The sequence below is a fragment of the Microtus oregoni genome, unplaced genomic scaffold (assembly GCF_018167655.1).
Source record: "Microtus oregoni isolate MIOR12 unplaced genomic scaffold, Mior012 000002F_ref0000024, whole genome shotgun sequence".
Taxonomy (NCBI): domain Eukaryota; kingdom Metazoa; phylum Chordata; class Mammalia; order Rodentia; family Cricetidae; genus Microtus; species Microtus oregoni.
Genome location: NW_024543061.1, coordinates 81,666,788 through 81,792,170, shown reverse-complemented (window position 1 = coordinate 81,792,170; position 125,383 = coordinate 81,666,788). Strand labels below are relative to the sequence as shown.

The 125,383-nt window shown below is 40.0% G+C and overlaps 2 protein-coding genes, 1 long non-coding RNA gene and 1 pseudogene across 5 annotated transcripts; 2 read left to right on the top strand and 2 right to left on the bottom strand.

The window, feature by feature from the left end:
• The first annotated feature begins 16,302 nt into the window (after positions 1–16,302).
• On the top strand, positions 16,303–100,979 carry LOC121440255 (solute carrier organic anion transporter family member 1A5-like). 3 transcript variants are annotated; one of them, XM_041641021.1, is made up of 17 exons: positions 16,435–16,469; positions 17,194–17,281; positions 50,768–50,948; positions 54,025–54,137; positions 57,259–57,400; positions 66,602–66,734; positions 71,993–72,099; positions 75,478–75,624; positions 79,355–79,453; positions 80,530–80,751; positions 88,999–89,163; positions 90,260–90,455; positions 91,773–91,938; positions 93,686–93,858; positions 95,421–95,485; positions 96,093–96,210; positions 99,380–100,979. In XM_041641021.1, exons 4-17 carry the CDS (start codon positions 54,078–54,080, stop codon positions 99,597–99,599), a joined length of 2,013 nt encoding a protein of 670 aa, XP_041496955.1. In that variant the 5' UTR covers positions 16,435–16,469; positions 17,194–17,281; positions 50,768–50,948; positions 54,025–54,077; the 3' UTR covers positions 99,600–100,979. The 3 variants fall into 3 exon arrangements, with proteins under 3 accessions (XP_041496964.1, XP_041496946.1, XP_041496955.1); XM_041641030.1 differs by lacking the exon at positions 17,194–17,281 and having other exon boundaries at positions 16,303–16,469; positions 54,029–54,137; XM_041641012.1 differs by lacking the exon at positions 17,194–17,281 and having other exon boundaries at positions 16,303–16,469.
• On the bottom strand, positions 28,362–35,115 carry LOC121440271 (islet amyloid polypeptide). Its single transcript, XM_041641044.1, has 3 exons — positions 35,053–35,115; positions 34,657–34,751; positions 28,362–30,211 (listed from the first exon to the last, which is right to left on the bottom strand). The coding sequence occupies exons 2-3, from the start codon at positions 34,734–34,736 to the stop codon at positions 30,013–30,015; spliced, it is 279 nt and encodes a 92-aa protein (XP_041496978.1). The 5' UTR covers positions 34,737–34,751; positions 35,053–35,115; the 3' UTR covers positions 28,362–30,012.
• A 2,961-nt stretch (positions 100,980–103,940) lies between the features above and the next one.
• LOC121466024 lies at positions 103,941–107,133 on the bottom strand. The gene is made up of 3 exons (XR_005976709.1): positions 107,118–107,133; positions 104,967–105,080; positions 103,941–104,509 (listed from the first exon to the last, which is right to left on the bottom strand). It is a non-coding gene; the product is annotated as an uncharacterized LOC121466024 (long non-coding RNA).
• Positions 107,134–108,581: 1,448 nt separating this feature from the next.
• On the top strand, positions 108,582–111,309 carry LOC121436896 (annotated as a pseudogene).
• The last annotated feature ends 14,074 nt before the right edge of the window (positions 111,310–125,383 follow it).

Below are 125,383 nucleotides of genomic sequence, written 5' to 3'. Positions count from 1 at the left end.
GTCCCTTTATTTTCATTAAATTCAAGGAAGACTTTAATTTCTTTCTTGATTTCTTCCTTGACCCAGGTGTGGTTCAGTAGTTGACTGTTCAGTTTCCATGAGTTTGTCGGTTTTTGGGGGGCAGCGTGGTTGTTGCCTTCTAACTTTAATCCGTGATGATCTGATAAGACACAGGTGGACACTGATATTTTTTTGTATCTGTGGAGGTTTCCTTTGTTTCCGAGTATGTGGTCAATTTTTGAGAAGGTTCCATGAGCTGCAGAGAAGAAGGTATATTCTTTCCTATTTGGGTGGAATGTTCTATAGATGTCTGTTAAGTCCATTTGCTTCATTACCTCCAATAATTCTCTTAATTCTCTATTAGGTTTCTGTCTGATTGACTTGTCCCTTGGAGAGAGAGGTGTGTTGAAGTCTCCTACTACTAGTGTGTGTGGTTTGATGTCTGCCTTGAGTTCTAGTAATATTTCTTTTACATAAGTAGGTGCTTTTATATTGGGGGCGTATATATTCAGGATTGAGACGTCCTCCTGATGAATTGTTCCTGTTATGAGTATAAAGTGACCGTCTCGGTCTCTTCTGATTGATTTTAGTTTGAAGTCAGTTTTGTTAGAAATTAGTATGGCCACACCTGCTTTTTTCTTAGGACCATTTGCTTGAAACACCTTTTCCCAACCCTTTACTCTGAGTAGGTGCCTGTCTTTGTGGTTGAGATGTGTTTCTTGCAAACAGCAGAATGTTGGATCCTGTTTTCGTATCCAATCTTTTAGCCTGTGCCTTTTTATAGGTGAATTGAGCCCATTAATATTAAGTGATATTAATGACCAGTGGTTGTTTACTTTGGTTATTCTTATTGCTTTTGGTAGTAGAGATTGTGTGTCTCCTTTCTTTGAGATGTGCTCGTGAAGGGTCATTAGATGCCTGGGTTATTGTAGGCAGTGTTGGCAGTGTTGGATTCCTTGGGTTGCGATTTTCCTTCTATTACTTTCTGTAGGGCTGGATTTGTGGCTACGTATTGTTTAAATTTGTTCTTATCCTGGAATGTCTTGTTTTCTCCGTTGATAGTGAACGATAGCTTGGCTGGGTATAGTAGTTTGGGTTTGCATCCATGGTCTCTTAGCTTCTGCAGAACCTCTATCCAGGACCTTCTGGCTTTCATAGTTTCCATCGAGAAGTCAGGTGTAAGTCTGATCGGTTTACCTTTATAAGTTACTTGCCCTTTTTCTTTTGCAGCTCTTAATATTCTTTCTTTAACCTGTATATTTTGTGTTTTGATTATTATATGGCGAGGAGATGTTTTTCTTTGATCCAGTCTGTTTGGTGTTCTGTATGCTTCTTGAATATTTTAATGAATATCTTTCTTTAAGTTGGGAAAGTTTTCTTCCATAATTTTGTTGAAAATATGTTCTGAGCCATTGAGCTGTGACTCTTCTCCTTCTTCTATTCCTATTATTCTTAGGTTTGGTTTTTTTATTGTGTCCCATAGTTCCTGAATGTTTTGTGTTGAGAATTTGTTGGCTTTGCTGTTTTCTTTGATCTGTTCGTTTATTTTCTCTATGGTGTCCTCAGCATCTGAGAGTCTTTCTTCTAGCTCTTGTATTCTATTGATTATGCTTGTTTCTGTAGACTCTGCTCGTTGGCCTAGATTTTCCATATCCAGTTGGTCCTCAGTTTGTATTTTCTTCTTTGCCTTCATTTCAGTTTTCAATTCTTGAACTGTTTCCATTACCTGTTTGATGGTTTTTTCTTGGTTTCCCAGGGTATCATGTACGTATTTACTCATTTCTTCAAACTTTTTGTTATACTTCTCATCCATTTCTATAAGGGCATTTCTTACATGTTGTTTAAGGGACTCTATTATCTTCATAAAGTCGATTTTTTCCACTTCTTCTGTGTTAGGTTGTTCAAATACTTCTGTTGTAAGATCATTGGGTTCTGATGTTTTCATGTTGTTTTTCGGATTATTGGGTGAGTTCTTGCCTTGGCGCCTGCCCATCTCCTCCTATTGATCCTATCCAATGGATCCTTTAGAAACCGGATCAGGTTTCCCTGCTGGCCAAGGGCTCCGCTTACAAAATGCCCTCACTCTCTTTCGTGGTTCCTGCTGCAGGCCAAGAACCCTCTCACCCCTCCGAAGGATCTTCAGGACAGGACCAGGCTCCCCTTGTGCCAGTGACCTGGCCAACCAAAGGCCTACCTTTTTGATTCAATTGTAGTAGGGCGATCTGCTCTCCTTATTGCACGCCTGTCCCAGCTGCTTGGGTCTGGCCGCTGCTCCGCCGCGTCTGGCGCCGCCGCCGCTGCGCCTCTGTGTGTCTGGCGCCGCCGCCGCTGTGCCTCTGTGCCGAGAACAAAAGTTTTGCTAAACATTCTATCTCAAGGAGTATAAATAATGTAGAGAGTAACTACAATTATATAATCTTCAACTCCGTCAAAGATCTGAGAAGGGAATAAATATTACTTAACAAACAAGATATATCCAAAATGTGCAACAATTGACAGAGACAACTGACTACCTGGGCAATCACCCAAAGTCTCGTTTGCAATGTTGAGTCAACCAACTTTGGCTAAGGCCTAACATAACTGACATACCATTATTAAAGGCAAGGAACTTTTCAAAACTATCTTACCCTGTCTTGGCAGGATATGACAGTCCTGTTTTATCCATTGATGCATGCTCTGTATCTCTGTCAGTTGTTGAGGTATGGGCATTTCTTTGCCCAAAGGCCAGTTCTGCCAAAAAGAAAGGCTCCAGGTGGAGTGTCTTTGGTGCTCAACATTCTCTCAGGAATAGAGCGGTGTTGCCAGGAGCAATTGTGTCTCACTATCATGAAACTCTGAGTTGGATTAAAGGCCATTTTCTACAGCTCTTTGAAGAGGCTGAAGATTATCTATCTATACTGAGTATAATCTCTATATATCTAGAGAACCTGATTAGTCTAATTATAAATGACAAACTTAGATGACTATTTATCTATATATAATTCTCAATATCTATCTAACTTAAAGACTAAGACAATAAACAACTGTGTAACAAATGAGGATAATGACCTCCAAATATAAACACTGTACAAATATAAACACTGTACAAATATACATTGCAATATGGTAAACATTATATAAGTATCTTAATCAGAGGTAGAAATGTACACTGCAATATGGTAAATATATACTATATATATATATATATCAATACAATATATGTCAATACATAAAAAGTGTTTTAAACAGAGATAGAAACATGCATACATACAATAGTCAATATAATTTAACTTTGTATCAATATACAAGAATCGATACCAATATATTTGTCTAAAAGCAGTAACTCACAATTATAAATCTATTATCCCATCATTTCCTCTTTTTTTTCTCTCCAAAATGATCCCTGAGCTTATAAAATTCCTCCCCCAACCTCCCAACCCCTAAATGATGTCCCTAAACCCAGGGGCAAACTTTACTGGGAGAGGGGATGTCGTCCTCTAGAATTACTTCCAGCTGTCTTGGGGGGGGGGATGTTCTTTCTGGGGGATCCTGTGAAAGTAAAATGATGGTTAAATTTCAGGATCAATGTCTTTTGAAATTGCAAATAGTCTCTGAGTATTTTGTGGTGGTCTGGCCAGAATGTTGTACAAGATGTGCACCATTTCAGCTAACCAAGTTGGGATCGTCTTTTGCAGCTGGTACCCAAAACAGGTCTTGTAGTAGTGCTATCAGTATCATGACGTCATATCAACCAGGTAGAGTTGTTGTTGTGGGGCCCCATCTTCTTCCTGGAAACTTCAAATGTCACTTCAGGAAAAACTCATTGTTCATTGTGAAAAACTTAAACATTAATCATATAGACATATATAGGCATACATATATATATTCAATGAAAGGCATGATAGATATATTCAATGAAAAGTATGATAGATATGAAGAAAAGCACAGATGTTTTCTAAACTCATATTTCTTTCTGTCCCATATCATGGCTCTTGACATGAGACAGAAATTCCAGAAACTCTGGGTTTTTCTCTTACTAACAGGCTTGAAATTGGAGAGGGACTGAGCCAGAGTCCAACTTCAAAACCAGCTCTACATATTTATAAAGAAATGTTTAATAAGACATATATATATATATAAATTAATACTTACAAAATGTGTCCATCCATCAGTAATTAAATATTCAGGGTCCCTTAATTTCTTTGAAGATGAGTATTTTCCTGTGGAGATAAGAAAAGAACCCTGCCTCCAACCTATCTGTATTTCTTACCATCAGTATGCTCGCCATCCTTGTGAAAGAACTGTTATTTATCTTTTCCAAGTGGCTTCTCTTCTTCAAACCGAACCTTTATTAATTTTGACGATATCCACAATTTTTCCTCACCTGTGAAGATAAGAGCAAAACCCCTTCCCCAACGCAGCACATCTCCTGGCTTCCATTGTGAGGTCAGCACATCCTTGAAATAAACTGATTTAGTTCAGTAGACTTTTCCATTATCCAATGTCTTTCTGCAGCCTTTGTTCCCTTCTCATTAGCGTTGAGAAAATTCAAGGTTAACAAAGCATTATGTAACCTATTTCTGGGGGTGTTTTCCACCCCTTTCTGTTTGTTCAACATATCCTTTATAGTTCGATTTGATCTTTCTATGACTGCTTGACCTGTAGGATTGTATGGTATACCTGTAACATGCTTGATATTGTAATAATCAAAAAACCGTTTCATTTTCCTAGAGACATAAGCAGGATCATTATCCGTCTTTATTTGTGTAGGTATACCCATGATAGCCATGACTTTGAATAAATGAGTGATTACTGAATCAGCTTTTTCTGAATTTAAAGCAGTTGCACACTGAAAGCCTGAATAAGTGTCAATGGTGTGATGAACATATTTTAATTTGCCAAATTCTGCAAAGTGGAACACATCCATCTGCCAGATTTCATTCCTTTGGGTGCCCTTTGGATTAGCCCCTGCAGGCAGTGGCGTTTGGTTATAGAAAGAGCAAGTAGGGCATTTCTTTACAATCTCCTTAGCTTGTTGCCATGTAATAGAAAACTTTTTCTTCAAACCTTTGCTATTAACATGATGTTTTTTATGAAATTCAGAGGCTTGTAGCACACTACCAATCAATAATTGATCAATTTCTGCATTACCTTGTGCTAGAGGACCTGGCAGACCCGTATGTGATCGGATGTGTGTTATGTACGTAGGGCAAAGCCTGTTCCTGATCAAATCTTGAACCTGGAGAAACAATGAGGTTAGTTCTGTATCATCAGGTATAAATTCAGCACTTTCTGTGTGATTTTTTTCAGGTCTGGGCAGCTGAGAAACAAATGAGCAGTCACTGCCTACACCCATGGAAACAAAGAAACAGTGTATCATTGCTGTGTGGCCTGGAAGGTCGGGCTTCTCCTGTGAAAGTAGGTGGGTGACAGGCAAGGCAGTTAATTCTGACTCCTGCTTTTCCTTCTGTGATACCATCACAAGGAGAATTATTTTGGGGGAGGGTTGAGCCTGGGATCTTTACTCCACCTCTGTTGACATCACCCACAGTTCTTTGGTATTTAGCTAGAAAAAAAGAGGCGAATGTCTCCAACTTTCCTGTCTGGCCAGGTTGCCCCTCCCCTGATCCTCCAGCTAAGGAGAACAAAGATGTTTTTGTTATGTTTTTTTTTTTCCTGTGCTTAATCTTATTTTTGGATTCCCGGTTTCTCCAGCAAAACTGGTTATACAAGAGAAAGAAAACAAAACACAACAAAAGAAATTAGGGCGCTTCCAGGACCTGACATGTCCCCATCCACCTATCAATTTATCTTGCAGAGACAAAGCACTGTGCATTTCATGTGATTTTTCTGGACCACAGAGTACTAGTCTTAAGTTTTCAAAGGTCATATAAAGACATAAAAACTGTTCTTGCCTTACAAGTCACAGAAACAGATTATGGGACAAATATGGCCCACAGGCTGGTAGTTTACTTAATACATCATTGTTTCAGTGAGGGTTTCAATTGCTGTGAAGAGACACCATGACCATAGCAACTCTATAAAGAAAACATTTAATTGGAGCTGGCTTACAGTTTCAGAGGTTTAGTCCACTATTGTCATGATAAGAAGCATAGCAGCATGCAGGAAGACATGATGTGGGAGAAGGAACTGAAAGTTCTATGTCTTGATCCATAGACAGCAGAAGGAGACCACACTGGGCATTGCTTCAGCATATGAGACATCAAAGCCCACCCTTACAATGACACACTTCCTCCAACAGGGCCGCACCTATTCCAACAAAGCCACACCTCCTAGTAGTAGCATTCCCTACGTGGTCCTTTTGTTTCAAACCATCATGGCCATCTAGACTAGTACTGCCCTCAGTGGAACTCCTCTCACCCCTTAGGAGGTTTTATGTAAGACTTTTATAGTCTGTGCCTGAGGTCTCTAGAATCTGAAAAAATCTTTGTCTTCTCATGTTGATTATCTCCTCTGATTCCCACTCAAAAGGTTTGCTTTTCCATTGTCTGTCGAGATTGTCACTGGACCACACACTATACGGGTAGAGTTTCCTTCTGTCTCCACTGACAACCAGAACATGGACTTAGAACCTTCCTCTGGAGATTTGGCTCTGTGAAGGAGCCCTTTCATAGCTTTCTTTCAGTCGCTGTTCCTGGGCTAAGGCATTAAATCTAAATGCTTCCTAAAATTGCTCTCATGTTAGAGTAACCAGAGCTGGCCTGTGATGAGGGCAGGGCCTTACCAGCTTGAACCTTTCCTTCCCTCTGTGGAGACCCACAGTGTGCAGAAAAGCACACTTTCTTGGAAGGAGCTGTGTGTCCCATAGTGTGAGATTTCATGGTGCCCTCATTTGATGTGAACTAGAACCAAGGTCAGTATCTTATTTTAACAGGTTTACCCATGACCCGTGCATGGCATTACCCACATCCACAGTAAGGTCTAAACTGTTTCTGCTATTTTTTTAAACATCCTAGTAAACTTGACATTAGTCTTTTAAAAAAGCAATATTTTATTTTTGATTTATGAACATGTTTCTGTTTATGCATGCAGGTGCCTTTGAAGGTCAGAAGAGGGTGTCGGATATCTGGGGAGATGGAGTTACAGACAGCTGGGAGCTGTTGAGTGTGAGTGCTCGTACTGGATTTCCATCCTCTGCAAGAACAGCTAGTGTTCTTACTTGCTGAGCCGTCTTTACAGTTCCAGTGTTAAATCATTCAGATTTAATTTCTTTGTAATGCCACATCCTCTCTTATACTTATTTTGTCATTGTATGTTATTAATGTGATATGGTTTGCATTTATTTTATCTTGTTTTAAATTAACCTTTTACAGATATCGAATAAGTCGAATCATTTTTACAAGACTTAAAACAACATAAAATTCTGCTCCTTAGATGCAACTATTTTCACAGCTTCTTGCATTACTGCTCCCTTTTTTATTGTAAAAGGATAAAAGCTAGAAGGGATTCTGCTCTTTTTTAAAGATGCTCTTGTGCTGGGCGGTGGTGGCGCACACCTTTAATTCCAGTGCTCAGGAGGCAGAGGCAGGCAGATCTCTATGAGTTTGAGCCTAGCCTAGGCTACAGAGGGAGTTCCAGGACAGGTTCTAAAGCCACACAAAGAAACCTTGTCTCGAAAAACCAAAACAAATAACAAAGAAACAAACAAAAGATATTTTGTTAACAATATACAGAAGTCATTTTCCCACATACCAACACATACACAATGCAATATTCCTTTATTTCAGATCTCCATTTGAGACACGACCTTGCTGTATAACCCCTGCTGGCCTGGGAACTTGCTATGTAGCCCTGCCTGGCCTGAGAATTTGTGTAGATCTGCCTGTTTTTTTCCCTCCTGCCTCTACCTTTAGAGTTTTGATATTAATCAAGAGCCCACACTGGATTTTATAAAACTCCTTTTTGACACATTCAATGCAATTATAATTCTAAGATCAGTGTTCAGAGTTTATATGTATCCCTCCTTTTCCCAAGTCTCCAGACAGTCTTTATGTTGGCTTACTCCCTCATTTGTGAGGAGTTTTTCAGTGCCAAATGTATATACAAGACCCTCGTTCAAAGTTCGAAGGGGTACATACATCTGGCTACACTGTTGTATGTAGTAGGGCTAGAAAACCACACAGAATCTCAACGCAGAGCAAGAGGCAACTAGACCATCTTACAATCTACCTTGTTTTATGCCATGGGCAGGATGGTGACCTTTGATACATGTGTATTCAAGGAGGAAGCATTATCTCTGATTCAAAAAAAAAAATGAGGGCAGCTAGCTAGAACAAAGAAACGGGAAGAACAGGTTGCTTGAAATCGAGTGGCATTTATTATCAGAGATAGTTTCCAGATGACAACAACCTTTTGTCATTCGGTCAGTTTGTCATAGGATAATGACTGTATTAAAAAAAAAACCTCTCAGAATAATGACTATTATAACAAATAATCTGGTATCCTAACTACTGAGAGCCCTATCCAAGAAGTTATCACGGAGTTTTCTAGACCTTCCCTATGGAAAGCATTGACGAGTAAGTCCTTGGTGCATCTCCCCAAAGCATTCTGAATGTGCACAGGAAGCATCAGGTAAGATGGGGCAGAAAGAATATAAGCATCAGAGGACAGAGAGGAAAATCATGAACTGCTGTCTTCTGTACATGGCATGGCTGTTGCACATGCAAACTCACAGCAGCTGTGGTCACCTACAGAAGACGTGCACAGAATCAAACCAGGTAAACTTTCGAGCATGGACTCAGGAGAAGCTCCTGGGCTTCCCTTCCTGCATGGAGGATATTGGTAGTTGATGGTTTCTAATGAAGCAAGAGTCACTTTTCTTTAGAAGTGTGGACATTGGTAGGTTCTCCATGCCTCAGAGATGACAGCCCTTACATATGCATATGGGCAGCCTTCAATAAATATGAAAAAGTGATATGAAGTTAGGAGAGAAATGCAATGGAGGTTCCTGGAGGGGCTGGAGGGAGAAATGAAGGATAGATATGATCAAGCTATATTGCGTGTATATATGAAATTTTCAAAGAATAAGTTGTATACTATTTTTATTAATTCTTTGAGAGTTTCATGAGTGTTCTGATCATGTTTACGCCCTCCTCTAATTCTTTCAGGTTCTTCTCCCCTTCTCTACCCACACTGCTTGTCTCTGTTTTGTTTTTCCTCAAGACCAGTTAAAGCTACTTGTTTTTGTAGTTTTAAATCTATAATAGAGTTTTTGAGTTTGTTGGTGGAAAAGTACATAAAATTTGCAAAATTTAATGTGAAGCTTTATAGCTTCTGTTTTGAATGACAATTATAATTTATATAAGTTCATTAAGTTGTGTAGAATTTGGATCTAGTTAATTTTGGTGTGTGATGATTTTATTTATTTGCAAGTTTGTATTTTAAATTAATAAAGTTTATTTTAAGAAAATAGACCAATTCGTGCTACCCAAATACTCTTGGATGTGTGGTCATCCAAAGGAGTGTTGTCAACTTACCAGACATTACACTCTTAGAGAAAAACTGTCTCTTCTCTGAGTAGCTGGCAATTGCCTAATAACTCAGTGGCTAGAGGTGGGACTTCACACCCAACTCTACTTTCCATGTTAAAATTTAATCTGGATTGGACGTGCACAGATTTGTGCATGCTGTTTTAATGACTGTTGAGTTCACATGTGTAGCTGCCCTACTGTAGGTGGAAGATGCTGTTTCCTTGTAGTCAGTCACTGTCGCTGGCTCTTACACTCTTTCCACCTCCTCTTCTGCAATGAGTCTTAGCTTTGGTGTGCGTGTGAGGGGGTGCAGTATATATGTTCCCTTTAGAGCTGAGTATTCTGCCATCTATTTTATTCTCTGTATCTTGGTCAGTTGTGGATCTCTGTGCTAACCACTATCTACTGCAAACAGGAGCTTCTCATATAAAAGATGAAAGATGCTTTTATCTGTAGGTATAATAACTCATTAGGAGTTTGGTGAAGGAGAATTGTCTATATTCTGTTAATTATGTTTTAAATAAATGCTGATTGGCCAGTAGCCAGGCAGGAAGTATAGGCGGGACAACCAGACAGGAAGTAGAGGCAGAGCAATGAGAACAGGAGTATTCTGGGAAGAGGGAAGCTCTCTCCGCAGTCCTGCCCAGACATGGAAGAAGGAAGATGTGACCTACCCCTCTGAAAAAGGTACTGAGTCATGTGGCTAACATATACTAGAATAATGGGCTAATATAACTTATAAGAGTTAATAAGAAGCCTGAGCTAATGGGTCAATCAGTTTATAACTAAAGTAGACTCTCTGTGTGATTTTTGGGGGGCTAAATGGCTGTGGGAACTGGGCAGGACAGAAACCCCAACAAGCAGGCCCTCATGTTACAGGAGTTAGTTTAATACCATGTCTATTTGACAACACAGCAGTAGTAGGTTCTCCCCTAGAGTCTATGGCCTGTCTAGACATAGGTTCTTAGCCCAGTGATGAAACCAGGGATGAGTTTCATCTTGTGGAGAGTACCTCAAATCCAGTCAGAAGGTGGTTGGTTACCCCATGATCTTCATGCCACTATTGCACCAGTGCAGTTACCTTGCCAGGCCAGTCAATATTATAACTCACAGTGTTCCCAGTTAGGTGTGATTGGTGATGATTTGTTTCACCTAGTAGCATGCATAGCACCTTCTAGCACTATGAAAGACAGTTACACATGAAAAAGTGAAAAGTCAATTTATATTTCTTTGTGGATAAGATCCTATATGTGAAAGACCCTAATAACAATGCCACCAGAAAACGCCTACAGCCAATAAAAATAACATTTTTTTTTTAAAAAAAATCCAACTATAGGAAAAATCAAAAGCAAAACCGTAAAAATTGAATCAGGTCATTTCCCTGCTTCGTAGTCTCGGAACTTGATTCAGATGGCGTGGTGCTGAGTGTCACCTGGCCTGTGCTCACTGCTCCCATTTCTTGTCTCTTGGCTCCTCGGTGAGTCTCCTTCACCAACAGTGCCTTTCTTGTCAGACATAGGTGCTTGCTTCCTTCTCCCTCAGCCGTTGCACTCACAATTCCACACAATTGGAAGGCGCTGTCTCTAGATGTCTAAGTGCCCGAATCTCTTTATACTCATTTAGTACAAGCATTGTTTGCTCACAAACCTTCCCAAAACACTGCACAGCATGAACTCCTTGCTACTCAGTCTCATTTCACAGGCCATTTTGTTAAATCTTTTCATCAGATCTTTGGGGAAAATATTGTCAGAAGTTGGCAATGTTTCAGAGGAAGGAACAAGGTAGGAGGAGAGCATCAGGCAGGAGGAAGACCTAATTTTGGAGGCAGAGGTAATCTTTTTAGAGTTTCTTTTGAAGAGAGATGTCATATACAAATTCACATCCTGTCACCACCTTTTCTTTGGCATGGTTCTCCAAGGTTTTGCAGTTCTAAGAAGTGATTTGCCAGAATTAAAACAGAAGAAGGAAAGAGCACATGCAATTCTCTACAAGATTATTTAAAGGCATTCACCACCCATTTTGCTAATTAAATGGCAGCTGTGTTATTCAGTTACCCAGAAGGAGCACAGTGTAAAACCCTGAAGCCAAACTAAACACTTATCAAACGTTTACAAGGTATGTGATCTTGGGACCATCAGGGCCTGTCTATACTCAGTCCTCTGCAAAGGTGGGACCATGACAGTAGCCACTTCCTGACAGTGAGAGGATTGAAAAAAGCAGTTAGCACTCATGGGCTCCTTGTCTGACTGAGCACATAAGCATTCAGAAAATGTTAACTTTCAGACCAGAGAAGAGAAAACCGTCCAGCCCATGGAGAGAGGAGAAAGGTAGAATATCACAAGTCTACTCTGGGTGAGGTGACTGGAGAGATCAGTCAGCTCCCACTCTGGAAGCAGTGCCCAGCTTCACCCATGGAGCCTGATGCTGTGCAGGCATTTGGGGAGTCTGTTCTTCTGGAAACGATGGAAGAAGGGAAACGGCGAGAGATCTTAGAGCAGCAGCTGAGGAATGGGAATGGTGACATCTGAGACCAAAGGAAACTGGAAACAGTTTCCATCGGATTTGCTTACATGTCCTCGTGCAAGAGACTTGCTAAACTATGTTCATAGCAGCTTTATTTGTAAAGACAGAACCTGGAAACCAACCGAGAAATGGATTAAGAAAGTATAGTACATTTACACAACAGAGCGTTATTCAGCTGTTAAAAAAAAAAAAACAGGAAATTTGCAGACAAATGGATGGAACTAGATAAAAATCATCCTGACTGAGGTATCCCGAGAAAGACAGACATGGTATGTACTCACTCAGAAGATGACATTAATTGTAAAATAAGGGATAAATGTGCTAAGGTAACAAGGAGGGTCCATGGTGGGGGGGGGGGGAACTCCCGAATCTCCCTGGGAAGGAGAAATAGAAGAGATTTCATGAGTGAACTGAGGGCTAGTGGGATGGGAACATGACCGATCAGGTTGGGGGGGGGGTGAAGATGAAGAAGAAGGTACTGAAGGAGACTATTGGAAAAGGAGGGCATTTCATGGTCAGGCAAAAATTTGGTGGAAGGGAATATCCAGGGAATCTACAAGGACCCCAGCTAAGACTATTAGCAATAGCAGATACGTAGTCTGAATTGGCCTTCTTCTGTGGCCAGATTGGTGCCTAGCCCAATTGTTATCAGAGAGACTTTATCTAGGAATTGATGGAAACAGATGCAGCCTCTGCCAAACATTAGGCAGAGTTCAATGAATTCTGCAGAAGAGGGCAAGAAAGGATTGTAGAAGCCACAGGAGTCAAGGACATGACAAGAAATCTCTCAGAATCTATCTATCTGGGCTCATAGAGGCCCACAGATATTGAAACAACAACCAGGAAGCCTGCATGACCTAGGCACTCTGCACACATCCATGAGTTGTGTAGCTTGGTCCTCTTGTGAAACTTCTAACAGTGGGAAAAGGAGCTGTCTCCAACGCCTTTACGGACTTTTGGGGCAGTACTCCTCATAATGGGTAGCCCTGCCCAGCCTTAATACCTGGGGAGGTTCTTAGACTTACTGCAATTTGATATGCCAGGTTTTGTTAATACTCAGAGACCTGCCCTTTCCTAAACAGAGACAGAGGAGGAGTAGATTGGGGGATGGGAACAGAGAGGAGTGGTGGGCTGGAAGGAGAGGAGGGAGGGATGTAAATAAAATAAACAAATCTGTCTATCTATCTCTCTATATCTATCTATCTATCTATCTATCTATCTATCATCTATCTATCTATCATCTATCTATCTCCTTGTGCAAACATGTGTGTATATCCACTCCTTGCAGCTTTTAAATATATTTATTAAGAAAGTGTAGCAAAAATCTTCTCCCTTCAGCCAGAACAAACAATGCCCACAGATAGGCTCGTTGATGGTGTTGTTTGTTAATATCTCTAGCACTCAGACAAACATTTGGCATTAGGTAAGTACTCAGGAAATTTGTGTTAAATGTACGATCTCAGCAATCCATGGAGGTGGCTTTAAATTGAAAAACAGAAGCTGGTCAAAACACATCTGTATTCCTAGGACATGGCAGGCAGAGGCAGGGAGATCAGAAATTCCGTGCCAGCCTCAGCTACATCGTGATCTCAGAGCCAGAACTTGTCCCTCAAAATAAAAATAAAAATATGGGCTGGATAAATGGTTCAGTAGTTGAGAATGCTTGCTGCACAGTCTCAAGGATCAAAACTTGGACTGCAGTGCTCACGTAAGAAGCCATTGTCCCCGAGACTTTTGCAGTTCCAGCCTTGATGCAGGCAGAGACAGGTCACCGGGACTTGCAGGCTTCCAACTGAGCCCAGAAATGTAAACTCCAAGTTCAGAGAGAGCTGCTGCTTCCAAGGAATGGGTGGAGAGTGGCAGAGGAGGACACCAGTGATCTCCTCTGCCCATGCACACGCAGAAGTCTGTATTCCTCCTCACCAACATGTACATTCATGCACATGTGTGCGTGCACACACACATACCACAGGCACACACATCACACACACATACATACACACACACCACACCACACCACACAACCACACACATAATACTAACAGACATATACACAGCTCACAAACACTTACTACACAAGCACACACACACACACCATCCAAGTACACAAATCTTTTAAGAAAACTAAAACCACAGGCTAATTAGCTAGCCCCAAATGACAAATAGTCAGTATTAGAGCTGGAATGTCAAGCCTTTAAACAACCTGTAATATGTCACATTTCTCACCTTAAGATAGCAATCTACTGTTATTTCATCCTAAATTTCCCTGGAGTGTGACTATCTCGTGGACTGACCCAGGCTCTAGTCCAACCTAGCTAGAAAGATCGCTGGTTCACTAATCTGTGAGTGCCGATGCTCTCAGGATAACCTGGTGTTCACAAACATCAGCAGCATCCTGAGAAATGAGTGTCTGCCTGCATCCACTCAGTCCTTCCATTCATTCCTAGTAAGCTTGTCTTCCTTAGCCTCTCCAGTTACACTGAAACCAAGCATTTGTTTAATGCACATCCTTTTCACTCGATTATCAATGCTTTCTTTACTCATGTCAAGGTATGCCACCGGCTTTCAAGGAGTCTAGAAGAGGGCATCAGATCCTTGGCAGGCAGAGTCACAGGAGGTTGTGAGCTGCTGGGAACCCAACTTGGATCCTCTGAAAGAGCAACAAGTACACTTAACTACTAAGTGAATGAGGTTGAGGACATGACTGTTCCTAGGTATGGTTGAGAAGAAGGCTTATTGTAGATATGAGGGAGAGAACAGCCAGAGGCATCTGGAAGGGTCAAGACTGAACAGGGCTATGGTGGGGGCAGTGAGAGAGGAAGAAAAGAAAGAGGAGAGACGGGCACTAAAAGAGGAAGGCACTAAAAGAGGAAGAAGAAAGGGGCCGAGTGGACTAAGAGACCAAGAACAAAGAGACCAAGAGGGCACAGAACCAAAACAGCTGAATTATATAGGGATCAGAGAAGCTGGGGGAAGGAAAGTGAAGCTCAGGCCTTTGTTGGAGAGTTAGGGCTGGGATGTGCTGGGGGACCCACAGGTACTGAGTGAGCCTTTGTCTCAGGGTTCTTTGGGGACCTGACACCAAGCATCTCTTCACTATCTTCATTTTTTTTTTCATTTTATGCATTTGTTATACTTGTGTGTGTGTGTGTGTGTCCCTGTTCATGTGAGTGTAGGCATATGTTCTCATGGATTCCAGGGGCTGGTTTTAGGTGCCATTGCTCAGGCACCTTGGTTTTTGAGATGGGTCTTTCATCAAGTAGGTGAGGCTGGTTCTACAGCCCGTACCAGGATCTGCCCGACTCCCTCTCAAGTGTTGAGATTGTGAGTGTGTATGCCCACACATCAGTTTCGGAAAGGTAGGTTTTGGAGATCAAAGCCAGATCTGAGGCTCTGAGGATGGAAGAAAGGGGGCACAACACCACTGAGTTTTTTTTTTTAAATTACTTTGTGCCCCCAGCAATAGGTAGTAAATTTTTCTTTCTCCTTCCTCCCTCCCTCCCTCCCTTCCTTCTTACTTCCCTTCCTTTTATTACCTCCCTTTTCATGTTGGCCCTTGTCTCCAGCAGTAAGTTTCTATTACTCTAAAACACAACCCATTTTCTTCACATGCTGTGGGGTTCTCTGTACTGGCCACATCACGAAGCACAGAGGAGGTCGGATCAACTTTTACCCCAGCTGATCAACAACTCCAGAAGCAGAAACGTTATCTCTGCCAGAGAAGGGGTGAAGAGACATGTTTAGAACAAAGGAAAAGGGGAAGAGGGTGACTTGCCAAGCAGGGTGTCCTAAATGCAAAGAAAATCCCAAATCCATTAAAGCTGATGGTTTGCTGCTTTGGGGGTTCCTCTCCTGTATAAGAAGTCTGCAAGGCTTGCCCAGGAACATGCTGACTAACTTCTCTGTCCTTTAATTCTTTAACTGATGAAGACACAGAAGCCACCTGGCATGTCACACCTATACTTTTCGGTTTGGCTAGCTCTCCATGCCTCTGTGCACGTCTTTATTCATCGAGTGGGCAGTTATCAATGTACAGGAGGCTTATTAAAGGCTTCTTAATCAGAAAAGAAAACAAAGGCAGTCTGAGGGCCAGTAACACTAAGTAACAGCAGGGAGTTTTCAGTAGTCTTTTGACAAGATATTCCAATGGGAGCCAAGGCCACTGAGGAGTTAACTGAAATCACAGCTCAAGAAGGAGGAGTCCCAGGCACCAAGTGGCTAATCTTGGAGTCTGTTTCCAAGATTATAACCTGTTTTATGCAACCCTCAGAACCAAAGAAACTTTAACAAAGGATTAAAAGTTATGTAAACAAAGATCCCTTTATTTACCCCTCTGCTTCTCTAAGGAGCAGGCGGCTCCTGCCTGCTCTCTGCAGGGCTTCTCTCCCATCAGTCACTCAGTAGGTAATTTACGGCAGCATTGATGCATTTACAGACCAGAAGCACTTGTCCATGGAAATGGTGAAGAATGCTCAGGTAAAAGTCGCTCATTTCCTCTGGTTGTTGTGGGTGAAATCCAGCAATGTTTTGCTTGGGAAAGCTCAAGGTATATTTAATCCTAAATTATAAATTTAAGATTCTTTGAGTTTTCTAATATTTGGTCTTTAAATTCCTGACAGAAACAGTAATATATTCAGTATTGGATTTATTCTGTGCAATGCAGCATGATTGTTTGTTTGTTCCCACACAAAGTCTGGTGTACCTGGAGTTTAGTGGTTTAGTGGATTAGGAGAGAGTCTAACTGAATCTCAGCACTGTTGTTTTTCTGTCTGCTTTGTCCTGGAAGGCCTTCCCTCCTTTATCTCGTTCCACTACATCAGTCTTTTGAACTTTTATAAGACTTGCTTTCTTCATACCCTTCAAGTCTAAAACCCGGAGCTATGACCACCCATTCTGTCCACACACACTGGCAACAGTCACACACATAGGCATTTCTGCTGAAAATGAGAAAGCAAGTCAACTACTTTAAAACAAGCAGAAATAAAAGCACAGCCGGTTGCTGATTATCTTCATATTTCTTCTTGTATTCATGAAGAATCTATGAAAGCATATGTCATTACATGTAACTGTAGACATGCTTTCTTTCTTTCATGAGTTTAAGACCATTTGATACGCAGGCTTTGTTGCTATTTTCATTTAATGCTGCACCCTGGAAAGTTTTCTGTGTCAGGACGCATATCTAAATCATCCTTGTCCTTAGGTGACAACAGGTGTGTCCCCCAAAGTGAGATCACAGAAGCCTGGTGTCCTGCAGTTCACAGCCCCGCCACTCCACATGCTGACATTGGGTATTGGCATCTTTTTGTTTCCTTCATTTGCTGTGTAAAACTGGAGCATCTGTTGTTTGGGGGCACATTTCCTCAGCACCTTGTCACCCCTATAAACCCTCACATGGGTCATTCCCCCATGTGTTTCTTTCCTGCTTACAGGGTTTTTTCTCCCACGTGAGAGTCACAAACTTTGCTTTTCATATATGACATTTCCCCATGACATCATTTTTACTCTGTCTATGGTGCTTTTAAGCCTGTGTGGTATTGGATCATTGTGCAGTAGATCCACATTTTTCATTATTTACTTCAATCAACTTCTATTTTTTTTTAAATCTGGAAGTCTCTGAGATGCTTCAACACTGATTGAAAGAAGACAAATTGAAAAGCTTTTGGAGAATTTTGCATCTAGATTGAGACATTTTCTTCATGATTTGATAGTGTTTTAAAAATTAGAGTTTATAGTCCTCTGAGCAGGAGTATCCACTGTAAACAAAGGAAACAGCTTCCTAAGGTTTAGGGTGTTGCCACTTCAATGGCTTTGGAGAACATTTGCTTTCCTTCTGCAAGCACGTAGGTATTATGTTTTTAAGAATGCAATGTAATCCCCTGTAGGAAAATTAAGTACAAAGCAAAGGTATTTGGCTCCCACTACATAGGACACTTACAGGAAGCCTGGCCTCATGGGATGTTCCCTGGGGAAGAAGCAGAGTGAATTCTTTGATAACGGGGAAGGAAAGAATGAACATTGAAGGAGGTGAGAGATAAGCCTTTCATCTGAAATGTGGGAGAAGAAATTACACAAGAGGAGGCTGGAAAGACAGACAAACATGCTGTCTAAACTGTGGCACACTTCAGATTGGTTTTGTCAGAAGGAAATTGGAAAGACTTTCCTTAGACTTAGTAATGTCCGTGTGGGAAATGTTGTGGGTCCTAAATATTCACATATTTTAGTTAGACACAGGTTTTTAGACTATCACTGAGCTTACAAAGTTAATAGACAAAATGGGTTTTCTAGGGCTGGCAAGATGGCTCACTGGAAATGAAATTTTGCTTCCAACTTGAGGATTTGAGTTCAAACCCTGGGACCTACATGGTATAAGGAAAAAACTAATTCCTGTGAGTTGTCTTAGGACCTCTATCGAGCAACATATACCCATGAATGAATGAATGAATGAAACTTGAAAGATCCCTGTGTTCAAAGAGATGGAAATTTTTAATGAGAATTGAACTGTTTTGTGCTCTTTGCTCCATGAGGCAGTGGCAGTATTCCTTCTCCTGAACTCAAGCCCAGTAAGCAGGACTTTATGAAGCTTACTCTAAGTTCTTATCTGTGTCTTCTGCAGTTTGGACGACACTGGTGACTGGTGTCAGACTTGGGTTTAAGGAATCCAGTCCAAAGTTTGGGTCTGGACACTATCTCAGTTGCTAGAGTAATTACCTAACATGCAGGGAGCCCTGAATTTGAACCCCAGAACAGCATAAAATCGGGTGGTGGTGCACACCTGTCCTCTTGGCACTCAAGAGGAGGAGGCAGGAAAATCAGATGGTTAAGGTCAGAGCTAGAGAGATGACTCAGCAGTTAAGAGCACTGACTTTTCCATAGACACTTTTCCAGAAGACAGGGTTTGGTTGCCAGTAGTATATGGTGACTCACAATCATCTCTAACTCCAGTTCAGCGGATCTAATGCTCTCTTCTGGCCTCTAAGAATACTGCATACATATGCTGTTCAGACATGCATGCAGGCAAAACTCACATATGCATAAAACAAAAATAACCAAAAATCTTAATTAAAGAAGTTCAAAGTCATCCTCAGCTAGTGAATTGGAGGCCTTCCAGGGTTACAAAGAATGCCATATTTAAAAATGGGTATAACTGATGCAGCCATCAGGTGAAATGAAGAGGAATATATTTAGTTTTAAGATTTTATTTATTTGTCTTCTTATTTTATGTGAATGGGTATTTTGTCCTCAAGCATGTCTCTGTACCACATGTGTGTACGTAGAGGTCAGAAGAGGATGTTGGATCCTTTACAACTGGAGGTACACATAGTTGTGAGCTGCCATGTGGGTGCAAGTGATCAAACCTGGTTTTCTGTAAGAGCAGCCAGGGCTATTAACTGCTGAGCCATCTGTCCAGCTTCATGAACACAGTCTATATTTTGAAAGGTTCCCTTTTCCAGTTGGGACCAGAGGGATGACTGGTAGGAGTTTGGGGCTATCTTAGACAAGAGATGAATTTTATGGTACAGTGAAGAAACCTCAAGAGCAAACAATCTACAACTGCAGGGGGAGTTGTGTGGAGCTGCTGGAGCCTTGCTCCTAACAGGTCTCATGACCTGGGATAGATGTGTGAAGTCTGCGAAACAAAGAAAACTGACCATGTGTTTCAAATGAGTGGCCCGGATACCCAGAGTCATTTTTATTAACACAGTTTCAACAGTTTGCATGCACGGTTTCCCCGACCATACTTGTTTCCTTACGTTTCTAATAATGGTAACAATAATTGCCAGTTTGTTCCCCTATCTCACTCTCCTTCTGTCCCCCAACTTTCCCACCAGTAACCATTGCCTCCGTGGTTCATAGTTTTAATACTAGAAGCATTAGCAGTACAGCAAGCAACAAAAGATGTTTTCTGACTAGGCACACCTACAGGTAGAACAGTGCGCCTGGCTGGCAGCATTTGCCGTTACAGCAGCGTGTAAAGTAAGAGAGAATTTTGCCTATAAAGGTCAAATCTGAATTCTTATATTCAACTCATCAGCCAAGGCTGAATTAATCCATTCTTCATTCTATTCTACTCTATCTCCTATGATAGATATACCAGGTGTTCTCCTACCATCCTGCAAACTACATAACATAAATGCCTTTTGCTAACAGTTGACATTGCTTATCTCTTGTGCTCATGTCTCCTTCCTTTCTGCAGGAAGAGAAGGAGTGTTGACTCCTACAGCTTTGGCACAAGAATAGAAATGAGGGCATTGTGGGTTTCTAGGATTCTGTTTCATCATTCCCTGTTCCTAGACTGTTCCCACTAACTCTTGATATCATCTATGATTAGCATTTCTCCTAGACTCTTGTGGTTAAAATTGTTCTCTCCAAAACAGTTATACAGACTTGTAATGTCATGAACTACTGTGACTTCTTCCAGGCTTGTCACAGGTGTGTTGGAAAGGCAATGTCCTGTTCTTGAGAATCCTGAATTTATGGTTGCACATCAAACATCAAAGGCTTTGGGAGTTGAATCAGGTTCACTGTGTGTTTTAACAACATCGCCTCTGGCTCACACAGAGGAGAGTCATCATGAGAGTTTCCCTAATGCAATAGCTCTTTCATTTATGGCTCTAAGGAAATGAAACTAGAGGCAGCTAGGAAGATGGTTTGTGTAAGGAAAGCAAGGAGAGCGGGTAGCACACACGCCCCTAGGGTCATGCCCAGAATTATACAGCGAACTATTCATTGGCATCGCCAAAAATGGGTTAAATTCTCCCAGGCCTTGCCAAAAAGAGAACTTGTTACTGCTATTCTCAGGCCTTGTCCCCTGAAGAACTCATGTGGCTCCTGGCCTGTAACAACCAGAGAAGATGCATTCACCCTGCAGGTGAAGAAGGAGGGCTGGGATCTTCACAGCTCCCACTAATGCTACCATAAACAGAAAGAGCCATATTTAAACATTGGCCCCAGCCAGGGAAGGCAGGGAGGATATGTCTGTTTCACCAAACCCTCCCGTGAAAGTTGTAACCATGCGTCGATGCAGTCGTTCTGTTCACAGAAATTAAGATGATTGTAAGCCTCTTTGTGGGTACTGGGAACCGAACCCAGATCCTCTGCAAGAGTAGCCAGTGCTCTTAACCACTGAGCCATCTCTCTCCACTATGTCCTCTTTGTCCTTTGGAAATCAATAGAAAATATCAAGGCTGGTTTGAGAATCAGGAGTAGAAGTGACCCAATACTCACGTTGGAGAGAGAAGGTCAAGGCTATCTTTTGACATTACTACATGAAGCAGCCCAGCTGGCAATGTGCTCACCTTGCAGACAGGAGGACCTGAGTCAGGTCCTCAGAGTCCATGTAGAAAAGAGCCAGGAGTGGTAGCATGGCTTTGTCATGGTGGAGAGGTGCGGCTGTGTGCGTCCTGGGGCTAGCTAGGCAGCCAGTTTCACCTACCTGTGAGTTTGTTTTTAAAGATGGATAGTTCCTGATATGTTTCGAAAAAACATTAGAAAAAAAAATCTTTTTTATGGGTGGTCACAAAAAAGAGAAAAGGCCACAAAGCTTTTCTGACGCTACATCTACAATAAGAAAAGCACAGAATGATCAGAACGATGAGGACAAATTTTGAAATGAGTCAACTTCATATCCTGTTATCTTCAGGTTTCATAGATAGAAAAATGATTTATTTCAGGTTACTGATTACTGTGACCAAGCCCTTTGTGGGAGGTAACACAGTTATTATCCATCTTGGATGATTCAGCCCCTGTAGCTAAAGTACCCAAAGGAGAACCTGAAAGGAAGGTAAGGGCAGTCTCAGATGTTAAGGAAGCTGAACACATTGTGTCTAAAAATAGCCACCCTGTGTAGCCATTGAACTGCAGTGTATGCTTACAGTTGTGAAGTATAGCGAGGTTGCTTCTCATCCAGATATATTCCAGAACTTAGGCCTGCAGCATTTTACCACATGTAACTATGAGAATCTCCCAAACATCTTGACCTATGAGTGTTCTTTATTTCTTACTGTTTTGCTCCAAAGACTTGGAAATAGGCTGGGACCAAGCGTGAAAACTGTTGATTGATTTTTTTCTTTAATATCCCATGATTTGAACAATTCCACAATTTTCCAGAGTGCAAAAATGTGTTGTCATCCTGTCAAGTGTTGTTATTTACTGAAGGTCTCTGCTTTACTGTGTCCTGTCTTCTCATTTCTTTACATGTATGTGTGCATTACTATTTCACTTACAAAGGAAGAAACTGAAGCCAAAGAATGCTAGGAATGTACACAAGGCTTGAAAACATGCCCAGGATGCTGAGAGAGCCTTGCTTTGTTCTCAAAGCCCGCACCTCTCAGCATGCCATTTGCTCAGCATGCCAGTGGCCGGACTATTATTACTTTTAATGCCTTATTGGTATCTGACTTTTGGCTCTTTACCATCTTAATAGAAAACCCGCTGTTTGCTTTAATACTTGGAAAGCTGAATACACTTAGGTAGAAAATTCTGTGTAAATACTAAACTCAATATCAAATAAAGCTCTAGAGCCAGACTTGGGATCTTTTCATACTCCAAGGGCTGGTCCCGTTTCACAGCCACCTCACCCCTCAGTATTTAATTCTCTAAGAACCGTTCTGGAAAGGGGTTAGGGGCTCCTAGGCACAGCCCAAGACTCTGACCTTGTTGAGGGAGCCTCAGAGAAGTGAATTGGCTTCTATTGCCTTTTTTCTGTCTCCTCCTGACAGACCATCTAACCCCAAGGTTAGAATTTCAGGATCTTCAGTTGCAAAGTGGAAGAGAGGCTGTCAGTCTGTGTCCCGCCTGCTTATGTGAAACAAAATGGTTGTGAAGGTGTGCAGAGCCCAGAGCTGCACAGAGACGTTGGGAAGTGGCCAGGACTCCTTGGCGCCTTTTCTAGTACTTTCTTCTTGATCTTTCAGCTCACTTGGAGCCTTCCTTCATCATTTATCCTGTACCTTGTGCCTAACCATCTTTTGATAGTTCTTAGCTACCTGTTAACTAACTTCAGTTACTACTTGGTTAGAATTTCTCCTGCTAGAGGGATGTTTGTTTTAGAGACTCTTGGATTTTAAAGTCCTCCTATGTGTCAGAAATTACTCCTCATCCCTCCACACCACTCCCTTGGTTTTGTTTTGAGGCAGGTCTTTCTGGAAAGCACAAGCAGGCCTGATTAAACAATCCTCCTGCCTCAACCTCCCTAGTGTTGGGGTAGTAGGTGTGAACCATCATATCCAGTAGAGAATGGATTTCAAAAACCTGCCCAGATATAAGAATCAACACATGTTTTCTGCCGTGTGTAGAGCTATGAGGGCTCACAGTTTTGGATCCAATCCATCTTGACAAAAGGTCAGAGAGTTCAGACCTATTCTCGTTTGTCGAGGATGAACAACAGGAAGTTTGACCAAAGGTGCGGCTACTGGATGCTTTGCTCCTCAAAGGCCAGACAACAGGATGCTTGGTTTAGCACGTAGTTACCAGGTGTTTTGAGATGTAAGGAGGTAGTTACACTTGCTTCTTCTTTGTATCATGGGAGTCTTGTGCCCTCCCCTTTTGATTGGGGCATAGAAGGACTGAGAGTAATAAACTCGCGCTTTATGATATCCACTGGAAGCCCTCCCAACCTATCTGTCATTTGTCTGTCTATTTATCATCTATCGACAGACTGAAATACACATGCACAACAATACACACATACATAAAATTAACTTCACATGTTTGATGGACTCAGTTTCCCTTTTTATAGTGCCTGATCATGGAGCTAACTTAAAATAAGCTTAATTTGTTAACAGTTTGTTATGTATGTGGTGTGATCTCAGTTGTCAACTTAATAAGATCTAAGATGACCTAGAAGTTCAGCCTCTGCAGCTTGTGGGTGATTATCTCCACTAGATTAGTTGAAGTGGGAAGACCCACCCAAATTCCTTGGATGGTATACTGGTTAGGTTTTTATATCAACTTGACACAAGCTAGAGTCATCTGCGAGAAGGACAACCTTAATTGAGAAAACAGTTCCATACAATTCAGCTGTAACATTTTCTTAATTAGTGATTAATGTAGGAGGGTCCAGTCAATGGTGGGTGGGCCCACTCCTGGACTGGTGGTCCTAGTTCTATAAGAAAGCAGGCTGAGCAAATCATGAGGAGCAAGCCTGTAAACAACACTCCTCTATGGCCTCTGCATCAGCTCCTGCCTCCAGGTTCCTGCCCAATTTGAGTTCCTCCTGTCCTGACTTCCTTCATGATGGACGGTGATGTGGAAAAGTAATTGAAACAAACCCTTTTCCCCCCAAGTTGCTTTAGGTCATGATTTCGCCACAGCCTTGAAACCCTAACTAAGATGGGGTCCTTGACTATAGAAAAAGCAGGAGAAAAAGAGCTGAACACAAACATCCAGTGCTCCTACTGCCTCCTACAGCCGATGCCATGTGATCAGTCACATGACCAGCGGCTATAAGCTCCTGCTATTTTGACTCCTGCAAACCAAAACAAGCTCGCACTTCTGCAAGTGCCTTATGTCAGGGTATTTTATCACAGCCCGAAGAAGAGTAGTCAAGGCATGTGGTAAAATTTCTGCCGACTTAAATTGCGTCCTCCTGCTCTTCTAATCTGCTTATAACGAGGATTTTCAGGGCTAGGATTGGGGATCCTAGCCTTTGTTCTAGAGAACAGCAGGAATGTTCTCACAGGGAAGCAGGTGGATTTGCGGAGCCTGGATCTTATATGGTTCTGTCAAATTTTTGTAATTCTAGATGTAATTGTACAGCGCAGAGGTCTTTGTGTCACTTGGCTCTTGGGGCAGGAAGCGATCTGGTGGGAGGTGGATTATTGTCATTCTGTTTCTCTCTTTGTTTATCTTTGGGGTTTTCTCCAATATTATTTTATGCCCAGTTAGGCTGCGACCTTGATCAGGTTTCCCTTCTTCAGCCACAAAAGTTCACTTCGCAATGCCAAGCCACCCTACCCTTTCTTTGTTTCGACAGTCATCGTGGCTAAAATAGCCATTGTTGATTAAACACAAAAGACATGCCAGGTACTTTATTTTAGTCCTACTCCTTAATAAAATATGTGAGGAAGGCATTGCTACCTTTGTTTTAGAAAGAGAATGTAAAAAAGTTACACTTTTTAAAACTTCACTGTACTCTACAGCATTATTGTTATATCAAAATGCATTTCTGCATTTATGCACTCATCTGTTACAGATGACAGTAATTCTACCAATATGCACCAAACACATATTTTGTGAAAATAATAAACTTAAATATTGTGAAGACTATAGATAGCTCTCATCTAGCTCTGACCCCAGGAATTTTGCAGGATAGACAGAGCAATGACAACTGAGTGTAATGATCAAAATATACGTTAGAAACTGTGGACTTCTCCAAGGTAGTTTTGAGGTCATAATCACCATGATAGTATCAAATACAAAAGCAAGTTCCATATACAGTTGTCAATGACTGAGCAGTTAACTTGGAATTGAAGGGAGTGTTGAATGGGCCAGGAAAGGTTCCACATACACATAATGTGTAGCATTTGTGTACAACCGAGCATATTCCAGAGGTGGAAAAGCTCTTTTGAGTGACCAGAACATGTGAGTCAGAGGGTGGAGGTACACCATGTTTGAGGTGTGAAAGGGACAGAAGTCAGGTGCCCGAGGGTAGCATTTATAGCATCAAAGTTGTCATTGAATCAGAAAAGAAAGTTTTTTCAGTTTTATATCAAGCACAGAAAGAGCAATCTCAAGAAAGTTTTTCCAGTTTTATATCAAGCACAGAAACAGCAATCTCAAGAAAGTTTTTCCAGTTTTATATCAAGCACAGAAAGAGCAATCTCAATAGCAAAATATATACAATGCTGGTAAGAGGGCTCAGTGGGTGAAGAAATTTCAACCCCAGCTGAGTGTGAGTCCTCAGGACCAGTGCAGAGCTGGACAGTCGCTTCCATACTCTCAGAACTCCTGTGGTTGGGTGGGAAGAGGAGAGAGCTGAATCCCGATAAGCCGTCCATTTGTACTGAGGGAGCCAGCAAACAGACGAATCAGCCTCAAACAAGGCAGAAGGTGGAGACTGACACCAACATTATCCTCCGACTCCACACACGTACTGCAGCAGGTGTGTGCTCACACTTACACACACACACACACATGTTCACCACCTCTCTCCCTCTCTCTCTCATACACACACACACACACGATCATAGATATACACCATCAGAATAATTACAATTTGGAAGGGAAAATTTATTTTATGAGCAATCTTTCAATGTTGGAATTATCTAAGTTTGTTAGATTCAGTGTTTTTCAAACTTTTTTTTTTTTCCAGTTTGGGTTCTAAAACTATAAGATTATAAAAAAAAAATCCCGTTTCATAGTGTCTGGGCAAAGTCCATTATTCTCAATATGAATCTCTTCGCAGTTTGAGTAAGTATTTTAGAACCATTGTTGTTTGCCGACTTAGGGGTCAGTTCAGAAAGAGACTTACTAGGCAGAGATCTGCAAAGGAGAAGCTGCAATGCACAATGGAAGGACGAGAGAAACATTTCTGTTTGTCTGTTTGGAAAATAGAGAAATTACTTGGAACTTAATGTGTCTGGATTGTAGTTCTTAGTTTTATTTTATTTATTTTTTATTTTTTGCTTTTAGCTACATGGCTCTTGCATGAGTCAGGTTATTCGTGTTATTCCATAAAAGTACCAGTATAAAAGGGTTTTATGAGGATTAACAATGACACATATAACAAAGATATAAATGTGCCTAGATTTTATCCCATTGCTTTCTTTAAAAAAAAAGATTTATTTTTACTAATTTTACTCTGTGAATGTATGTGACTATGCACATGACTGCAGATGCCTGCATTTGGGTTGTTGTGAGCGACTCTATGTAGTTGCTGAGAACCAAACTTGAATCCTCTGTAAGAACAACTCAGAACTGCTGAGTCATCTCTCCAACACTTGTTTCTTCTTTCCTTTCAATCTCTTCTGGATTTTTTTTTTCTTTTTCAAATATTCATGACTTATTTTATAGTTCTATGAAGAAAGACAACAGACTTCCCTAAGTTTGGTGAGGCTGAAACATCATAGTGGAAGGATGTGACAGAGAAAAGTTCCTCATCTCTCTCATTGCAGCCATAAAGCAAAGAGTGAGTTAGGGCTCAGGAATATACGTGTGTGTGTGTGTGTGTGTGTGTGTGTGTGTATCTTATCTGTTCCTCTAGATTACCCCTACTAAAGTAAAACCTAAATATAATACAAACAAATTGATTAGTAATATGCACACAAAGTTTAATAATATTTTCCCTCCCCCCTCTCTCTCTCTTTCTTTCTTTCTTTCTTTCTTTTTTCTTTCCTCCCCCTCTTTCTCTCTTCTGGAGCCCTGGTTGTCCTGGAACTCACTGTAGGTCAGGCTAGCCTTGAATTCAGAGACCCACCTGCCTCTGCTCCTGCCCCCAGTACTTGAATAAAAATAAAAGGCATGTGTCACCACTGCATGGCTATAATATTATTTCTTATACTATAGATACTGTTACATAGAGATGTGATGTACAGTAATACTTTCTTGAGTTTATTGTGGCACATTTTGAAATAAACTGGATCTCACACATCTTGAAATGCTGGGAATGAGGAGTCTACTTTCAAGGCGGATCAATAGTGGCACATCACAAAGAGAAATTTAAATGCTTGTTAATTTAAATATGAAGCCAAGACCATAATATTCACATAATTATCTTTTCCTAATCTCAACACTAAAAGTAACAGCAATAGCAAAGGAATTAATTTGGTAATGTAAGACACACTTCATGAAGGGAATTTCAGTGTTCAAATCATGCCTGTAAGTTAGATTGTCACTAAGAATGAGATTCTCTGTTTTGTTTTCTGTTTTCTTTGGAAGTCTAAACTAAGTGCCTTTAGAGAAAAAGAAGGAAGACATGATGTTGGGAGGGAGACGTGTTGTGAGTGTTCAGGAACACTGGAGCAGACAATGAAGAAATGCATGTGATCATAATACATTGCCTATGTATATTAAATACTAAAATAATAAAAATATTATGTCTTTTAAATATTTATTATTTATTATGTATTCAGTGTTCTGCCTGCATGCTGGAAGAGTATATCAGATATTATCATAGATGGTTGTGAGCCACCATGTGGTTTCTTGGACTTGAATTCAAGACTTCTAGAAGACCAATCAATGCTTTTGACTTTTGAGCCATCTCCCCAGCCCTATTATTGTCTTTTAAAGAAATATTTCCAGGTGTCATGGATCACACTTTTTATCACAGGACTTGGGAGGCAGAAGCAGGCCGATCTCTGTGGGTTTGAGGCTATTATGGTCTATATAATGAATTCCACAATATCCATGACTCCATTGTGAGACCCCATTTTAATAAAATAATTCATTTGCATACATTAATATTATCTCCAGTGGTTCCAATTTATAGTCAGGGAAAAGCATGTAAATTGTAATATAGATTTACAGAATCATAACATTTGTAGAGAAACTACCCCAACTTAGCCAAGATAATAGGTTGAATCTGTGGTCTTTTAGTTGAAGACATAAATAGTAGAAGACAGGATACCTTTTAAATAGTCTGGATATAAATATTGTTGAATAAATATTCAACAAAATAAAGTCATAGACGTCACTAACACTCACAGCAGAAAATACAATGAACCCCCTCAAGGACACAAACCACCTTTAACATTCAAAACAGATGTTTGGTATCAGCAAGCACACTAAAGAGCAGAATGTAAAAAAATTAATTAAATCAGAGCAAGATTTTGTGTTGTTTTTGACTAAATCTCAAGCATTTGATTTTACCAATACCAATAAAGACCCAGGAGCCAGGTGTGGGGGTGAAAGCCTGCTAGTTCAGAGAGGCAGAACAAGCACCTAATTGACCTTCCTCCCCCACGAATGTCCCATAATGTAAGGATCTAAGGCCTTTCTCCTACATAGTCTAAAAACAAAACAAAACAAACAACAAACCCCTCAAACCAAATGTCCCTTTCTTCTACTTCCTGCGCCTCTCGCAATCCATCCTCCTGATTCTTTCTTACTCTGTATGGTTTTTTAATGTTCACTTCCTGTCAACTGGTTGCTTGCTCCATCTCTTGACTTATGATTGACTTTATTTAGTCCTCTTTACAATAAGCAGAAAGCTCTTGAATTAAAGATGTGTGCTAGGGCTGAGCCACACCACGACTAGAAACAGCTTTTTCCAATAAATAACACAAACTTGGGGTTCACAGTGTGATCAAATACCCTGCAACAATTTTGCTAATTTATTTTGAAATGACATCTGAACAGGTACCTAGAATATTTGTTTTTCCAGTGTCCAAAATCAGAACTTTACTATTAATCATTAATAACTTCTCAAGTTTCATGTTCCTATGGTCTCCTTTATTGTTAAACTTGAATCACAAAGTTACAAGTTAGAAAAAGAAGTTTTAAGTATTTCAAGAACATGCTGTGTAGCACAAATATTGAAAACCAAAAGACTGATATTGGGGCTTGAACTGAAGGTCGGAAAAACAAAACAGTTAGTCCCTGGCTCTTACTTCTACTTCATTCCAAAGTGGTGATCCTGCCTCCAGGAATCTCAGAATGAGACTATCTGAGTGCTGTTTCCTCCCATCTTATATTCCTCTCTAGGCCTAGGATTGTAGGTGAGCACCACTACCGCTTGGTTTCTATGGCAAACTAGTGTGGCTACTGGGATTAAAGGTGTGTGTCACCACTCTGGTCTGTAAGGCTGATGAGTGGGGCTGTTTTACTCTCTGATCTTTAGGCAAGCTTTATTTATTAAAATACAAATGAAATATCACCACACTGTTGGGTTAAGAGACATTGCCTTCAGCCTGAACTTTCTCAGTCTTGAGTTTAAAGCAATTCTTAGGATGAGGATTTACACACACACCCAGAAAGCATGAGACACAACATTTGCATTCACAGTAGAAATGGAAAAGGCACTGTTAAACTATACCAGAATATTTACACATAAAGTAACAAGAGATGAAGAAGCACATTGACTCTAAAGGAGTAAGAAATCCAAAGATTCCCTGTTTGGAATCTCCGCGGTGTTCCTCTTGCCGTATGTGTTTGATCCCACGTTGGTGGATGAGAGGACAGGACCAAGATTGTTGCTGGAATGGACCAAAAAGTTTGCCAGGCGCTGTGTGGCGCAGGTTGCAGTGTTGCACTCCCGTTTGTCCATCTGGTGGTTGGTTCCACTAAACAAACAAGAAAGAATAGGTTGAGAGGCAGCCACGCCACCTACACTGTTCCATGCAGTAAAAGAGCGGAAGTATTTTTATAGAAGTCACTCAGGACTCTGGACACTTATGACACTGAGAAAGTGTAGAAGAATCAATTTTGACCACAAAACCACAAAACACCTTCCACTGCAGTTAGTGTTGCAGCTCACAATACAAGGAGTGATCTCTTTGGATATTTGGCACAGGTTCTTATAATAAAAACTTTTCATCTTATATTTTCTAAGTCTTGTTGGCTGACTTATTTTCTGTGATGTATAAATGATTTGGAATGTATGATTTATATCTAGCCTGGGATATATAGAGATTCTAAAGGTGAAGTTATTTCCTTTATCTTTTTGACAAAAATTAAACAATATTTTGATGTTTTTTAAGATTACTCAATTAAAATATCAAGGAAAAGATGCCATAAAGGAATTCTGCCATATGCAACACTGAAGGCATTGTGCAGGGTGAGATAACTCAGGTAAAGGAAATTAGGTATTGAGTGAACACACGTGAGACTCCACATGCAGTCACATTTGTGAGTCAAACAGTGGAGCGCAGGTAATGAGCCAGGACAAATGCCTGGTTACTAAGCAATAGGCAGCAAGGTGAATATATTCTCAAGGTCACTCGTATGCAGTTTGCCAGAAGTACACAATTTTTGTATGCTAAAACTTTTTGTGAGAGCAGATTTCACGCTGAATGTTCTTAGTACAAGAGAACATATAGAGACATTGAAAAGACAGATAAAGTCTGGCAGTGGTGGTGCATGCCTTTAATCCCAGCACTTGGAAGGCAAAGGTTGCTGGATACAGAGTGAGTTCCAGGACAGCCACACAGAGAAACCATGTCTCGGGAAAACAAACAAACAAAAAACCAAAACAACAAAAACAACAAAAGACAGATAATATTACGCAATTAAAAGATCATCTAAGTTGCTATAGAGTTACAGTAAAAATGAATTGACCACTGTCCCAGCACTCACTGCTCCATGGGAGTGCTTGGCATGAATATGTAGAACTCTGCTTTTCAAAATTTTAATCTTAGGGCTAGACTGCAACAGTTGGGCATGAAGATCACCAACTTTTTAGCCACCTAAACAGCTGAACAATAACACTAGCAATAAATCAAAAATTGTAACTGTGATTTAAAATTCACTTGAATTTTGACTTTTTATTTATTTATTCATTTAGGTATTTTTGAGCCAAGCCATGTAGTCCAGTCTGGCCTCCAACTCATGATTCCCCCACTTCCCCGAAATGTTGGGGTTACAGATATGTACCACTGCACCTGGATTTGTGCCCCTACTTAAGGCATTTATTTATTTATTTCGACTCTATACTCTTGGAATATCTCATGTCTCTGTTGGTCAGCTTTCTGCTTGTATAAAAACACCTGAAGTAAATCAACGTAAAAACAGGAGAGACATTTGGGCTTGAAATTTTGAGGGCTCAGGTCAGGGTCATTTGTTCCTGTCGCTTTGCATATTAAAAACACATTTCACAGTAGGTAATTGAGAGATGAAGCAAGCTGGTAATTGCATGGTAACCAGGAAGTAACCAAAAAGAGGAGAAGAATAAATTATGTTCCCAAACTTCCTTGGAAGGCACAAGTTCAATGCCTCCCACCTCCAGCTCTGCCTCTTTCACAAAGTTTCTACTACCTCTTTCCCAGGTATGGTTCAGGGACCAAACTTTTAAGACTTGGGGCTTTGAAATATACTTCAGAAATAAACTTTATCAAAATGCTTTCAAAATGTTACTTTAAATGGCTATAGGATAGTAACACTACCTACTCTGTTGAGTTTTAGAATATATTAGGAAATGTTTTAGTTTTCAGCTCCAGAGGAATCAAATTACTATTAAGATTTAGATACATGTAAAGTGGAAAGTAAAAGTTATGGAGCTCAAAAAAATATCAATGCCCAAGACTCTGTAGATAATACATAATGGAGACCAATGCAATGTGTGCTTCTTTGTGAAGCCTTTGTGGGTGGGAGTGTTGAATCATCATTGCCTCCACACAGCTACCCTAAAACTAAAGTTTTACATGAATTTTTAAAATTATTTTCCCTTCTTACTGCTGTATTTCCCCCAACTACAGAAAACTTTTTCATCAACATCAAGTGACCTGACTATTTGTTTTGTTTTGTGTAAATATACAATAAAGAAACAATCAGTAGCCAAAGGAGCCCCCCCCCTCCCCCGTGGGATCCAGATGTTTGTTTTAATTTTTTGAAGCAAATTGCAACTTTTTAACCTTAATCCAGCATCATCTTCCTGCCTCCACTCTCTAGGGCTGGAATACAAGTGTGTGCCACCACACACAGTGAAATCTACGTTTTTGTTCTGTATTCATCATAAGGATATTATTTGTTCTTTGAAGGCATAGCATACATAAACACTATATTTCAAATGAATCACTTAATGCTTTAAAGAGGTTTGCTCATGTTTCCAACACAAGACATGAAATTTTAAATAAGATGACTTTCCTAAAAATCATTTGGGATTAGAATTTGCTCTGAAACTGAAAACTGATAGATTTAAGACAGAAAAAAACATGATCTATCAGTGTCGGGCAATTTCTGTTTGAAGATGTTCTTGGCAGTGATGGGAGCAGACTGTAGAGTTCTTCACAGACAGTGGAGTTGGACTTTGAGGATGGATTAGAAGGCAATAAAGCACTTTAAGTCATCTAAATGAAACATTATCGTATTGAGTTAGCTGAAAACTCCACCACTCCTCATGAAAGACACAACAAGAGTTCTTAAAGCTTGTGTCACAGATGCACCATTGATTCCCCCCGTGTAAAGACGATGAAAGCATAGACAAGACATTAAAATAATCATTAGAAGGTGAGCAGTGGTGGTTCACCCATTTAATCCCAGCACTTGGGAGGCAGAGGCACGTGGATCTTTGTGAGTTCGAGGCCAACCTGTCTACAGAGCCAGTTCCAGGACAGTTAGGGCTGTTACACAGAAAAACCCTGTCTCAAAAAACAAAAGGAAAAACAGCAACAACAAAATAATCATCAGAATACTGGGCAAGGGTGACATAGCCAATATAAGATACCTCCACTTGATGTATTTTTTCTTAATGGCTTGTTTACATTAACATTCATATATAGAGGTGGGTAACTACAACTGGGAGCTCCTAGTTATCAAACTATGTGTGTGTGTGTGTGTGTGTGTGTGTGTGTGTGTGTATCCCCATCACCAAAAAGGGAACTGATGTAAAGAAGTGCATTAGCAGACATTTTAAAGATGTCTTGTGAGTGTGCACAAGATAAATGATTATGAGAAAACAATAAAATAATCTGACAGGCTGTGATTTATTTTATTTTAGAGTAAAGTTCACTGTAAAAGATGTGAGCACCCACAGACACACTTGGCAGAGATGCTGAGCAAATCTCTGTATGCACTGGAAGAAAAAAAATCAAGATACTAGCAGACACATTAAGTAATACCATTAAATTTTCCATCATGATTCAATTGTTCTGTTTATTAGAAACCTCATATTGGCTTTATAGCTATTTTTAGCCGTGAAAAGGCCAATTGAAAATTACAGTGAGTTCAGTGATCACCGTGTGAAACCAGGTAAGTCTTGAGATGATAAAAACTATCTTTGTTGTTTCCTGGTATTAATCACAGCTGGTGCTGCAGAAAATGTCTGCACACTGACACCGACCTTCACCCAAAACACATACTCTAGAGAATAAAAAGAGATGATAATGATACTTCCAAGAAGAGATTAAATCACATGCTTTTCTAAGGCAAATTTAATTTTTTGTGCTGTCCACGAGTGGGTAAGTTTGGTTTCCTAAGAGTATATGGAGCAAAACTGAATGAGGTGCAAATTCGAACTTCTTATAATTCTATATCGCCACGGCATGGAATGACCTTCAACGAGCAAATGACTTTTTAACTAATTCTGAAATTTAACTTCTTAAAACCTTTCATTTCCCTCCCATTTTATAGTTCCAGTTTCCAGAAGGAGATGCAGAAGTTTGGATACTTCCAGACTCGTTTGAAAAGGAAACAGAGGCAGTTTACCTATGCACCCAAGTTCCAGCTGACATAAAAAGCACTTTCTTGTTCAATCCCTTCAGTTTCTTTCAGTACTGGTTTCAAACAGTAGGAATGTCTGTCTGCCTGTCAGTCTTCCTGGCGTCTTACTCTGGCTTTGCCCCTGTAGGTTCTAATGAGTTTCCAGACAAATGTCGCCATCCATGCCCAACTATAAGAAGTTCTACCAGTCAATCCTCAGTCACTGACTTTGCCCTTAAAGAATGCAGAATTAGGAACCCATTCAGCTTCAAGTACTGCTCATAGAAGGACTGGCTTAAAAATTGAACATTACAATTGCAATTCGAATTTCCCCACACTTTCCAAACAAAGTTGAGATTTTCAGAATACCAACCTTCTGACGGGTGTAGCTTTCAGGTGGTTTAGTGCCACAGAGAGGATGAGGAGAGCAGCCGGCAGTTTGGAGATGTGCATCGCTTCTCAAGGTCCCTGAGAAGAGAACGACATTGAACTCAAGCTACTTTCTTCAGTTCCGAACGAAGCTGTATTAAATTAGAACCATCAAAGAAACTCTAAAGTGCAATTTACAAGGTTTTCTGTTATTTTTTACTGATGCTCGCCAACTTTGAAATAGTTTCAAAATGTCCAAGTTCCTTTTAAAAACAACATTACGATTTCTTTTATAAAGCACTATTCTTTTACTGTCTTTTTGAAGCAATCCCTACAGGTAACACAAAGATTGCTTTTCTTTCAGTCAATACCATCTTTCCAAGCACAGAATGTTCCTTACCTTTAACGATCAGTGTCGGCAATATCAGAAAATGCCTCGACAGCCAGAAAGTTCAGGAGCCACAGCCCAAGTCTGCATGCACGGCTTGGCATCTGGCAAGCTGTCTTTTATATATCCCTTGCCTTGCTTAGCTCTGTCACCAGGGAGGCTCTGTCATTAATTTTCATCCTATGGCTGGAAAGTGCTTCATAGACAGCCAGGGCAGGTGGGCCATCATCACATTAACACTTGGGCAAATATTAGCACAGCACACGCTGACTGCCTTTATGGGGTTAATGGTGCATCGGGGGAAGCAGACGTTTGGACTTTCCATTTGTATGAAATGTAAGTGACATTTTCAACTATTAAGTATGATGGTAAGAAAGTGACATTTTAAAAATGGTTTAAGAAATAGCAATAAAGCATGCTTATATGCAAAGAGAATGCTAGAGAAATGGGGGCATTATAACCACTCTCTCAATACTATGGACGTTCAGAAATAGTTTGTAATACCACTGTAAAAATTATTTTCTGAAAAGCACATACAATGGAAAACTAAATGGACTGTGGGTTTTGAAAAGATTATAGGAAGTTTGGAGAGAACACATGATGTGAGGGGAGTCTGGGAAGAGCGGGAAGGGAGGGAGTGGAGGATGGATTTGATCAAAGCACATTGTAAGCATGCATGAAATTCTGAAGGACAAAAACACTATATATATCTTAAAAAGACAATAGAAGCCATTTATAAAGAAGTGGGGGTAACAAAGACATAAAACCAACGATTTCACATCTGAATGTGTGTTTATCAGGAGTTAGCGACTTCTAGTTGTACATGGGTACACAAGGTTTGTTTGTTTATTGTGTGTGTACATGTTTAACTGTGGTTTTGAGTGCATACAGGTATAGGCCCAAGCACAATCTCAAGAGTCATCCTTAGAAGGACTGAATTGTCTCCTTTGAGACAGTCTCTGTCATTGACCTGGCAATTGCTAGACATTTAGGACAAAAGTGCCCTAAAACCCTTCTGTCACCTTCTCACACTCTGGGCTTAGGTGAGCACACCAACATGCCCCACAGTTCCACATGGGTTCTAAATGTGTGCCGTGGTGTGAGGCAAGCGCCTCATGGACTGAGTTGTCTCCCCAACCCCTGACCTTCCCTCAAATGGATTTTGTTCTTTATTGCTTTGTGAAAGAAAGGGCACAGGAAAACTCATGGCCTTTTCTTGTTCTGATCATATCTTTATTCCATTTAAACCATTTTACTCTGTTTTTATGTACAGCCCCATATTGGCCAGTCTGGTACAGAATTCCATGTGTAGGCAAGGATAACCTTGAACTCCTAATCTTGCCTCATCTCCCACGTGACAGTATTGCAGATGCTACTCATGGCAATTAGCCACGAATCTCTGCTGTAAATGAATCTTTATGTTTGATAGGTAGCCTATTATTTTTGTTTAGACTTTTATAGGCATTACATGTCAGCTATGACCACTTTGGATGCTATACCATCCTAACTACTGGTATATCTGCAAAAAAAAAAAAAATGATTTCCTTGTAGAAAGAAAGCATTCCTGATTTTTCAGTGTGACTTTTCACACACTTCATGAAAGCCCTTTGGATTTTCTTTATTCTTGGTCTGTGATTTTTTTTTCTAATATGTTTTGGGCTATACTTTTTATCAAAAAGTTGAAAAAAATCAACATTTTAAATGTATAAACTTGACCCCTCCTATTCTGGGATTGAACCCCAGGCTCCTTGCACACTAGGCAGCACTCCACGACTATGTCCCAGTTCCAGCATCTCTTTTGTTCCAGATTCTGAAGTGCATGAGGGATGGGGAGGTGACTTAGAGGTAAAGTGGATTAAATTTCTGCTTTGGTGGAACTTCAGGTCTAGCTGGTTTAGAAGCATTCAGCAGTAGTAATTGGGGGTGGGGGTGATGGAAAACATTCTAAAGTCATTTCAGCATCGGGTAGCATGCAGACAAGGGCTGCTGATGTGGCCATTCCAGCTGAAGTCAGCCAAACACGAAAACCAGCAGAGCCCAGTAGTACAATAGAAAAGCTTATTACTGACCAGAACGTGAGCAGCTGTGGGGAAGAACTCTCCCCTATGAACCTTCCATGTCTAAACAGTATCTTTAGGTTTATATGAATATTGAGTAGGGAGAGCGTCCTGTATATACAAGCTAAAATGTAATGAGTTGAATGCTTTGTGAGTCTGGTACGGAGTGAGACTGTGTGATTAACCTGGTGCTTTATTACTCTTGAGAAAACTATTTTCCGTGATATTAATTTGTGAAAAAAAGTTGTAATATTTTATTACAGATCTCCAAAGATCCTTTAGACTTATCTTTTTGTCTTTGAGTGTGTTAAAATTGTGAACAGAGGTGAACCAGTCCTATTAATTAAAAAAAGAAAACAACAAAAAGACTCTTATTAAAGCATGTTTCTGCTTTGGAGATACACACAAAATTAAAAAGTTGGAGGAAGTATTACATTAGTTAGAGTTTGCTAACTAGGTGATCTTGCTGGTAGCTAGAGTAGAGCTTGGCAGGGAAGGCTGTGACAGTGGGTCAGGTGGAGGGCACTGTGTCTCAAGGCCTTTGCGATGCTCAGATCCACGAGGGGTTTGTGGGATGGTACATAAAACTGTGTTATTATGCTTTTTTCAGTCTTATTGATGTATGAGACCTCCTCAAAGGCAGTACATATAATTTTTTTAGTCCCCCAGTCATTTGGTGAATGAGATTTATCTAAATTTTAAAATGCATAAATTCATTTATGGAAGTATCAACTCTCAGTGTTCAGCAGTAATTTTATCAGAGGCAAAGAAATAAGTTTGACCCAAATTATTCGTCTTTATTTTTACTCTTCTTTTGTTTTACTGTCTTTTTTCCTTTTGGTTGTTTTGTGACAGGGTCTTACCACATATCCAGAATATCCTGTAAGTTACCTACACAGTTTATGCTGGTGTCAAGGTTAGCTTCGATTGTCCACTTGATACAACCTAGTATCAGCTTGGAGGAGAGTCTCAATGAGAAATTGTTTATGTTGGGTTGACCTGTGGGCATGTTTGTGCAGACTGTTTTATATTAATTGATGCTGTATGGCCAAATCACTGTGGGTAGCCCCATTTTTAGGCAGGGTTTCCTGAATGAGTGGAAAGGATGCCTGCTTAGCCAGGTGTTCAGTTGCATAAACCCTGGTGAGCAACAGCACGACAGAGTCCACAGCCCTCGCATCCTAAAGTACATTTTTTAATTAGAAAGTACTCAGTGCTCCTTTGAGAGAAGAATGGGAAACCTGAGTCATCTAAAAGTGGTGTTTTGGAGGTGGTTTATTTAAAATTGCGACTGGTAGACAAACACGGTCATCCAGAGGAAAGGACAGCCATAACTGCATGATGGTAGGTCCAATGGGATGACGAAGAAAAGGAGTTGGAGTAAGAAAATTACATCCATTTGCTGCATTGTCTAAGACCATTTCAGCTATTGCAGAGACGAAATTGAAAAAAGATGCCTTTCCACAAAAGCATAATCATGGCCTTGTTAGAAATAAATCTAAAACTTCATCTAATTACATTAATGAGTACCAATGAGTCATAATTAAATGTCTTTTGAAAAAAGTTTGGGGAAATGAAGCCTGTGACCATAGCTACTTAGCATCTCCGTTCTTTCTTTGGTTGTGTGAATCAAGACTCTTCCTGTGACACAGCCAATGCGTTGAGAACCGGAGATTAGATGAGCTCATGAAGGCTGCAGGTGTATTTAACCCACGTCTATCTACGTTATATGGAATACACATCCATCTATATCACACGGTAGCATCTTTCAGGGCGGCTAGAGCGATGGCTACAGTGATTAAGAGCACCTACTGTTTCCCCAGAGGACTCCAGTTCACTTCCCCGCACCTATGTTGGGAGGCTTGCAGCAACTGTCTGTAACTCCAGCCCCAGCAAATTTGTCACCTCGTACCTCTGTGGGATCCTCTACTCACATGTGCCTGCCCTCATACAGATACACCCATATACACACAATTAAAATAAAAGAAATTAAAATAAACAAAAATTAAACTCTTAAAATAATATCCTCTAGGGAGTTGCTTTAAAATTTTCTTGGTGAGCTGAAGATGGTATTGTAACTGTTGGGTATACTGATATTAATTTGATTCAGTCTCCAAGTTAAAGCTATCTACAAATTGTTTGCAGAAACAGGTGGTTTAAATGTTTCAGAGGAATTTTCTATTATTTGATTTTGCATTCAGCTTCCTCACTAGCGAAGCACTGCCATTCGTTCTGGTCTGATTTCCCTTATTTTGGGCATATGCTTTGGTCTTTGTTGATTCATTTCTCTATTCATAACAATATGTCCTCAACCGGGTTGCATAACTGAAATCTCTGTGGCTCTGCCAACTCTAACAAATAACCCTATGGGGAGGCTACAAGGCAACTTGCTTATAGGTTTCCAGAAACCATTGACACGTGGAGGATAGCTTAGGCGATGAAACTCAGGTCATTTCCTTGTGATATTTATATTATAATTCATGTTTGTTCATCTGTAAACATGCAGGAACTCTAGTGTAGCTGTACAGAAGTGAGTCCCCACAATTGTTAGCTCAACAAAGACTCACCTTGAATGTGGGCAGCTTCAGCCCACTGGCTGTAGTCCTGAATAGAATAAAAGGAGGAAGTGAGCTGAGTGTGAAGGCAAAGGCATAAGTCAAAAACAATCCCACACCAGTTTAGAATAACGATTAATAGAATGGTTATTTATTTAAAGGGGAAAAAAACTTATAGATCACCGTCCTAGACAACAGCCCTCTGCGCAATCCGGAAGCGGAGCAGGAACTAAGAGAGAGCGAGAAGGGAAGTGGCAGCTTTTTTAAAGGGAGAGAGACCACACCCCAATGGGCTGGTATCTCAGCGGCTATTGGCTGGAGGAGAGGAAGGACCTCCCACAACACCTCCCCCTTTTGTTTAAGTAAGAGAGTTCTAAACCTACTACGAAATTATATACAATAAGTACAAATATCCTATTCTAACTAGCTTAGGTCTTGTATAATAAATAGCTTGGCCAAGTCATGAGTGGAAAGTAACTACATTTATATAGTCTTCAACCCCATCGAAGATCTGAGAAGGGAAATAATGTTACCTGAGTAATTAGGAAGTGCAATCAAACAACTTCCAAAGAATGCAACAAATCAGAGACAACTAGCTACCTGGGCAATCACCCAAGGTCACGTTTGCAGCGTTGAAGCAACCAACTTTGGCTAAGGCCTAACATAACTGACATACCATTTTCAAAGGCAAGCAACTTTTCAAAACTATCTTACCCTGTCTTGGCAGGATATGACAGTCCTGTTTTATACATTGATGCACACTCTGTATCTCTGTCAGTGGTTGAGGTATGGGCATTTCTTTGCCCAAAGGCCAGTTCTGCCAAAAAGAAAGGCTCCAGGTGGAGTGTCTTTGGTGCTCAACATTCTCTTGGGAATAGAGTGGTGTTGCCAGGAGCAATTGTGTCTTACTACCACAAAACTCTGAGTTAGATTAAAGACCATTTTCTACAGCTCTTTGAAGAGGTGGAAGATTATCTATCTATACTGAATATAATCTCTATGTATCTAAAGAACCTGATTAGTCTAATTATAAATGACAAACTTAGAATACTATTGATCTATATAATTCTCAATACCTACCTAACTTAAAGACTAAGACATTTTCATGTTTCTTTTCCTTCTCACTGGAGATCTGAATGAGAGCAGTAGGCATAGATGTGCTACAGCCTGAACACTGTGCTATCACGAGATTTCCTCCACCAAAGAGATCAGTTTTGGTTTACTGTTAGTAAGTTTCTCAGTCATGAACACAATCTAGCCAGATACGGTTGAAGGAGAGAATTGACTTCCCAGATATATCATCTAATTTCCATGTATGTTCACAATAGCATGTATTACCCACATTGATATACACACGTGCCTTCTTAAAGTAAAAGTTACAAAGAAAATCTCCTTCATGCAATGGGGTCATTGCTGTGATTTACCTGAGCACATGACCTCGCTCCTTTGGAACTGGTTTGTATGAAGGTGGAAGAGTTTGGAGGTTCTTCTAGAGAAGGTTGAGAATTCTTTAAACAGAACATAAAATATATAATTCTGGTAGGAATTGAAGACCAAAATGTCAAGAGAATTGCAAAGATTTAAATGTCCTACTCATGGCATTTCAGGGGTTGGAGGGAATCCAGGGCAGAATGATTCATTGATTTTTTTACGACAATGAAAAGCTTTTGTTCAATGTAATTGTGGAAGTCTAGCAAAAAGAACACAGCTGCCCTTAGAGAACTTGAGGGAATAGACCTCATTCTGCTAGGTTCTTTAAGTAAATGTTTTCCTCTTTGCACACACTCCATAACCTATGAGTGTGATTATTGCAGAGAGATCATAGAACTTTAGTAATATTAAAAAGAATATCCTTCACCTATTCCAAAAACAATTGAACTCAAATCCTTCATTCCCTATGGCTACAGAAATGGGCAAGACTCCCAACAGTCAGAGCCTACTTGGTTCTTTTCTTAATCACTCTCTTGGGTGTATTTTTTTTTTTTTTTTTTTTTTTTGGTTTTTCGAGACAGGGTTTCTCTGTGGTTTTGGAGCCTGTCCTGGAACTAGCTCTTGTAGACCAGGCTGGTCTCGAATTGGGTGTATTTTTTGTAACGAGACCATGATGTGAAGTTCAGCCTCCAACACCAACTGGAATTAGATTCATCATGTTGTACTATGGTCACCCTAATTCTCTGTAGAATCTCACATCCATAAACTTTCCCTGAAATAAGAAATAGGCACTTCAGTTTTCTGCAGCGAGTGATATGCAGTGGTGTGCAGTAGTGTCTTGAATAGAAGATAGTACCTGATCAAGGGCTGCCCATTTATATTTCAAAGTCAGTCCTGAAGTAGTATGAAGTTTATAAGATGTTGAAATTGAGAAAAAAGAAGTTTCTTAACAACAGAAGAGTAAAATTTTATGGAGATATTTATAAGACTCGAGGCAATAGAGATGGCCATTTACTGGTCACCAAATACTATCTATGGGACCTTGTCATGATGGCTGTGGGTAGGAGATAATAAGGGTTATATGTGGCTAGTTTTCAGAGCAGAACGAAATCATCACAGGACCAGGGAAAATTAGTGTTTCAGATGTTTTAAGGAGGCATGAGAGAGCAGTTGCATGAGCCAGGGAGATAAGGATGCAAAGGACGAAAACATCTGGAGATAGTAAGGTGACTCCATGGGTAAAGGCACTTGTCACTAAACTTGAGAACCTCATGCTGGCCTCCAAAACTCACGCAATGGAAAGAAAGGACGGATTCTTAAAATTTGTCCTGTGCCCTCCACAACTATTCCATGGCACACCTGTGTTTGTATTTGTGTACAGAAAACATACACATACCCACACCAATGATAATTAAAATTTAAAACAAATGAAAAAGAGGGGCTACAAATTCAGATGCAGCAGGGCAACAAAGTCTCCCCGTTCTGATCCAGTGGCCCATCTTTCTGCATTGGGGTGACACGGTCCTCTACTATGCAGATAACCAACTGTGTGGCTCGTGTCCCATCACCCAGTGGGCATACCCACCTGACTGTGGAACACTCTTTATATCAAAATCTGAATTTCTTCTTTTCACCTTTATCCCAACTTCATTCTGTATGTTAGTTATCAAAGCTGCTGGGGCAGCAGCCTTTGGTTCTCTTTGACCTTTGCCCTTTCTTCTTTATCTAAATTGATCCCCAAAGGTGTTACTTATATTTATCATTAACTTCTAAAATGATTGTATTTAAATTGATGGTTCCACCTAAAGTGGATGATGTATAGATAGTGTATGAAGCTTATTATGATATCTGGCAATATTTACTACAAGCAAATGTCTTCTTTCTGATATATGATGTCATTTAATGTATGATACACACTTTTAATTAACATTGTGCACATGAAAATGACCTGTTAAATCAATTCAAAGATGGCATGCTTGTAACTTGGCATTTATTCTATATGTTAAGTTATTAAAATCAGAAAAAAGTCGCTCATGATCTTTCAAGTTTCACACCTGAAGTCTTACAATGTTTTTAAGGAATTAATAAATGTTTGCAGTGTTAATTTTCTTTAAAATTTAGAACATAAGAGAATTTTTTGGTATCTTTATTTGCAGATATTTCCCACAGTATGAAATACCTAGGCATATACAAATTTCCTTACTCATTTCTTTTAAAAAAATCAATTTCTGAGCAATAAAATCATATAATACAGTAGTACTAGATAAAATTTTGAATCAAAAATAACGTTTGGGGTTCAGGAGAATATAATTGATCGAGTCATTTTTCTTAAACTCAGGAGGTTCTGTCTTACCTTTGGTGCTCCTCTTGATCTAATAGCCCATGAGAAGTGTAAACACAAAGGCACGTGGCTACAAATTGAACACTGGAAGTTGTCTAATGATCCGAAGCCTGATACTGATGGTAAGTTACACACAGACACGCCTATGATGAAACCAGGCCCTGATTATCCCAGATGTTTAATTGGAACCACATGCTGTTTCCTTTGTGAAGGTCAAATCAGTATTTTGTTTTCCATCTCCCACATAGAAATCTGAATCACAGTGCTCGGATAGCCAACACATGCAGCCAGTAGGGCATTCTGAGCAGTGACTCAATGTATTTGTTGGCTATTCAGTGTCTCTGGGTAGAAATTCAGGATGGCCTTGGACTATTTCATTAAACGCAAATATATATATAAAGATAAAGAGGGAATAAATGAGGAAGGAGACTTAACAGATGTGCTGAGTGACATAAAATATTTAGATAATAATTAACAAGAATAGCTAAGATTCAAAATCAGGCTGGCTCAGAAGTGCATAATATTCTTGTTAATATTAAAGAGTCAATTTTACAACTGTCTTCAAACTTTTTTCTTGTTGAGACTGGCTCACTCGGTGTACTTTGGTTAGCATGGAGTCCACTATGAACATCAGGCTCACCTTAGACTCATAACATCCTCCTGCCTCTCCATCTGAAGTGCTGAAGCTGGGATTATAGGCATGTGCTCCCTTTATGATTTTTTTAAAAATATTTATTTTATTTATGTGCCTGTGAGCTTGTGTTTAACTGGTCATGTAAGCCAGAAATAGGGTTTCTGCATCCCTTGCTGGAGTTCCAGATGTTTATGTGCTAGGGTCCCATGCACAATCCTCTGGCTAATACTTGGGGCTAATGTGTAGTCCTCTGATCAAGCATCTTAAGTGGTAGCTCTCTAGATCCTCCACCATTTTTAACTGGCAAATAATCTCCAATGACACTTATAGAAAACAATATAGAAATTTCCAAAAGAGAATTAAAACAAATTTTATTGTAAACCCATTCAGAAGACTCTGACTTAGATCTTACACACAGACACATGCACTTGAGAAGGGACAGATTGCTGCAGATGGCAAAAATCTCCAGGGGTAAATATTGACTTTACCATTTGTGACCTATATGACATTAGACAGTTGTTAGACCTCTCTGTACTTTAAGTCCTGTACCCTTAAAGTTGGACAACAGTACCCATGTGACGAGGCTTGATAAGGGTTGAATGCACTGATGTGACAAGTTTCCAGAGTGATGCTTAAAATATGTGAAAAGTACATCAGATGGATGTTCATTATTTATTATCTATGATCTCTTATGATATCCAGCCTTATCAGGATAATGTGTTATCTAAGTAAGTTCAGAGCTGTGTCTTCCAGTGTAGCAGCAGTTTTTCAGGAACAAAGGCTCATTTAAACTTTTCTTATGTGCTAGTCACTCAACCAAAAAACCACACATCACACATGGAGTCCAAAATATCATGTTGAACAATAAATATGCTGGTGTTTCAGAATGTGGTGGCTTGTTTCTTTTGGCAAGTGAACTTCCTGGCAGTAAGCCTCCAAACAGGTGGTATTCTGTTTGTGGGCACACTGTATTCTATGAAGACTGGTACTGTGGCTCTTTTTCAATGATGCAGAAGGAATGAATCCATACATTCAAGTCAATAAAGAAAAATCAGTTGACTTGATGGTAAACCTTGTGTTTAGTGTGACTCAGAGAGGTGAGTATAGGAAGTAAGAGCTGCTGAAATATTCAAGGATCTGTTTCCTGATCCAGTCTGAACAGCACTGAGGACATAATTCTATCGTGCATCATCAAACACCTACCATTAGTTGACTGTTGTTTACATGCCAATTTTATAATATGCATTAAAAGTATTTAATTTTGCAGTGAAGATTATGGTTGTCTTTGTAAATGTTTGTCTGGTTTCACATTCATTCTCTCCCATGCTCTATCCATTCTGTATCCCAGAGGCAGAAGACTAAATATCCCTGTTCATAAGACTCTGTTAGGTTGTGCTATTGGAAAATATTTGTGTGACATTGGGCTTATGGAGAAGGGGAAAATACCAGGGCTTCTAGTGGTGGTTTTATGACCTTGAGAACTCTAGCCTCTGCATCTCAGCTCTTTCCCCTTCCAACATGGCCTTTAACCTGCTTTCTAACTCTTCTTGTACCTTTGTGACTGTTTTCCCGCATTAAATTCTTTTGGTATCTGTCATGAATTCTATTTTCTCATCCAGGGTTATAGGTTTTTGTCCCACATTGGGCACCATATATTGAGGACTCGCCTTGACAAAACTACTTACCAGGGTAGGGGCATTGGAATTAAAGAAATATAAGTAAAGAATATGAAGACAAAAATAATAAGTCAGAAAACATAAGACAGTATCGGAAGGGTTTTTCAGGGATTACCGAAACCCTGAAATCCCTGCACTTATTTTTCCACAGCTTTTATACCCACTGTAAACTGGGGGAGAAGCTAACAAAAGACTTGATTAACATGATACCAAAGGTTAACACACACAGTCAACTCTGAGACACACAATTATTAGCATTTTGTTGTCTAGGTAGCAGGTACCCCAAGTCATTTAGCTCAAGTATGCTGAAGAGCTCCCTTTCCTAGGTGACCTCAAAGTTACAAAAGAAAAAAGCAGAAGCACACCTGTATATCCTGACCACCTGTCAGGGTGGCACCAGGCTACCTTAACTTCAAAATAGCTAGGCAACCACCTCCTGAGTTAGAACGTGTAATTAAGCCTGTTAGTCTCCAAACTCTCTGACCATCAAACAAGGTGGAAAGGGGCCTGCATTTTTCCAGCATCCACAACTTTGAGAACGATAGATGCTGTTTTCATTTGTGGTTAGAGAAACTGTGTGATCTGTCCTAAAGTATGCAGACAGTTTGCAAACAGATCTTCAAACTTGTGCTTATTTTAAAGAATAAGCAGCTAAACTATTAAACTGCACCCATGATGTGGGAGTGTCATATATCAATCTGTTTATTTCATTGGTTAAGCAATAAAGAAACTGCTTGGCCCTGTGGGTGGAGTAAACAGAACAAAATGCTGGGAGGAAGAGGAAGTGAAGTCAGACTCGACAGCTCTCCTCTCGGGAGCAGATGCCTGAGAGAGACGCCATGCCCCGCTCCCGGGATGAAGCTCCGACCCAGGATGGATATAGGCTAGAATCTTCCTGGTTAGTGCACCTTGGGGTGCTACACACAGATGATTAGAAATGGGCTAAATTAATATGTGAGAATTAGCCTAGAAGAGAATGGGCCAAGCAGTGTTTAAATGAATACAGTTTGTGTGTTGTTATTTCGGGGCATAAGCTAGCCGAGCAGGCGGCCGGGGTGCTGGGAACGCAGCCCCGCCACCCCTTATTACTACACACCCAGGTGACACAGACATGAGAAAGGTTCTCATTAATATTTCTTTCCCCTCTGTCATTGACTGCATCATGGCAATAACTACCAATTGCCAGTTAATGATCTGTCTCTCCCATAGCTTCTGAGACTTCTTGAGAGTGAGCACAAGCTTCATCTTCTTCATCTTCAGAACCCTAACATTTACAATTGTGCTGGGAATTTAGTAAAGCCTTAATAAACATTTGTGGAGTGAATGAATAATATTCACTGCCATTGACAGGGTGACTATTTAACTCCAGCTCCCCGTGAGGGTGCTGATGATAGTTATACAGTTCATTCTTCCTAACAGTCTTGCATGATTGACATAAATATTCCTGTCCTTCAATATAAACAGGCTAAAAATCCATATAGACAAGTCAACATATCTGGGATTAAAGTCACAATGGTGCTTCACAACTGACACTCTCCAGTTGTCTCTTCATCTTTTAGGATGTGAATGAGAAAATGCACACATAAATGGATTGGGGGAAAACCCTGGGATTTTGTTGTATTTCCAGATATGAGGGGTACATGGAGAAAGGTAAACTTTTTTATATATGAGAAAAAGGAGTTCAACTATTTCCTTCCATGAGATTAAATAGAGATACCTACTTTTGTCCCTCAAACTCTGCCCAAGCAGATAAAAGGAAGGGAATAATTGAGACAGCCTGAAGAAATTGTAATTCCCACTGCACTGCTCTCAGTGAAAAGCTAGTATTGATAGTGAGCAGTGTAAAGCAAGTTTTCTTCAGGAACTGCAGCAACTGCAGAGAATGCTTCAGTCTAGATTAGGTGCAGTTCTGGGTGCAGTGGAGATCAGTGGAGACTTTCAGACAAAGAAGGTGGGGGATGCCATCCAGAGGAGAAAGCGTGCGAGCTGTTCTAGTGCTAGGTATGACAACCTGACAATTTTGCTGGCAATGATGCAAAGGGGGAACAAACATTGAACAACTAGGTATCAAGAAGGTACACTCTCCGCTGTGACTTGGCCTGATTCTTGTTTTAGCTAGGAAGTATGGGCTCAACGGTATGTGCATTAGAGAGCTTAAAGCTTCACGGTGAGACCTAGGTCAAAACAAGAGTCCCAAGTGTGGGAACTGCATCTCCTGAAACCACCTCTTCATTCTCTAGGTCTGTATGGTACAGGAAATGCCACTGATGACACAATGATGTCACAGGTGGCTTCGTGAAAGGCAGAACTCAAGTTTTGAATTTCTAATTCTGCTTGCCTCTCAGTCTAGACTTAGAACACATCCAAAGTCACAAACTGGCTAGATTTGGGTGAAGGGTTTGTCTGTGTTCCAGCCTTCTTTTCCGTGGTAAAACCACATGAATGGGTAATATTCTTGATGTCTGGTTAAGTTTTTTCTAGGGCCGCACTTTCCAGGAACCTTCAATGTAGGAAATAAAAGTGTTCAGCCTTAACAGGTGGACTTTAGTATTCTCTTCTTTGATTTCTGACTGGAGAAAGCTGACCAAAGTGAAATGATTTGCTGGGAACCAAACAAGATGTCATTGTTGATTCTCCACATCCTTTCTTGGCTTGGTATCGGTTGAAAGCATTTCAGCTGGGCAGCACCTAATAGGCTGTCTCTAACAGTTAGAGCCAATTTGAGGATTCCAGAAAAAGGTGCTTTTCATTCGATTTTTGCTGCTGTTACCTTTTCTTCCCTCACCAGGGAGAGGATCGTCTCCTAAGGCTTCCTCATGTGTGTATTATTTGCTTGACCTTGGTAAAGCAAAACCTTTGATTCTTTAATTCAATAGTACAGAGTAAGGTGGAATGAACAGCATGTATGTACTGATAATCACAAACTGTTTGGATACTGAGCATGAGTGGGTGTGTTTATTCACCTTGTACACAGTTGTATTCCCCTGGGATTGAGATGTCATTGAGGACCATCAGCCAAAGGGTCCCCCCTGACCAGGGTTGCTGCTCAGTGTGTAGAGAGTATCAGTACTACAGGGTAGTTACTGTTTTAGAGATCGGCTTTGTAGCATGCTCACCCACCAACTTAGCAATTCTGACTGTATTCTTAAAATGCCTGAGAGAGCAGACATTCTGTCATACATCTTTCCAATAATACAAACAATGCAAAGTGGTTCAGATTGTGGGCTCTTTTCCTTGAGAACCAGAATGGTGTGTTCCCACTCCTCATTTGGGTGCTAATGAAGCAGAGACATGACAGTGTTGTCTGCTTTGTAAAAGTGTAACATTCGGTTTTCATGAGCACTGATGAGTGATAGGTATTTGTCTGTGACACTGTGTGATCTTGGGAACAGAAGCACTGTTTAAACAATGCTGTGCTAACAAACGCACACTGTTCATGTGACTGCCACTTACTCTGTGCACATTTCTCATTTAGCTTCAAAGTGTGCAGCAGGGGACTGTTACATGATTCAGCATTGGGTTACATAGGTTGAATCAATGAAACAGATATTGCTTTGCCTCTTTTCCTCTATAGACATGTTTAAAATGCATCTGAAAGGATATAAGGTTTTTCACAGTAAATGTTGGTACAGTCAAGGCCCTTGTTTGTAAAACTTCTCTGACAGAGCAAAAGCATTTTGAAAGGAATCTTCAAGGCAGTGATAAAAACTATCCGGATCATTACTTAGTGTTCATGGGAAGAGCCATCCAATGATCTTCTGGATGTTAGCACAGGCTTCTTTTGGCTAGAAACAGAAGAGTAGATATTGAGAATGGTTATGTTTTAAGCCACTAAGGAAAAGTGAATACAGCTTTCACATGGGAGAGGAGTAAGTCCTCTTAGGAATGGGTGGGGAGATCACCCCGGACTCAGGGATACACAGGGAGAAAGACAAGAAAGAGAAGACTGATGAAAGATTGTACTGTGGATGAGGAAAAAAGAGGCAGGTGAGGAGAACTGAGAGGTGGATGTTCATCTATATTTGGTGTAGATTTAAATCATGGGAGTTTCCTCTCTACTGGAAATCGATCCCTCCTGCCATTCTTTCCACCACCAGTATCAGCTCCTTTCAGGAAGTTAAGTGGTCTTGATGTTTCGAGTCTGGGGTTTCATTCCTATGTCTGTTCATAACTGCCTAGACAGTCCCTATAATTTTCATCCATATCCTATGAATTTTCTTTCCTCTTTCCCTAATAAGTATGTTGGGCCTCAGCATATATGGTCCCATTCTATCCCAGTGCACCTTAATTTATTTATACTTATTTACTGAAAATTTATCTTTTCCAGGAGAAGCATAGGTTCCTAGGAATCTAGGTGTTGACTGAGGTGTCTAATAGAACTTCACTTCTCTATACACAGAAAGCTTTTCTTGTTCTTTGTTCCACCTTGGTGCTTCATGCTGTGACTGGCATATATTAGGTGTTCAGTAGTATTCATTTTACTGCAGGGCTGTATATACAACTATGGTCATACATAATTACCCTGTTGTGACTTATATTTGGAACTTTGGCAAGCATTTTAAATTTAAATGTTTATAAACTTAGAGCTATTATGGATTACTTGTTAAATGGATGTTGTTTAGAGGGTTTTCACAAATTAGAACTGTGGATACAGCTAAGAAATCATACAAGTATGGTTAAATAGGTTTTCTCGAATAAATGTTGAAATTAAAATATTTTGCTGGTGATGAAAACTACTCTACGTTTAAGACACAGACTAAGTAGATTGACAAGACTAGTACTTTTGAATGGAACACAAGTCACTTTTCTTTGTTGCATATAAATACTAATATCTACATATAACTTATACAGAGAGGGACATTTTTGTCCATACATAACATATAGATCATACATAACCATGTATAGTTCTTTGTTTACGAGTCTTTTCTTTTTCTAAATCCTATATTTTTAAACCTGGAAGTGTTGGATTTGTCCCCAATTGTAGACTTATTTGTTGTTTTTACTTTTTTGACTGAAATTCTGTATCTCCCCAGGTTTCTGTGAATCAACAGTGGCCTAGAAAGCTGTTTCTCTTTTTGAGACACCAGGGAAATCTGGGAGTGTAAAGACCTCAAGAAGGAAGCCTGGACAAACAGCTTTAGTTGGCTCAGTGAGGCAGAGGTTGTGAACAAACACAGCGGATGTCTTCATGTTTTTAAAGGCAGCATTCTTCAAGTGAGTTCAAAGGGTATCACCAGGGTCTAATTTGCTTTGCTAAAGAATCAAAAAACTTTGTATTAACAACACTGTCATTAGTTTAAGGGCAGAATCTAACACATTCCGAGACTATCTTTAATATCACCAAAGACTAAGTATAGTTATTTGCATTGGCTTTTTCAACAGAAATCAAACAAACCAAATCTTTTCCTATGGCATCATTTTTAAGGTCAGTCAAAATAAAACACTTCCTAGAAAATTTTATAACATTCAGGGTACTGGTTAAATTGTTCCTTTTCAAGTGGTGTGTGTGTGTGTGTGTGTGTGTGTGTGTGTGTGTGTGTGTATGTGAGAGAGAGAGAGAAAGAGAGAGAGTGAGACAGAGACAGAGCAATGTATGTGTTTGTGTTTGTGTATAAGGTTTGTGTGTGTGTCTGTGTGTATGTGTGTATGAGAGAGAGAGAGAGAGAGAGAGAGAGAGACAGAGACAGAGACAGAGACAGAGACAGAGCAATGTATGTATTTGTGTATAAGGTTTGTGTGTGTGTGCGTGAAGGTGCAGGTGCACATATACAGGTGTGCATATCATGGAGGCCACCAGTCAATAATGAACATCTTCCTCTAGACATCATGAAACTTTAGTCTCTTCACTGAACCTGTCCTTTGTTCACTTGGCACACCGCAGTGATCCTGCTGTCTGTGTTCTCCCATAGTTGGGGTTACAGGAAGGTCCAGAGAAGTTCAGCCTTTTACTTCATTGCTATGAATTCAAACTAAGATCTTCAAGCTTAGGAATCAAACACATTACCTGCTGAACCATCTCCATAGCTGTGCTCGACAGTTTCATATCAACCTGACACAGGCTAGGGTCATTCAGAGACAGGGAACCTCAACGGAGAAAATGACTCAAGGAGCTTGACTGATGGTCTAGCTTGTGGTGTGTTTTCTTGATCCATGTGGGAGGGAGGACCCAGCTCATTGTGAGTGTAACCAGCCTGGCAGGCAGTTCTGCTTTGTATAAGAAGGCAGGCAGTATAGGCCATGAGGAAGCAATGTTCCTTTATGGCCTCTGCCTCTGCTACTGCATCCAGGTTGCTACAGCGAGTTCTTGCCCTGACTTCCCTGTGTTATGAACTGTGATATAGAACTGTGAGCAGAAGGAAACACTTTCCCCTCTAATTTGCTTTTGATCCTTGTATTTTATCACAGCAATAGAAGCCCAGAGTAAGAAGATACCCTATACCCCTGCGGTTTTTCTGTAGTCAGGGTCTGATCTGATGTCATGGCTCCTGATACTGATGAAGGTCTGAGCTGCCACTTGGGGCCATGTTTGTGTCTGAAGGCCACTCTGCTGTGGTGTCCTTGCTGATCAGAGTTGCCTGCACTGCTATCTTGGGTTCTGGTGACAACTGAGTCTGGGAAGCTTCCAGGGACCATGTCTCGGCCCCAGGTCCTAGCATAGTTGGGGTCTGTGATGTGTGTGGCTCAGGGTACCACCAAAGATCATATGATTGTCTGGAGTCTGGATAGTCACTCGAGAACATGTTGTGTATGAGAACCTTGCTGCTGCTGGTGTCACATTGATCTGGGTGGTCTATGCTGCTACTGGGGCCCTGGTGATGTCCAGGCCTGAGCAGCTGTTAAGGGCATGTCTAGGTCCATGTTCTTGTTGCAGCTGGTGTCTGTGATGATGCTCATGGCTTGTGTTACCATAGGGACTTTTAGGAACCATCCATGTTGAAATTCAAGTGTCCTGCTGAGTCAGCCTGTCCTTTACTGGCCCTGGGATGCCTTGCCATTCTCCTAGCTGGACATTGCAGCAGGAGAGCTTGTCTCATCCCCCCCATGAGAAAGCTGTCTCTCCAACTCCACTCCCACATTTGGGAGAGAAGCCACCACCTCACCATAGGCATGGGAGAGCTGGCTCCACACCTCATGTGAGGTGATTGGTCCCAGTGATCTGGACCAACCAGCTCAGCTACCACCCAGTCCCACATCCTGGGCCTTGAGTTGGCCTATCCTGAAATCTACCCATCTAACATATGGTGAAGTGTGTGAAGGGACTGATCTTGCAGAAAAATAATTGCAGCTTCCCCATGTCTTGGGGTATCAGCAGGATATCTGAGAGAAGATTTAGTGAGGGTCCAGTGATAGTGGTGTGCCAGCGGCCTTGAGCCAGACCAATATCTCATTAAAACGTAATGATCACTGTTCTGAGTGGCAGTGAAGCCACCCTCAGCCCACCCTTCATCTCTTTCATCTCTTCAGATGGTGGCTAAGACAGGTCAGAGCTGGCAGGCTGACCAGCCATACAAATACCCAGGCCCAGAACCACCCCAACATCCACCCCATATGTTATCTGTTCAGGAATGGGAGGTGTCATTCTTTTGGATTTAGGGTTGCAGGATCTCCAGGACACAGGACAGCAACGGGATGTCCAGGAAGAGTCCCGATGAGGACCTAAGTGTCACTGCTATGTCAGAGACCAAGGGCCTCAAACCAGATCATTGATTTTTTTTTTGATAAATGCCTGCATGTAAAGATATACGGATAAAAGCATGACGTAAAAGTGTGTGACTCACTATGTCACACTGTAGCTTCCATGATGAGATTTCTCCCTTCTTTCTTTTTTCTCCTCTTTTCCTATTATATTTCATTCTATGGTGGGGAGGGATATGGATGGAACCAGTAGGCATGATATAAAAAACACAAAGAATAAATATAAGATACAAAACCAAAAAAATGAACATTTTGTGGGTGAGGCTTATTGGACAAAAGAGTATACTGCACAATACACCACGGCTCCTTATGCTACTAGCGTGAATGAAGAGGTATTGGAAGGATTGAGGAGCAACATATTTTTTTAAATTAGGTTTTTGGGGGCATGGTTCAGGATTGAGGGGCAGATATGGAGTGACTGGGAGATAAGTGACATTGGGATACATGTTGTAAAATTCTTAAAGAATCAGTAAAGAATTAACTTTAAAAAATATTTTCTAAAAAGATACACCCCAGTCCTAACAGAGTTTTTATTAATGATTTGTTGTGAAGTAAATACTTTATTAAACAACTATCTGTTTGTTCTCTTGCAAAGCCAGCAATAAGGCATTTAAAGCATAGGCATCTGGCAACCATCAGAAGAACACCATGGCAGAACCTGAGAAAAGAGTTGTAACTCATGGGGTGAGATGCTTTTCCAAGATCAAGGTATGGATTGTATTCATGTGTGTATGAATGAGAGACTTTGAAAAAAAGCTTTAATAGTCCTTGTGACATTGCTACATTGCTCAGTTTTCCAACAGAAAAGCCATTTTACCTAATTTGTTATTTTCTAGCCTTAAAGAAGTTGGTTTTATAATTAGGGATGTCTGACCAGGATAATTTATCCAGGAAACTTCATAAGAATGATTTAAGGCGATGGTTCTCTATTTGTGTGTCACTGTGACTTTAGGGGTCCTCTTTCACAGGAGTCTCATATCAGATATTCTGCCTATCAGATATCTACCTTATGATTCATCACAGTAGGAAAATTACAGTTATGAAATAGCAATTAAAAATGATTTTATGGTTGGGGATCAACCAGAACATGATGTACTGTGTTAAAGTGCACAGCAATAGGAAGGTTGAGAAACACTGATTTAGAACGCCTTAATGGAGCCTAGGCAGTTTGGAAACTCACCTTACTAGACCTGGATGGAGGTGGGTGGTCCTTGGACTTCCCACAGGTCAGGGAACCCTGATTGCTCTTTGGGCTGACGAGGGAGGGGGAGGGAAATGGGAGGCGGTGGCAGAAATCTTTAATAAATAAATAAATAAACAAATAAAAAAAATGGAGCATGGGATTTAAAAATATTTTAAGTGTGAATGGAATTATATTGTGCCGGAATTTAGTCTGAGGTCAGAGGTCAATTCAGTGGGAGCCCTCAGGAGTTTCCAACAGAAGGTCAGGGGTCACAGCTAAGAAACAGGTCTCTAGCAGAGGTTCTGTGTTTATTAATAAGCAAAGATGAGCTCATAATCTAGTCAGATGAATATAGTCTATGAGTTTTGACAATATTACTATCATTTTGTAAGAGAAAATATCCATTCAGTTTATTATTTGGGTGGTTTTCAGTAGTTTTGAGATAGTTGTCCTTCTCACAGTTCCAAGGCATCTTTGTATAATCACCAAATATGAACATGTATTAACCCAGGGAATCTGAGCACTGCCCTAGTTTCTGCAGGGCTCCTCTCAGGCTCCTCTAAGCTGCTGCCTTCTAAATCATCCTGTCACAAGCTCATCTACCTTATTCATATGTAGTGGACTCCATACATTAGTGTAAAAGAGAGGAGACCTCAGACTCAGCCCTGGAAAGTGTTTTTACCTGCAGTGATGCATGAATTATTGAAACCCAGCCTCCTCAAGTTATCCTCCAATTCTCACATTCTGAGGAGCCCAGGACCCTTGGTCCTAACCTTTGCCAGATGCTTACAAGATGTGTCACTTTGGACAATTTGTGCAACGTGTTTGTGCCAGACTCAAAGACCTGTATTTTGAGATCTGTATTTTGTTTACAGCCATCTTAAGTTCACAAGTAAGATACCAGCTTTGCAGGGCAAGTTCCGGACTTTAGGAAATTAGCCTAGAGAGACCTGCAGGCCCAGGCTTTAGAAACAATTAGCATTTCCTTTATTAGTCAACAATCACAGACCCTCAGTATTTCCTTATCAGCCTGGGATGTCTCAGGACCTGAATTCCAGCAGACCTGACACCCTCCCCTTCTCCTTGCCCATTTGCTATATACAGCTTCTGAGAATTAATAAAACATGTCTTGATCAGAAATCCCGTCTTGCTGTCATTTCTTGTGTCTCTTGTCCCCTCCATTCCTCTTCCTCCTCTAGATTTATCAGGGACCCCCATTCAAATCCCACTGGCTGGGATATGTTTCTACTTTAGCTTAGTCCATCTATGCTTTAAGTCCTATGTTTTAAGATAAAAAAACATTCTGAGACCTGTATGTGTGTGTATATCCCTCTCTGTGTGCATCTATGTCTCTCTATGTGTGTGAGTGCTCATCCTTCAGTGCCATCCTAAACGAGTGGCATGAGAAATTAGACCCAGATGCTCAACACACCAGGCAATTCCTCTTCCCCGATCCCTACCACTTTCTCCAATTTAACATATTTCAATTACTTTAAATTTATGTTTTATTTTATGTATATGGATATTTTCCCCCCATATAAGTTGGTGTCCCACTTGTGTGTCTGGTGTCCTTGGAGGCCAGAAGAAGGTGTTGGATCTCCTGGAACTGGAGTTGTAGGTGGTTTTGAAGCACAGTGTAGGTGCTAGGAATGGAACACAGGTCTGTAGCAAGAGCAGAAAGTGATCTCAACTTCTGAGCCCCATCTCCAGCATAGTTTAGGAAAATGATGACTATTGTGATTATTAGTTACCAATATAATTAGCAATTGTAGAGAAATATCATCAGATACCATATACTCTCTACTTCTCAAACTTCATCTTTGGTTAAATTTGTTAAAATTTCTATTGCTGTGAGGACATACCATGACCACTGCAACTCATAAAGCAAAACACCTAGCTGAGGCTGGCTTACAGGTTCAGAGGTTTATCCCATTATCATAATGGTGGGAAGCATTGGTGCCCAATGAAGATATTATTCTAGAGAAGGATCCAAGAGTTCTACATTCAGATTTGCAGGCAATGGGAAGAGAGTGACACTGGGCCCAGCTAGAGCTTCTGAAACTTCAAAGCTCACCCTCATTAACACACTTTCTCCAATAAGACCACAGCTACCAATAGTGCCACTACTTGGTGGCCAGGCATTTAAACCCATGAGCTTATGGGGCCATTCCTGATCAAGCCATCACAGTTACTTTGGAGTTTAACAACAGTAGACACTGGTGTGCAGTTTAAATGTTAAAACCATGAATTTACAAGTCAAAATTTGGAGGTGACTGTTGAAAAAGAATTAGAGTTCTCTGACCTTAGAATTGTCTATAATGTTAGGGTGGTCAAATGGTCTACAGTGCCAGACTGAAGCTCCTGCCTCTTAAGTTTAGAAAACAATCATTAAGGAAAGTGTCCTTTGACAGGGAATATGATGGCCTTAATGACCTTCAGTCATGCATACATTAATGACCTTACCAGGCACCAATGATTATTTCTTACCCAGTGTCTACATAGGTGGCTCCGGTTAAGGTACATGGAGCAAAAATAATGAAACCAAAACTCATAAATCTTGCAATGGGACTGCAAAGAATAAGGGTGTTGATGAAGAAGAGAGGGGGAGAATTGCCTCTCACTTTTTCTTAAATGTTTTCTCCCTAGATGTTCCTGTTGGCATTGACATGGGCATTTGTATCCAAATCGCTATCAGGAACCTACATGAATTCCATGCTCACACAAATAGAGAGGCAGTTCGATATCCCCACATCTATAGTTGGATTTATCAATGGGAGCTTTGAGATTGGTGAGTTATTTTTACATTTCCTTATTACTTTATATTGACATTCTCTTATTATTTCCTACATTAGCTATTTGCTATGACTGAGCTACATGCTTCCTGGTGTGAGTGAATAGCCTGGTCACTTGTGAAGATGAGGATGCTTCCCTGTGCTTGAGTTGTGCCAGACACACTTAGTAAGAAGAATGAATGAGGTTTCGTCCCTATTTTGGGTGATGAACTGGAATGTGAAAGTACAAAGAGAGAAGGAGGGAAAGATGCCTTCTATAAGCGAAGCTCCCTGGAAGTCTTGGTGCCTCTCATCTCTAGTTTAATCATAATTTTTACTTTATTCAATATGACATTGAAAACAACAAAGAAAACTGGGATGGTGAAGTAGTTAACCCACAGATGTCTGTCTCCCAGGATCAAACTCCTTAGTGCTTGCTCTACCATCCGTATCCTAGGCCTCACATGCAGTCAGGATGATTGCCTTACACAGACATCACACAGATTCTAGTATAATGTCTTAGATGTAGCAAGTGCTGTCCATTGGTGATCCAAGGTCTATGGGACGCACTGCACTTGGGAAGCCAGTCTCTTGAAAGTGTAAAGGTTTTCCACATGGAGAAATGGACAGGTAAATGTGAAAGAGAGATTTGTGCAGAAGGTGAAGCATCACATAGTTTGTGCTGGGAGGAAGTCAGCCTAGTGTTGTAGGAAGGAGGAAGAATGCTTTTCCTTTCAAACACTAGAGAGTTCAGACAAGATCCAGTGCACTCAGGCAAGTACAGCCATAGACCAGAAAGATGCACAGAGAGTTCAAATACTGGGTATCTTGGGACATTATCTTCTGCAAGATGGCCTCACTGAAAGGGACTTTGGAAACAGAGAGGCTGTCATAAGGGTAACAAGGATATAAAGATAGGACACACTCCCATTCAAAACCAAGCAACATCTCACCTACATAGATAGCAGATTAGAGAGAAATACAATTGGATCTGCCAAGTCATCAAAGAAGTGTGTTTGAGTTTTCTAGTCTTTCCTTGATAGTGTGAGCCAAACAAAAAATAAGTAGTTTGTAGAGAGCTCACTTATGCATTTGCTTCTTTTCAATCCCCCTTTTTCTGTGAATAATGCCAAATGCTGTAGGAAGTCTTACAGCTAGTGGTTACTGGGGCGTGGCCTCTTATACTATATATGTGTCTGGCCTCTTTTCCTGCTTCTCTATTCCCTGTTGTGAATTTCGGCTTCTGATATCTGAACAAGCAGAGGATTCTGACTTGTGAGTTTACCCCTAAATAAATACCCATCTATTTCTCAATTCTGAACTAGTGTGGGATTTCTTTTAAGTGTCCTTCTTCAGGCGAAGATTTAGCCCAGGGCCTCCCACACATCAGGCAAACTTTCTCATTCTATTCTCAGCCTTGATTTACTTTTTATTTTATTTTTTGAAGAAATTCTTGGTAAGTTGCCCCGACTGGTCTTGAACTCACTCTGTAGCCCAGGTGACTTTGATCTTGTAGTCTTCCTCTCTTAGCCATCCACCAACCCGTGACTGTGGATGGAGTTGAATTTTGGGTTTGACTTTTTGACTTCAACAATCTAGTCCAAAGATCCAGTTGGACGGTTAGGACTCTGACCTTTTCTCTGTTTAACAGGGTCTAAGTAAGGATCTGACAATAGAAGCAGACATCCAACTTGGTCATGTTGAGCAATAAAGGGGTTTTTGAATAGTAAGTTAAAAAACATGAATCCATTTGACTCTGCAAAGAGCAGTCATGAGAGCAGAAGTCAGAGGTGATGTGCAGGTTGACAGCTGATTTTGTGTCCATTCCTAAGGGCTAGAAAATCCTGAACAGAGCCCTGAATATTCTCCACAATGGAGGAGAACCTTCCCTCAGGTCATGATACGTATCTATCTATCTATCTATCTATCTATCTATCTATCTATCTATCTATCTATAATTATATATATTAAAACAACACACAAACCTCCTAAGCACCCATTCCTGTATTCTTTTTTATTTTTTCCTTTTTATTTTTTAAAAGAAAACAGACTATCTTTTTTCATTATGCATACCAATCCAAGTTCACATTCCCTCCTCTCCTCCCAATCTCTCCACATACACGCCCCCCACCATCTACTTCTCAGAGAGGGTAAGGCACATTGCTTTGGGGAATATCCAAGGCCTTCCCTATTATATCCATCCAGAGAGAATAGTTTCCCAAAAAGCCAGTACAAACAGTAGGAATAAATACTGGTGCCACTGCCAGTGGCCTCTCAGTCTGCCTCAGCCATGCAACTGTCAGCCACATTCAGAGGGATTAGTTTGGTCCTATGCTTGTTCTTCCCAGCTCTGGCTCTGCTCCCATTAACTCAGGTAGACTGTTCCAGTAAGTGTCCCCATCATGGTCTTGACCTCTTTGCTAATAATCTCACTCCTCCCACTCTTCAACTTGACTTTGGGAACTCAGTCAAGTGCTCTGATACAGGTCTCTGCCTTTGTTTCCATTAGTTGCTGGATGAAGGTTCCATGGTGATATTTAACATGTTCATCAGTCTGACTACAGAGCAAGGCCAGTTGGGGCACCCTCTCCTCTATTGCTTAGGGTCTTAGCTGGGGTCATTCTTGTGGATTCCTGGAAATTTCTCTAGAGCCAGGTTTCTTGCTAGCCCCATAATGGCTCCCTCAATCACAATATCTCTTTCTTTGCTCTCATCTCTGTCCTTACTCCATCTCAACTATCCCATTCCCTCAAGTCCTCCCCTTCTTTCCTTCTCTTTCTCTTCCACCCTCTCTTCTCTCCCTACCCTATGATCTCAATTTTGTTAGGCAATCTTGTCTGTTTTGACTTTCCAGGTGGATCTATATATGTCTTTCTTAGGGTTCACCTTGTTACTTAGCTTCTCTAGGATCATAAATGATAGCGTCAATATCCTTTGTTAATAGCTAGTGTCTACTTATGAGTGAGTACATATCATATTCATCTTTTTAGGTCTGGGATACCTCACTCAGTATGGTGTTTGCTAGTTCTATTCACTTGCATGGAAATTTAAAGATGTCATTGATTTTACCACTGAGTAGGACTCTAATGTGTAAATGTGCCACATTTTCTTTATTCATTCTTTGGCTGAGGGGCATCAAGGTTGTTTCCAGGTTTCTGCTATTACAAATATGCTGCTACGAACATACTTGAACAAATGCCTTTGTAGTATGATTGAGCATCTCTTGGGTTTATGCTCAAGAGTGGTATTGTTGGATCTTGAGGAAGGTTGATTTTTAATTTTCTGAGAAACCACTATACTGATTTCCAGAGTGATTGTAGAAGTTTGCATTCCCATCAGCAATGGATGAGTGTTCCCTGACATGGACTGACTTTCTAGGAGATAGAAGACCAAGGGAGAACAGGGGTGAATCCTTAGGAGAACCCAGGATTTGGCGAATGACAGACAGACACAACTCTAATGAGTTTTGAATCTGCTGCAATTTTACTAAAATTCAAGCATCACTTTTATGAGATTACAGAAGAAAGTTGTCAGACATAAAAGCTTACATAAAGAAAATGATTACAGGCAATTGATTATTCTCAGCAAGTCTTGTGGTCAGGGCCAAGTGGGCAGAGCTTTTCTTTGAAATTCGTCTCACACCACTAACCAACTGCACTTTCTCATGGCCCTAAATCATATCTGCCCTCAAGGTAACCAAGGTAACCCAAACACCATTCTTCAGGATGCCACCCCCAGGGTTTGCTCCAATATTGAATGCCTGGCTCCATGTTATCAAGAATAGCCTGCCTTTTTTTCCTATCTAAAATGCACCAGGGGTTTCTCATTCTGGCTAGTCTCTCCATAAATGGTAACTCATGCCATTCTATACGTTTTCCTTCATAGTTTACCCATCTTTTACCAAATCTCCTATCATGAGCCATTTCTGTTCTAGGGTATCCATAAATTCCCCCAGAGAGCGAGCCAGAGTCTTACTCATAACATTAATGGCCTGAATCAAGGGAGGGAACTGATGCATCAGTTCCTCCATATTCAAGGAGCCGTTGGGAATGTTTCCTGGTTCCTTAAACAGATTAAGTTTTTGTCAAGAGAAAAGTAGAAGAGAAGAAAAAGATAGCAGAGCCAACGCAAGAAACCATCTCCAGGAACAAAGTGAACTAGGTCGTTGAGGCTGATCAGGCACCACAACTCGAGCAGACTGCCAGGGAGCCGCCGGGGGCCAAGCTCCAGGAAGCAGGAGCCCCTCATTTTGAGACAGCTACCACCTGAGAGGCATTTTGTCACACAGGCGAGACAGCCGTGGCAGTTCCCCTTACTGCACATCCTTTCCAGCATAAGCTATCATTGGTGTTTTTGATTTTAGTCATTCTGACAGGTGTAAGATGGTATCTTAGAGTTGTTTTGATTTGCATTTCCCTGATGGCTAAGGATGTTGAACATTTCATTAAGTGTCCTTCAGCCATTTGAGAGTCTTCTGTTGCAAATTCCCTGTTTAGTTCTGTACCCCATTTTTAATAGGGTTATTTTGAATTTTGATGTCTAATTTCTTGATTTCATTATATATTTTGGAGATCAGTCCTTTGTCTGATGTGGGGTTGGTGAAGATCTTTCCCCATTCAGTAGGCTGCCTTTTGGTCTTTTTGACTATATACTTTGCTTCTTAGTTTCAGGAGGTCCCATTTATTTATTGTTGCTCTCAGCATCTGTGCTCCTAGTGTTGTATTTAGGAAGTGGTCTCCTGTGCCCATGCATTAAAGGCTACTTTCCACTTTCTCTTCTATCAGGTTCAGTGTGATCGGATTTATATAGAGGTCTTTAATCCATTTGGACTTGAGTTTTGTGCATGGAGATAGATATGGATCTATTTTCATTCTTCTACATGTTGGCATCCAGTTATGCCAGCACCATTTGTTGAAGGTGCTTTCTTTCTTTCCATTGTATAATTTTATCTTTTTGTCAAAAATCAGGTGTTCATAGGTGTGTGGTTTAATACCTGGGTCTTCAATTCGATTTTATTGGTCAACCTTTTATATGCCAATACTAAGCTGTTTTCAGTACCGTAGTTCTGCAATAGAGCTTGATGTCAGAGATGGTGATGTCTCTAGAAGTTCCTTTATTGTACAGGATTGTTTTCACCCTCCTGAGTTTTTTTGCTTTTCCATATGAAGTATATGAGTATTGTTTTTTCAAAGTTTATGAAGAATTGTGTTGGGATTTTGATGGGGATTGCATTGGATCTATAAATTGCTTTTGGTAGGACTGATAATGTTGATCCTACCTATCTAAGAGCATGGTGAGTGTTATCCCAAGATGTTTTATGTTATTTGTGTCTATTGTGAAGGGTGATGTTTCTCTGATTTCTTTCCCAGATTCTTTATCTTTTGTATATAGGAAGGCTACTGATTTTTTTTTTTGAGTTGATCTTGTATCCTGCCACATCACTGAAGGTATTTGTCAGCTGTAGGAGTTCCCTGGTAGAGTCACTTGTATATACTATCATATTATCTACAAATAGTGAAAGTTTCACTTCTTCCTTTCCAATTTGAATCCCCTTGATTTTCTTTGGTTGGCTTATTGCTATAGCCAGAACTTCAAGAACTATGTTGAATAGATATAAAGAGTGGACAGCCTTGTCTTGTTCCTGATTTTAGTGGAAAAGCTTTGAGTTTCTCTCCATTTAATTTGATGTTGGCTGTCGGCTTGTTGTATATTGCTTTTTATTATGGTTAGATATGTTCCTTGTACCCTTGATATCTCCAAGACCTTTATTATGAAGAGGTGTTGGATTTTGTTGAAAGTTTTTCAGCATCTATAAATATGATCATATGTTTTTTTTCCTTTCAGTTCATTTTCATGGTGGATTATAGTGACAGATTTTTTGTATGTTGTACCAGCCCTGCATCTCTGGGATGAAGTCTATTTATCATAGTGGATGATTTTTTGATATGTTCTTTTATTTGGTTTGCTAGTGTTTTATTATTTTTGCATCTATGTTCATGAGTGAGATTGGTCTGTTAATTCTCTTTCTTGGCTGAGTCTTTGTTTCAGTATCAGAGCAACTGCAGCCTCTTAAAAAGAGTTTGGTGGGGAGGAGGCAGAAAGCCTTAATAAATAAATAAATTTAAAAAAAAGAGTTTGGCGGGGAGGAGGCAGAAAGCCTTAATAAATAAATAAATTAAAAAAAAAGAGTTTGGCAAGGTCTTTGTCTCATTGATTCTTTGTATTGTTTTCTTTGTTTCCATCTTAATGATTTCGGCCCTCATTTTGATTATTTCCTATCTTCTACTCCTCCTGGGTGAGTCTGGTTCTTTTTGTTCTAGAGCTTTCAGGTGTGCTGTCAAGTTACTAGTGTGAACTTCCTCCACTTTCTTTATGCTTAGTGCTATGAACTTCCCTCTTAGCACTGCTTTCATAGTGTCCCATGGCATTGGGTAAGTTGTGCTTTGATTTTTGTTGAATTTTAGGAAGTCTTTAATTTCTTTATTTCTTCCTTGACACAGGAGTGGTTCAGTAGTTCACTGTTCAATTTTCATGATTTTGTAGGCCATCTGAAAACTAGTATTGTTGTTAAATTTTAACTTTAAACCATGGTGATCTGATAAGATACAGAAGGCTACTCCAATTTTCTCGTGTATGTGGAGGTTTGCTTTGTTATCAAGTATGTGGTTAGTTTTAGAGAAGGTACCATGAGGTGCTGAGAAGAAGGTATATTCTTTTGTGTTTGGGTGGAATATTCTATAGATATCTGTTAAGTACCTTTGAGTTATGACATCTGTTAGTTCTCTTATTTCTCTCTTAAGTTTCTCTATGGTTGACCTGTCCATTGGTGAGAATGGAGTATTGAAGTCTCCTACTATTAGTGTGTGGGGATTGATGTGCAATTTAAGCTTTAGTAATGTTTCTTTTACATATGTGGGTGCTCTTGTATTAAGGGCATAAATGTTCTGGACTGAGACTTCATGTTAATGGATTGTTCCTGTATGAGTATAAAGTGTTCTTCTCTATTTTGTTCTGCTTGATTTTAATTTGAAATCTATTTTGTTAGGTATTAGGATAGCTACACCTGCTTGTTTCTTAGATCCATTTGATTGTAAAACCTTTTCCCAACCCTTTACTCTGAGGTAGTGTCTGTCTTAGAGGTTGAAGTGTGTTTCTTGTATACAGCAGAAGGCTGGATCATGTTTTTATATCCATTCTCTTAGGCTGTGTCTTTTTATAGGTGAATTGAATCCATTGATATTAAGAGATAATAATGACTAGTGGTTGTTAATTCCTGTTATTTTTCAGTGGTAGTGGTTGTGTGTTTCCCTTCTTTGGCTTTTGCTGGTGGGAAGTTATCTCCTGTCTATGTTTTTGTGGGTTCAGTTAGTTTCTTTGGGTTGGGGTTTTCCTTCTGGTACTTTCTGTAGGTCTGGCTTGTTGATACATATTGTTTAAGTCTGATTTTGCCGTGGAATATCTTGTTTGAGCCATCGATGGTGAGTGAAAGCTTTGCTGGGAATAATAGTCTGGTCCTGTATCTGTGGTCTCTTAGTGTCTGTAGCACATTTGCCCAAGACCTGGTTTTCATGGTTTCCATTGAGAAGTCGGATGTAATTCTGATAGGTCAACTTTTATATGTTACTTGACATTTTTCCTTTGCAACCCTTAATATTCTTTCTTTATTCTGTATGTTTTGTGTTTTGGTTATTATATGGTGAGGGGACTTTTTTTTGATCCAGTCAATTTGGTGTTCTGTAAGTTTCTTGTACCTTCATAGGGATATTCTTCTTTAGTTTGGGAAAATTTTGTTCTATGATTTTGTTGAATATATTTTCTGTGCCTTTGAGCTGGAGTCCTTCTCCTATTCCTATTATTTTTATGGTGTCCATATTTCCAGATTTAAGAATTTGTTTGATTTAATGTATTCTTTGACCAATGAATTGATTTTCTTTATAATATATTCAATGCCTGAGATTCTCTCTTCCATCTCTCACATTCTGTTGGTTATACTTGCCTCTGTAGTTTCTGTTCATTTATCCAGATCATCCATATCCAGAATTCCTTTGGTTTGCATTTTTTTATTGCCTCTATTTCAGTTTTCATGTCTTGATTTGTTTGCTTCACCAGTTTGATTATTTTTTCTTGTTTTTTGGGTTTATTTGAGGGATTTATTAATTTCTTCTAATTTTTTGTTCATCTTTTCCTTTATTTTTTTTAGGGGAGTTTTTCATTTCCTCTTGAAGGGTGTCCATCATCTTTATAAAGTTTCACTTAAAATAATTTTTTTTTGCTTCTTCTGGGTTAGTATGATCAAGACCTCCTGTTGTTTGACCACTGGGTTCTGGTGTTACCATGTTGCTTTTTAGTTTGTTGAATTAATTCTTGCATTGGTGACTACCCATCTCTTCTTTCAATTTATGCTGATAGTGTCTTTGCATCTTGGTCTAATCCTTGCAGTGGCTGTCTGAATCATTGGGAATTGTTCTTGGTCTGCTCTGTACTGTTAATATCTATTTCTCAAGGAGCCACTGAGGTCTCTCTTAGTCTGCTCTCTTGGTCTGCTCTCCTGGTTCACTTTCTTGGTCCACTCTCTGTAGTCACAGCTTGTGCTTTAGAGTTCCTCTCTTGGTCCTCTCTGCAGGAAACTCTATTGCTGGCTGACTAGAGAAGCTGAGGTAGGTGGGGGAGAGGCCTGAGGTTCTGCCCCACTATGGAGGGCCTAGAGAGTGGATTGTCTTGCTGGGTAACTGGTCACTCTTCCCTTGGTCCTGTCTGTATTGTAGCAAGCTGTGTTTCAGAGTTCCACTGAGGTTGCTGGAGGGTAGGCAAATTTGAGTGCAGGATGGGGCTTTTAGTTTGCAGAGTCTGGTGGATGGGGGTGGGAATTGGGGCAGCCTACCTTCAGGGAACTCTCCTGCTGGCTGGCTAGAAATGCTGAGGAAGTTGCCCCACTATAGAAGGTCTAGAGTGTGAGGTGTTCTGCTGGGTCACTCACCTCTTGGTCCTCTCTGCATTGTAGCCAGGTGTGTTTTAGAGTTCCACCAAGGTTGCAGAAGGATAGGCGAGTTTGGGGGCAGGATGGGGCTTGTAGCTTGTGGGGGTCCAGTGGATAAGGGTGGATCCATTCCTGTGTTCTTAAGGCGGTTGTTAAACCCTGAGTGCAAATGCTGGAGATGATGCTGACTAAGATCGGCTAACATAGTACTGAAACAAGCATTCTCATTTTTCTCTCCTAGGAAACCTTTTGCTGATTATATTCGTGAGTTATTTTGGAACAAAACTGCACAGGCCCATCATGATCGGTATTGGATGTGTGGTTATGGGCCTAGGTTGTTTCTTAATATCACTACCTCATTTCCTGATGGACCGGTGAGTATCCTAGTCCTTGGTGATTATTTTAGGTTCAACTTTCACTTACAGGAAATGGGGCTCAGAATTTTCTCTCTGGGAGGAACAATGCATCCCCAAAGTACAGAATGCTAATATGGAAATTAAAAAAATATGGTCTGCACTTTGCTGGTATGATTTGTGGATCTTGTAACCTTGAGTCCACTTAAGGTCCCATCCTGTCCATTGTCAAGTGGGAATTTGAGACACCTCTTTCATGAAGCCGAGAAACAGCTCTCCTGATATTGAGACTCATGAATTGATTCTCTGAACCTGCAAAAGCTTGTGTAAAGTTCTTTATCAGGACTATTTAGAAGCTCCAGTTACAAAGGGACAACAGTGTGCTGTAATCATGGGTCATTCGGGGATAGATCGGTGTCAAGGCTGTTTTAATTTCCATGTTTACTAATGAAACTTAAAACAGAAAATTGTAAAAGTAAAGTTATGTTGAGTTATCTCTTATCCTTTTCCTGCTTGCTGGGGGTATGTTATCAGTTCTTTCTGCTATTTGCCAGTATATCTCATTAGATTTTAATGCCTTAATACTAAGTGATGTAAAACTAATATTTTCTATCATAAAATTATGTTATTCTTTGTTATAGAATCCAATTTTTGCCTAGATTTAATACTTAGCTGACTTTCCCCATTTGATCGACTTTCTTTGTGTCTTTCATTATCTCATGGGCCTTTCAGTGACTGGTAGGGTGCACATCCCTCAACACAGGTCGGGGGCTTCAGTGTTGACCTGGCCATGCCTCTGGCTATTGTCTGTTTCATTCTCCCTGCCTCTGAACTACAAACCTCGAACCCAGCTCAGGGCCATTTCCTTGTAATTCTCCATCTCTCTTTTCCTTAGGAATTTGTTTGACTTCCTTCTTCCATCTTGCTCTTTCTCCTGCTTCTCCTCTACTCTTCTTAATTATTTCTTTCTTCTATCTTTCCTTTTGTTTTTTAAGATCTTTTTATCAATTTGATATGTGTCAGTATTTTACCCACATGTGTATAGATTCACCGTGTGTATGTCTGGTGCACACAGATAACAGAAATGTATTGAATTCCCATAGTTACAGATGGTTGTCAGCTACCATGCAGGGCTGGAAATATGAACCCAGGTCCTCCTCAGGAGTAACAAGTTCTCTTAACCACTGAGCCATCTCTCTAGACCACCCCTTTTCTTCTTCTTCTTCTTCTTCTTTTTTTTTTTTTTTTGAGATAGGGTCTTGCTATGAAGCCCGGGCTTGTACAGTATTATTGTGTAGCTCAGGCTGGTCTCAACCTCTTGGTGATCCTCCTGCTTCAGCCTTCCAAGTGTTGCTATTTCGCTCTTAATTACTCACAGGAGGAGCATCCTGCCCTCTTCTTTCCTCTTTACTGTCCCTCATTTCTTTCTGTAAGTAAAAAAATCCCTACAGCCTTTGGAGACATTGCCTCAAAGTTTGTGTGTTTTGGAATTAGAATTGGTATTCTAACTACTCTGACTGGTTTCTCTTTTATCTCCACAATTTGACACTAATGATGATTGGTTTAAGCCCTTTGCCTCATCAGGCACCTTCAGTCAGGGCATTTTATAAAGTTTTTGTACTCTTTCCTTCTTGATGATGTCCTCCTCCTTCTTCTTTTCTGCAGCTGCTATTTGAGCACTAACATCTTAGATTTCATTCATATCTTGCTGTCTTTCTAATTTCATGTCTGTGAATCTCTTGGGAACTTCCAGAGAGATTTAGTTTTGTCACCCAAGCTCTTGAATGGGCTTGTCACATGTCTTATCATATCTCTAAATTTTTATTGTCAAGGACACTTCTTTACCTTGAATATCTCTTTTGAGGGAACATCTTGTTATTTTCTCAGGAATTCAGTGTCTTTTCCCTTGTGACTTTCTTTATCTGCCTCCCATGTCTCTGGCTCTTTACACGTAGCTTTTGTTTGTCTTTTACTTACTGTAATAGTACTGTAATAGAGTGCCCCGCACAGATAGTTCTTGGTTATTTTTTCGCATTTAAGAAAGGACAACAACAGAAAGCTAACTAGAAATTCTGTATTCAAGTATAGAATTGGTTAATGGGAGACTTTTGTGTTTTTCAGTAGGATGAATCCACAGGTTATTGATCTGGGTGGTGATGAGTAGAACTAGGTGGTATTTGAGCTGAACTCACTGAATTTGAGCTGTCTCAGAAATGTATGTAATTTGTAATCCCAGGCAGGAATTCTCTGCACTTACTAAAGAGGTAGAAAGTTGGCTACCAGTCAGAAAGCAGTGGGAGCATCATCTTCAGTGTGCAGGGTTGTAAAATAGTACATTCCCCCCTTTTGTCTTCTGTGTCCTCAGTTTTCCAGTTCGGATCCTCTCCTACATGTAAGTACTTCCACTTGGAGAGATTGAGAACGAGTCTGAAGACCTAGATATGCCTTATTTCTTTGTGTGCCCAGCTGGGTCCTGAGTTAGGAATCTCTTCATGCAGCTTTCAATGGAGACCAGAACATGTCCTGTTGCTTCCTGAAGCATGTGGTCACATTTCCCTTGCCTTCTGTTCCAGTAGCCATTCTTAATTCACATCCCAGTCTCAAGATTTTATTGAGCTTAAGTAGCACACTTTCAATTTCTCATTTATGTTTTTATTATTTTTCATTATTTTGTGTTTTATATTTTATGGTGGGGAAGTGTGTGTGCTTTTATGTGAGGTCAGGAAACAACTCTCAGGAGTAGGATTTCTCTGCCTACCCTGAGGGATGCAATCTAGGTGGTCAGGTTTGTAAAATAAGCATCTGTACCCTTGGTTGCACCTGGTATCTTACAAGCCTTTTATTTTTACTTTTTGAAACAGATTCTCATGTCTCTAAGTGTGGCTTCAAACTCATTTTGCAGTTAAGGATAATCATGAACTTCTCCTCTTGCCTCTGTTTCCTGAGTGCTAGGATTATAGGCACGGTCCACTGTTTCTGGTTTTATTTTGTGCTCAGGATCAAACCCAGGATTGATGCATTCCGTGCACCGATGTAACAATTGAGCAACATCCCCATATCTAGATTTCTTTATCTTTGAGAAAACGAGATTTCCTTTTTTATTTTGAAACTATTCTCTGCCATTTTATTGTCAGTTGAGGAATAAATGGACCTTGAGTAAACAACTGACCTTTAAGTAGATAATGAACTAAATAAAGGATATTTTATCTTCTTAGTTGTTTTTTAAGGGAATTAAAGTTTAGTGGATGGAATTTAAAAATTATTTCTTTACTTTTTATTCCATTCAAATCAATGTCAAAAAATATTCAACTATTACTGTGTTTTCCACCTTCTCTCAAAGGTGAGTATTCTTTGAAACTGACCTGTCCTCATGGAATCATGAATAGAAAGATATATGGCTTTGTCTACACTTCACTGGCCAACTCTGTGGGTACATTCAGGCAGTTGTTCTAAGGGAAAGTGATTCTGATTCCTGTGCTATAGTATGCAGCATAGAAATTAGCATTTTGGCATGTATAGTTTTCTATTCTTGCAGAATTCAGCAGCCCACGGTTCCCTCTGGTTGTCTCTTTTTAAAAAACACTTAGAAATAAATCCAGCAAACCTACAATGGAGAGCCTGAGATGGACATATTCTCCTCTACTGATGCACTCTGCCATGTTTTTCTAGGACAAGCTGATCCTTGGTGATTTTAGCAAGTTAAATAACCAAAGATTATTAGCACTTTTGGTCCATGACACTGCACTGTCAGGTGGTGGATTCTGTCATGTCTTATTATGACATGGAAATTTTTTCTTCTGTTGGAGATAATGAACACATTGGAAGATGATTGTTTGTATTCTCAGAAAAGAAGGGGGAGACCACAGCTCAGAGAACACAGAGCAGCTGTCTTGATTTGTTGTGTTGTTTTGTGTCTCTCTAAAGCTTTTATCTTCTCAATGATACTTTAGTGAGTCTCTTTCTCTTTCTTGCTTTTGTTCTTTATCTCTCCCCACTGATTTCTAGGAAGCAGTCATTTAGAAATCACAGAGGGGCCTGGAGAGACCGCTAAGAGCACTGGCTGCTCTTCCAGAGGTCAATCCTCAGGAATCACTGGGTGGCTCACACCCATCTATGATAGGATCTGATGCCCTCTTCTGGCAAGCAGGTATACATGCAGAGCACTCACACAGTAGAATATAAATAAGTCAAGTTCTTTTTCTGATATTGATTACTTACTTTTCTTCATTCAGGTGGTTGCTTGTAGTAGGAGGCTGCTTGCTTGTTCCTGGTTGCCCAGACCAGAAATAATCACTCAGAAACTATATCAGTTAAACCACTGCTTGGCCTATTAGCTCCAGCCTCTTATTGGTTAGCTATTACTTCTTAATTCAACCCATTTCTATTAGTCTGTGTATCGCCACGTGGCTCTGGCTTACTGACAAGATTCTGTCTGGCATCTGTCTCTGGCATGGCTACATGGTGTCTCTTGTCTCCATCTTCTTTTGTCCCAGCAATTAGTTTAGTTTTCCCCACCTAGCTCTGTTCTGCCCTGCTATAGGCACAAAGCATTTTTTTTTAATTAATCAGTGGTAATCACAGCATATAGAGGGGAATCCCACATTAGTTGTTTTAAATCAATCAATCAATCTTTCTTTCTTTCTTTCTTTTTTCTTTTTTCTTTTTTTCCCTTTTATTGAGACAAGAAACCAGGCTAGTTACTAACTAACTGAATAGATGAGCCTCGAGCTTCTGAGTCTCCTCTCAAGTGCTAGGATAACAGGCATAGCTCACCATAGTCAGTTTATTCAGTTATACAGTTTAAACCTAGAGTTTCCTGTCCACCCTAGTGATACAGATCTCTTTCTTTGTTTGTTTCTTCCTTCCTTTCTCTCTTTATTTCTGTATGCATGTGTGTATGTGTATTTTTGTATGCATGCATATTGCCTCTGTGTATCTGTGTGTCTCTCTGTGTGTGTACATGTGTTTACATATGCATGGTGGGTGTAGGTGTTCACATGTAGAGATCAGAGGATCACTTCATGGAGTCACTCCTCTCCCTCCACCTTTATGTGATTTCCAAGACTGCGCTCATGTCATCAAGCTGTACATCAAGTTCTTTACCTGCTGAGTTGTCTCTCTGGCCCTGCAATGGGATTCATGATGGTAGAATGACTGCTGTGGAAGCATGTCTCTGCAGGCTCTGGATGCTGTGTTTTCAGGGAAGCAGGAGTCAGTGATCTGCAGATACTATAATTGCCTTCAAGTCCTCATGGTGAATGTTTCCTGTATCCACACAGATATGAATATGAAACAACGATTTCATCTTCAAGCAACTTGTCCTCAAACAGCTTCTTGTGTTCAGGAAACAGAAGTCAGACCTTAATGCCAACTCATGATCCAACAGGTGGACTGGTGCTTCCTATTGATTTCTGCTCAGGGACAGGGTCACAGAACACATTTTAATGAAGGCCTTTGAATGTGACACTGGATTTAGTAGGCACCTAAGACAAGTGAACAAACCATATTTCTCTCTTCAGGGAAGGGAGTTGTCTATAATAACATAGAACACTCTGCCTCCTGAGCTTGAATATACTTATTAAGACTCCTCTGCTTTTTAAAGTGGTATTTAGACACAAGATTTGATCTCTATGATGGGTCTAGTTTGGTTTTCTGTTGTTGTAATAAAACGTGGACTAAAAGGTGTTTGTCTACCTTACTAACTGTAGCCCACCGTGATTGAAGCAAAGGCAGGAACCTGGAGAGAGAGAGAGAGAGAGAAAGAGAGAGAGAGAGAGAGAGAGAGAGAGAGAGAGTCAGTTTTGTATACTGGCTTGCTCAGATATGTCTCTTATACAGCCTAGGCCAATCTTCCCACGCCTGGTACTGCCCACAGTACTGTTTGCCATATTTCATCAATTATCAAAGAAGGAAATGTCTCATAAACATTTCCACAGGTCAGTCTGATAAAGGCAGTTCTCCAACTGAGATTCCTTCTTCTCAGGTATGTATAGATTTGTGTAACATTGACAAAATCAAGCCATCACAGTGATGCAAATAGGAAATGTAACCAGAAAAAAGCTTCCTCCGGTCATTGCTGTGTGTCAGATAAGCCATGGGAAAGCAGGTGTCTATGTCACAGCTCAGAATTCTTGGGTTAACTGGGAGTTTGTCTTTCAGTCTCCTTTTCCCTCTTTAACACAGACATTACATTTCAACCACATAGTGGTTCCCTTACTTTCTATGGGCTCATGCACTGTGGTCCTGGCTCCTGCCCTTCATATACTGTATTAGTAACTTTCCCATCACTGTGATCAAAATCTCAGACATCTCAAAGGAGGAAAGGTTTGTTTTCACTCATTGTTTTACGCTTCAGCCCATGATCACTTTGCCCCATGTTTATGGACGTGAGTGTTGGCTGATGCTCTTCTTCATTTCCTGGTGTAAGGGGGAAACAGAAAACAAAATGCAGGAAGTGGTGGGATATAGTCTCTGTGGACATGTCACCCCAATGAACAGCTTTCTCTAATTAGGGTCACCTCTTACCTTTCATTACTTCGCAATAGTGCCAGTCTCATGACTCCATCAGCAGATTAGTCCACTGATGGTTATGTCAGAGCCATAGTGACCTGTCTTTGTATATGCCTCAGAGACAGAGTCAGATGTTGTGTAAAAGTACTCACTGTATGTCCTTGTTGCTTTTCTTTGTTTTTGATGGAGCACCATGACCAAGGGAACTTATACAAGGAAGAATTTATTGATGATTGTGGTTATAGTGCACTGGTTCTCACCCCTACTAATGCTGGGACTCTTTAGTACTATTCCTCGTGTTGTTATGGATCCCAGCTATAAATTATTTTCATTGCTACTTCATAACTGTAATTTTTCAAATGTTTTAAATTATAGCATTTATCTATGTTTTTAGATGGTTTAAGGTGACTTCTATAAAAGGGTCATTGTACCCTCAAAGGAGTCATGACCCACAGGTTGAGAACCACTGTTCTAGTGGGATGAGAATCAATCATGGCAGGGAGAATGACAGCAGGAGCAAGAAATTAGAAGCTCGTATCTCAACTATAAGCACAAGGCAGAGAATGCAAACTGGGATAGAGGGTGAGGCTTTAATCTCTTGAAACTCATCTTCAGTAACATTTTTCCTCCACCTTCCCCAAATACCACCACCAAACGGAGACTAAATCTTTCATACCACAGCTTTTTGGGGATATTTCAGTTCAGAGTACCACACCATTCTTACAGAGAGCCTGATTGGTTCCTAGCACTAACATCAGTTTTATACAATCCCTGTCAATTCAATTCTGGAGAATTGGGTGACCTCTTCTAGCCCTCTTGGATACCTACAAACAGAAGGTGCACATATGATCATAAACACATTTACATAAACCTTTAAAATTATTTTTAAAGTCACATATGCCAAAGGACCCAACACATCTTCTCAACATTCAGTCTGGGACTGTGTCAGCACAATCACCTCAGGCCAGAAATTCTCCATTTTAAGCTAGATCCATGCCACAGAATTTTCAGCAGTCTCCAATGTTTAGATTGTCACTGTTCTCAGAGAGTCTGTAGAAAAAAATAAGAGAGTCAAAGAATAGCCATCTCTAAAGCTCTGAGCCACAGAAATCTAAGCAAACACCATGAAGCAGTGACCTCCATGCTAACCTGTTCTCACTTCCTGAACTGACCTTTGGAAATCCACCCCTTGTGCTCCTTGCATATTGGTGGATAAGTTAAAAATCTCCTCATGTACAGAGCACCAGGAAATTACTTGAGTCTTCCAGTGTCTGATGCTTTCACTTCTGCCTTAGAAAAGGGTCGAGAGTCTCCTTGTGATCTGTAGACAGAATCATCATGCTTATCAAAGATAAGAATCTGAATATATAGAAACGAAAACTGATTTTACTTTAATCAGACGTAAGTAAGAGTTAGACCTCATGACCCTGTTGTGTTTAGGACGTTTATGAGTCAGCCCCTGACCTGTCCGCAGCTCAGAGTACATTGTCCTTCACTTCCCTGAAAACACAATGCCAAGCTTCCCTAGGGAGTGGAAGTTCATTTAGCTTAGAACAAACTTGGAAGGTGTGTGCAAACCCTTCAAAGATTTCTCCTTTTGCTTTTCAAGTCCAGTTGGCCTAGTTTGAGTTATTCTACTGATTATCTGCTACTCGATTGATTGGAGTATTTGATTGATAGCAAAAGATCAAAAAAAAACTCTCAAAATATGATTAATACTCAGTTAAAATATTTAGTTTCTACAATGTAATTCAACTTCCATCAGTTGTGACAGCACAGCAACAATTGTCAGAGACATATGCGCATGCATGCTTTGTTTTCTTTCCTCAAAGCTGTGGAGAAATGAGGCAGTGCACACATGAACCTACTGGGTCCATTGATTTGTGGAAAACTGAGTCCCTGATGTGAAGGAAAGTCCCAATTCTTTCTCTTTTCCTATTTCTTTAGTGTAAATCCCCACAACCAACGTGTTGTCACTAAACACGGAATTGGGAAGAGGTATTTATCTGTAGAGTCATCTTTCCACCCAAGTGGGAAATGTTTCCAGCATAGCACTTATATTCTATTGCTAAGTATTCTTCCAAAGTAAGTAGTAGGGGTGACTTACAGATTCAGACAGCATAGTAAGTAAGGCAAGTCACTGACTGCTCACCTGGGCTTGTCACCTGAGAAAGGCTTACAGAAATTTTTGAATTAATTGTCAATAACACTTGACTGTCAAAATATTTGCTAATTTTATCTTTTTTTCATGCAGAGTGTGTGAAGGAAATTAAATCATTAATGTGGATATATGTAGTAGTGGGAAATATTATCCGTGGAATTGGTGAAACTCCCATCATGCCCTTGGGTATTTCTTACATTGAAGATTTTGCCAAATCTGAAAACTCCCCTTTATACATTGGTAAGTGTCTTAGTTAGGATTTCTATTGCTGTGATGGGACACCAAGAACATGACAACTCTTTTAAAAGAAAAACATTTTCAGAGGTTTAGTCCATCATCATCATGTTGGTGTGCGGGCAGACACGGTGCTGGAAAAGGAGCTGATATATGTTGATATCATGTTGATATGCAGGGAAGTAGACTGTCCTGCTGGGCATCTTAAGTGTATATGAGACCTCAAAGCTCACCTCCACAGTGACACACTTTATCAAACAAGACCATACCTACTCCAACAAGGCCACACTTTCTAATAGTGCTACTCCCTTTGGGAGCCATTTTCTTTTAAACTGCCACAGTAAGTTTGAAAATTAACCGTTCTGAGAGGGTAGAGATCAATCATTGATCTGAATGCTTTGCGGTTTCCAGAACCATGAGCAGAGTTCATAAGATTGTTCAATGGGAGAATTAAATGATAACTCTAGACAAACTACTAAATCAAGTTACTTCTCACTATTGGAGATCCATCTGATTCTGCGGACCCGATACTCCTGTGATGCTGCTGCTCTACCTTTAAACCACTAGAGATTCACCAATATTTCCTGGAAAGTCTCCCATAAATCCAATCTTTTTTATCTATTCCTTTGCTCTTAGGTTCTCATTATTTCATCTATAACTTACTATGACTTCAATATTGGCCATTTTCTCTCTGTAGTATTTTAAAATATAGTTTTGCATTTTTAACTCTCTCTCTCTCTGATACATGATTAATAAAAACTCAGAGACTAAAATTGGGTTTAAGCCTGAAGATCCCAAAAGCAAAGCAGTCAATCACTGGCTTTTATCTCAACCTCAGTCCAAAATGGTGATCCTGCCTCCAGGAATCGCAGAATGAGACAGAGACTGAGAGCTGGCTCCTCTCATTTTATAATCCTCTCTAAGGCTGGGATTAAAGGTTTGGACCACTGGAATTAAAGGCATACACTGCCCAGTTTCTATGACCAACTAGGGCTACTGGGATTAAAGGTGTATGTTACCACTGCCTAATCTGTAAAACTGACCAATGTGTTGTTTTCCTCTTAAATCTTCAAGCAAGATTTATTTATTAAAATGCAATTGATTAAAATGCCACTATTGTCATTCTCTCTCTCTCTCTCTTTTCCCATAAGTATGCATGTCAATTTGTATTAAATTATGGTGATCAGAAGACAGCTTTTAGTATTTGGCCTGGGGACTGAACTGGAATCTTTGGGCCAGGTTTAATGCACAAGGGCCTTTGCCGTCTGTAAACAGAGTCTGTGGTTTTGTTTCCTGGCCACTCAGACCTGAATAGTCACACAAAACTATATTAATTACAATACTGTTTGGTTAACGGCTCAGGCATATTTCTAGCTAGCTCTTACATCTTAAATTAACCCATTTCTATTAGTCTATGGAAAGCCACATGGCTGTGGCATTACCTCATTTTCTGTATGTCTTGTTTACTTGGTGGTTGGCTGATGTTTGCTTGACTCTGCCTACTCTCTCTCTATATCTCTGTTTGGATTTTTCACCTGGTTTTACTCTGCTAAGCCACTGGCAAATCTGAAAAGTTTTATTCATAAAAGCAACACATATACTGAAGGACATCCTTCAACCATCTGCCTGGCTTTGTAGTGTTTTTCTCTTGTTGTATTCTCATATATAATCTTTCAGTTTAAGCTTCACCAAACATGGCTTTAATCATGTCTTCTCAGCCATGTTCACCAAGTGATTTTTTATTTTCCTTCTGTTCTCTTTTACTACTTGGGGCTTTGCATCCTGCTTCTCTATGAAGTTAATGATACAGTTTCCTTCCTTATAGCCTCTCAGCCTATACAGGGTTCTTAATAGTTCTGACAAATATCCACGTTCATTTTCTTGATATTACTACTTGAAGTTATCATAGAAACCTTACACATCTCCTAAGTAATATCCCCCAACATGCTGCCCAGCTGTATGATCTCCCAGACTCTGAACATTGACAGGATGTCAAAGATGGAGAATGGTTCTTTTTCTGGATTGGGACTCCCTAAAAGACCTTCAGGTTCCAAGCTGCCCATGGAGGTCATGTTGATGTCTATGGTCCATCTTGCCACCTGTGGCCATGTTGATGTCTATGGTCCCTCCTGCCACCAAGGGCTATGATGTTTTCCATGTTTTTCCTGTAGCCAGGGTCCCTGTGGATGCCTGTGGCCTGTATTACCACTAAAGGCCATGTGGATATCGATGGGCCTTGTTGCTGCAGGAGGCTGCATGATGGTGTCTGTGATCCATGTTGCTGCCCAAGGCCATGTGATGTCCATTGTCTGTGCTTCTGCTATTAGCCATGTTGATGTTTGTGGTCTGTGTTACCTACTGAAGTCATGTTGGTGTCCTTGGCTCATGTTACCTCTGGTCATATTGCTGTCTGTGGCCTGTGCTGCCACTGAGGGTCATGATGGTGTCTGTGTTCCATGCTTCTTCCGAGAGCTATGTTGTTTATGATTGTGATCTGTGCTACCACCATAAACTATATGGAAGCTGATGATCCACGTTGTGTGAACTCTAATTGGTCTTAATAATAATAAAAAAACCTGAGTCAGATATTAAGGAGTGAAAGTTGAAAGCTCAGAGAAGCAGAACAGCCAGGTACTACCTCTATGAAATCCTCAAACAAAATGGGGTATCCTGTTTCTACAAATTCTCAGACTGAATGCCTTGAGTTCCTATCTTCTCTTTATATTTGTCTCTCTGCTGAGTCATATTCCTCTGTCTCTAGTCCCTAGTGCCGGGATTAAAGACATGTGACTCCCAAGCACTGGGATTAAAGGTGTGAGCCACAACCGCTTGAATCTCTTTCTCTTTTAGACTGGATCAATCTTGTATAACCCAGGGTAGCCTTGAATTCACAGAGATCCACCTGCCTTTGCCTCCCAAGTGCTGTGATTAAGGGTGTGTGCCATCACTGCCAAGCCTCTATGGCTAACTAATGTGGCTAATTCTACTCTGATCTTCAGGCAAGCTTTATTTGTTAAAGCACAAACAAAACATCACCACAATCCATGCTGCCACAGACTATACAGGGTAAGAAAGCTTCTTTTGCATTGGTGTTGATGGCTGCAGACTCACAGTTGAGAATGAGAGACATAGAAGACTTCTGTGACAATCTCTTTTCCCTAGAACTACCCCTCCCCCAAAAGAATAGAAACAGTCTAAAGAGGAAGCCATTGAAGAAGACTCTTAAAATCTGTGATAGGGATCCTGAAGTGTAGCTCTTCAGTCAATGGGTTCTGGCAGGGATAGGGGTGATGGTTGTACTTCGGATGACCTGAAGACCCAAATCCATGCCCTGCTTCGGTAGGGTCCCATTAGAATTCAGTGGTGCCCTCTGTGAAACAAGTCTGTCACACATGAGCTTCTGGGAAACATTCTATATTGAAACAATGGGAGCTTCTTTCCTAATATTATAGAAACCAGTACATGTACATGCATCACAGATATGTGCATGTAACAACTATGTAAGTATAAGATATAGACCAAGATTAATTTTTATATGTTTAATATAAAAGTATTTGAGGTAGTGGGAGAATGTAGCTCACATGTAGAACATTTGCTTAGACTATTGGATTTGCTATCCAACTGTGTAAAGGAAGGAAAAGAAATCTAATATTAGAAACAATTCAATCTTAAGGCTTTTTTTGTGTAAGCAAATTTAAGTGTGGTCATATAACTTCCTGTCTTTGTTTACTTCCAGGGATTTTAGAAACAGGAATGATCATCGGTCCTTTGATTGGACTTATGTTGGGATCCTTCTGTGCAAAACTTTATGTAGACACTGGGTCTGTGAATATAGGTAACACAATACATTTTATTTATACAGTCCATTTGCTAGAATGCAAAAGAATGTTCCAGATTGCTACACACTGCCTCCTTTGATCTTCAGTTAGAGAAATTATCACTACTTGCAGACCTAAGAGAAATGTGGTAAGGATAAAATGTCACCTTCTGAACAAAAGTCCACCATTCTCCTACCAGCCTGCAGCCGTATGTTTGGTCTCAGAAGATTTACTTACATAGGTTTTTCTCAATGAAGCAGTCGCTGTAGTTAATGGAACAGATCTGTTTTGTGACAAGCACCAGTTTGTAAAGTTTTACAAGACAGACAGAAGTACTCATTTACTGCTGGAAAATATACACCTACATTGCTAAATAAAAATTAGTTAATATTTTAAAGCACTCACAAACCATAAAGGAACTGAATACAGTGTGATGTGTTATCAGAGCTATAAGCAGTAATGACTGTGTGTGTGTGTGTGTGTGTGTGTGTGTGTGTGTGTGTGACTGTGTGTTTGTATGCAATGTGAGAGGGTGCCTGCTGAGGTCAGAAGAGGGCTTCAGATGACCTGAAATCAGAGTTACAGGCAGTAGTGCGTCCCCATGTGGGTGGTAGGAATAGAACTCAGGACCTCTGCAAGAGCAGCAATAACTCTTAGCCACTGAACTGTTTCTCCAGCCCAACTTCTTCACCCACTGTGATGTTTTGAGATATGAATATATCAGGTTAATGCTGGTATCTTAAATATGCTTCACATATTTTTCTATCTTTTTAAAGTAAAGTTTTAGCTATTATTCCATGTAGCAATTCAGAACTTTTTCTGATTACTTAATTTCAACTTCACTTAATTGATCAACCTCAGACACTATTTCTATAGGTCTGAATTCGCCCAGGGGGTAGCAGATGCTTGTAATCCCAGCATTTAGGAAGCATAATGACAAGCTCAAGGCCCAAATAAGAGGAATAACTAAGGTGTGATGGGTTTAACATGATATGGAATTTTGTGTTTAGATGGATTATGATTTTAATAATTTTCTACAGTTTACCCAGGAAGGAATGATGCAAGCTAACAAAATATTTGTATTTTTCCACAGATGACCTGACCATAACTCCCACTGATACACGCTGGGTCGGTGCTTGGTGGGTCGGCTTTTTGATCTGTGCAGGAGTGAATATCCTGACCAGCATCCCCTTTTTCTTTTTTCCCAAAACACTCCCAAAGGAAGGATTAGAGGATAATGCAGATGTGACTAAAAGCGACAAAGAAGAGAAACACCAAGAAAAAGCCAAGGAGGAAAAACGTGGAATCACTAAAGGCAAACAGGAAAAACTTATCCCCTGTATTTGGTTTAGATGGGTCTGCAGGTGGTGGAGTATGTGTCTTCTGTGCTGAGTTAAGATGGTTTGTCACTAAGGTTCCCTACTCAGATGCCTTAAACTTCTTCCCAAGTTACTGCTTGGAAACAAATCACATAATTTGTAAACAGCACACCTTAGATTAGACTTTATGGAAAATTCATCAATCTGGACACTCAATTGAGCAAATACAATTTCCCCTTCTGTTTTGAAAAGCCCATTTTACACAAAATATTAGTTCCAGTTAAAAGACATGAATAATCAGAAATTCAGTCTAAACATAATGTGAGAGAAATATCTCTGCTATGGTAACAGTGTAGTTTGATAAGAAAAATGACAGTTTAACTGTGAGCATCTTTGAAGTTAAGGCTGGAGGAGAAATCCTGAGAGGTGGCATAATCTTCTGTATTTGAAGGTGTGTGATAGCTTACATGAGAACTGTTACCTAAGGAGCAGACTGCTGTAAAACAAGCAGGAATGTTATTAACCTCTGGTGCAGAACAGTGGTGTATCTGTGAGAAGCTGAGTGGTCAAGACTGCCCATACCTGAACCTTGGCACTAATTTCCCAGCTGTGTGTGTAGTATTCTCAAGAGAGCTGGGTTAGTGCAGGAGGTTAATTACATTATATTCTTGGGTTTCTGGGCTGTTCTGGTGCAGACTACTGTGGGGAGCCCTTTTATTGTCAATATTGCTATTTCCTTCATTACTCATAACATATTTAATGTTATAATGGGCAATGAACAACTGCACATTTACCATAAGCTCTATGGACCACAGCTGAAGAGCCAGTCACTGGCATCCAGTTCAGAGCCTTGAACATTCTCAGAATCTTGATCATATTAATGATTCTCCTGAGAGCACTAATACTGATTATTTTTGTGCCACTGTGTGGTCTGCCAGATCAACATAACTAATTTAAGTTTTTATCTTCTGTATATCCTGACCACACTTTTCCCTTCCTCCCTTCCTCTAGTGCCCCCTTCTCCCAGAAGTTCTCTGTTTCCCTTCAGAAAAAAACTCGGGCCTCCCTGGGATAGCCACGAAACATGGCATAACAAGATACAATGAGAGTAGGCACAAACTTACACATCAAGGCTACCCGAGACAACCCAGGAGGAAACAATCCATGAGAGCAGACAACAGAGTCATAGACACATGAACTCCCACAGTTAGGAGCCACAGAAAAATCCCAAGTGAATAGCCATAACATATATGCAGATGATCTAGTGCAGATCCACGCACGCTCTGAGATTGCTGCTTCCATCACTGTGAGCTCCCATGAGCCCTACTTAACTGAAACCTGTGGGCTGTGCTTTCCTGGTGTCCTTGGCCGTTTTGTCTCTTACATTTCTTTCTCTCCCTCTTCAGCGAGCTTCCCCAAGCTCCAAGGGGGAAGGACCCAATGGAGACTTCCATTTGGGAGCTTTGTGTTTGCCCCCATCAGCTGATGGTGGGAAGCCTCTTTGATGATGATTTGACTAGGCACAGATTTATGAGTATATAAGAATAACATTAGCAATCTTTTTGTTGATATTTTTTCTATCATAAATCTTTAGGCATCCAGCTTCCTATTCCTATTCATCCAGGCTGTATTGAGCACAGGCTCCCACTAGTGATGTGGATCTCAAATTAGATTAGTCATTGGGTGGTGATTCTAAAAGGTACTGTTCCAGTGTCTTAACCCATCATTCAGGTGGGATAGATGAAAGGTGAAGGATCTGTGGCTGGGTTGTCTGAGTTCCACCTCTGGAAGTCTTGCCTGTTTATAGAGGATACCTGGTTCATACTCTGAATCCTCCTCTACTAGGAGTCTTCACTAGAATCACCTTCTTATAATTCTGAAAATTTCTAATGGACTCTGTTTCCACATCACCCAACCAAATGGCATCCAATTCCAGTCATTTCTCCCGTGTGCTCTCCCTCTATTACCCCCTCTCACCTGACCCCTCCTGTTCTTATTACCACTCACCCTTGTAGTTGATGGATGCTTGTCTATTTCTAGCTGCCCAGATCCAAAATAACCTAACAGAAGCTTATGCATATTTCTAGATAGCTCTTACATCTTAACTTAACCCATTTCTATTAATCTGTGTATCACCATGTGGTTGTGGTCTATTGGTATCTGGCGTCTGTTTCCTGTGGTGGCTACATCGCTTCTCCCTGACTTTGCCGATTCTCTCTCTATATCTTTCCCAGACTGTCTATATTCTAAATAATTGGCTGAAATCAGTTTTTTTTATCCAATGGCAATAAAACATAATCATAGCATACAGAGGGGAATCCCACATCACCTCCCCTTTTCTATCTAAATAAAAAGAAGCCATGTAGCTGCCACAGGAGACAGACATACTGGAACCTTGTCATGGTAAAGTATAAAATAATAGAAATGGGTTAATTTAAGATGTAAGAAGCTAGAAATATGCTTAAGCATTGGCCAAACAGTATTGCAAATAACAGTTTTTGTGTGATTATTTCAGATCAGGGTAGCTGGGAATGAACAAGCAGCCTCCACCAACACACCGAGTCTACTTGCAAAACTGATTCTATTTTCCCTTCCCACAGAGGTCCACTTATCCCCACTAGAGTCCTTTGTTACTTAGCCTTTCTGCATCTGTGGATTGTAGCATGATTATAATTGATTTAACAGCTAATATCTACTTGTAAGTGACTACATGCCATGCTTGTCTTTCTAAGTCTGGATTACCTCACTCAGGATGATTTTTTTCTAGTTTCATGCATTTTCCTTCAAATTTCATGATGTCATTTTTTCAAACAGGTGAGTAGTATTCCAATGCGTAAGTGTTCTGCATCTTCTTTACCTATTCTTTGGTTGAGAGACATCTAGGCTGTTTGTAGTTTTTATCTGTTATGAATAAAGCTGCTTCTGTTTTCAGAGCTTTTGTGTGTGCTGTTAAGTTACTAGTATGAGATTTCACCCATTTCTTTTTGCAGCCCCTTAATGCTATATAATTTCCTCTTACTACTACTTCCATTGTGTCCTGTAAGTTTGGGGTATGTTGTACACTCATTTTCATTGACTCAAGGAAGCCTTTAATTTCTTTTTTTTTTTCTGCCTTGGCCCAGTAAGTAGTCATTCAGTAGAGTTGTTCAGTTTCCATGAGTTTATAGGATTTCTTTTATTTCTGTTGTTGAAATCCAGCTTTAATCCATGGTGGTTTTATAGGGAAGCTGGAGTTATTTCAACTTTCTTGTATCTGTTGAGACTTCCTTGGTGACTGAATATGTGATCAACTTTAGAGAAAATTCTATGAAGTGCTGAGAAGGTTTATTATTTGTTTGGGTGAAATGTTCTGTAGGTATCTATTACATTTATTTGGTTCATAAATATCTTTAAGTGCCAGTATGTCTCTGTTTATCTCTTGTCTGAATGACCTCTCTTTTGATTAGAATAGGGTATTGAAGTCTCCCAACATCAATGTGTGATAGCCAATGTGTAATTTTAACTTTAGTAGTGTTTCTTTTACAAATATTGGTTGCCCTTGCATTTAGGGCATAGTTGTTGAGAATTGAAAGATCATCTTGGTGGATTTTTCCTTTGGAGGAGTATAAAGTGTCATTTCCCATCTATCTTGATTAACTTTGCTTTGAAGCCTGTTTTTCTAGATATTTTAATGGCTATACCAGCTTGTTTCTTAGGTTTATGTGCTTGAAAAATCTTTCCCAGCCCTTTACTAAGGTAATATCTATCTTTGATGTTGAGTCATGTTTCTTGCATACAACAGAGGGTGGATCATTCTGTTAGTCTGTGTTTTTTATTGAGGGGTTGAGTCTGTTGATATTGAGAGATATCAAAGACAAATGACCATTAGGTTGTTGATGATGGTGGTGGTCATGGTATGCATGTGTTTCCCTTCTTTTGGTTTTGCTTGTGTGAGGTGATTTATTTCCTGTGCTTTCATGGGTGTAGTTAATCTTCTTGGGTTGGAGTTTCCCTTCTAGTACCTTCTGCAGAGCTGGATTTGTGGATAAATATTGTTTAAAGTTGACTCCATTTTGTTTTCTCCTTCTATGGTGATTTAAACTTTTGCTGAGTAAAATAGTCTTGGCTGGAATCTGTTGTTTCTGAGTCTACAATACATCTCTCCAACCCTTCTGGCTTTTGGAGTCTCCATTGAAAAGTAAGGTATAATTCTAATAAGTCTGCCTTTATATGTTTCTTTACTTGCTCTTTTGTCCTTTCAGCTTTTAACATTCTTTCTTTGTTCTGTATGTTTAATGTTTTGATTATTATGTGGTGAGGCAACTTTCTTTTCTGGTCCAACTTATTTGGTGTTCTGTAAAGTTCTTTTACACATTTCCTTTTTTAGGTTAGGCAAATTTTCTTCTATGATTCTGTTAAAAATATTTTCTGAGCCTTTGATCTGGGATTCTTCTTTTTCCATTCCCATTATTCTTAGGTTTTGTTCTTTCATAGTATTCCAGACTTCCTGGATGTTTTGTGTCAGGGATTTTTTTTTTAAAGAATTACTATGCTCTTTAACCAATGTATCTATTTTTTCTATCATATTTCCAATACCTGAGGTTCTCTCTTCCATCTCTTGTGTTCCATTGGTGATGCTTGCATCTGTAGTTCCTGTTTACTTACCTAACAAGAACCTTGGGATCCATCCCCAAAACTCTCTTCAGGCTCAGAATGGATGCAACAACACATAAAAGGACTTTACCTGAGGGCAAACTCTCTCTCATGTGCTTTTCTGAATTATCTTCTTTATTGTTCTGCCATTCTGCAAAATTTCCAGATTATATACACACACAATCAGCAATTCTCTGGCAATATCAAGGTTATAAGGCTTGAATTTTTCATGGTCATAAAGCAGAAAAGAGCTGCACAAAGCAGCAACTGTCAGTTTATGGCTCTAGGGAGCCATACCTTGTAAAATGCCCCAGAGAGTCTAAGAGGTAAAAGGGTCAATTATGAGCTTCAAATATTAAGAAGGGAAAAGGAGAGCTTGTGAGCTACACTACATTCCTAAGTATGACTAATTAAGCTAGAAGTTTGTAATCAATAAATGTAAAACGGGAAAATGCAGTGATGTTGTCTCCCAGTTCTCTCTCAGCTCTGCAGAACAGTAGCTGTGGGAACAGCATCAGGGTAGCCATGGCAACTGGCGTAAACTTCAGGAATAGAAGTGTGGCACCGGATCCATGTTAGCATTTTTGCCAAATATTAGCTGGCAAAATAAAATTCTTAGACTAAGAATTACATCTTTTGTCCTAAGTAGTTAGAACAAAAGGGGATCTATGGTTATATAGCACAAAATCCAGACCCTGACACTTTCCAGCAGCCCCTGCCAATTGGATGATTTTGTTCCCAGGGCACCTGTGTGAAAAGGATTAACTTTTTCTGGAGTGGGTCAAGTGATCAACAACTTTTTCCTGTTATCTCTCAGAGTTAAAACACAAACAATTTCCTAAACTAAAATCTTGTATCAACAAACCAAAGTGAAAGTAAGCATAGAGTTAATAGCCTGTTAAGGTCAGAGTGGGGTTAACTGGGGTTGTACTTCCTTATATCAGTTGAGGGTGAATCCAGGACATTTGGCTCTTATCTGTTAGGGCTAGAAATCAGTAGACCCAGACAAGCCATAATTTCATCCTAAGGCCTATATGTGAAGGTTCCATTATGATTTTTTTTTAAAGACTTTTCTCTTGCCCAAATGTCCTGTCATAAGAGATGATTGTGGGGAGCTGGATTCTAAGTTTATTTCAGGAAAAGGAACAGAGATTTGACTATGAGAACACAGGAGATGACTGTGTGGCGTACGTTCACACCAGGGTCCCACAGTGGGAGGAAAAATCACCCAATACACAAGAACTTGGGAGAAATTGTGCCTAATAATTGATTAATTCACTACTGAGGTTTTTATTTTTGTGGAACAGCTGGATCAAATGATAGTTTTATTTCTGACTATTTTTTTCCATTCAAAAATTTACACTTCCTCCCCTCCTCCCATTCCCCTCCCGCTCCCCCACTCCCCCTCCTCCTTCCCCCTCCCTCCTTAAGAGAGGGCTGGGAACCCTGCCCTGTGGGAAGTCCAAGGCCCTCCCCCCTCCATCCAGGCCTAGGAAGTTTTGCATCCAAATAGACTAGGGTCCCAAAAAGCCAGTACATTCAGTAGAAACAAGTCCCAGTGCCTTTATCAATGGCTTCTCAGTCAGCCCCCTTTGTCAGCCCCATTCAGAGAGTCCGGTTTGAACGCACGCTCATTCAGTCCCAGTCCAGCTGCATTTGGTAAGCTCCCATTAGAACAGGCACACTGTCTCAGTGGGGTGAGGTTTTGGAATGGTCCCATTGTAGAGGGGAGTGCTCTGGCTTCACAGGGGATCAACAGCAGGAACAGCTGCTATTCTCAAGGCCTTGAGTCTCAGCTTATCTCCATCAGAATGCATATTTCTGGTGGGCTGGCCTTCTAAAGTGTCAGCGGAAATTTCACTGCATAATCCTGCAGACCACGGCACTTACCTATATTTTTCACTTCAAGAACTCCCTCTGTTTGTGTTTTCTTTATTGTTTCTACTTCCACCATGGGTCATTTTCTTTAACTCTTTCCTCCACTCCCAGCTTTCCTTAAGGGACTTACTCATTTCCTTTAAATTTTGATTTTCTTTTCTTTTTCTTTTTTTGATTTTCTTAAGGGATTTATTTCCCCTAAGGACCTCAATCATCTTCATAAATTTGCTTTTAACATCATTTTTCTGAGCTTCTGCTACACTGAAATATTTGAGGCTTGCTGTATTAGGATAGCTGGCCTCTGGTGATATATTTCCTTGGCTGTTTTTTCTTATTTTTTATACTGACAGCTGGGCATCTAGGTTTGGGTAATTATGGGTCTAAGTGATGATTTTGAAGTTCTTTGTTGAATGGGTGTTTTATTGCTTGGTTTCAGTTTACTCTCTTGTCTTCTGGTCAGTGTGACCTGTGGTTGAGATGGGGGTGTCTCTGCCTGAGTTGGGGACTGGACTTCTGTCAGCTGGAATGGTGTCTGGTAGAGAAGAGAGTCTTTGCCCAGTTGGTGGCTGAAGCGTGGTGAAGTCAAGGGGGGGGGGGTGGAAGTTGGGGATGGGCTTGGGTGGGGCACTGGGAGCCAATTCAGAGATTTGAAAATTCTGAGAATCATGCTCATTTAATGTTTCTCCTAAAACAACTAATATTGATTATTATGCACAATTGCATGGTCAGCCCGGCCAACCTGATTTTTAAAACTGGGAAAGAACTTGGCACAAGGTAGACAATCAATATGAATTGTGGAGATGCCATTAGTAGGTTGAGGATATCAACAAACATGAGAGACTCCAAAAGCTCCTGGGAATTCTGATTAAACCCTCTCATTCATAAAGATGATTTTGCCACTAGAGTTTACTTTTTTATTAAACTGCTCTGATTCTACTTCTAAGTCATTCCTTTTTAATACTTCACTTTCTAAAATTTTAGGTGATTTATAAAGACTAGTATAAAATTAGAAAATCAACACAGGAAACATGAAGATAGGAAAAGGAAAGAGACTGTTAAGTGTGAAGCTCATTATCTTTGATCAGATCCAGTCCATTTACTAGAGACAGGCTATGAACTTGACTCTCAGCTTTATAAACAGGGAGGAGTTCTAGGTAAGCAAGTTGGATGGTGTTTGACATACACTAAGTGAGTTATGCATTCCATACAGTGAGACTCTTGTATTGGGATGTTTGAAGATATCACCAGGTAGTTCTAATGCATATCCTGTTGTGAAGTCCAGCAGGAATGCTGAGGATGGGGAAGCCAGAGCATGATTAGGAGACTTCCTAGGTTTTTGAGCTTATCTGTTCTTGCACAAAGGATTGATAGTATCAGTGTTTGACCTTAAATGTCATCAATGATAGTCCCTTGTAGAATCGAGAGAAAAGACTTGTCATTCAATAGTGAACGTAGGGTATTAATAGAGGGAAAAGAAAGAAAAGGAAATGAAAGAGTGTGGCCATAGATATGATTCCATTTCCTTATAGTTTTCTGATTCTTGCATAGCCAGTTGTGTTACTAACTTTCAGAAGCAACTTAAAAATTGATATAGAACTTTAGACCCAAGGGATAAAGATTTATCAAATGCCCTTGTGATACAGCACAGAATTTGTGAGATGATTTTAGGAGAACACTGGATACAACATTCAAAGCAAAGTTACCTTGATGGTCTTGACACTCTCTTGTTTCAGATTTCTTGCCATTCATGAAGAGCCTCTCCTGCAATCCAATTTACATGCTTTTCATCCTTATAAGTGTGCTTCAGTTCAACGCATTTATCAATTCATTTACCTTCATGCCTAAATACCTGGAACAGCAATATGGAAAATCAACTGCAGAGATAGTCTTTCTCATAGGTATGAAGTCTCATGATTTCTTCAGCAGCACATCTCCCTCCTACAAGGACATGATAAGCAGTCAGATAATGCAACTAGGCTACAACGAAATTGAAATCTGTTAGGTTATTTTTGCAAATGTCTTCTTTCTAGTCTCCAGGCAAATTAAGAAAGGATAGGGAAAGGAAGAGGCCGGAAATATCCTCTCTCTTCTCTCTCCAATCAGAATGGAAATCATCATTGTTAGGGAAAACTTAGGGGATGCTCATATCATTCAATTTTCAAGAGACAATATGTTAATTCAAAGAGGAATACAGAATTAGCTCTCAGGATTCTGTGTATTACTCCCAGATTTTACTTCTGGACTTCAATTCTTGCCTTCCACATTATTACTAATTTAACCACTTGATCCCATGGTGGTCTGTGGATTCTGTGCAGCCACACTCCCCTAAACCAGGGATCCTACCCAACTTGGGATTTTCCTGTTTTTTTTTTCTCCTGATTACTGTTGATCATGGACTGATGGTATCCAGAATTCTGCGGAAATCCAAATCCCAGTCCTTACCTTCAGATGGATAAAATTAAATGTAGTGGTACATGACTGCAAACAATGCTCTAAATTCTTCCAAGTTTGGGAATGATGTTGTATGAATGCAACCTACCTGGGATTTCCTCCTCTCTTTTCTTTTGTTCCTTTGATTTTTTTATTTGGGGAAGGAACATTAGAAAGAAAGAATAATGGACACCACCAACAATGCAAGAAATGCTCTGCACTTGGTAATCAGGGACTTATCAGTCACCTGCTAAATCACCCTGGGCTGAGTCAAATTCCCAAGACAGAGTGGAAGAAATACATGAAATATCTTTTATCATATACATGTGTGTGATACTTATATATACAATCTGCTGCAATGATTTAATAAATGGCAATAGTCTCTTTTAAAGTGACATTATGGGACATTTGAAAATCTCCTTTGATTTAATATATAAGCCTGTAGGGGTTAGGATCACTGAATATTATAGCTAAATAGTTTCTTAAGTAAGATGTGTTAGGCAGATTGATAACATTTATTTTTATGCTGTCTTTTAAAAAATACTATTTTACTCATGTCTATAGGTCTTTATAATTTACCTCCAATATGTGTCGGATATTTAATTGGTGGCTTGATTATGAAGAAGTTCAAGATTACTGTCAAGAAAGCTGCCTACATAGCATTCTGCCTATCGCTGACTGAGTACCTTCTATCTTTCTTTAACTTCATGATGGCCTGTGATAATTTCCCAGTTGCCGGCTTAACCACCTCTTATGAAGGGTATGTATCTTCCTAATGAAGATCACCATATTTTTACAATGGCTAGTCCATTTTCATCAAGGATTGTGTATGACAAGACCAGTTTATTACAATAAGCAGTGGTCTAGGCTTTCTTGTATTTTTCTTCCACTCATAATTCCTATATTGGTCCACATAAGTTGCAAGTCTATTAAAGAGGTCTGGGGACCACCAGTGAGTCAGTTGATGATTCTATGTGCATATACATGGTCACCATGGTGATAGTGTAGTCTGCTTTAAAGTGTAATAAAGAAAAATAACCAAGAGCTTAGTAGCATAAATTATTGATATATTTTAAACTCCCATCAACAGATAGTTTTAAAAGTTGACTTTTCAGGGCAGCATGCCTTCATAGGTTTCTACAATGGGCTCAAATTTAGTACTATTGAGTCTAATACACAGTATGTCAATTAATGAATATATATATATGTCACTGGTATAGTTATCTCTTGTATACTCTGTAATCTTAGATTTTGTATTATAACATTGTTAGTAATTATATTATCTTCCTTGAATCTTTTTTAAAAGACAGGACTGTCTTTTTCACTTTGTACATGTAGAAATTAAAACTCAGAGGAAATTAGGGAGTTTACAGAAAATGGCTTTAACAACACCAAAGTAGAATTGTCTGTCTTGACTCCATCTCCAGTCATGCTGATTCTACACTGTGTTTGAGTGACAGGATTTAGATTCAGCCTCTAGACTTCCACATTATCCTCTTTCAATCGCAGTGTAAGTGCTGGACACTGTATATCTCAGAGAAGCAAGTCTGGTTACTCCAACCACTCTGCTTTGGGGGTGAACACAGTATTTATATTGCAGATTTTGTTCAAGCCAGTCCTCTTTCAATACTTCCCATCATGCAGACCAATGAGAGATTACATATTCATTTTTAGCTCTAACAGCACAGTACTTTCCTATAGGGTAGGCACTTAATGTTTGTTTCTGAAGCAACTGAGAAGCAGTTATGTGGCCACTGGAGCAGATAACTTGTGTGCCAAAAACATAGAACAGAGACCAAAGATTGATATTCGGGTGATTGATTTCTCTTTCTGTTCTGGGGAGATGAAATGTTTCTCTTTCTGTTTCTCTCTGTCTCTGTCTCTCTGTCTGTGTGTGTGTCTGCTCTCTCTCTCTCTCTCTCTCTCTCTCTCTCTCTCTCTCTCTCTCTGTGTGTGTGTGTGTGTGTGTGTCTGCGCGCGCGTGCACGTGCACTTGCTGAGATAAAGAGAGAAGAGAAGAATATAAAGTGCTTGGGTAACTTTTCAGTATCCCTAACATTATCTGACATCATTTCAGAATTCAGCAGCCTTTGTATGAGGATCATAAGGTGCTTGTTGACTGCAACACAAGGTGTAGCTGCTTAAATAAAACGTGGGATCCAGTGTGTGGAGACAACGGCCTATCGTACATGTCAGCCTGCCTTGCAGGCTGCGAAAAGTCTGTTGGAACAGGAATCAACATGGTAAACACGCTTTCCGTGTTCTGGGCTGATGTTTTGTGTGGTATATTAACATATGCTATTTAATTCTACATCTGATGAAAAGCAAAAACTAGCCTATGCTTAAATTAGATTAATATATTTTTATGAATAACTAAATTTCCTTCATATATTTATACCTGACCTTACGATTCCTAGATATTATGTAAAACCTTGACAGAGTCTGAGAATCTTTTTTTAATTTAAAGACAATCGAGACCATTATTCAAATGATTGGAGTTAAAATACCTTGGATAGGCTTAGCTGTTAAGAACACTTGCTGCTCGTTCAGTGGACCTGTTTGGTTCCCATCTGGGGCAGCTCCGAACTCCCAACTCCTGGCAATCTGACACTCTCTTTTCCTTTCCTCACGTATCACATGCACCTGCTTTAATATATACAGATAAAGAAGCATACATATAAATATAAAAATTAAAACTTTAAAATACTCTGGACAAAACCTGGCTTTTTGTGATAGGGTCTCATGAAGCCCATGTCAGTCACAAGCTAATTAGGTGGTTGAGGCAGGCAGAAAACTTGTCTTTCCATATCATGAGATTCTTTCATTCATTTATTGATTGCAGTTGTGTGTGTGTGTGTGTGTATGTGTGTGTGTGTGTGTGTGTGTGTGTGTGTGCAGGTGCATGTGCATTTGGAGCCCATTCACTTTGTGCTTTTGAGCCAGGCTCTCTCTGGCTTGGAATTTGCTGATTCTGTTAGGCTGCCTGGCAAGTGAGCCCCAGGGAGTCACCTGCTCCCTTCTTCAGAGCACCAGTGTTTGGGGCACTTCCTCTACACATGCATCTTTGGGGATCTGAACTCAGGTCCTCATGCTTGTGCAGGACTTTACACACTGTGCTGTCTCTGTAGTTACCCATCATTATAGTGTAGCAGATAAACAATTAATCATTTTTATTGCCTTAAACATGTTATAATACTTACAGAGTTGGCTGATAATCAAACTGAAATATAAATTTTGATTCTTAATTAGGCCCAGAAACAGAACAATTCAAAAACAATTGACCTTAATTTTTAAATAAAGTCTTTTTCTTGGAACATGACTTTATTAGTAAGCACCTAACTACTCCATCAACCTTCTGAAACACATTTTGTTTTAGCATTTAGTATTAGGGTCAAAACAAAACAAAGCAGTATTTATTTCCTTTTTAAAATTTTATGTGCAAGCTAAAATGTTGGCTTGGTGGGTAAAGGCATTTGCCATCAAACCTTACTATCAGAACTACATCCTGCATGCTAGAAGAGCATCTAGTTCCATAATTTATCCCCTGACTTTTTCATGTGTGTCATGGCACACTCTTGTTCACACATAGACACACACACAATTCACATACACACATGTATACACTTACACCCACAAAAAACCAAACAAACATGAAAATAAATATAAAAATAAAACAAATGTGCATTCAGGACAATTGAATTTTTGCAAATTATTTCAAAAATTTAGAAAAATACCAACTTTTAAAAACTGCCTTTTTTATTTTATAATAGAATTCCAAGATACTACAAAAGGGATGGGGATAAAGGGGGAAAAACCATGATGATATTTGTGCTCAAACTATGGTCTTCATTCAAACTAGATGAGTGCTCTTCCTATGAGCTCTGTCTTTGGCCCCAACACTCTACATTTTGCTCTAATTGGCCTTGTCGAAAATACTGAAGGTCCATGTCCAATATTTCTCTTTCTTAAATAGGACACTTTTTTTGACAGGTGTTTCAAAATTGCAGCTGCATTCAGTCTTCCGGAAGTGCATCTGCTGTCCTTGGACTGTGTAACAAAAGCCCTGACTGTACTATCAAGCTGCAGTACTTCTTAATCGTGTCAGTATTTGGCTGTTTCATCTACTCGCTATCAGCCATACCTGGCTATATGGTTCTTCTGAGGTAATAAGTAACTCTTTCATTTAGTGTCCTACTTTTTTTAGTAGTGTGTGCATATGCAAGTTTGTGATCTCTCTCTCTCTCTCTCTCTCTCTCTCTCTCTCTCTCTCTCTCTCTCTCTGTGTGTGTGTGTGTGTGTGGTGGACATGGGCTCCTGGGTGCCAATAAGATCAGAGGGATATCAGAAGACAATGTTTGGGAATCAGTTCTCTCCATTCATCTTGTTTTTAAGGCAGGGTTTCTCATATTTCTGCTGCTGTTAAAATCTCCAAACACTTTCAAGACACGATCTTGTGTTTACTGCATGTCTGTTCCTACTTCCATGCCCTATTTACATGTTCTTCACTTTCTCAATTATCTTACCTTTTGACATTGACTCTTTTACTGGGTATAAAAGATGTGGCTCATTGATTTTTTTTAAAGTTTTACTTAATTTTTGCTCATTGATGTTTTAATGTGTGATTTCTAAAAGCTTCAGTGTATGTGTGTATGTGTGCGTGTTTGCATGCGATGGCATGCATATTGAAATAAGAAGACATTTTGCAGGGGTTGGATCTCGTTCCACTATATGATTTTCAGGTGTTTAACTCAGTTTGTCAAGCTTCGTAGCAATCAACTTTACCCACTGAACCATCTTGTATTTCTTGATATAATGTGTGATTTCTTGATATAATGGGGTTAAGGTCTATTCTAATTAATTTTTCTCATATTTCTTTGTTCTTTCTTGCTGATTGTGATGGTTGCAGTGTCAATGATTGGTAATACAGTCCTACTGTTTACACACTATTATTACTCCTCTAGTCTGTAGTGTTTTCTTGAACTTCTCATGGAATCCCTTATGAAATGAAATACCAACATTGTATTTATTATGCTCTTCTTATTGAAAGATGTATTTGGTAGGAAAATATCACATTTTAAATGGACATCGACATTCCTAATTCATAAGAATATTTTTAGACTTTATCCTGACTGCTTTATAAACCTCCTTTTTTATGTAATTCCCCAAACCCCCTTATGTCTATTTTCATAGGCAGTACAGGAAAGACAAACGTCTAAAGTTGTTAACTCTGTGTAACAAAAGCATTTTCTTAATGTCATAGCTTGCATGATGGAGTTTTTCTCTGTTTATCTGTGGTATCATTTTTATGATAACTTGAATTTTTATATAACACATGTTAGGTTTTGTATCAAAATGACAAAATGCCTGGGAAACAACTTAAGAGAAGAAAGACTTATTTGCTTTTTGGTTTCAAAGTTTTGGGTCCATTATTCTGGGGATACTATGGTGCTCTCCATGGCAAACAGAAGACTATTCATCTTGGTTAACAGTAAATGTCTAAACATTAAAGGGCTCTGCCATGCTTTAGATATGTGGAAGTCACTGGAGAGCTTTCAGAAATTACTCTCTTCTTCCTCTATGGGTGCTTAACAATAGAGGACCATTGTCTTCTCTTCAGGTTGCAAAGCTTAACCATTAGGATCATGAACTATGACTGTCATTGGGAGGATGATAGGACCCTAGGGTTTGCATGTTGTACTTTTATATATGTGTATGTATTCTTCAGGTGTATCAAGTCTGAAGAGAAGTCACTTGGAATTGGATTACATGCATTTTGTACAAGAATATTTGGTATGAACAATTTCCTCAACACATTAGAGTAACACTATGCTAAGTAGTCAATAAACTAATTATTTTCTCTGTATAAAAAGAGAGGAACTATCTTGTCAACTCGAAACTCAACACTTACCTTAGAAGAAATAACAGGGTTTATTCTGGAATCAAATATGAGTCACCATAATGAGAACACAGATTTAGGGCATCCAAATATCAGGTTCCAACATAGATATGGTTTCATGATGTTTGTGGCTGGAGAACAAAGGAAGTCATGAAAAGGAGCTCTCAAGTATATCTGTGGGAACGTGAAGTAGATTGGTGACAGAAAAGCAGGGAATTCTCTGCCGTAGGCTCTGTTAGATGTATAGAAAGCCAGCAAAAGACATTTAAGAAAATACATGATGCTGATGGTTATTAGTGCAATGGTTTTCACTTGTTATGATCTAGAAACTTTACACTAATTTATAATTTTTAGAAGTGTAGAACGTTTGATTCATAATTTGTTATATTTTTAAGAGAAAAATTGAACTACTTCCAAATAAAATAACACATCGCATCCTTTCCCCTTTCTTTCTTCTTTTCGACGGGCTGTTTTTTCTTTCTCATTTTAATTTTATTGCAGCGGGCATTCCGGCTCCTATTTACTTTGGTGCCTTGATAGACAGAACCTGTTTACACTGGGGAACTCTGAAATGTGGTGAGCCAGGGGCATGCAGAATGTATGATATAAATAACTTCAGGTAAAGATACTTTTAAAATTATTTGTTTATTTCTACATTACGTGCATTTGTGTTTTGCATACATATGTATCTGTGGTCTGTGTGATGGGGTCAGATTCCCTGGAGGGGGAGTTACAGGCAGTTTTTAAGCTGCCATGTGAGTTCTGGGAATTGAATATGGGTCCTCTGGAAGAATAACCGGTACTTTTAACTGCTCAGTCATTGCTCCAGATGCAAAGGTAAAGGTAATTTTTGAGACCTACTTTTGTAGTACATCAAATGTCCCCATTTATAGCTAACATTTTCTTGGGTGACAAGATTACATTAGGTTTCATGTTCAGAATGCACATGGATGGTATAACTTCCTTGTGTATTTTAATATTTTCCCTTTTTTCGTAAAGTACTTGATGTATGTAAGTGTGAGTGAGCTTCCTAACCTAACCCTTGAAAATACATCAGAAAGGGAGCAGAGTGTCTGCGTAGAGGAAGCAGGTGGAGCAGTAGGAGGAGAGCTGCATCTTGAGCTGAGCCAGCATGGCAGAACACTGAAGATAAACAGACAGCAGGATCCAGAGACCAGTGACAATGATGTTGTTGATGGGAAAGAAAGTTCTCAGTTCCTTCTACTCCATCCCTAAGGAGAGAAAGACTCTTTCTTTCTGCAGGGGTCAGTATGACAGTCCCAGTACATTCAAGCAGCAAGGATCCTGGCATTAGAGCTTCTGGAAAGTTCACAACCCTCTCATGCTTGCACCCTGATATACTAAGAACCCCAAACCTAGGTACTGCCTTGCAGATTAGTAGAACACGTTGGGTACCGTAGCCAGGGACTATCTTGAGAAGGCATCTGCTACTTGAATTTGACTGATGGTCTCATCGCTGGGAACCTATAGATGCTTTTTTGCACATAGTGGTTGGCTGCTTCATGAACAAAACATGGCTCAGCAGAGTGATTGTGGTACAAGCCAGCTGAGAGTGTCACAGATGGGGAGGAAGTTACCACACATAGAAATAACTGAGGCCATTCCCCTCAAGAACCAGCAGACTGCGGAGCCTGCCCTCTGAGATCTGGGCGCATCCAGTTGTGTGCTTTCACGCTGCTGCATAGACTAAAAGCAGTTCCTGCATGGTTGCCACCACTCTCAGTGCTACACAGGCACCAGTTGCTGACAGTATAGTGGGATAACTGCGGGTTGACTGCTGTCCCACACCCGGGGGTCATGCTAGACTGATCTTGAAACAGACTTTAGCTGTTACCTTTTTGGCCTTCTAGGGCAACAGGTCCAAAAAAGTCCACAGAGAAACTTTGTTTGCTATGTACTTCCCTGTTCTCTTCTTTGATCCTAAAAACTCATTAGTCAAAAGGAATTTAGGCTTTCTTTAGGTAGGACCCAGTTTTGCTCTGATTCTGGGTGAGGAGGATACTGAAAATTTTTAGGAAAAGAAAAGTGCTGGCCATTGCCCTGTTTTCATGTATGTATGGCTGGGGATGGCTGCTCTCCCATTCACAGACTGGTATGCCTATTGTACCAGCGTGGAAGAAGTCAACTACTTCTGTCTGTATATCTGTGTGCGTTAAAGTTCCAGTTGTCTTGACATATTCAGAATGATGGACTTTAACCCAGAACTTGAGCAAATTCACCCCTTTTTCTTCAAACTGATTTTGTCAGGGTCTTTTATAACTGTGGCAGAAACATAAACTAAGATATTTGCTAGTCTAGTAGACATCTAGAAAAATTTCAATTGTACTTCTAGACTGTTGTATCTGAAGTCTTGAGCATCTCTCTCCACATATATGTTTGTACTTTACCACTGTAGAAATAGCTGTGATAATTTTCTCTACGTGTATGTAGTTCAGGATTTCCTGCCTAAGGAATGGTGCCACTCACTGTGTGGTAGGCTTTCTCACCTCAATTAATGTAACCAAAATATCTCCCACAGAAATGTTCACAGGCTAACATAATCCACACAGGCCTTCAGTGAATCTTTCTTCCCACAAGATTCTAGATTGTATGAAGTTGACAGCCTATCCATCACACCAGATTTTCCTATAAGTATTTTGAGAACATGAAGGGATTTTTCATAATTATTTAAAAATGTACATATGTCAAAATACCTATATCCCCAATACATTAAGTCCAGAAACCTTAAGGAATATTTTATCAAATTTACAAAGAAGACATTCTTATAACAGTATAAAAGTTATTCTCAAAAATAGTAAAAGGTAAAACTGCCCAATTCATTTCAGGAAGCTTCTACAGTCCTCATGCTTTAACTGGACAAGTTCAGTAAATGGAAAGAATTTAGCTCTAAAGAGATGGCTCAGGGGTTAAGAGTATATATTGCTTGCTCTTGCAGAGGACATGTATTCAGTTCTCATAACCCATATTGGGCAGACTACAACTTCCTGTTACTTCAACTCCTGGGTATCCAGGACTCATGGATACATACAGAGACCCAGACAGTTAAAAGTAGTAAAGAGTTATAAAATAAATTGATTATACAAGCAAAATTATGCATGGAAATTAACAAATTGAATCAACTAATATATAAAATGAGTAAGATGACTTAGTTTAGATATAGAAGGATTTTAACATCACAAAAATCTTTCAATGTAGCACAGCAGATAAATGCAGAGTGGGAAGAAAACCTTGAAAAGTGACTTCGTGTTGTTTCTTACATGTATAATTAAAACTGGAGCAAACAAAATTGAAAAGAATAGTACCCTTAACCCAATATACGGCATTTTTTGGCTCAGTATTTAAGAGACTAGATGACAATGGCAGAATAATGGCCCATTGTGAGGTAAGGGAAGAGGAGGATTGTTGGCACAGTGTAAGGAGGCTGGTCATATTGCATGCTGTGTTAGGGACTTCATCCTCAACTAAGCCTACTGAAAAGATTCTCATAGCACACCGAGAGATGTATTTCTATAATGATCCTAAGTCCAGTCATGTTGACAATGGAAACTAGCCATCACCAAACTGAAAAAATACGTTCAAACTTTTATGTTGGAAGTTTTTGACATTTTTGACAGAAAGAATTAACAGCTCAGTGAACTAGAGTATATAAATTACATGGGCAAAATAATCACCTGACTTTTTTGAAGACTAAATGATCTGTGAGAATATACAGAATTAGCTTTCACTGAGTATGTTAAGATTTAATACAGATCAATTGTTTTCAACAGGCGTATTTACCTTGGGTTGCCAGCAGCTCTAAGAGGATCAAGTTTCATCCCGGGAATCTTCATTCTAATACTTATGAGGAAGGTCCAACTCCCCGGGGAAATTGACTTTTCAGAGACTGAACGTCCAGAGATGAAGCTCACCGAAAAGAAAGGCGAGCACAAGGATGTGCACGGAAATCCTGAGGTTGAGAACGACAAAGAACTGAAAACAAAGCTGTAATAAGGTTTCCACTGACCTGCCCAATTCCATGGAGAGAGTGTGCATCTGGTTCTTTTGAACCTACAGTACCTCATGAGAGCTGTACTATAGGGACTCATCTTATCCTGAAGAACCTCAAAAATTATTTTGCTCATGATGAAAATATTTACTGATAGCATTTTCATAACATTGGGGTAGTACTTAAGATTTTCCCAGGGAAGACTATGGTGACCCCACACTGAATTTTAAAGCTGCCTTCATTTTCAAACAGCATTTTCTCTTTTAAGTCAATCAAAGCAATTGTGTGTTTTTCACATATCTGCAAATAGTGTTAAAACTTGCCCATTCCTGAGACACTATTCAATTTTATTGAATTTATGCTGCAAAGTTGGAGATATTTAGAATTGAAAATTTATATATTGGTTGTGTTACATTGAAATAATTTGTTCAAATGTATCTTTTCTATGTGCAAGATGTATGAATACCTTTTTATCTATTTAGAGTTATAAACTCTCTTTTTTTGTATTCTAGAAATGATGCTTCCAAAATTAGACTTCTCATTAATGTGTCATCTGTTGTTTTCACCCCATTATTTCATTACTCATATCACACATTTGATCATTTTGTTTAGAGCACTGAAATATTTAATCACGTTATTTAAAATCATGTAGCAAAGATGCCCAGAATTCTCCCTAGCAATTAAAATATGGTAATGAAACTCTTTTTTAAAAGCAAATATTTGAGAAAGCCAATCCTTTGAGACTGTATGGCTTTGGCACAATGCTTGCCTAGAATGTGGGAGACCCTGTGTTCAACAATAAGGTAAACTACTGATAATACAATAAAATATAAAATAAAGTAAAAAGCAAGGCTGGATGCTGTGTCAGATGTTATCAAAAGATTACTTTCAAATATCCAAATATTTCAAATATTCTTTGGTCCAGTGTTTATTTTACTCATGTGTCCTCGGAGCACATAGGAATTAATATTCAAAATTACCTTAGAGTAAAACCTTCAAAGCAGAGCCAGCTGGGTGGCTCAGTGGAAAGTGATGTTTGCCTCAAAGTCTTACAAGGTGGTTTTGATCCCTGGGACCAAGAGAGAGAACCATCTCTTGTAAGCTGTCCTATGCCCTCATCTCCTGTACTTCCCCACTGGCAAACAGATAAATAAAAGCACGTAGAAAGATTTTAAGTGTGACTATTGCTATAAATCTTGGAATTAATAAAATTCAAGGTACACTTTCAAACCAAAGTCAAATTGTGGTGGTTTGATTGAGAACTGTCCCTTGTAGACTCGGGCATTTGTGCATTTGGTTAGCAGTTGATAACTCTGCTTGGAGCGGAGTAGGGGGTTCATCCTTAATGGAGGAAGTGAATCACTGGCCTGGGTATTGAGAGTTAAAAGCCTCCCTTACCACCAGTTTACTCTCTGCTTAGTGCTTAGGTTGAGGATGTGACACCTCAGCTTCCTGCCCCAGTCACCATGCCTGGTGCTTGCTGTCATGTCTCTTTGCCGTAAGGAACTCCTGTCTCTCTGGAATCATAAGCAAAAATAACCTCTTTTTTCTTTTGGTTGCTTTGTGGTGTTTAATCACAGCAGTGAAAAGTAACTGACATAGAAAAAAAGTTTATTGGGTGCCTGATAAAGAATGAAGAGATTCTAAGAAACAGCAAGTCTGCCTGTTGTTTTATAGCTGTGACTTAAGACAGTAGCATGGACATGACTATTTGTTTCTTTCCTTCATTTTTCTTCCTTTGGTAAAGGATGTCAGTAATATAAAAATGGTATAAATACCTAAAGATGGGGATGTTGAAGAAAATAAAGGAGTGGAGGGGTCAATATACAATGTTTATTTATGTATAATAAATTGAGAATCTCTACCGTCTAGAGCAGATTGAAGGCAGGTACAACCTCAGAAACTCTTTTGGGGAGCCAGAATGTTCATGGGAGAGTTACGCTGACAACTTTTTGTTACTTGAACTAAGGACAATCCACTTCCATGAAAGAAGAGCTTGTTTTGCTCCAGAGGTCTCAGGTCATGATCACTCGGCCCTGCTGCTTTGGGCCTGGGTCTATGCAATGCATTGGGATGAAACTCATAGGAAGGAAGTTGCTGTCCTCACATTGACTGTGAATTAGAGAGAGAGAGAGAGAGAGAGAGAGAGAGAGAGAGAGAGAAGAGAAAACACACAGAGAGATGAGAGAGAGGAGAAAGAAGAGAAGAGAGAGAAAGAGAGAGGGGGAGAGAAGAGAGAGAGGAGAAGAGGGAGAGAGAGGAGAGAACAGAGAAAGAGAAGAGAGAAAGAGAGAGAGAAGGGTTCAGTGACCTAGTATCTAGTCACCATGTCTTAATGCTTCGATCACCTTTCAACAACTCTTTCCTGAAGACTTTATCACATGGGCCGTTGAGGGAATTGTCCAAACCCAAACAACAGCAAAGAGAAGGTAGGCAACTTAACTGAAGCTCTTTCTGCACTTATCTTCATGCTATGATTTCCTGAATTAGTGACTGTGTCCTATAAAAGGAAAGGATCAGGGGTATTGATTAGATGGCTCAGCAGTCAAGAGCATGTACTGCTCTTGCACAGGATCTGAGTATGGTTCTCACGACCCTCAACCACCTATGATCCCAGCTCTGTGGGTTCTGATGACTCTGATCTTCCTGGGACTTCTGCTCCCATGCTTATACTCAGTGCTTGGGATTCATCCTTTACAAAGAATATAGTCTTTTCCTCTTAAAATTTGAGACTCACCCTTTACGAAGACTGTAGTCTTTCCCTCTAGTAGCACAGGTTCGTCCTAGACACTTAGTGGGGAAAGCAATCCAGAAAACATAGGCAATGGAATCCTTGAGGATTTCCTAATGGTGTCTATGAGACCCAGGTAGATAGGTTATTATTCTGAGCTTTACTCTTATCAGGGTGTGATCAGGGTACAGCAGACAGATGTGTAGAAGAGGAGCAAGGGAAAAGGCAGGAAAACCTGCAGATGAGAAAGTTTCCTGTTTAGTATTCTTATGTATCTAAACCTAATAGAATGTATAATAGTTTCTCACTGATGTAGCTGTAATTTCATTATAATAAAAACTTCAAGAAGTTAAAATTTCAACATTAAACAACACAGAATCTGGAAGAAGTAACGGAAAAGGAAGGGGGAGTCAATCACTGTGTCATGTAGGCCATGGTGTGAAACTGAACTTGATATGTTAATATTTTGTGATATGTGTTTGTTAGCATGGTTGAACTCACTATCAAAGGGAGCAAAGAGTTGTTTGCAAGTTCACAAGTGATCATCTTTGGGCCAGTGTGAGGGTCTGAAGGAAGAACAAAGCCCAAGGCATTTGCCTTTCAATTTAATTTCTTTTATGAGTTTTCATTTTATCTCATACACATAAAATATGGTTAAAATAATTTTTCTTCAAGAGCAATGTATGGATAAAAGAAAGATTAATAATAAAAAAGCCCTTTACAGAAGAGGAAAGAACTGAGTCCACCATTTATTGATTTTTTTTATCTAAATGATTGCAAAAATTAGGTGGCTGAAAGTATCCCATTTGTGAAGACACAGCATTTTGATTCCTAGAAAAGTTAGTTTGAGTGGAAATGTATCATTTATCACTAGCATCTGGAACAGCATCTTTTTTCAAGATGCATGTAACTTAAAGATTAAGACTTCATATCAGAATATTAAACAATCTTTAAACAACTGTGCACTAAAGGAGGACAATGACCTCAAAATGTAAACAATGTGTAAATATCTTAACCAGAGGTATAAATTATAATTCAATATGATAAATATATCCTAAAATTGTATCAATATACAAAATATTTTAAATAGAGGCAGAAACATGCATACATACAATATGACAAAATAACTTTGAATAGTTGTACAAATATTGTAAATAGAAATAACAATTATAATTTGAACTTGTATCAATATATAAGAAGCTATACCAATGTAAATTGTCCATAAATAATAGCTCATAAGTATTCACTCTATTACTCACTATTATTATTGTTAGTGTGAATAAATTCACACTAATCTACCTATTATCCCATTCAGTTTTTACTCTTTTTTTGAACTCTGGGCTTACATAATTTCTACCCCAACCCCCAACTCTTTGTGAGTAATAAACAACACCAAATGGTGTCCCTAACCATGAGGACAAACTTTGTTGAGAGAGGGGACATTGTCTTCTAGAATTGCTTCTTGCTGTCATGGGGGCGATGTTTTTTTCTATGGGAACCTATAAAAGTAAAATGATTGTTGTTGGGGTTTTCTGTCCCACCCAATCCTTGTGCTGCCTGGTTCCCACAGTTATAAAGTCTCAAAGAAATCACACAGAGGTCTACATTAATAATAAACTGATTGGTCCATTAGCTCAGGCTTCTTATTAACTCTTATAACTTACATTTGCCCATTATTCTTATCTGTGTTAGCCACATGGTTCAGTACCTTCTTCAGCAGTATAGTCACATCTTGCTCCTTCTGTGGTCGGACAGGAATGCAGAGGAATGGACTTTCCTTTTCCCTGAATTCTCCTGTTCTCATTTCCCTGTCTCTACTTCCTGTCTGGTTGTCTCGCCTATACTTCCTGCCTGGCTACTGGCCAATCAGCATTTATTTAAAACATAATTGACAGAATACAGAATTATCCCACACCAAATGCCAAATGATGGTTAAATTTCAAGATTGCTCTGTTGCTGTTTTGTATAATTGCAAAATGGTCTCTGAATAGTCGATAGATTTATTATTATGAAGTTCTTATGTGGAGTTCTGGCCAGAATATTGTAAGAAGGTGCATCATTTTTACAGTTGGTATCCAAAAACTGGTCTCATAGTAGCGCTGTCAGCATCATGACGTCATATCAACCAGGTGGAGTCATTGTTGTGGGGCTACATCTTCTTCCTGGAAGCTTCAAAGATTACTGCAGGAAATCTACTGTTAATTGTTGAAAACTTAAACATTATTCATATAGAAATATATTCAATGAAAAATACAATGTAGACAAAATGGGAATGGAGAAAAGTAAAATATTTTTTTAAAACCTATCTTCTTTCTGTCCTATACCAGATGGCTCCTGACATGAGACAGAAGTTCTGATTTTTTCTTTTAAAAACAAACTTGGATTTAGAGAAGCCATTGTCCAACTCCAAAGCCAATTCTTATTTTTAAGAAGAGATATATACATGCTCAGATAATCAAATTTTATCATGTAGATGATACAGCATCATAAGTCAGATTTCCCTTTGATTGTTGATCCTTTTTGGTATCTATCTTTTCCCCTTTAGGCATCTAGATGTCCAAGGTCTTTTTTGGAGATGAATATTTTCCTGCAAAGGCAAGAACAGAATTCTGCCCCAATCTTTATGAGGTTTTCTTACCATCTGTATGGTTGTCAACTCTAGGGATGAGCTGTCATTTTTCTTTCTCAAGCAGTTTTTCCTTTTCCTACTGAATCTTTATTGATTTTGAGGGTATCCATAGTTTTTCTTCTCCTGTGGAAACAAGAGTGAAACACTTTCCTCAACGTAGCACATCTCCTGGTTTCCATTGTGAAGTCAACACATCCTTGAAATATACTTGCTGATTCAATTCAGAAGTTTTTCTATTATCAAATATCCCTCTGCTGCCATTGTTCCTTTCTCACTAGGGTTAAAAAAAATTCAAGGTTAATGAAGTGTTATGCAATAATTTCTGGGGGCATTTTCCATCCCTTTCTGTTTGTATAGGTGGGGAGACCAGGCAGGAAGTAGAGGCAGGACGATGAGAATGGGAGAATTCTGGGAAGAGGAAAGGATTAGTTTGCAGTCATCACCCAGATGAAGAAGATACAAGATGAGAAAGATTCACGGATAAAAGGTACCAAGCCACATGACTAACACAGACAAGAATTATGGATTAATATAAGATATAAGAATTAGTTAATAAGAAAGCCTGAACTAATAGGCCAACCAGTTTATAATTAACGTAGGACTTTACATGTTTCTTTGGGACTGAATGACTGTGGGATCAGGTGGGACAGAAATCTCTGTAAACATTCTCCATCACCAATGAGCATACTGATGTCAAGAAATGCATTAGCAAACATTTTACAGTTGTCTTGTGAGTATGCACAAGACAAGTAATTATGAGAAAACACAAAAATGATCTGACAGATAATAATATTATGAATTATTCTATTTTTAAAGTTCACTGTATAAAATGTGAGCACTCACAGACACACTCAGTAGAGTTGCTAAGCAAATCTCTCTGAATGTACTGGAAGAAAAAAATCAAGATATTAGCAGACATATTAGGTAATTCTGTTAAATATTCTGTCAGGATTCAATTGTTCTGGTTCTTAGAAACTTCATATTGGTTTTATAATTATTTTTAGCCATTAAAATTTCTATTGAAAATTACATTTAGTTCAGAGAACAATGTGTGAAACCATTGAGTTTTAAGATGACAAAAGCCACTTTCTGATGATTCCTGCTATTAATCACAACTGGTGTTGTAGAAATGTCTGTACACTGACACAGACCTTTACCCAAGAACACATATTCCAGAGAATAAAAAGAGATGATGATGATACTTCCAATGAGAGATTAAATCACATGAATTTTCAAAGGTAAATTTAATTCTTTGTGCTGCCCAAGATGGGTAATATATTCCTGAGAATATATTGCTTAAAACTAATTTAGGCACAAATTTTCATTACATAATTTAAATTATATTCATGGGTTTGGTCTCAGGAATCTATTAAATAGATGGAGAATTGCAGTTTTTAGTGGTTTTCCTCTGATGGTTGGAATTGTTACTATTCTGTTAGCTGTCTTTACCTTAGATTTCCTCAAACTATTATTTAGTTTTCTTTGTTTACCTTGATGCTTCCAATAAGCCTTCCTCAGAAATCATGATAATATATATGAACAATTTATACATTGGCAATATTTCAGGTATTACTAATTTACATCCACAGATACTCAGAGTCATATTGTATGTAATAACTTCTTATAATTCTGTATACCCATGGCATGGAATGACCTTCAAATAACAAGTGACTTTTAAACTAATTCTGAAGTTTAACTTCTTAACATTTTTCATTTGTCTCCGATTTTATAGTTTCAATTTCCAGAAGGAGATGCAGAAGTTTGGATATTTCCTGTATCTTCTGAAGAAGAACAAACAATAAGCACAGTACTAAAACTATGCACCAAAATTTCAGCTGACATGAAATTCATTGTTTTGTTCAATCCCTTCCATTTCTTTCAGTACTGGGTTTAAACAGCAGGAATGTCTGTCAGTTTTTCTGGCTTTTGCCCGGTTTTACTCTGGGTTTGCCCCTGTAGGTTCTAACGAGTTTCCAGACAAATGTCATCATCCATGCCCATCTTTAAGAAGTTCTTCCAGTCAATCAGCAGTCACTGACTTTGTTTTTAAGAATGCAGGATTAGGAAAACATTAAGCTTCAAGTACTGCTCCTGGCTGCATTGTTCAATTGTAATTTCCCCACACTTTTCAAATAAAGTAGAGATTTTCAGAATACCAACCTTCTGACAGTTGGAGCTTTCACGTGGTTTAGTGCCACCGAAAGGATGAGAAGAGCAGCAGGCAGCTTGGAGATGTGCACCGCTTCTCAAGTTTGCTGTGAAGCAAAAAGCACTGAAGTCAAGTTACCTCCGTCAGTTCTGATCAATGCTGTTTTAAATTAGAACTTTCAAAGACATTTTATAGCGTATTTAACACGGATCTCTTTTATTTATTTATTTATTTATTTTTAATTAAAAATTTCCACCTCCTCCCCTCCTCCCATTTCCCTCCCTCTCCCCTATTTCCATCTCCCTCCCCCCACTCCTCCTCCCTGTCCCTCTCCAGTCCAAAGAGCAGTCAGGGTTCCCTGCCCTGTGGGAAGTCCAAGGTCCTCCCCACTCCATCCAGGTCTAGGAAGGTGAACATCCAAACAGACTAGGCTCCCATAAAGCCAGTACATACAGTAGAATCAAAACCGAGTGCCATTGTCCTTGGCTTATCAGTCAGCCCTCCTTGTCAGCCACATTCAGAGAGTACGGTTTGACCAACATGCTCCATCAGTCCCAGTCCAGCTGGCCATGGTGAGCTCCCATTAGATCAGTCCTGCCGTTTCAGTGGGTGGGCGCACCCCCTTGCGGTCCTGACTTCCTTGCTCATGTTCTCCCTCCTTCTGCTCCTCATTTGGACCTTGGGAGCTCAGTCCAGTGCTCCAATGTGGGTCTCTGTCTCCAGCTTCATCCATTGCCAGATGAAGGTTCTATGGTGATATGCAAGATATTCATCAGTGTGGCTATAGGATAAGGCCAATTCAGGCCCCCTCTCCTCAGCTTCCCAAGGATCTAGCTGGGGACATCTCCAAGGACACCTGGGAACCCCTCTAGAGTCAAGTCTCTTGCCAACCCTAAAATAGCTCCCTTAATTAAGATATATACTTCCCTGCTCCCATATCCACCCTTCCTCCATCCCAACCGTCCCATTCCCCTAAGCTCTCCCCATCCTCCCCTTCTCACTTTTTTCTCCCCATCTCCCCTTACCCCCACCCCACCCTCAATCTCCCAATTTTTGCCTGGCAATCTTGTCTACTTCCAATATCCAGGAGGATAACTATATGTTTTTCTTTGGGTTCACCTTCTCATTTAGCTTCTCAAGGATCACGAATTATAGGCTCAATGTCCTTTATTTATGGCTAGAATACACTTATGAGTGAGTACATATCATATTTATCTTTTTGGGTCTGGGTTACCTCACTCAGGATAGTGTTTTCTATTTCCATCCATTTGCATGCAAAAGTCAAGATGCCATTGTTTTTTACCGCTGAGTAGTACTCTAATGCATACATATTCCACACTTTCTTCATCCATTTTTTCACTGAGGGGCATTTAGGTTGTTTCCAGGTTTTGGCTACTACACATAATGCTGCTATGAACATAGTTCCTTAAAGGAACCTCCAAAACCCAAACTTGAGATTCCGGCTGTCCTCCCAAATGGCCAGGAGGATTTATAACTCCGAGATCCCGTCAGTCGGGAGGCTGCGGAGTCGCCGCAGTCCCGGCCACCGCCATATTAGACAGGCATCAGCGCCGCTGTCGCCCGGCTGTGGGGAGAAGGCTTCTGCCCGTCTGCTCTCTCATCTGCAGCCCTGTCAGCAGGAGTGAGGCGCCCGAGCTGCTGGGCCCTGCGGCCTGGTTCGTGTCCCTTCCAAGCCACGAATTCGGAGGATCCTGGACTCCCGGTGGCCCAGCAGCGAAGTTAAGTTCTGGGCACGTTCGTCAGCCCGCCGCGTTGTGCCTCACTCCGGCTTGCGTCCGCTGACCGGGGCCCCAAATCTCGGTGGCTGAGGCTCCCGGTCCTTTATGCTGGTGGGGGAGGAGCGGGGCTTACCACGGTCGAAGCGCTCCAGGTGGTGGAGACCGACCAGGAGGTCAAGCTGCTGCCTCAGCTGCGCTCCTACACCTGGCCGCTGCCCAGGCTGGAGTTTAACCAGTCCAACTGAATCACCTCCAGCCCAGCGCTGTCGGGCAGCGCGGCCATCAACCCCGACGCCACGGCAACCCTGGCTTTGGCGTCTGCTGTGAGCACCGGTTTCATGAGCAACCTGAGCCTGCTGGAGAAGAGTGAGGACTTCGCGCGGGTGTCCAGCTGAGTGGCAGTGGAGGCCAGGGCTGCTGCCAGCAGGGGCCTTTGCCAGAACTTCCAGGGCCTCGAGGCTAGCTGCTTGCACCCAACGCCGCTGCAGCAACCCCCGCCGACCAGGCACCTGGCGCAGCCCCCATCCATGCCCCACACTGCCGCCGGGCCACTCATGGGAAGGCCAGCGCAAGAGCAGTTCGTGCCGACCTCACCACCAAGGCCATCGAGAGCTCTGCCGGCTGAGAAGAGGCTCCCGCTGCCGAGATCTACAAGTGGGTGGTGAAGAGCGTGCCCTACTTCAAGGATAAGGGCGACAGCAACAGCTCGGCTGGTGGAAAAAAAATGAATTCGTCATAACCTGTCCCTTCACACCAGCTCAAGTGCTAGTGCAATCCGTGGGAGGCTTTCTCCCATCATGACGGAGCGGAGCAGGATGGCCTCGGGGATGGGGATGTGCATTCTTTGGTGTGTCCACTGTCTGCTGCGGGATGGTGTCCACTCTGCCGAGTCTGCCTGAAGTCAGCGGTCCTGAAAGCATGGAGAACCTTTTGGATGATCTCGGTCTTCTCTCATCCCCACCGTCTTTGGCTGTGTCAGCCTTGTCTTCAGCTGGCAGCATGGTGCAGCGGACATCGTCTGCACCGCTGGTCTCCAGTCTGGGTTCACCCAGCCTGGACTACTCAGGGTATGCGTGCGGCAGTTCCAGCGTGGGCTCCTTGCCCCTGATGTCTGTGCAGACTCTCCGGGACAGAGGGTCCAGTTGTGGAGGATTGAACTAGTGTGGCTCTTCACCAGGACTCTTGAAGGAGTTGTTGACTTTTGGTTCTCCTCCCCACAGTGACATTGTGTTGCTGGCTGGTCCTGGGGTGTCCCGGCCCGACAGGTGTTAGGGTTCTGGGCCAGGATGTGGTGACGGGCCCTAATTCAGTCATGCCAGGCAGGCATCTCCTGGACATTCACAGCAAACATCTTCAGTCAATGGACATGCCCTGCCCCATGTGGTGAACACCGTGCCTCACACACCTGCCATGAACCGCTTGACTGCTGTGAAGACACTGTCCCACCCCATGCAGATGCGTGCCCTGGGTGGCTACTCCTCTGTGAGCAGCTGCAATGGCTATGGGAGGATGGGTGTCCTCCACCAGGAGAAGCTCCCAAGTAACGTGGATAGAGTGCTTATTGAGTACTTGGACTGTGACCTGGAGTCTATCATTCATTGGAATGATCTTATGGACCGGGATGCCCAACCGGAGCTTCCTTAGTCCAGGGAGAGTTAGTACTCTTTTGTAGTGCTGTGATAGTCCCATGTCTTGATAAACTTTGCTTTGTACTGCCTGTGTTCTGCGAAAGTAGTGAATCACAAACTAGGGTCTCCATTCTGCACTCTGCACCTCTGCTGAATGACTTGTCTTACCACAGGATTCATTTGAGAGATGAGTAGCCTGTGATCAATCTGCCGAATGGATGGACTTGTGAAACTTTGGGGGCAGAATGGGATTGGGTGCCAGCTTTGTACAGGTCTTTTCTATTATTTTTGTTGTTTGTTTTGTTATTTGCAGATTTGTGCGGACACCTTGGGGCAGTTCTATAGCAATGTCCTGAAAGGTCATGTCGCTTCTCAGTCTCGGTCTCTGTTTTGGCTCAAGCCAGATGGAGACTTCAGTGTGCTTGGAATCCACTCAAACTAAGACTTTTAGAATCTTATAATAACTTTGACTCTACTAGCCCTAGTTAAAGGAAACCCACATGCCCCTCAACAATACCAGGCCCTAAAAGGGGACCCCTGATATTCCAGGATTGGAATATTCCCAAAACAAGAGGAGGGGATGAAGAAAACATGTTTTGTGAAATAGTGACCCCACCTTGCCTATTGACTAGAAAAATAGGTGTTTTCCAACAGCCTGCAGGTGCTCCCCTGTCCTTTGACCCAGGCCTGTCCTGCGTTTGACATAACCAATCATAGTAAATGCCCTTAAAATGAGCCAATCTTTGCATTTGACAAACAACCCCTTCTTGAAAATGTGGTTTTTGCCTTTAAAAGCAGCCTGTGCTAGTCGGGGCTGAGAATAAAATTCCTCTTGTTTTGCATCAACTGGACTGGTGAGTGGTTTCATGGGGCGATCCTTCTGAGGAGTTAGCATACTAGAGTTGGGGTCTAACAATGGTATTGTAACTGTTTGGTATACTGATATTAATTTAATTCACTCTCAAAGTTAAAGGAAGTTGGTAACTACCTATAAACTATTGGCATAAACAGCTGGTTTAAATGTTTCAGATGGAACCCTGGATTAGTGGAGGACACAGATGGCAGCCCCTTCCCCAGATTTTTTTTAAATCTGTGGGTCACAATAAACCAGAAGTTCAACTGGTGCAGGTCTGTTGGGCACCATTGTGGTACCAGAGTATAGAGTGTGGAAGTAAAAGGAAGGGGGTGAAGGAATGGTTTATGGGTTGGGGAGAGAGGTAGATCTGGAGAGATGAGAGTGATGAGAGAATGGACTGACAGGAATTGCCAGCTGGTCACCTGAGTCCAGAGTGATGCTGGGCCTGGGTTATGACTAGTGGCTAGGGACCAGGTCTTAGTCTGGGGTCCTGGAGCATCTGAGGGGGCCTGTGTTGATGATTGTGGCTCCTTTGGCTTCTGGGTATCTGCAGATCCCTGTGGTTTGGGCCACCAACTGGGATCACTTTGGAATCCAAGAGCCTTGCTCCTGAAATCTTGCCAATCTGGATGGTATGAATGGCCACCTAGGGGCACAGTGACATTCTGGTCTCCTGCCAAGGAACATTTCTGAGTCCATAGTCCTGCCACAGTCACAGTCTGTGATGTTCCTGGCCCGTGTTTCTGCCAAGGGCCATGTGGTATGATCATGCTGGTAGTATACTGGAGCTGTTCTGACACTGTGATCAGGATGAGTTAGGTGGCCAATGATGTCAAATGGGGTCATGGTATCATCTGGACCAGGGCTGTGGTTAAGGGCTATGTCTGGGTCCGTGGAGCTGCTGCACCCAGGGTTCGAGTTGATGTTGGCAGCTCCTGAGAAATGGAAGGCCATGCAGAGCCATGTTGATATCTGAGGACCACACTCTTCCAGGGTCAAGCCAGTCTGAGTAGCCTGCAGTCCCACCTTGATGTCTCTTGCCTATGTTGCCACAAAAGACCACAGATATGCCTGGGATCTGAGTGAAACTGGCAGTCATGAGGGTGTCCCAGAGCTGTGCTTCCACCAGAGACACGCCGATCTGGATGGCCTGGACTATAATGTTATCCAGACCAGGGCTGCTGCCGAAGTCCATGTCTTGGTCCCATGGCTTTATAGTAACCAGGGTCTGAGCTGATGTCCAGGGTTCCTGTTACTAATAAGGGCTGTGAAGATGACTGGGGTCTAGTCAGCCACCTCAGACCATGCTGGTGTCCAAGGACTGTGCTGCTGTTGGGATCATACTGACCTACTTGGCCAGTGCTGCCACCTGGAGCCACAGAGGCATATGGGCATGGGTAATGTCTAGGACCATGACCCCTGCAATGGCAGGGATCTGGGGTGGTATCGATGACTCCTGTTACTCAAGATGGCTCTGCAGATGCCCAGGGTCTTGTCAGTCACCAGAGATCAGGTGCCTGACTGCCCTGCTGACATCTGGGGTGGCATACTGATCTGGGTGTGAGTGGCCTGTGTATAATAAATAACTTGGCCAAGTCATGAGAGGAAAGTAACTACATTTATATAGTCTTCAACCCCATCGAAGATCTGAGAAGGGAAATAATGTTACCTGAGTAATTAGGAAGTGCAATCAAACAACTTCCAAAACATGCAACAAATCACAGACAACTGGCTACCCAAAGTCACGTTTGCAGCATTGAAGCAACCAACTTTGGCTAAGGCCTATCGTAACTGATATACCATTTTCAAAAGCAAGAAACTTTTCAAAACTATCTTACCCTGTCTTGGCAGGATATGACAGTCTTGTTTTATCCATTTACGGATACTCTGTATCTCTGTCAGTGGTTGGGGTATGGGTATTTCTTTACCCAAAGACCAGTTCTGCCAAGAAGAAAGGTAGAGTGTCTTTGGTGCTCAACATTCTCTCGGAAATAGATCAGTGTTGCCAGGAGCGATTGTGTCTCACTACCACGGAACTCTGAGTTAGATTAAAGGCCATTTTCTACAGCTCTTTGAAGAGGTTGAAGATTATCTATCTATACTGAGTATAATCTCTATATAGCTAAAGAACCTGATTAGTCTAATTATAAATGACAAACATAGATGACTATTGATCTATATAATTCTCAATACCTATCTAACTTAAAAACTAAGACAATAAACAACTGTGCAATAAATGAGGACAATATGACCTCCAAATGTAAACAATGTACATTGCAATATGGTAAATATATATCAACACATAAACAATAGTTTAATCAGAGGTAGAAATGTACACTGCAATATTGTAAATATACATATATCAACACAATATCTATATCTCAATACATAAAAAATGTTTTGAACAGAAGTAGAAGCATGCATGCATACAATAGTCAATATAATTTAACTTTGTATCAATATACAAGAATTGATAACCAATATATTTGTCTAAAAACAATAACTCACAAGTACCAATCTATTATCCTATCATCCAATTATGATACTACAGAAGGATAATTCACCCCTGCACTAGGGAAAGACAGTCCCACCCCCCAGCACATGTGTGTACTTCATCTGCACAGCACACTAGGGTTGATGCTGTTGCCAGGGCTGCTGGTCAGCCAGCACTGAGGATGTAAGAGCAGGACAGCTGACCATACACCTACCCTCATCTGCCCCCTGCAGCAATCATGAGATAAGGCCCTATACCTTGCCTGGGCAAAAGAGTAGAGCTGGCTCTGGTGATTTGAGTGTGGGAGACTTAGATCTGAAGATCTGAGATCAGGAGAACAGGCCCTCCTCCTTTCTGTAGGCTACATTGGGTGAGCTAGCCAAGGCAGTGCTGGACAACTTGGTGGAGAAGTGAATATTAGGGAAAGCTGGTGGGCTGATCAACACAGGTACTACCCAGGCTCAGAACCAGGGCTATGAATTGGCCCAGTGAAACCTTCACCAAATCTAGGAACTGTTGAAGTATGTAAACTTACAGATTCCAAACAGCAAGATCTCCATGACCTAGGACAACAATAGGTTGTCCAAGAGGACCCTCAGTAAGAACCCATTATCAATGGTATACCCGAAACCAGAAGTTTAGAGCCAGACCAATGACTCATGACAACACTTGCTAGTAAAGATGAATGAACTAGAGGGTATACTGTGTGACTCAATGGATCACACTACAACTTCCACGACAAGATTTTTCTTTTGTTGTTGTTGCTTTTTTTTTGATGGGTTTTTGGTTTTTAAATTTGGTTTTGGTTTGAGATGAAGGTTGCAAGGGCAGAGGATGGTTGCAAGGTGATGGGTGAGATAAATAAGATCAGAATTCATAATGTGAGATTCTCAAAGAATGACTAAAAGTTAAAAAAGTGTTTCAGAGGAATTTTTCTGTTCCTATTTGATTTTGATTTGGCTTCCTCAGAAGCGAAGCACTGCCATTTTGGTTGGATGGACCCATTTCCCTTCTTTGGTGGTATGCAATAGTCTTTGTTGACTCATTTATCCATTCATAATAGTGTTATCCTGAACTGGGTGGCACAAATGAGTTCTCTGGCTTTGCCAACTCTAATACCCCAGTGGGAGGTTACAAGGTCACTTGCTTGTGGGTTTCCAGAAACCATTGACTCATGGTGAATAGCTTAGACTATGAAACTTGGGCCATTTACTTGTGGTGTTCACATTATAACTCATGTTTGTTCATCTGTAAACATGTAGAAATTCATACAGACTAGAATCGTGCTGGCTGTTAACTGAGCAAAGACCCATTCCGAATATGGGCAGCCTTATAACATTGGCTGTAGTTCTGAACAGAATAAAGTAGGAAGAAGTGAGCTGAATGCTAATCTTTATTACTTCCTGTTCCCAACTGAGAGTGTGATGTGATTGGCTGCCTTGAATTCTCAACACTATGTCTTTCCACCATAATTATAGTGGATCTCACATGAATACGAAAGATCATAAGAAATTGCACACTAAAACACTGGAAAAAAAGAAATGGATAAATTCCTGAGAACAATCGACTCACCAAAATTTAATTTAAATAGATTGAAGACTGAAGATATCTCAGAGATAGAGTACTTGCCTCTCAGGCACAGGGTCTAGGTTTGATCCTCAGTGCAAGCACACAAAGCCAAAGTGAATTAATTAGGATGAAATAGTAACTAATAATCTTACATCTAAAAACACATATAAAACAAAAGCCTAGAACCTGATGTATATTCAGCTGGTCTCCTGTATGTGTGCACACATATACACATACACACATGTATGCACACATACATCCATGCACATGTATTTGACATTGAGGTGTCAGTGTCTGCAGGCCAGAAAACAGAAGGTTCCACTGGGACGGAAGAACATGGGGAAGGCATGCTAATGATGATAGAATTGGATATTGATTGAAGCTGTCCTGGAAGACTGTTTGCCACCTCTAACATAGGCAGCAAGTAGGGCATTCTGAGTGGTGATTCAGTGCACCCCTTGGCCATTCAGTGTCTGCTTAGAAGTTTAGGATGGTCCTGGACTATCCCATTATACTCAAATCTATATAAAACAAAAGAAGGGAACAAATGAGGAAACTGAACAGATATACTGAGTAAAATAAAAATTCCTAGATAATAATTAACAAAATAGTTACAATATAACATTAGTCTGGCTCAGAAGTGCATAGTATTCTGGATAATACTAAAGAGTGAATTCCAGTAACACTGATTAATCTTACAACTGTCTTTTAATTTTTTCTTTTTGAGTACACCATGAAGACCAGGCTCATTTTGAACTTAACAACCATCATCCTGCCTCCCCCTCTGAAGTCCTAAATCTGGGATTATAGGCTTATGCTTTCTATCATATTTGTTAAAATTTTTATTTTATTTATATATTTGTGCACTTGTGTGTAAGTGCCAGTGGAAGTCAAAGCAGGATTTTGGTATCCCTTGCTGGAGTTCCAGATGTTTGAGGGCTACCATCCTATCTTGGCCATCCTCTACTTCTTCATTAGAAGATATCGTGGCCATAGAAGCCATGTATATTGCAAAGAATTATGTTCTTGTTTATGATTATATTACTTGTGAACTCATTCAATGGAAATTTGACTCAGAGGTTCATGGCATCTAGCTGCACATTCTCCTTTAAACCCAATAAACTGAGACTGGAAGTCAATGACAGATAAGTGCTCAAAATAACTGATATTTTGGACTCCATGTGTGATGTGTGTTATACAGTTGAATGACTAACACTTAAGGAAAGTTTAAAAGAGTCTTTGTTTCTATGAGTTGCTGACACATTGGAAGACACAGCTCTGATCTCATTTAGATTACACATTATCCAGTTAATGCTGGATGTCATGGGAGATTATAGATAATGATAAACATCCACCTGGTGTGCTTTTCACATATTTTAAGCATTATTCTGGAAATGGATGTCACATCAGTCCTCATAAAATCCTGTAACATGAGTGCTGTCATGCACCATTAAGATACAGAATTTATAGTATGGAAGAGTCCACCAATTTTCTGTGGTCACATAGATCAGAAGTGGCAAAGCCAATATTTACTGCTGGAGATTTTTATGCAACAATCCACCCATTTTCAGGTGCATGTGACTATGTTTAAGACCTATGCCAGAATCTTCTGAATGGTTATACAACAGAATTTGTTTTGGCTCTCCCCTTTGGGAATTTCTAGGCTATTTTCTATAACTATCATTGGAGGTTTTCTAGTTAAAAATGGTAGAGAAGCTAGAGAGCTACTGCTTAAGAGTTCTTGCTGCTTGGCCAGAGGACTGCACATTGGATCCTTGCATTTACCAGAAGATTGCACATAGAACCCCAGCATACACATCAGGGAGCCCTCAAACACCTGAACCTCCGTTTTCAGTTCTCTGGGAGCAGGGCTTCAAGAGCCATATTCTTCAGCAGCATTTGTGTAAAAGGAAACATTGGATCATATTGTGCCCAGGCTGCTTTTAATTCTTTGAGTAGTTTGAGTGAGATTGGGGCATGTACTCTGGTTGTATTTCCTCGTGCATTTCTTTGCTGTATTATAGGAAACATTTGAAACCCTTGCAATCCTTTCCTCTGTGAGCAGCCTCTCTAAAGCTAGCTTGCAAGGGAGACACATAATTAATGCTAAGTGTCTACCCAACTCCTTGTAGTCTCTGCATTTTAGGCAGACTTCTAATAGGTATGAAATTATAGAATCAGCTCTTACAGAACCCAAAGCAGTTGTTCATTAAAATCTTGGAAACATGTCTATTGTATGGTGTACGTATATGAATGGTCCAAATTCTGTGAAATGAAACACACCCATTTGCCAAATATCACTTCTTTGTATACCTTTATTGTTACTTTTTTCAGGTAGTAGAGCATATATATATATATATATATATATATATATATATATTTTACAATCTCCTTGGCTTGCTGCCAAGTGATGGAAAAACTTTGTTTTTTTTTTTTTCTTTTTGTTTCGTATTTTTGAGACAGGACTTCTCTGTTGTTTTGGAGCCTGTCCTGGAACTAACTCCTGTAGACCAGGCTGACCTTAAACTCAAAGAAATCTGCCTGCCTCTGTCTCCTGAGTATTGGGATTAAAGGCCTGCACTACTACCACCAGGCTGGAAAAGGCCATTTTTAAGCCCTTGCTTTTTACATTGTTTTTGATGAAATTCTGAGGCCTGCAGCACACCTTCTGGTAATAACTGATCAATTTCATGATTACCTTTTGCTACATGATCTGTCAGATCCATATGGATTCTGATGCATATTTTATATATATGGGATGAATTCTATTCTTGATTACTTCCTGTAATTTTATAAATAAGTTAATTCTGTTTTATCGGGAAAAAATCAGAAGTTTTATTATGTTAAACAACTCTTCCTTAACACTCAGAGACACTAACTCTAATATTTAGAGTTTTTGTAAATCCATTAGTGTCATAAGAATGGAATACAATTGTGACTCTGTACAGAACCATAAGGGCTTTGAGCCACTTAGCTTAAATTTTCTGATTTATATCCTGCATTTCCTGATTTATTTGCTTCAGTATAGAATTTAGGGACTCCAGAGAGTGGTGTTCTCCTACAGTGCATGACGAGACCCAACTGGTTCTTTTCATGAATTTAGCTCTCTCACTTTTGGGATAACTGTTGTTAATATTTCCCAAAAAATTAGTGCAAGCTCTTTGATAATATTCATTATCTTTACATAAACAGGAAATTTCCTCATTAGTTTTAGGTACTATATTTTCTGCCAGTTCCATTCTTGTTAGTTGGTGAAGTCTTAATTTCCTTTTAAAATCAAATCGGAAATATTTTCCACATATGTCTTTAACTTTTTACTTTGTTTATGGGGTGTATCTTCTCTCTGCATCAAAATCTCTGAAGGAGATTTCCTAAAGTGTAATAGGGCAGGAATGCAGTTAATCTTTGGATCTATATGATTCATGTGTGCATTCTTTAATTTATTTTCCACCAAAACCAATTCGCTTTCACCTTCAACATTGTCCTCTCTTCTAGGGTGCTGAATAATTGTATCTCAATCATCAGTGGTCCATACATTGGAAATGTACAATCGTTGAAAGTCATTAAGATTCCACAATTGATCTTTTCTGATCTTTACCTATTGTGAACCTAATTTTGTGCATCCATTTTGTACCCTGAGTAATTAATAGAGTCTACATTCCAAGCCGTAGAGAGCCCATCATCTGAATTGCTTCACTTATGGCTCTCAGGTTTGACAGCTTTCTCCATTTTCTAGATTTCTTTTTAATAATGAATACAAGAGAATTCCAAAGACTGGTAGATTCTTCAATATGCCCAGATCTTTGCTGATCCTGAACAAGCTGTTCTAAAGCCTGTAGTTTCTCTGATGGCAAAGGTCACTGCCCAACCTAGACAGGTTTGTCAGCTAAACATCTTAAGGGTAGGAATGTTGCTAACTCCTTGAGGCTGTTTGTCTGTTTCTGTAGAGTCTGAAAGGTTGGTGACTGTTTTATATAGTGCCTTATAATATTCTTCCCAGAAACATGAGTTGGTTTTTGGTCCATTTCTGAGACTGTAGGAATGTTAATCTAGATATCCCACTGCTGCAACAGATCACCACCCCATTGATTCACTGCTACATTAGACACATATGGGCCAGTGTCAATCTGTATTGCATCTTCTGCATGATCTGGGAGGTTGGGGTCTTCTCTATGGGTTATTCCTAGAAGGAATCTTGTTTATAGTAATGTCCTGTCTACAATTTCTTTCAGATGACCTTTCCTAACACAATTAAAGCTTTTGGCATTATGATGTCCTTTCAGGCCTTTGGAAATTGCCTCTTTATCCAGGTCTTATCACTATAGTTAAGAGATTCAACATTGGCTCTGTGTAAGATCCATTCATCTGTGGGTGCTGATCTGATCTTTAAAGGCACATTTATCATTTTTCATTTTTAATTAGCATTTTCAAAAGCCAGAGATTCAATCAGTACTCATCTAGCTTCTTGATCTGATACCCCTATATGTCCAGTTTTAGTCAATATTTGCAAAAAAAAAAAATCACTGAAGGGATCTTTTGATCTGTATAACTTTAGTTTATAACTCAATTATTTTTATTGGTTCTTAAATCCTGTACCAAGCATTCAAGGCTGATGTATGGCATTGGCACAAGATATGGTCACTGTATGCAGCCTGACTATTTACAACAGTATAATGGTCCTCACGAAAAATTTGATCTTGAAAAACCTCATAACCTTCAATCTTACCTTGTACAAAGACATTAGTGTCTCTCCAATAGCTTTTCCATTATAACTGAGGAACATATTTTAGTACTAATAAGATTAATTGAAGCCAGTCATTTAGGGTAATTCAATTTCTTGAAGACCATGTTTTTAACAATTCTTTCACATGTTCTGAAATCATACCATAAGAAATTATTGCTTCTTTAATATCCTTTATATCTTTCATATGTTTTGAAAGGTTGTCAGTCCACATATCCTTTGGGATAATTGTTATTTGCTGTTTTTTCACAAGTAGTAACATGATATAATCATAGTAGGTAATTCATAACTTTAGGCAAGTCATCTTTGACTCTGTAAGGTACTGGAGAGTTTAAGTCCCCTCTAATCTCTCATCTGTGCCTAAACATTTTTTTATCAGTTTAAACAAGTTCTTTTAATGCTTGAAATCTATTCTTCACTGCTTCCTGTAGGATTTGAGCCTCCTCAACAGAGAACTATTCCAGTGATTTCATTAGATCAATTACTTTCTTTTCTCATCATCCACACATGAGTCTAAAGATTTCATTTTATCCATCCATGACACCTTTTCATTCTTAGAGATTTTGTGGATGGCATGTAGATTGCCTTACAAAAGCAATGTTATATCTGCCAATTTTTCATAAGCATTTGACATAGAATGAATTTTGTCTGCTAATTTATTATTTCCATGTTCCATGGAGTGAATTTTGCCTGTCAATTTAGCATTACCATTTCAATGGAATGAATCCTTTCATATAAACTCTCACTACCACTTCTCATTCTTGGAAATGTTAACAAACCATCTTTTAAGGATACGATATGAATTGCCAATCTAATAGCAACTAAAGCTAAAAATGTATATGTCCCAGGTAGGTCATGTATCTCTTCTAAAATTCTATCCATAGCAGAAACAATGTTTTTAAATTCCTGAATGGTGATATTATGTTCTAGTCTTCTTTGTTCCTGGTTGTTCAGCCCCCAAATTATCACACAGAAACCATAGTATTTGCAATGCCATTTGGCCAATAGCTTAAGTGAATTTCTGGTTAACTCATATCTTAAATTAACCCATCTCCATTAATCTGTGTATTGCCATGAGGCTGTGGCTTACTGGGTAAAGTTCTGGCATCTGTTTCTAGCGGGACAACATGGCTTCTCTCTAAACTCTGCCTTCTTTCTCCTAGCATTCAGTTTATTTTTCCCTGCCTAGCTCTAATACTTTGCCTTATTACAGGTCAAGACAATTTCTTTATTAACCAATGGAATTCATAGCATAAAGAAGGAAATCCCACATTACCTTCCCTTTTCTGTTTATAAAAAGGAAGGTTTTAACTTTAACATAGTAAAATCACATATAACAAAACAGTTGTCAAGCAAAATTACAGTTACAATATTCATATCTCCTTTTTCTTTTATCATAACTAAGAAAAACTATAACTATCCATTCTTCAACTCCATAAAAAATTCCAGAAGGATATAATATTACCTAAGTAAACAGGAAGTGCATTATAAGCAACTTCCAAAACTCTGGAAATGGCAGACATCTCACTGCCTGGACAGTCATCCATCTTCGGTCTACAGGCTCATAGTGTCTTGCAGACTTTTCCATAAAGCAGGAAATTTCAAAGACAGTTCCATCTTTATTGGCAGTGTGTCAGTCACTTTTTTCTGGGTCCTGCAGAATGTCTTGCAGACTCTTTCATGAAGCAGGAACCCTAAAATACTGTCTCTCCTTCTTTAGGCAACTTCAGAAGTCATTTCTCTGTAAGTCCTGCATGTCCATCTCATTAATCAGTCCAGTCAAGAGCAGTTTCTAGCCAATGGTTAACCAACTCTGTAAGGAGCCTCTTCAATGTCCATCATCCTCTTGAAGTAGATTGGTGCTGCCAGGAGCAGATGTGTCTCATTGTCATGAAAAGTTCTAAGTTCTTAAAACATTTTAAATGACATATTCTGAAGGTCTCTGAAATATTTGAAGAATATCTATTTAGCTGAAATATATCTCTATATACCTAGAAAACCTAACTAACATGACTACAAGCTTGACAATTATATTGACTCTCTATTAATCTATGTTTCTTAATGATACATTACATTTTTAAATGAGCTATAAAACTCAATACCTCAAGAGCAGAAATATACATATATAACAAAATTGTTCTTAAATTTGTATCAATAAATCAAGATCCATACCAATGCGAATCTCTATAGCATATCTTCTTTAAATATAAACAAACATTTATAAACAATATTTGGAAATTTAGGTGTCATTCTCTCCAAACTGTTTCCTGCTTTTTGTTTGGTGAAGTAATTTTGGGGGTGTTCATGGTGACCTTTCAGGGGGTCTTGGTCCATCAAACTACATTGGTCTGGAAGGATTCCACAGGTTCTTATCCTCTGTGGAAACAAAAGAAGAACCTTTTTTTCCAAAGCAACATGTCCTTAGACCCAAATTCTGGAATCAAGATACCTCTATAATATACATGCTGGTTTAGCTTAGCAGTCCATACAATGAAATGTCTCTCTGTATTTAGCTCCTTTACAGTCAAACAATTCTAAGAAAATACAATAATATATAATCCAGACTCTGTGTATATTCCATCTTTATGTGACTTATTTTTCCTTATTCCTTTAAATCTATGACTATCTGTACTCTGTCTCTTTAAGGACTTTAAAAAAAAAACCATTTACTTCTTTTTAACAATTCTCTATACTATTTTTTTTTTATCTCTCTCCCAAGCCGATGTACATTTATCCCACATTGAGACCCATTTAGAGGTCGTTTTCATTTGAATTTGTCTTTATTGTGCATCTGTATTCTTTTTATGACCAGAACTGCTTTTATGTCAAGACATTAAGCAGTTTGTAACACACTGCTTACAAATCCATTGAAATGTTTGGCTTCCTGAATTAAGTAGAGTTAGACCTGGCAGCATGGCCCAGAAAGCTTCTGTTTCAGGTAGCTTTTTTTCTGTTATCACTAAATTAGGAAAATCTTAAAGGAGCCATGACATTAAATTGTGCTCAAATCTTTTTTTTTCCTAGAATTCCTTCCCACACTATCTCAGGTTTTAAGTGGATTTTAGTCAACCATGGTAGTGAACAAGTGGCCTCATACAACAATATTATTCACCAATGGCTTGGAAAATTTATTTATTAATTCATTTATCAATCTGTATTTAGTTGTCAAACAATTTGCCACAGAAATCCTCAGAAAAATTGTTGTAGGTGTGATAATCTTTATTGGCCAGCAGGCGGAGTCATTCTCCTGGTAACTGCTGAGATTTTATGGTGTAATAACAATGATTGGGAAGCAGGTATCACAGGAGAGGTATTAAAGCAGATTGCCCCAGGCTGACCCAGGTCTGAGTCAGGATTCCAGAACTGACCTGTCAATTCACAAGTTACTTTCTTAATTAAAGTTCCATGTCTCCACAGGTTTCTGTAAAATTTCAGTGCCCTTGTAAGTGTTTCTCTTCCTGAGACTGCTGGGAACTCGTGGAATGTAAAGACCTCAAGAAGGAAACCTGGTCCAACAGCCTTTGTGGCCTCCATGAGGCAGAGGTGGAGAACAAACACAAGGGATGTCTGCATGTCCTTGAAGGCAATAGCCTTCAAGTGAGTTCAAAGGACATCACCTGGGTCTCATTTGCTTTGGTAAAGAATCAGAAAGCTTGTTGGGTGGTGGTGACACATGCCTTTAATCCCAGCACTCAGGAGGAAGAGGCAGGCAGATCTCTGGGAGTTCGAGGCCAGCCTGGTCTACAAGAGCTAGCTCTGGGACAGGCACCAAAGCTACAGAGAAATCCTGTCTCGATAAACAACAACAACAACAACAACAACAACAACAACAACAAAAAGAATTAGAAAGCTTTATTTTAATCACACTTTCCTTAACCTAAAGTTTGAGCCTAACAAGCTCTGAGACTATCTTTCATATCATCAAAGATTCAGTGATTCAGTATAGTTATTTGCATTGGGCTTTTCAATAGAAATAAAACAAACCAAACCTTCTCTTAAGGCCTTATTTTCAAGATCAGTCAGAGTAAAATACTTCCTAGATAATTTTATAATATTCAAGGTACTGGTTAAATTATTCCTATTCAAGTAGTTGTATGTATGTGTGTATGCATTTGTGTATATACAATGTTATGTGTGCAGGTACAGATGCACAAATACAGGTGTGCATATTATGGAGTCCACGAGTCAATACTGAATGTCTTCCTCTGGAATGTTCCACATTAGATTTTATAATAAAGTCTCGTTACTGAACTTGTCAGTTGTTTATTTGGTTAGTGTACTGGGTCAGCACACTGTTGTCTGGGTCCTCCCAGTGTTGGGTTACAGGCAGGTGCAGAGAAGTCCAGATTTTTACTTGGTTGCTAAGTATCCGAACTGAATGTCACAAACTTAAGAATCAAACATGCTACCTACTGAATCACTTCCACAGCTGTCCTGAACAGTTTTGTATCAACTTGATACAGGCTACAGTCCTTTGGGGAGAGGGAACCTCAACCGAGACTATGTCCCAAGGAAACTGACTGATGGTCTAGCCTGTGGTGCAGTTTTTTGATTAATGCCTGCTATTGGAGGGCCCAGCTCACTGTGAGTAGACCCTTCCTGGGTTGTTTAAGAAAGCAGGCAGTGCAAACCATGTGGAGCAAAGCAGGAAGCAGCTTTAAGGTCTCCACATCTGCTCCTGCATCCAGGTTGCTGCCATGGGTTTCTTGCCCCGACTTCCATCAGCAATGAACCATGATATAAAAAGAACTGTGAGCTAAAATAAACTCTTTATCCTCTGAATTGCTTTCAGTCCTGGTATTTTATCATAGTAGTAGAAGCCCTGAGTAAGACACCCCAGGCTTAAAAGAGGCTTTTCATAAGAATGCTTTGCTACAGTTCAGTAAGTAGTTAAAAAGTGTAGTGATAGGAGCTAGCAGGCCTGCTTTTCGTCCCGCCCGGCTCCCGCATGGCTAGCTTTACACCCGAAATAACAACACACAAACTGTATTCTTTTAAACATGCCTGGCCCATTATATCTAGCCTCTTCTTGGCTAACTTTCATATCTTGATTAACCCATTTCTGTTAATGTGTGTAGCACCACGAGGTGGTGGCTTACTGGGAAGGATTCTAGCCTACATTCGTCTCAGGTCAGAGAATCATGGCGACTGCATCACTTCCTTCTACCCAGCATCCTGTTCTGTTTACTCCGCCTTTCTAATTTTCTGTCCTATCAAAGGGCCAAGGCAGTCTCTTTATTAACCAATGAA

Excerpts from the sequence above, each read along its gene's own strand:
- LOC121440271 (XM_041641044.1), bottom strand. The coding sequence starts at position 34,736 with ATGCACATCTCCAAACTGCCGGCTGCTCTCCTCATCCTCTCTGTGGCA. Across the intron at positions 30,212-34,656 it reads AAAGCTACACCCGTCAGAAG|TGGAACCAACCACCAGATGG; the intron begins GTTGGTATTCTG and ends TTGTTTGTTTAG.
- LOC121440255 (XM_041641030.1), top strand. The coding sequence starts at position 54,078 with ATGGCAGAACCTGAGAAAAGAGTTGTAACTCATGGGGTGAGATGCTTT. Across the intron at positions 57,401-66,601 it reads CAATGGGAGCTTTGAGATTG|GAAACCTTTTGCTGATTATA; the intron begins GTGAGTTATTTT and ends TTTCTCTCCTAG. Across the intron at positions 95,486-96,092 it reads ATTTTGTACAAGAATATTTG|CGGGCATTCCGGCTCCTATT; the intron begins GTATGAACAATT and ends ATTTTATTGCAG.